We start from the raw sequence: 144,179 nt of genomic DNA, 5'->3' as shown, positions 1-144,179 counted from the left end.
AGTATTCAGTGTTTTCACATGCAAAAGTGACATGGGTTAAGCATGTGGAGTAATGAGTACTATTCAGTGTTTTCACATGCAAAAGTGACATGGGTTAAGCATGTGGAGTAATGAGTAGTATTCAGTGTGTTCACATGCCAAAGTGACATGGGTTAAGCATGTGGAGTAATGAGTAGTATTCGGTGTGTTCACATGCAAAAGTGACATGGGTTAAGCATGTGGAGTAATGAGTAGTATTCGGTGTGTTCACATGCCAAAGTGACATGGGTTAAGCATGTGGAGTAATGAGTAGTATTCGGTGTGTTCACATGCAAAAGTGACATGGGTTAAGCATGTCGAGTAATGAGTAGTATTCGGTGTGTTCACATTCAAAAGTGACATGGGTTAAGCATGTGGAGTAATGAGTAGTATTCCGTGTGTTCACATGCCAAAGTGACATGGGTTAAGCACGTGGAGTAATGAGTAGTATTCAGTGTGTTCACATGCAAAAGTGACATGGGTTAAGCATGTCGAGTAATGAGTAGTATTCGGTGTGTTCACATGCAAAAGTGACATGGGTTAAGCATGTGGAGTAATGAGTAGTATTCAGTGTTTTCACATGCAAAAGTGACATGGGTTAAGCATGTGGAGTAATGAGTAGTATTCAGTGTGTTCACATGCAAAAGTGACATGGGTTATGTGGAGCAGTGTGTTCACATGCAAAAGTGTGGAGTAATGAGTAGTATTGGAGTAATGAGTGTGTTCACATGCAAAAGTGACATGGGTTAAGCATGTGGAGTAATGAGTAGTATTCAGTGTTTTCACATGCAAAAGTGACATGGGTTAAGCATGTGGAGCAATGAGTAGTATTCAGTGTTTTCACATGCAAAAGTGACATGGGTTAAGCATGTGGAGCAATGAGTAGTATTCAGTGTGTTCACATGCCAAAGTGACATGGGTTAAGCATGTGGAGTAATGAGTAGTATTCAGTGTGTTCACATGCAAAAGTGACATGGGTTAAGCATGTGGAGCAATGAGTAGTATTCAGTGTTTTCACATGCAAACGTGACATGGGTTAAGCATGTGGAGTAATGAGTAGTATTCAGTGTTTTCACATGCAAAAGTGACATGGGTTAAGCATGTGGAGTAATGAGTAGTATTCAGTGTGTTCACATGCAAAAGTGACATGGGTTAAGCATGTGGAGTAATGAGTAGTATTCAGTGTGTTCACATGCCAAAGTGACATGGGTTAAGCATGTGGAGTAATGAGTAGTATTCAGTGTTTTCACATGCAAAAGTGACATGGGTTAAGCATGTGGAGTAATGAGTAGTATTCAGTGTGTTCACATGCAAAAGTGACATGGGTTAAGCATGTGGAGCAATGAGTAGTATTCAGTGTTTTCACATGCAAAAGTGACATGGGTTAAGCATGTGGAGTAATGAGTAGTATTCAGTGTGTTCACATGCAAAAGTGACATGGGTTAAGCATGTGGAGTAATGAGTAGTATTCCGTGTTTTCACATGCAAAAGTGACATGGGTTCACATGGAGTAATGAAAAGTGTTTTGACATGGGTTAAGCATGTGGAGTAATGAGTAGTATTCAGTGTGTTCACATGCAAAAGTGACATGGGTTAAGCATGTGGAGTAATGAGTAGTATTCAGTGTTTTCACATGCAAAAGTGACATGGGTTAAGCATGTGGAGTAATGAGTAGTATTCAGTGTTTTCACATGCAAAAGTGAGCATGTGGAGTAATGAGTAGTATTCAGTGTTTTCACATTGACATGGGTTAAGCATGTGGAGTAATGAGTAGTATTCAGTGTTTTCACATGCAAAAGTGACATGGGTTAAGCATGTGGAGTAATGAGTAGTATTCAGTGTGTTCACATGCAAAAGTGACATGGGTTAAGCATGTGGAGTAATGAGTAGTATTCAGTGTTTTCACATGCAAAAGTGACATGGGTTAAGCATGTGGAGTAATGAGTAGTATTCAGTGTGTTCACATGCAAAAGTGACATGGGTTAAGCATGTGGAGTAATGAGTAGTATTCAGTGTGTTCACATGCAAAAGTGACATGGGTTAAGCATGTGGAGCAATGAGTAGTATTCAGTGTTTCACATGCAAAAGTGACATGGGTTAAGCATGTGGAGCAATGAGTAGTATTCAGTGTGTTCACATGCAAAAGTGACATTCAGGTTGCAAAATGTTAAGCACGTGGAGCAATGAGTAGTATTCAGTGTGTTCACATGCAAAAGTGACATGGGTTAAGTATTCATGTTCACATGGAGTAATGAGTAGTATTCAGTGTGTTCACATGCAAAAGTGACATGGGTTAAGCATGTGGAGCAATGAGTAGTATTCAGTGTTTTCACATGCAAAAGTGACATGGGTAAGCATGTGGAGCAATGATAGTATTCAGTGTTTTCACATTACATGGGTTAAGCATGTGGAGCAATGAGTAGAATTCGGTGTGTTCACATGCAAAAGTGACATGGGTAAAGCATGTGGAGTAATGAGTAGTATTCAGTGTGTTCACATGCAGAAGTGACATGGGTTAAGCATGTGGAGTAATGAGTAGTATTCCGTGTTTTCACATGCAAAAGTGACATGGGTTAAGCATGTGGAGCAATGAGTAGTATTCAGTGTGTTCACATGCCAAAGTGGCATGGGTTAAGCACGTGGAGTAATGAGTAGTATTCAGTGTGTTCACATGCAAAAGTGACATGGGTTAAGCATGTGGAGTAATGAGTAGTATTCAGTGTGTTCACATGCAAAAGTGACATGGGTTAAGCATGTGGAGTAATGAGTAGTATTCAGTGTTTTCACATGCAAAAGTGACATGGGTTAAGCATGTGGAGCAATGAGTAGTATTCAGTGTTTTCACATGCAAAAGTGACATGGGTTAAGCATGTGGAGTAATGAGTACTATTCAGTGTTTTCACATGCAAAAGTGACATGGGTTAAGCATGTGGAGTAATGAGTAGTATTCAGTGTTTTCACATGCAAAAGTGACATGGGTTAAGCATGTGGAGTAATGAGTAGTATTCAGTGTTTTCACATGCAAAAGTGACATGGGTTAAGCATGTGGAGTAATGAGTAGTATTCAGTATTTCACATGCAAAAGTGACATGGGTTAAGCACGTGGAGTAATGAGTAGTATTCAGTGTGTTCACATGCAAAAGTGACATGGGTTAAGCATGTGGAGCAATGAGTAGTATTCAGTGTTTTCACATGCAAAAGTGACATGGGTTAAGCATGTGGAGTAATGAGTAGTATTCAGTGTGTTCACATGCAAAAGTGACATGGGTTAAGCATGTGGAGCAATGAGTAGTATTCAGTGTTTTCACATGCAAAAGTGACATGGGTTAAGCATGTGGAGTAATGAGTAGTATTCAGTGTGTTCACATGCAAAAGTGACATGGGTTAAGCATGTGGAGCAATGAGTAGTATTCAGTGTTTTCACATGCAAAAGTGACATGGGTTAAGCATGTGGAGCAATGAGTAGTATTCAGTGTTTTCACATGCAAAAGTGACATGGGTTAAGCATGTGGAGTAATGAGTAGTATTCAGTGTTTTCACATGCAAAAGTGACATGGGTTAAGCATGTGGAGTAATGAGTACTATTCAGTGTTTTCACATGCAAAAGTGACATGGGTTAAGCATGTGGAGTAATGAGTAGTATTCAGTGTGTTCACATGCAAAAGTGACATGGGTTAAGCACGTGGAGTAATGAGTAGTATTCAGTGTTTTCACATGCAAAAGTGACATGGGTTAAGCATGTGTAGAAATGAGTAGTATTCAGTGTTTTCACATGCAAAAGTGACATAGGTTAAGCATGTGGAGTAATGAGCAGTATTCAGTGTGTTCACATGCAAAAGTGACATGGGTTAAGCATGTGGAGCAATGAGTAGTATTCGGTGTATTCACATGCAAAAGTGACATGGGTTAAGCATGTGGAGCAATGAGTAGTATTCGGTGTGTTCACATGGAAAAGTGACATGGGTTAAGCATGTGGAGCAATGAGTAGTATTCGGTGTGTTCACATGCAAAAGTGACATGGGTTAAGCATGTGGAGTAATGAGTAGTATTCAGTGTGTTCACATGCAAAAGTGACATGGGTTATGCATGTGGAGCAATGAGTAGTATTCAGTGTTTTCACATGCAAAAGTGACATGGGTTAAGCATGTGGAGCAATGAGTAGTATTCAGTGTTTTCACATGCAAAAGTTACATGGGTTAAGCATGTGGAGTAATGAGTAGTATTCAGTGTTTTCACATGCAAAAGTGACAAGGGTTAAGCACGTGGAGTAATGAGTAGTATTCAGTGTGTTCACATGCAAAAGTGACATGGGTTAAGCACGTGGAGTAATGAGTAGTATTCAGTGTGTTCACATGCAGAAGTGACATGGGTTAAGCATGTGGAGTAATGAGTAGTATTCAGTGTGTTCACATGCAAAAGTGACATGGGTTAAGCATGTGGAGCAATGAGTAGTTTTCAGTGTTTTCACATGCAAAAGTGACATGGGTTAAGCATGTGGAGCAATGAGTAGTATTCAGTGTTTTCACATGCAAAAGTGACATGGGTTAAGCATGTGGAGTAATGAGTAGTATTCAGTGTTTTCAAATGCAAAAGTGACATGGGTTAAGCATGTGGAGCAATGAGCAGTATTCAGTGTTTTCACATGCAAAAGTGAAATGGTTTAAGCATGTGGAGCAATGAGTAGTATTCAGTGTTTTCACATGCAAAAGTGACATGGGTTAAGCATGTGGAGTATTGAGTAGTATTCAGTGTGTTCACATGCAAAAGTGACATGGGTTAAGCATGTGGAGCAATGAGTAGTATTCGGTGTGTTCATATGCAAAAGTGACATGGGTTAAGCATGTGGAGCAATAACTAGTATTCAGTGTTTTCACATGCAAAAGTGACATGGGTTAAGAATGTGGAGTAATGAGTAGTATTCGGTGTGTTCACATGCCAAAGTGACATGGGTTAAGCATGTGGAGCAATGAGTAGTTTTCAGTGTTTTCACATGCAAAAGTGACATGGGTTAAGCATGTGGAGCAATGAGTAGTATTCAGTGTTTTCACATGCAAAAGTGACATGGGTTAAGCATGTGGAGCAATGAGTAGTATTCAGTGTGTTCACATGCAAAAGTGACATGGGTTAAGCATGTGGAGTAATGAGTAGTATTCAGTGTGTTCACATGCAAAAGTGACATGGGTTAAGCATGTGGAGCAATGAGTAGTATTCAGTGTTTTCACATGCAAAAGTGACATGGGTTAAGCATGTGGAGCAATGAGTAGTATTCAGTGTTTTCACATGCAAAAGTGACATGGGTTAAGCATGTGGAGTAATGAGTAGTATTCAGTGTTTTCACATGCAAAAGTGACATGGGTTAAGCATGTGGAGTAATGAGTACTATTCAGTGTTTTCACATGCAAAAGTGACATGGGTTAAGCATGTGGAGTAATGAGTAGTATTCAGTGTGTTCACATGCAAAAGTGACATGGGTTAAGCATGTGGAGTAATGAGTAGTATTCAGTGTTTTCACATGCAAAAGTGACATGGGTTAAGCATGTGTAGAAATGAGTAGTATTCAGTGTTTTCACATGCAAAAGTGACATAGGTTAAGCATGTGGAGTGGAGTGATGAGCAGTATTCAGTGTGTTCACATGCAAAAGTGACATGGGTTAAGCATGTGGAGCAATGAGTAGTATTCAGTGTTTTCACATGCAAAAGTGACATGGGTTAAGCATGTGGAGCAATGAGTAGTATTCAGTGTGTTCACATGCAAAAGTGACATGGGTTAAGCATGTGGAGCAATGAGTAGAATTCGGTGTGTTCACATGCAAAAGTGACATGGGTAAAGCATGTGGAGTAATGAGTAGTATTCAGTGTGTTCACATGCAGAAGTGACATGGGTTAAGCATGTGGAGTAATGAGTAGTATTCAGTGTTTTCACATGCAAAAGTGACATGGGTTAAGCATGTGGAGCAATGAGTAGTATTCAGTGTTTTCACATGCAAAAGTTACATGGGTTAAGCATGTGGAGTAATGAGTAGTATTCAGTGTTTTCACATGCAAAAGTGACAAGGGTTAAGCACGTGGAGTAATGAGTAGTATTCAGTGTGTTCACATGCAAAAGTGACATGGGTTAAGCACGTGGAGTAATGAGTAGTATTCAGTGTGTTCACATGCAGAAGTGACATGGGTTAAGCATGTGGAGTAATGAGTAGTATTCAGTGTGTTCACATGCAAAAGTGACATGGGTTAAGCATGTGGAGCAATGAGTAGTTTTCAGTGTTTTCACATGCAAAAGTGACATGGGTTAAGCATGTGGAGCAATGAGTAGTATTCAGTGTTTTCACATGCAAAAGTGACATGGGTTAAGCATGTGGAGTAATGAGTAGTATTCAGTGTTTTCAAATGCAAAAGTGACATGGGTTAAGCATGTGGAGCAATGAGCAGTATTCAGTGTTTTCACATGCAAAAGTGAAATGGTTTAAGCATGTGGAGCAATGAGTAGTATTCAGTGTTTTCACATGCAAAAGTGACATGGGTTAAGCATGTGGAGTATTGAGTAGTATTCAGTGTGTTCACATGCAAAAGTGACATGGGTTAAGCATGTGGAGCAATGAGTAGTATTCGGTGTGTTCATATGCAAAAGTGACATGGGTTAAGCATGTGGAGCAATAACTAGTATTCAGTGTTTTCACATGCAAAAGTGACATCGGTTAAGCATGTGGAGCAATGAGTAGTATTCAGTGTTTTCACATGCAAAAGTGACATGGGTTAAGCATGTGGAGCAATGAGTAGTATTCAGTGTTTTCACATGCAAAAGTGACATGGGTTAAGCATGTGTGTTCACATGCAAAAGTGACATGGGTTAAGCATGTGGAGTAATGAGTAGTATTCGGTGTGTTCCCATGCAAAAGTGACATGGGTTAAGCATGTGGAGTAATGAGTACTATTCGGTGTGTTCACATGCAAAAGTGACATGGGTTAAGCATGTGGAGTAATGAGTAGTATTCGGTGTGTTCACATGCAAAAGTGACATGGGTTAAGCATGTGGAGTAATGAGTAGTATTCGGTGTGTTCACATGCAAAAGTGACATGGGTTAAGCATGTGGAGTAATGAGTAGCATTCGGTGTGTTCCCATGCAAAAGTGACATGGGTTAAGCATGTGGAGTAATGAGTAGTATTCGGTGTGTTCACATGCAAAAGTGACATGGGTTAAGCATGTGGAGCAATGAGTAGTTTTCAGTGTTTTCACATGCAAAAGTGACATGGGTTAAGCATGTGGAGCAATGAGTAGTATTCAGTGTTTTCACATGCAAAAGTGACATGGGTTAAGCATGTGGAGTAATGAGTAGTATTCAGTGTTTTCACATGCAAAAGTGACATGGGTTAAGCATGTGGAGTATTGAGTAGTATTCAGTGTGTTCACATGCAAAAGTGACATGGGTTAAGCATGTGGAGTATTGAGTAGTATTCAGTGTGTTCACATGCAAAAGTGACATGGGTTAAGCATGTGGAGCAATGAGTAGTATTCGGTGTGTTCATATGCAAAAGTGACATGGGTTAAGCATGTGGAGCAATAACTAGTATTCAGTGTTTTCACATGCAAAAGTGACATCGGTTAAGCATGTGGAGCAATGAGTAGTATTCAGTGTTTTCACATGCAAAAGTGACATGGGTTAAGCATGTGGAGCAATGAGTAGTATTCAGTGTTTTCACATGCAAAAGTGACATGGGTTAAGCATGTGGAGCAATGAGTAGTATTCGGTGTGTTCACATGCAAAAGTGACATGGGTTAAGCATGTGGAGTAATGAGTAGTATTCGGTGTGTTCACATGCAAAAGTGACATGGGTTAAGCATGTGGAGTAATGAGTAGTATTCGGTGTGTTCACATGCAAAAGTGACATGGGTTAAGCATGTGGAGTAATGAGTAGTATTCGGTGTGTTCACATGCAAAAGTGACATGGGTTAAGCATGTGGAGTAATGAGTAGCATTCGGTGTGTTCCCATGCAAAAGTGACATGGGTTAAGCATGTGGAGTAATGAGTAGTATTCGGTGTGTTCACATGCAAAAGTGACATGGGTTAAGCATGTGGAGTAATGAGTAGTATTCGGTGTGTTCACATGCAAAAGTGACATGGGTTAAGCATGTGGAGTAATGAGTAGTATTCGGTGTGTTCACATGCAAAAGTGACATGGGTTAAGCATGTGGAGTAATGAGTAGTATTCGGTGTGTTCACATGCAAAAGTGACATGGGTTAAGCATGTGGAGTAATGAGTAGTATTCAGTGTTTTCACATGCAAAAGTGATTGCTTTTGATTAAAAAAACACTTTACCTACCTTCCCCCTGTACCCTACCTTCCCCCTGTTCCCTACCTTTATGAAAATGTATGTTATATGGAAAAGGTGTTGTATGTTTTGAACAATGCATTATGCTGCCTTGTTGACGACATGACAGAGCGACTCAGATTACGATTTGATTAAAGAAGGGTGCTCCTCCCTCACAGCTTTTGTCCGTTCACGTCACGAGCCAAAGACCGGTGCACAGTGGTTCAGCTTAATCGAACTCCCTTCATGTTCCAAATGCAGATTCTAGCTTTAAAGTGATAGTTTATTTGATCTTATTTTCCTCAAATTGTTAGCTGGTTAATTACCGATCTCTTGAGTCACTTGGCTGCTATTTTTGGATGTAGCAATGCTAGTGGAAACAAATTGCATAAATTAGTGCTTTGGAAGACACAAAAATAAAATGCAACGTCCCTTTAACTTCCAAGCATTCATTATTCGTTGTCCCAGAAATCCATTTTGGTTGAATAGGCACATATTATGAGTGAAGGCCATACAGACATTGACATTAACCAGGTTTACCAAATATAAAAAAAGAGGGCATGTTACTATTTGTACATGAAAGATAGACACAAGGACCCAGGAGTTGACAGCCCCCCTTCCCCATGTGCTAGGGGAGGTACTGATATCCTCCCTTCCTGAGTGTGAACTCCAGTGAAGACTGTGGGCATAGGGAGTATAGCTGAGGATGATGGGTTGACCTGGGAGGGTCTCTCACCTGAAAACTTGGAAATTATGGAAGACATAAAGGTCCTTCATTTTGTGCCATCTGGTAAGTCAGTTTGCCCAGGATTGGAGGGTTTCCCTGCTGTGCATCCCGAGAACCCTTGTGCCAGACGTGCAAGCGTGTACCATTTGCCTTCTAGACTTTACACCTGACAACCCGGAGGGAAGTCTTGTATGTTTAGAGAATAAGTTGAATTTTAGGGTAGGACTGTCCTTTTACACTTCAATGGGACTTGCCTTGATTTTTGTCAAGTTTTACATGTATAATGTGTGAGTGAGTATTGTTTTTAAATTAATCTGTGGCATTATCTACGTGTGCTTACAACTTGTTACAACTGGTTACTGAATGAATCATGTTTGATATTTTTCCACCAGCATCTTTATATTGAAACCATTCATGCTAAATGAGATGCCTTTATTGGCCTGGACAGCTGGAAATTTCAAAAGCAAATGGTGTGGGTCAATATTTACAATATGACTGTAAATGGAACCCTGGCCGTGCCATGGGAAGTACAGCTGCACCCGTTAACTATCATTCTGAAGTGGGCTGACACATTTGATCTGGTTGCCCATGGGTGAACATAACAAGGATATCATCTGATGCGTATTTGACCATTTCGAATATGACTCGGGTTGTTTGCTTGGTGACTGACTCTTTGTCTGAGGCGCAGGACTGTTTGCCTGAGGTGAATAGTATTATGGGTTTTCTTAGGGCAGAAGATGTGCCTCTGTAACAGTCGTCCTCCCAAACACCAAGATAACCTCCTACTTATTCCTACATATAGGCTACATACAACCACAACGTCCACACCTTTTGTATTCGGCGCATGTAACTAATAACATTTCATTTCATTTAATTGGAACTATAACGTCTTACCAACTCAAGTCCTTCACCACACAAACTTCTCACTGTACAAACAACGTAGACGGCTGCATGCCACCAACCAATTAGTTACAGTATGTTGGGCACTATATATGAATAGCACAACAGGGCAGTTATGAATAGCACAGCCTTTTACTAAAAATATGTATGACACAGGTAGCTCAGACAATCTCTGTAGTTATCATTGGGGCATCCACCCCTTTCCACTTCCTGTATTGGCTCTTCTGTGGTCTTCATGGGTTAATGTGCTCTGGTTGAATTTTCTCAGGCAAGGGATTAAGTAAGATTATACAGTAGAAAAAAGTCACATGTTCTAATCTGGTAAATTTCAAGGTTTCCACTCGTTGAATGTATTATTAGACCTGGGATGGTTTGTTGAGACTTATTTAATAATACAAATATCATGACCATACGGAATTATTTAATAAGGCACTTCATGGAGCGGATAAGACGCTCTTCCCTGTGGCCTTACTTTGAACCAGTTGCTTGAGATAGAGTTTTATTTAATCCACTTAAAAACGGAAGATAATTAGCTTGATTTTTCTCGTCGTTACATTCTTTGCCTCCAAAAGGATTATCCCTCGTTGCCACACAGAATTGGTGTCAAGGAGAAGCAACTGTTTGAAGTTGTCTTTTACTATTCATGTATTGGCAGCAAGCTGGAACTTGCTATACTTTGACTGATTTCCTTGTTCTTCTACAGCATGTGTGTGCATATCTGTAATGTCAGCACAGCTGCAGGGTAGGGCTTCAGTGCCTTGAAACAACGGGAGAGCACAATGGCAGTAGTTGGCATCTGAGATTCTGATGCCAGATACCCCACAATCATACACTATTGGTCCGGTTATCTTTACGGAGACAAACCTATTGTGCACCTTGACGAGGTAATCACTCCACCTGGCATGCAAAAGCACTCTCACTGGTGTAAGGTATTGTGGTAGAAAGAGCTGTATGTCTTGCTTTCACACTGGTGTAGTGACATGGTCTACATTACACAACACAACCTGCCGTTAATGTTATTACACCCTGTACATGTGAGGCAGTACGACTATTTTTTCTGCCGGTTGCTTTTCATGTTTACGGTAGTCCTGCATTTTTTATTCATTAATTTAATTTCTCATCCACATAAATTATACAATATGGGGAGACAGTATTTCAGAAGGGGAGATAATCATTTGATTTAGCAAAATGTATCCCATTCTTCCAGAGGGGTTATGACCTTGATAATATTTATCCCAAAGGGGGTAAAATAAACTGCTCAAACAGAATAAAGAATTCATAACATTTCCCACTTTTTGCAACTAGCTGAATGTACTATTTGAAAAGACTTAACTAGGACAAGGCTATTCTGTTTCTAAACTCCCAAGGCCAGTTGCCTCAAGCTGATAGCCTTTTCCCTAAACAACGATAGTGAGGCTTTCCGAGCCACGCCCCAGGTATGAACCTAGCTTCTTGTCCTTATTCAAGGTAATAACTTTTCTCCACCACAAATATTCCCTCATTAGCTGTCATTCGGAGAGTTGAAACCATACCATTAACCGTACAGTTAACCTTACAGTTTACCATACCATTAACCATACCGTTTACCATACAGTTGATCATACAGTTTACCATACCATTAACGGTACAGTTAACCCTACCGTTTACCATACAGTTTACCATACTGTGTACCTCAAAGAGAACATAGGAATGACATGTTATCATACCTTGGAAGGCAATACAAACCAAACAGCATCATTAGAACAGAAATTTAAAAGGAGATACATGTTAGCTCAGACCCCATATTGCTTTCTGGAAACAAGACAGCCATTTTAATGAAAAACATGCTGGGAATATCAAACCGTCAAATTTAAAACTCTATTTCTAGTCCAAGAATCTGCCTCAAAGAGCAATGTGACTGTAAAATAGATCATGTGGTCAATTAAAAGCAGATTGAAAAAAAAAAAAAAATCACCTTCCAAAGCAAACAGGAAGATACACATTTTAGCAACTGAATACAACCAGGAGCAGGACAGTGGAAGGTAACTATTTTGGGGATTGATTTCGATGGCCAAGTTGCCATGCGGCCTGCAGCAGGACAGTATATCTCTGTCAACACCACGAGACAGCACCCTCAGGAAGTCAGACAGCCTTCTAAAAAGGACATCCACAAGCACATGAAGAAGCCCTGGGGAAGAGACATGCTGTAGTGGAGGGAGGTGTACAGTAGGCTTCAATTGGTACTACATTTTTTTTTTACATGTCTTGGTAAGACTTTACCAGCCCACAGGGATCATCCTTTACTGCATGTGTACACCTTACTGTTACATCTGTTCACGTAGGAAACTTCTACAACAGACTGAATGGCTGTTATTTAGTCACTGTCTTTCTGAGATGACAATAACACACTGTAAGGGATCATACATCCGTATGAGGAAGTATTCCAGTGCGTTATGACCACTTCATAATGCATTATGCATAATGCATTATCATTTAATTTATTTTTATTTCATGTATTTTTGTTTGTAATCACAGCCCCCATCCCCGGGAGGCCTTTTGCCTTTTGGTTGGCCGTCATTGTAAATAACAATTTGTTCTTAACTGACTTGCCTTAAATAAAGGTTAAATAAAAGAAAAAAGAAAAATAATTATACCTACAGATGTTCATGACCTAAAATATACACTATTGACAGAAGACTTCAACTTGCCAAGTGGTCGTCTATATAACACACAAAAAAGGCTGGCATAAAATATCATAGGGTCTCCTCACACATTGCTCACAGTCACATAAGGGCCCTGTTACGGAAGGCCCTCAGTCAGTTGATGAGGTGAAACCCTGTGAAATGGGAGAGGCATGAGAATCTTCCCTCTAATCACCATAGAGATACAGTATACTGGAGCCATAGAAATAGAATTCATTGAACGGACACTCCCATTCAAGTCGATGTGCTGTGGTCTGAATTTTTTTCTCTCTTCTAGTCCTTTTATTTCTATGGCAGAAAGGCTGTGAGGCTACTCTCTCCCAGTAGTTTGCTAGGAACAGGACTGTCTCTATGAGATACCTGACTACACACACAAACATTTCCTCATGCCCTTCAAACACCATCTGGGGTCAGGTTCACGGTAACTTAACTGAATTCATGTGTTTCTTTTGGGGATCAAATGTCTTGACACTTTCAATGATACAAATAAGAGACATATGAGAAGACACCTCTTTCAATGTCCTAAATATCTTCTCATAGTGCTCTGGAATTCTACAAAATACAATATTTCTCCTTACAGACGCATACATAAAACTATAAATTCATAGGAAATAAAAACCTTCCAGATTAAATGGAATTGACTTCAACCATGTTAGTAATGCCATTTGCAATGCTATGACTTTACACACAACTTGCTGCTGTATATCTGTCAGGCGTTTCAGTGCTACGAGCCTGCCGGTGGATTTGAAAGCTAACAAACGTCATTTATTGTTGTCGCCTGCATTCTGTGAGCTGTTTTTGAAGGCATGCTAATGCCAAGAACATTGGGTTCACCCTGTGTCAGCTCTGTGTCGGATCGACTCTGCGTCAGATCCATTTTCACTGAGACCTGGGGACATTCTCTACTACACCCTTAACCTTTTACTTTGCACTGTATGGTGCCAGGTTCCACTATGTCCTAGTAACACGTAGGGGACAGGATATCCCATGTGGAAATAACAAAGTCGTTTACATACAGTATAAAGAGAAGGGACATCATAACGCTTGCTGATGCATCTCACCAAGCATAGCCAATATAGGTGAGGGATCTTAATTTAAGCCAGTTTGCTACAAACAGGAAAATAATCCTGCAGCAAAAGGAAATGTGAATTATTAGGTGGATTATAATTTTTGTAGGGGTTGATACATTTTTTTAAAGGCAAAATCAAGTATGACATTTCTAAGTGGAAATTACAAACTTCAGAAGCCTTTTTAAACCTCATCTACACTACACTACACATGTTATATTTCCAGCATTGCAGGAAAGTTCTCCTTCAACAGGGTGATCAAATGAAGATCCGACATCTGTATACTGTAAGGCCTATGCTATCTATGTTGTACAGCCAGAGTACAAATATGTCATGAGTAATTAAACATTTACAACATTGATTTGTTCAGTCTCTTGGTACACATTATAGCTGGCTTGACCGATTGTTTTATCGATTCAAGTGAAAATATCGAAAACACTCTTTGACATGACAAAACTCAGACCATTTCCTCTTTTTTAATACCCATATTTCTCTCTCTTTTCCCCACAGAGGCTCCATCATCTGGAAGGTCAAAGAATGGATATGTTTTCCAGGAGATGGGTGAGTATGGAACAGAGTTTCATTGTTGACTTTGATCCCTCTGCTCAGCGGTGCTCTCATCTGCTGTGGTCTCTATTACATGATAGGATGATGGATAGGATGTGACATGACATCATAGAATGATAGATAGGATGTGACATAGCATTATATCACATCATAGGATGATAGATAGGATGTTACATTGCATTATATCACATGATGAGATACTTCATATTTGTTTGACAAAATGTGTCAATTTTGAATAGGTACTGACCAGTGGTAAGAAATACTGTAGATCACTCTGGGCATAGCTAATATGCACTGATTGCAGTGGTTACTTATGCTAATCCTTCATTTCATACACCAATGAGCACCGTCAGGCCTTTAGCGGTAGTAACAAAGAAAACAAACTAGTAAATAACTAGCTAGATGACAAATGAGCCGCTGCCATGGAGGAATACTCATATATCACATGTGTGCAAAGTTATAGCTCAGCCAAGCTAATTACCAGATCAAGCTGCATTGTTGTTCATGGATACAGTCTTCGTGCCCTCTTTCTCTCTCATAAAACATGCAAGAATCTACAACACATATTTCTCTTCAATACGATGAAAGAATTTACGAGGGGACGTCTATTGTTATATTGTGCCATTTCTGGTTTTAGGGGGATTATTTTATAGGACCTCAATGTTCTGTACTGTGTGTTCTATAACAGATGGTAATACAGCCAAAGGGCAGACCAATAGCTTCATACTCTAAGTACTGTTGACCTTGTCTAATACCTTAACCTTGAGACCAAAACAGGGTTATCGTCCTGACTGAATCAATCGATATTGTAATAGCTACATCCATTAGGCTAACACTATGCGTTTTCTGCAGCTTTGTCTTTGGAGGGCAAGGTTCTGAAAATATGACTGTACTTTTCCATCATTCATATATGAATGTACCATAACATCAAGCAAGGCACTCCAGTGAAGTAAACTAGCATATTCAGAGATAGAAGAACCTGCATGGTAATTTATGACATTGGGGAGGGTATCCTAATCCTGGCCTCTGACCTTTGCTGTGTTGTTGTGTCTGCAGAGTTGCGAGATGTGGAGCGGGAGGAATGTGTTGAGGGCAAAGTGGGGAACCATGACAATACACCTAAGGACCACCATGACACTCCGATCCAAACAGGGATTTCAGGTTAGTGTGTGTGTGTGTGTGTGTGTGTGTGCGTGTGCGTGCGTGTGCGTGTGCGTGTGTGTGTGTGCATCATACTAATCAATTAAATAGTATTTACCAAGGGCTGCCAAAAACCACTATTTTCTGTATAGCTTCCATATTTTAGAAGAAAAAGAAACGCACACCTATTTAGGCGAGGTGCTGGCTAGCGGAGTAGAAAACTTAAAAATAAAGGAGAGCCGTACACTCTAGGAGCTCAGATGCAAAAATGTAATATCCAAAGTTTCGACAGCCAGGCTGTCTTCATCAGGGTATAATCGTGATGAAGACAGCTTGGCTGTCGAAACGTTGGATATTACATTTTTGCATCTGAGCTCCTAGAGTGTGCGGCTCTCCTTTATTTTCTAACTTCCATATTTTGACATTTTGTTATAGTAATGAGGTACTAGTCAGTGCCAAGAGTTCCACTGAAGTCAAGGAAATAAACAGTCTGTCATTGTGTGTCCTTCTACTATTCCACCTGCTGTCAGAACTGACTATTTATAAATATGGAGAAACAGATCTCTTGAGAGCTATGTGCCTATGTGGTCTGTTGAAAACGATGCCGATTTAAAAACCTTTAATCTGTAGTTCCAGATGACCCTGTGGATGACCCTGGGTTTGGGCTCCTGAACACATCAAGAAAAGTAAGCTACTCTTTTACAACACTCTCTGTACAGCTCTAATATTAGCTAAAGGAACTTGAGAAGTGAATCCCAGTGGAATTATGACATATTTGAAATCAAACTTTCACCCAGACCGAGTACTAACTTCAATGGGATGTTTGCATGAGAAGGTTTGAGATTCGCATAGTGTATCTGTATGGTGTTGGAACCCTTTACAAGTCTACTCCTACCAACATCTTCCCTGGCTTTGCCTCCACCAGTATGTGAAGCCGATGAACTTCCAGGAGGAAGTGCGCGGCCACCGGGATCTAGATGGCTTCCTGGCCCAGGCCAGTATCCTATTGGATGATAAGGCAACCACTCTAGACGAGGTGCTAAGGTGCATGCTGACCCATGTAACGGAAGACGGCCACGGGGGCTGTGACATGGACGAGGTCATGAACACTGTGTTCACAGACAGAGGAGGAGATGAGGACAATGGTGTGCATCGGGGAATAAAATGCAAAGTGCAGTTTGCAAATGGCAATTGCTGGAAGAGGCCAATGTAGTTCTAAAATGAGGAAGTTGATATGTCAAAATGTCAGTAAAAATCAGTAAAAATGTCCGTAAGTAAAAATGATAGATTACTACGTAAAGCTTTGTCAGACTATAAATGACCAACCACCCAGCTTTGGAATAGTTAGGTCAATTTCTATGCTTTTGAGAGGAGCTGGCTACTGTGCCCGGAGACTTCCAGCAATTGTGCTAAGCTAACAAAAAAGCTAACTTCAATTATTTTTAAACTCCACGTACAGACATAAAACTTATATCTGACTTTGGGTAAGTAGAATCCCCAAAATCGTGCAGTATCCCTTGAAGCACACAAGGTATTGGTGATAAATGAGATGGAATATTATATCAAGGTAGGCCTAATATCTCAGTGAAAACATTTATCATGATTTAGCTTTGTTTTTCAATGTACTAGAAAAAGATACACTTGTTGATATTAGTACCCTCTGTTTGCTCTCTCCAGTACAATTGTTGTCCGAGACCATTCAGGGTGTGACTGCTTCTGCCACTGGAGTCCGCTACCAGCAGTCCTGGCTCTGTGTCCTGTGAGTAACAGCTGACATACTGCATTATTGGTCATTACATGTCATTGCTTTACGTAAGTAATGTTTCCAACACAGTCAAACCTCTGAGTAGAGACAAGAGGTTTGACTGAATTTGTCTGTCTGTGTACGTCTGTCCAGATGCAATGTGAAGAGCCTCCAGAGACGCCACGTCTGCATCGCCCGTCTGGAGAGACCACAGAACTGGGGAGCAAACTGTTGTGAGGCTCGATATGTCATCCTCATTCTCTCCCCACCTAGAACGGTAATGCTCCATTTGACCCATCTACGATTTAACAAGCAGAACATGATATTACACTAATACCAATATGTCTGTGGCAATATTACAGTAATGCCCATATTTATGTGTTTTGTGAGTCGAGAAACTTACTGGCAACTGATTAATATCTTAATAGTTCCATTATGTTCCTCAAATATTCTCTAAGAATTCTTTCGCTCCCCCAGAAAAGCACCAAGACAGCTATCGAGCTAGGCCGCACATTCGCCACCATGTTCTCAGACATCTCCTTCAGACAGAAACTGCTGGACGCCAAGACCCAGGAGGAGTTCAAACAAGAGCTGGTGCACCAGCGTCATCATCTCTCCATAGTCAATGAGAAACCAGCTACAGAGAAGCAGATGATCCATGCAGAAACGGACCCACGCAGCAAAAAAACACTAAAAGTAGGCAGGGACTACCTCATCAATCTGACGGGGACTGACATGGCCAACATGTAGCAGCTTCACTGTTCAGTTGGAAACACAGTGCCGTCGGAAAGATTTCAGATGGCTTGACTTTTTCCACATTTTGTTAGGTTAGGCCTTATTCTAAAATGTATTACGTTGTTTTTTCCCCTCATCAATCAACACCCTGTGTTCTTGGGGACCTTCAATGTTGCAGAAATGTTTTGGTACCCTTCCTCAGATCTGTGCCTCGACACAATACTGTGTTGGCGATCTACAGACAATTCCTTCGACCTCATGGTTTTGTTTTTGCTCTGACATGTACTGTCAACTGTGGAACCTTATATAGACAGGTGTGTGCCTTTACAAATTATGTCCAATCAATTGAATTTACCACAGGTGGACTCCAATCAAGTTGTAGAAACATCTCAAGGATGATCAATGGAAACAGGATTCACCTGAGCTCAATTTTGAGTCTCATACCAAAAGGTCTGAAAACTTATGTAAAGGGTATTTCTGTTTTTTATTTTAATATATTTGCTAACATTTCTAAAAACCTGTTTTTGCTTCGTCATTATGGGGTATTGTGTGTAGATTGCTGAGTATTTTTGTATTTTTAATCCATTTTAGAATTAGGCTGTAACGTAACAAAATGTGGAAAAAGTCAAGGGGTCTGAATACTTTCCGAAGTCACTGTACCTGTTAGTTAAAGGGATGGTTCACTGTTTTTCAATCTTATTTTTGACACAGGGTGTGGTTGTTTCATTCAAAAGATTATGGATGTAAATAACCAGCTAACAATCTTAAATTTGGTTTGGATGAAACACTAAGTCAAAAATAAGCTAAAACGCCAAATAAAATAAAGAGCTTTACTTTACTTTTACTTTGAGTAACTATTCCTTTAAAGCGGCATGATAAAAGTATTTTCCCCGTTAGTGGTGTGGTCCCCTTATGAGATTTCCCCCATGTGGAGATGGACCACCCTCAGGTTTTCCTTTATCCAGACATATAAAGACTCGCTCCACTATGTAGTAATACTTCAGCCAATTTATTTTATCCCTTTCCCCCCTCTATCATCAAGTCCTCAGGAATGGTAAGCAGCTGGACTGCACATTCAGCTGTATGCCAAAATGTTGTATTTCCCTGGCAGCAGACTGCATCTAGGCTCTTGTAACGACAAAGTACTTCATTATGTAGCCTTCTTTAATCAAGGGGAAATTTCTGGGCTTAGTGTGTAGAGACGCAACACAGAAATGCCTGCCCGGTTAAAGAAAAGTTGCCCTTGAAGTACCTTAGTAAAAATGATTTTGAATAACCAACCAACGCATCCACAATAATCCAGGTCAAATACTTATTCCAGAGGGCTTTTATTTCTGTGTGTCTTAACAAACACAACTGTTGTGGTTTCAGGCCCCTCTGGTTTAGTGTCTTGTATTACTGTATATAGACTTTATTATCCCTAAAGGACTACGTGCTTTGCAGTAGACCTACAGACCACATAATAGTACAGGATAGTTCAACCAATCAACAAAACGTTTGTTTCTCCACAGTGTGCAGATTTCTTTAAAGTTGGCCGAGGTATCTATGAGGATCTTCGTCGGCGACTACCACTCTATCCCTCAGACTTCACCGACGGTATAACTTTTAAGCTTAGCCTTCCTCTAGTCACTACATTTTAAAAGATACTTTGCCATTACGGCCCCTCTATTTAGACCGGTCATGGATAATTATTTTTGATAATTGACTTCAATATCACATACACAGTTTTTTAAATCATATTTAACACATCACAACTTGTGAAAAAAGCTCAATCTTTCACCATACAATTGCTGTTTTCATTACAATTATCACAGCTAGTTCATATCCAAGATTGTACCTGTATTAACAGTTGGCTGAGTTGTAAACTGCTCTCTGGTTGGTTAGCAGAGTTGTAAACTGCTTTCTGTTTGGTTAGCAGAGTTGTAAACTGCTCTCTGGTTGATTAGCAGAGTTGTAAACTGCTCTCTGGTTGGTTGGCAAAGTTCTAAACTGCTCACCTGTTGGTCCGTACAGGTATGTATGGCAAAGACCGCTCCTGGTTGAAGTACACCACCACCGCCATCTTCCTGTACATTGCAATTCTACTTCCTAACATCGCCTTTGGTTCGCTGAACGATGAAAGCACGCGGGGAGAGATAGGTACAATCATCTGGATGTCTCCCTATCCCTCTTGTGCCTGTCCATCTGTCAAAGCCTGAATGACCCTGACTTAAATGTTTGAATAATTCAGCTTTCAATTAAAGTCAAATAAATTATATTTTCTGTTGATTGAATCCTGAAAATGTATATAGTCACTCACTGCATCTTTAAAAAAAATATATATATATAAAATCTTTGCCTACACTAACATTATAATGGTCTGTACTTGATAGATGTCCGGAAAGTCATCGTTGGCCAGAGCATCGGAGGAGTGATCTACTCTCTGTTTGCTGGTGCTCCTTTGGTTATCCCACTGACTACTGCACCCCTGGCCATCTTTATCAGCGGTATGTCTACTACACTAGAAGATGATCTTAGAGAAACATCTGGACAACATAAATACTACATCAATATCCTGTAGACTTGAATTATTTGTCTGATATTTTGTTTGTAGTGATCCGGGGAATCTGTGATGACTACGATTTGGACTTCCCTGCCTTCTATGCCTGCATTGGCTTGTGGAACAGCTTCTTTCTCATCCTGGGAGCACTTTTGAATGTCAGTCTGTTCATGAAGCTCTTCAAACGGTCAGTGGACAAACAGCCATTCAGTGAATCAGGCTTCTGCTGGATGTATAGCCAGACCAGTGCAGGCCATTGCAGTACAGCTTGGTTCAGCTCTATTTGGCTCAACTTTGTAGTTAGGAAAGGACCTTGACCGCATGACTACTGAACCCACTAAACATGTGACATTCCTGTCTGTTTTGACTTCATTTTTCCCGTTGAAGGTACTCATCATTTCATTGAAGGTACTCACTTGTAATCAGTGTTGTGACTTTGCCTTGGTTTGTTATGTCTTGGTCTGTGGTTTATTCTGTTCAGATAAAGGGGTATACTCTGTGTTTCTTTTATACCCTTTCCTTACAGCTCATCAGAGGAAATCATAGCCCTGTTCATTTCAATAGCCTTTGTTGGGGACTCGGTGAAAGGCACTGTCAAAAGTGAGTCTGGGGATGGGGGGCTTACATTTACACAACATATTCAGGTGATCCACCCGCCGGGGAAATCCATCTTAGTGTAAATGTAGAGGAACCTAAGCGGGCTACCCGTCATCTGCACAGTAAATGTACCCAGCATATATCCATCAGTCTTTTTAAGAGGCCAGCGAAGCATGCAATCAAACCATTCCCCCAGGGCTAGCACTGAAGGGAACTGACATGTGTTCCGGAGGACGCCCTTGAGTTAAGCACAAGTCAGTGGCTGAGGAAGTGGCAGACGAGCGTATACATATGTTGCGGTCTCTCTCTTATCCTTGGGCTGCCCGATTAACTCTTTCTTTCCCTGCCCTTATCCCTATTTCTACCCCTTTCTTTCTCTGCCTATAGTCTTTAATTACTTCTACCACGGGCCCACGCTGGCAACCAATAACAGCACTCGGGTGCTTCTGGAGATCAAGGAGTTAATGGAGAAGGCTGCAAATGCAACAGAGAGGCTGGGGAGTAGGACCAGCGATGGGGCCCTTGTGGTGAAGCATGTCACGCATGTGTTTCTGCCCGAGTCTCTGGTCCTGTGTACCAGGGAGAGGCCTATCCTCTGTCTCCTGCTCATGCTGGGGACTCTGTGGTTGGGGTATGCCCTCTACCAGCTGAGAAGGAGGTAAGTTCAGATCAAGTTGCACTAATATGCGGGCTGAAAGCTGCCAGGCTGACCACTGCCAGGCTGACCACTGCCAGGCTGACCACTGCCCGTTCAATGGTGGCTAAAGGACACACGTTATCTCAGGGGTCTCCAACTCCAGTCTGCTGATTGTTTTTGTTCCAGCTCAGCACTATCACTTCATTGTTGAACCGTCTACTGCTAAATTCAATTTATATAATTTAGAGTAGCAAAATGTTATTGTGTGCCCAATGCATTGTTGACATACTACTATGTGGCTTGGTTTACTTCCCACAGTCCTTATCTGCATGCCAAAGTGAGAGAGGTGGTGTCCGACTGTGCCTTACCCATGGCTGTCGTTATATTCTCCTTCATTGGTTCCTTCCTTTTCCTTGATGTAGAGCGTGAGTAGTACACATTATTGTTCAGAAAGGGGAATTGTCTGTTTTAAAATGACCAATTTGTCATTGATCAAAATGTTTCAAGCAAGCCTTGAAAAATACTAGATAAATGCCACAAGACAAATCTTTCCACTTTTCTAAACTGTTCCCAACATTTCAAAACAGTTCCTGTGTTCAACTTCCACAACGGGAAGATCTTCAGGCTGGCCCAGTTTGACAAGCTGACGGGCATGAACTGTCTGAGCGCTGTAGGCTTAGGCTTCCTCCTGGCGCTGCTCATCTTCATCGACCAGAATATTGTCATATCACTCACCCACGTCCCCGAAGCAAAGTAGGATCTTCCATATTTTTACTTTATATTCTAGGTAAAGAACGTGTGCTGCAAAGTGGATATAACTGCACCGCCAGGAGAATATTGCAGAATTATTACATTAACGTTTGATGATTGCTAACAAACCTGCAAGAGAGTTTGTCACAATGATGTACTTTTGCTGCTGCACAGCACATGCATATTTTCAACACACTCAACTGTATAGTTTACTCTATAACGCTACTCTATTATTCTGAATATAATATTTGGCTTTCATTAAATATGACTTTGTCGTAAGGCTTTGACCAGTGCTTAATTTGAGGCGGATTCGGTACCTCTCGTGGCATGAAAAATTGTCACTTTTTGCAATGTAAAAATTCTAACAAACGCGATCAAAGTTCATTCGAGTTGCCTCTTCGTTAATTCCAGAGCCGCGCGAAGGGTTCTGGAGGAGCTTCAGCACGCCTGATAAATTGAAATACATTTTCCAAAGTTATAGAGTTACTGCTGTGTGTTCCGAAATAAATGAAATAATTCAGAATAGCCTACGACACCATGAGAAAGACAAAATATTTGCCACGGAGGATAAATTGCTTATTTAAAAATAGCCTAGCTGTGGAGTGTAGCCCAATGAGGCATAGCCTACAGTAGGGAATGCGCGACAAAACTCTCAGTGAACAAACAGCATGCAGACAAAACTGGCCTTTCGCAATATTTCAAATAGTCTACAATCATGGAAAACACAGGTTGGAAAGCAAATGTCTAACGCTGAAAGGAGAATACTCTAATTTGTCAGCTGTAAGCTAACCAAATATTTGATAAACTTCCAAATATTGTTTAACAAAGTAAAACAAGAGAAAGAGGCTTTTGGCATGAGTGCATTATACCATCACCAGTGAGTGAGCTAAGATTCATTGGGAGAGTCAGTGAAACTGGAAAGCATTTTTAGAACTATAATTTCCTCCTCATGTTGTAGCCTACAATATGCGTCCACACACACAGGACTAGACTATTGATGGATTCAAGACAAGGTCGTTTTCATTGATCTCAGATACTCAGTTTGTCAGTGTCAAAGTAGCCTGCCATTTCCATAATTTGTGGGGTATTATGGTGCTTTTAACTCTGAAAAAAACAAGGTCGAATCATGATGTCAGTGATCTTCAGAAAGGAAAATTGGAGCTCTAGAAAGAATCTAGAGTTCCCACTTGGAATTCCGTGTTAAATTCCCCCATTACCCAGTTCTAAAGTCGCACTAAAGTCGGAAGTCTGAGATTTCCATAAAAAGATTATGCCAAAGTCTACATTCATGTAAAATGAGGTAGAATTGCATGAAATTAGTTTATTAAAGGCCCAATATGTCCTGGACCACAGGCCACTAAAATGTGGCCTAGGGTCCCATGTGTGCTACTTCTGTAAGTGCCTCTAGTCTACTGCTCTATGCCACTACACAAATATGATGATATGCATGCAATGCTTTTCGGTGCCCCACTCTTTTGCTCAGTTTTTGTTCCGGCCCCTCCCAATTTACAAATTAAGCACTGGCTTTGACCAGCTCAACCAACACGTTGGTAGCCTATCCAGCCAGTATGTTGGTAGCCTATCCAGCCAGTATGTTGGTAGCCTATCCAGCGCGATGTCATCCATGGTCCACGATTAGTCCATGTTTGTCTGAATTGTATAATGCCAAACTGTTCTGTATCTATGTGGTAATGTTTCAGGTTGTTGAAGGGAACTGCATTCCACTGGGACCTGATGCTGACCGGCTTTATCAACATCCTCATGTCGTGTCTGGGTTTGCCGTGGATGCACGCCGCATTCCCACACTCCTCCCTGCACGCTCGTCAGCTGGCCAAGGTGGAGCTGCACGTGGAGGGTGGACACCTCTATGAAACGTGAGTGAGGGCAGCTTGACCAAAGATTTAGAGGCAGTTTTCTGCATAACTTGTTTATTTATATTTATTATTTTTTGAAGCAGTTACTTACAAGGACGGTTGCACAGTCCCAGATGAAGACAACTTAAGCCTACTTTAATGAAGATTTTTCATTTAACATTTTTATTCCTGTAGTCTGTGCAATCTCCAATATTCTATTTGGAATCTGTTGTTCAATGGCCCTTGAAACAAGATTATGGGTGGGTGTTTCTAATGAGACTAAACAAGAGGCTCTCTCTTCAAGAATGCCTGTTTCTGTCGGTTTACAGCATTGTCAATGTGAAGGAGACGCGGATCACGGCTCTGACGGCTAACATCCTGATCGGCCTGTCAGTGTTCTTGTTACCCATCCCTCTGCAGTGGATCCCCAAGCCTGTCCTCTACGGCCTTTTCCTCTACATAGCAGCCACCTCCCTCGACGGCAACCAGATGTTTGACCGCATGCTCCTCCTCCTCAAAGAACAGGTGAGAGTGAGGAAAATAGGGGCATGTATGTGTTTGTGTGTACGTGTGTGTGTGTCTATTCCATCCATCCATCCATACTGTACATACATAAGTCTGTCCTTCCATATGTATGTATGTATGTATGTATGTATGTATGTATGTATGTATGTATGTATACAGTTGAAATCGGAAGTTTACATACATTTAGGTTGGAGTCATTTTTCAACCACTCAAATTTCTTGTTAACAAACTATAGTTTTGGCAAGTCGGTTAGGACATCTACTTTGTGCACGACACAAGTAATTTTTCCAAAAATTGTTTACAGACAGATTATTTCACTTATAATTCACTAAATCACAATTGCAGTGGGTCAGAGGTTTACATACACTAAGTTGACTGTGCCTTTAAACAGCTTGGAAAATTCCAGAAAATGATGTCATGGCTTTAGAAGCTTCTGATAGGCTAATTGACCTCATTTGAGTCAATTGGAGGTGTATCTGTGGATGTATTTCAAAGCCTACCTTCAAACTCAGTGCCTCTTTGCTTGACATCATGGGAAAATCTAAAGAAATCAACCAAGTCTGTTTCATCCTTGGGAGAAATTTCCAAACTCCTGAAGGTACCACGTTCATCTGTACAAACAATAGTACGCAAGAATAAACACCACGGGACAACGCAGCCGTCATACCGCTCATCTCCAAGAGATGAATGTACTTTGGTGCGAAAAGTGCAAATCAATCCCAGAACAACAGCAAAGGACCTTGTGAAGATGCTGGAAGAAACTGGTACAAAAGTTTCTATATCCACAGTAAACGAGTCCTATATCGACCTAACATGAAAGGCCGCTCAGCAAGGAAGAAGCCACTGCTCCAAAACCACAATAAAAAGCCAGACTACGGTTTGCAACTGCACATGGGGACAAATATTGTACTTTCTGGAGAAATATCCTCTGGCCTGATGAAACAGAAATATAAATGTTTGGCCATAATGACCATTGTTATGTTTGGAAGAAAAGGGGGAGGATTGCAAGCTGAAGAACACCATTCCAACCGTGAAGCACGGTTGGCAGCATCATGTTGTGGGGGTGATTTGCTGCCAGAGGGACTAGTGCACTTCACAAAATAGATGGCATCATGAGGTAGGACAATTATGTGGATATATTAAAGCAATATCTCAAGTCATCAGTCAGGAAGTTAAAGCTTGCTCGCAAATGGGTCTTCCAAATGGACAATGACCCCAAGCATACTTCCAAAGTTGTGTCAAAATGGCTCAAAGACAACAAAGTGAAGGTATTGGAGTGGCCATCACAAAGTCTTGACCTCAATCCTATAGAAGATTTCCTTGCCAGAACTGAAAAAGCGTGTGCGAGCAAGGAGGCCAACAAACCTGACTCAATTACACCAGCTCTGTCAGGAGCAATGGGGCAAAATTCCCCCACCCCATTGTGGGAAGCTTGTGGAAGGCTACCCGAAACATTTGACCCAAGTTAAACTATTTAAAGGCAATGCTTCCAAACACTAACTGAGTGTATGTAAACTTCTGACCCACTGGGAATGTGATGAAAGAAATCAAATCTGAAATATTCATTTTCTCAACTATTATTCTGACATTTCACAATCTTAAAATAAAGTGGTGATCCTAATTTACATAAATCAGGGAATTTTTACTAGGATTTACATGTCAGGAATTGTGAAAAACTGAGTTTAAATGTACTTGGCTAAGGTGTATGTAAACTTCCAACTTCAACTGTATGTATCTAAAGTCAAATCAAATCAAAGTTTTTTTTGTCACGTGTGCTGAATACAACAGAGTGAAATGAGTGAAATGCTTACTTACAGGCTCTAACCAACAGTGCAAAAAAGGTATGAGGTGAACAATTAGTAAGTAAAGAAATAAAAACAACAGTAAAAAGAAAAAATAGCAGTTGTGAGGCCATAACAGTAGTGAGGACACATACAGGCACCGGTTAGTCGGGCTGATTGAGGTAGTATGTACAGTGCCTTGCGAAAGTATTCGGCCCCCTTGAACTTTGCGACCTTTTGCCACATTTCAGGCTTCAAACATAAAGATATAAAACTGTATTTTTTTGTGAAGAATCAACAACAAGTGGCAAAATTATTCAGCCCCTTTACTTTCAGTGCAGCAAACTCTCTCCAGAAGTTCAGTGAGGATCTCTGAATGATCCAATGTTGACCTAAATGACTAATGATGATAAATACAATCCACCTGTGTGTAATCAAGTCTCCGTATAAATGCACCTGCACTGTGATAGTCTTAGAGGTCCGTTAAAAGCGCAGAGAGCATCATGAAGAACAAGGAACACACCAGGCAGGTCCGAGATACTGTTGTGAAGAAGTTTAAAGCCGGATGTGGATACAAAAAGATTTCCCAAGCTTTAAACATCCCAAGGAGCACTGTGCAATCTACAATGGAATGGTTCAAAAATAAACATATCCAGGTGTTAGAATGGCCAAGTCAAAGTCCAGACCTGAATCCAATCGAGAATCTGTGGAAAGAACTGAAAACTGCTGTTCACAAATGCTCTCCATCCAACCTCACTGAGCTTCAGCTGTTTTGCAAGGAGGAATGGGAAAGAATTCCAGTCTCTCGATGTGCAAAACTGATAGAGACATACCCCAAGCGACTTACAGCTGTAATCACAGCAAAAGGTGGCACTACAAAGTATTAACTTAAGGGGGCTGAATAATTTTGCACGCCCAATTTTTCAGTTTTTGTTTTGTTAAAAAAGTTTGAAATATCCAATAAATGTCGTTCCACTTCATGATTGTGTCCCACTTGTTGTTGATTCTTCACAAAAAAATACAGTTTTATATCTTTATGTTTTGAAGCCTGAAATGTGGCAAAAGGTCGCAAAGTTCAAGGGGGCCGAATACATTCGCAAGGCACTGTACATGTAAGTATGGTTAAAGTGACTATGCATATATGATAAACAGAGAGTAGCAGTAGCGTAAAAGAGGGGTTGGTGGGTGGCGGGACACAATGCAGATAGCCCGGTTAGCCAATGTGCGGGAGCACTGGTTGGTCGGCCCAATTTACATGAATGTATAGTTAAAGTGATTATGTATATATGACAAACAGAGAGTAGCAGCAGCGTAAAAAGAGGGGTTGGGTGGGGCACACAATGCAAATAGTCCGGGTGATTATCTGTTCAGGAGTCTTATGGCCTGGGGGAAAAGCCATTTTGTCCTAGACTTGGCACTCCGGTACTGCTTGCCATGAAGTAGTAGAGAGAACAGTCTATGACTGGGGTGCCTGGGGTCTTTGACAATTTTTAGGGCCTTCCTCTGACACCGCCTGGTGTAGAGGTCCTGGAAGGCAGGCAGCTTAGCCCCAGTGATGTACTGGGCCGTACGCACTACCCTCTGTAGTGCCTTGCGGTCAGAGGCCGAGCAATTGCCGTACCAGGCAGTGATGCAACCAGTCAGGATGCTCTCGATGTTGCAGCTGTAGAACCTTTTGAGGATCTCAGGACCCATGCCAAATATTTTTAGTTTCCTGAGGGGAAATAGGCTTTGTCGTGGCCTCTTCACGACTGTCTTGCTGTGTTTGGACCATCCTAGTTTGTTTAGTATCTGCTTCATCTGACCACTTTTTTATAGACCGAGTCACTGGTGCTTCCTGCTTTAATTTTTGCTTGTAAGCGGGAATCAGAAGGATAGAGTTGTGGTCGGATTTACCAAATGGAGGGAGAGGGAGAGGTTTGTAAGCGTCTCTGTGTGTGGAGTACAGGTTATCTATCTTCCCTCTGGTTGTACATTTAACATATTGATAGAAATTTGGTAGAACTGATTTAAGTTTCCCTGCATTAAAGTCTCTGGCCACTAGTAGCGCTGCCTCTGGGTGAGTGGTTTCCTGTTTGCTTATTTCCTTATACAACTGACTGAGTGCGGTCTTAGTGCCAGCATCTGTCTGTGGTGGTAAATAAACAGCCACGAAAAGTATAACTGAAAACTCTCTTTGCAGGTAGTGTGGCCTGCAATTTATCACAATATACTCTACTTCAGGCGAGCAAAAATCTCGAGACTTCCTTAGATTTCGTGCACCAGCTGTTGTTTACCAATATGCACAGACCGCCGCCCCTCGTCTTCCGCCGCCCCAGTGTCCTGTTCTATCTTGCCGGTGCAGCATATATCCCGCTAGCTGAATATCCATGTCGTCATTCAGCCACTATTCCATGAAACATAGGATATTACAGTTTTTGATGTCCCATTGGTAGGACATTCGTGATCATACCTCGTCTAATTTGTTGTCCAATGATTGCACGTTGGCGAGTAGTATTGGCAGTAACGGCAGCTTTCCCTGTCGCCTTCTTGGGGTCCTGACCAGGCATCCAGCTCTTTGTCCTCTGTACCTGCGTCACTTCCTCTTGCAAATAACGGGGATGTCGGCCCTGTGGGGTGTTTGGAGAATGTCTTGTGCGTCGTCCTTGTTGTAGAAATATATACAGTGGGAAGAACAAGTATTTACATTTACATTTACATTACATTTAAGTCATTTAGCAGACGCTCTATCCAGAGCGACTTACAAATTGGTGAATTCACCTTCTGACATCCAGTGGAACAGCCACTTTACAATAGTGCATCTAAATAATTTAAGGGGTGGGGGGGTGAGAAGGATTACTTTATCCTATCCTAGGTATTCCTTGAAGAGGTGGGGTTTCAGGTGTCTCCGGAAGGTGGTGATTGACTCCGCTGTCCTGGCGTCGTGAGGGAGTTTGATACACTGACGATTTTTGCAGGTTTTCCTACTTACAAAGCATTTAGAGGTCTGTAATTGTTTTATCATAGGTACACTTCAACTGCAAGAGACGGAATCAAAAATCCAGAATATCACATTGTATGATTTTTAAGTAATTGATTTGCATTTTATTGCATGACATAAGTATTTGATCACCTACCAACCAGTAAGAATTCCGGCTCTCACAGACCTGTTAGTTTTTCTTTAAGAAGCCCTTCTGTTCTCCACTCATTACCTGTATTAACTGCACCTGTTCGAACTCGTTACCTGTATAAAAGACACCTGTCCACACACTCAATCAAACAGACTCCAACCTCTCCACAATGGCCAAGTCCAGAGAGCTGTGTAAGGACATCAGGGATAAAATTGTAGACCTGCACGAGGCTGGGATGGGCTACAGGACAATAGGCAGGCAGCTTGGTGAGAAGGCAACAACTGTTGATGCAATTATTTGAAAATGGAAGAAGTTAAAGATGACGGTCAATCACCCTCGGTCTGGGGCTCCATGCAAGATCTCACCTCGTGGGGTATCAGTGATCATGAGAAAGGTGAGGGGTCAGCCCATAACTACATGGCAGGACCTGGTCAATGACCTGAAGAGAGCTGGGACCACAGTCTCAAAGAAAACCATTAGTAACACACTACGCCGTCATGGATTAAAATCCTGTAGCGCACGCAAGGTCCCGCTGCTCAAGCCAGCGCATGTCCAGTTCCGTCTGAAGTTTGCCAATGACCATCTGGATGATCCAGAGGAGGAATGGTAGAAGGTCATGTGGTCTGATGAGATAAAAATAGAGCTTTTTGGTCTAAACTCCACTCGCCGTGTTTGGAGGAAGAAGAAGGAGGAGTACAACCCCAAGAATACCAACCCAACCGTGAAGCATGGAGGTGGAAACATAATTCTTTGGGGATGCTTTTCTGCAAAGGGGACAGGATGACTGCACTGTATTGAGGGGAGGATGGATAGGGCCATGTATCGCGAGATCTTGCCTCCTTCCCTCAGCAAGAGCATTAACCTCCTTCCCTCAGTAAGAGCATTAAAGATGGGTCGTGGCTGGGTCTTCAAGCATGACAACGACCCGAAACACACAGCCAGGGCAACTAAGGAGTGGCTCTGTAAGAAGCATCTCAAGGTCCTGGAGTGGCCTAGTCAGTCTCCAGACCTGAACCCAATAGAAAATCTTTGGAATGAGCTGAAAGTCCGTATTGCCCAGCGACAGATCCGAACCCTGAAGGGTCTGGAGAAGGTCTGTATGGAGGAGTGGGCCAAAATCCCTGCTGCAGTGTGTGCAAACCTGGTCAAGAACCACAGGAAACGTATGATCTCTGTAATTGCAAACAAAGGTTTCTGCACCAAATATTAAGTTCTGCTTTTCTGATGTATCAAATACTTATGTCATGCAATAAAATGCAAATTTATTACTTAAAAATCATACAATGTGATTTTTTGGGATTTTTGTTTCAGATTCCGTCTCTCACAGTCTCACAGTGTACATATGATACAAAATTACAGACCTCTACATGCTTTGTAAGTAGGAAAACCTGCAAAATCGGCAGTGTTTCAAATACTTGTTCTCCCCACTGTATCTATCTTAGCAATAAGTGATGTAATGGTGAATAGCAGAGCAGCTAAAATGGTTAACCATGATGTTAAACCATCTCCTCTCGCTCCCCTCAGACCTCCTAGTCAACCATGATGCTAAACCATCTCCTCTCCCTCTGCCTCCTCTCAGACGTCCTAGTCAACCACAATGTTAAACCATCTCCTCTCCTTCCCCTCACACGTCCCAGTCGACCATGATGTTAAACCATCTCCTCTCCCTCTCCTTCCCCTCAGACCTCCTAGTCAACCATGATGTTAAACCATCTCCTCTCCCTCTGCCTCCCCTCACACATCCCAGTCAACCATGATGTTAAACCATCTCCTCTTCCTCCGCTCACACATCCCAGTCAACCATGATGTTAAACCATCTCCTCTGCCTCCCCTCAGACATTCTAGTCAACCATGATGTTAAACCATCTCCTCTCCCTCTGCCTCCCCTCACACGTCCCAGTCAACCATGATGCTAAACCATCTCCTCTCCTCTGCCTCCTCTCAGACGTCCTAGTCAACCACAACGTTAAACCATCTCCTCTCCTTCCCCTCACACGTCCTAGTCAACCATGATGTTAAACAATCTGCTCTCCCTCTGCCTCCCCTCACACATCCCAGTCAACCATGATGTTAAACCATCTCCTCTTCCTCCGCTCACACATCCCAGTCAACCATGATGTTAAACCATCTCCTCTGCCTCCCCTCAGACATTCTAGTCAACCATGATGTTAAACCATCTCCTCTGCCTCTGCCTCCCCTCACACATCCCAGTCAATCATGATGTTAAACCATCTCCTCTCCCTCCCCCATGATGTTAAGGGATAGGTGGGGCGCTACCGTCCTACCTCGACAACATCCAGTGAAATAGAAATTCAAAATACAAAAATAGTAATATTAAACATTCATGAATATACAAGTGTCTTAGATCGTTTAAAAGCTTAACTTCTTGTTATTCCAACCGCCGTGTCAGATTTCAAAAAGGCTTTATGGTGAAAGCATACCAAGAGATGATCTGAGGATAGCGCCCCACACACAAGAGCATTAAAAACATTTTCCAAACCAGCAGAGGTGTCACAAAAGTCAGAAATAGCGATAAAATAAATCACTTACCTTTGAAGATCTTCCCCCATCTCCTCTCCCTCCCCTCAGATGTGCTAGTCAACCATGATGTTAAACAGTCTCTTCTCCCTCTGCCTCCCCTCAAAAATCCTAGTCAACCAAGATGTTAAACCACCTCTTCTCCATCTCTCTCCCCTCTGACGTCCTAGTCAACCACAATGTTAAACCATCTCCTCTCTCTCCCCTCAGACGTCCTAGTCAACCATGATGTTAAACCATCTCCTCTGCCTCCCCTCAGACGTCCTAGTCAACCATGATGCTAAACCATCTCCTCTCCCTCTGCCTCCTCTCAGACGTCCTAGTCAACCATGATGTTAAACCATCTCCTCTGCCTCCCCTCAGACGTCCTAGTCAACCATAATGTTAAACCATCTCCTCTGCCTCCCCTCAGACGTCCTCGTCAACCATGATGTTCAACCATCTCCTCTCCCTCTGACTCCCCTCACACGTCCTAGTCAACCATGATGTTCAACCATCTCCTCTCCCTCCCCTCAGATGTCCTTGTCAACCATGATGTTAAACCATCTCCTCTCCCTCCCCTCAGACTTCCTACCCTCCCACCCACTACATTCGGAGGGTGCCCCAGAAGAAGGTGCACTTCTTCACAGCCCTGCAGATACTGCAGTTGATCATCCTGTGTGCGTTTGGCATGTACCCTCTGCCCTATATTAAGATGATCTTCCCCTTCTTGATGATCCTGCTCATTCCCATCAGGTAACAGTCACATAATTAAATAGAACACATTTTATTGTACCTCTATTGAATTGGTATACTCCTCCTGACCAGCAGGGGGTAGAGAAGTCCACAAAAAAACTGGGAAGCTGAACCAGGGTCTTTTGGCTTTGAACAAAGGGTAGCAGTAGCCTCTAGTGGTTAGAAAAACGTGCCTGGTTGATTTCCATTGTTAAATATTCAAGATCACCAATAATTGATTGTTGTGGCTTTCTATTAACAAAGATTATAGCAGGTGTATTTACCATTGAAAACAACCAAGACTGTAGTTCAATGACACTTACTACAGTAGTGAGTTTGATTTTGAATGAATTGGGTTTAATGTGTGTCTGTATCTCTTCACCAGGACTAACCTGCTGCCAAGGGTAATTGAGGCGAAGTATCTGGACATCATGGATTCTCAGCACATGTAGACAGACAGAGGGAGAACTCTGAAAGGACTGATACCAAGGCCTTGATTCAAGTTGTATCGTTGAAGACCTGCGCTAAAGCTCAATAGAAATTTAAAGATAATGTTCCCGCATTTGCGAAGACTGCATTCAAAGAAGGTGCTGTCGGCTCGATCAGAAATTACCGTTCATTTAAAATCGCACTACAGTGCAAATCTTCAGCTCTATGAATTGATTTGAGCCCCCTGAAATACAAAATCTATTTTGTAAACTGGGTCAAAGATGTATAAGGTATTCAAAGTAGCAAAAAAATAAAACAGCAATTACAATTCCCTTCAAATCCTTTTTATGTTCATTGGAGTGTCATATATGCCCTTATATTAGTTATATTCAAGAATAAAGCCAATAAAAAAAACGTGATTCATATGAATGTAACCTAGTAAAATGTCATTCAGTATAACACTGTGTTAAAAAAAAATGTATGCCCATTTTTCATAATCCCAAGGTTATATTCATGCTTAGACTGGCAGAAATATAACTAGAAAAAACGCAGAAAAAATGACCATTATTTTATTTTGAATACCACATATTTTATGTGTCACAGGTACAACTCAAAATCTATTGAAGGTCTTTTACAAAAACTTCCTGCCTTACACTGAAAAAAAATGGTAAAATCACCGAAAATATCTTTCACTTCATCCTTTGAGATTTGTTTTTATCTATCTGAGGCAACAAAACAAAGTTATTGCATTTTAATATAAAATACTGGTGTTATACTGTACGACAATATTTTGTTACCCTGAATGACACATCACTACGGCCCAAAAATATTGATTAAATGTGATTCCTTGAGCAACAACAATAATGCTATGAATGATTATTAGTAGCCACAATAGTATTTTTCAAGGACTCAGATGGTTGATCCAGTTCTGGAGGTGCAGGTTCATGTTGTACTTGTACAAGTTGTTCAGGGGGCTGCTCAAGAGTTTGCTTCAGTGGATACTGGAGTTAAGTTCATCACCACATTCATTTGTTCGATTCTTTCACGGTGCTTTCTCTAATTTAATCTCACATTTTCCCTCTTTTTCAGCATGAGATTGCGTCATTGTATGGATCGGTGGATGATCAGGATATACATCTTTCTTTCTTCTCCGATAGCTAAAAAACTATAATGTAATAGTTATGACACTGGCACAGAATAGGATTCACATCCATGAAATGTTATTAGTAGTCTATTAAAAGTAGGCTATACAATGATAACACTTAATCAAAGTTTAAAAGTTAAATCAACTCCCTCTCCTTTTCTCTTTCAAACATGTTTTGTTACTATTTCATTGCTAATGTTAATAATAATCACTTTACTATAATTTGAGCCTATGGCAACACTTTACGTGGAATTAAATTGCATTATTACACGATTATTACATAATAGTTAATGTTATAATTATACATTGTTACACTGTAACTGGTAAATTTATATTTAATGCAGGTACACACATGTAATTCCAAGATGGCTACATAAAATGGCCATCAAACTACTTCAATTCAAATTTGTACAGTCTCGATTTTTCATATAGTGCCCCAAATGTGAAGCAGCAATAAACCAAAATCCATTTTTAATCCATAATCGTGTGTGTGTTTGTAATATTATATTAACTAATATACTCCATCAGTTATACCTTAACTGCAGTGCAATAAAACATTAGCTACAGTGTAATAGTGCAACTTAATGTTAAGCGTTATCCATCCAGCTTTATATGCTATTGTATCCTATTCTGTTGCTGACAGTAGCATGAAACAATGAAAACAATACTTTGCTTTTCTTCTGGCTATTCTTTCCTCCCTAGCAACTGGATCTGCATTAATCTGTTGTCTGTGCCGTGCAGCCCTCTTCTTATTAGACAACGGCATCTACAGTATAAACATAATGTGCCTTGAAATACCTTAAAATGTCATACATTAGTTTACAATGTTAATATTCAATATTCAAACATCAAGTAAATATCAATTGCATGATTAAATGTTGTAAACTAGTGAAAACATGGTATAACAAAGCTACTGTCATTCAGCATAACGGTGACAATGTGGTATAACATGAAACTTTTGTTGTGCTGAAGAACAAAAGCATGATACTTAAGGATGGATTTCATAAATAAACATATTTAACAGGCAGTTCCTTGGCCATCTAAATAAATTAATGACGTTGACCTATAAAGATTATTCTTACTTTATATATTTAATAGAGCTTTTTATAAAATAATAACATTAAAATATTATTTTCTGTATTGTACTGAAGGACATGCATTTTCGTTACAATGGTTACTAGAGGGTGAAAAGGTGAAATCATCAAATATTTCAGAGAGATTTACTCACCTCATCACATTGATAGGGTCTTCAATGGGTCTTCTTTATTACCATCATGTGATATGCTTAAAAATGGCTTTTTACCTTTGTTATACTGAATGACTTTGATGAAACTCAAAATATATTATATTTTTTAGATACAGTATGTCGCCCATTATTCTATATATTGTTGCAAACACTAACACAATTATGCCATGGGTGTTCATTTATATTTTTAGGATGATTTTTTTACATTTTAAAAACACTTTTGTCATTCAAATTTTACCCGGATAGTTACACTGAAGGACATTTTGACAGTTTAGAGCTCAATACCTCTCTTAATTTAATAGTTTGCAACACAAATATTTCTGGGTGAAAAGAAGGGTAAGAGTTGAGTGATTATTATATTCATACATATTTATCTTTTTCTGTTAAATGAATGGCCTTCGGACACCAAATTTACACGTCTTTGACCCAGTACATGTTAAGGCCCTTTGACTCCAAGAGTACTAGACTGTGACTGGGTTGCAACCGGTAGTTGACTGAAATTGAAATCTGGATGGACCACAATTTTCACCTTTTTTATTTGTTACGTATAAGCCGTGCTTCTACATCTGCATTGCTTGCTGTTTGGGGTTTTAGGCTGGGTTTCTGTATAGCACTTTGTGACATCGGCTGATGTAAAAAGCGCTTTATAAATAAATGTGATTGATTTACGTACAGTAGTTGCTTAATCTATGTAGTTGCTTTATCTATATAGTTGCTAAAATATTTAACATACTCTTTAACCTCTCTTCTCATTGTTATATGAGAAATTCTGTACAACACAAGGCATTATCTAATTCTGCCCCTGACCCACATCCTACCTTTATATAACATGTTTAAGCTCATTGTATTGTTGTATATGAATAAGGTAAACATTTAGAAAGATCAACATTGTTTTGGTTTTAGGCCGGGATCTGCAGATAGTCATGGTTGTTTATAGTTCAATATTTTTGGTTACTTATACAAAATCAATTCACAATGAATTGGCCAGATTGCAATGCAATTGTGCCATAACTTCAACAATTACAAAGTAACATACAGGATATTAATATAAAACAAACAAATATGTTGCACAGTATACTGCTTTCCTGCTGTTTAAGCTGTTACCAAACGAATAAAGCCTTTTAAATTATTTGAATGTTTGTATTTAATTATAATCACACCGTGACAGATTAACATGTTCATATTGCTAACTTTCTGTACCGTATTACCTCATTCTGAAGACGTGTAAAACAGTCCTCCCTTTCGAGTTCTTGGTTGATGGTTTCACAGCATTGCAGATCCGTGAGAGAGTTCACCCTGTGCAATTGTCCCAATAGATGGCACTATAAACCCACCTAGAATAACCTAAACCTGGATTTTCAGAGGAGAGTTCTGTGTAGTCTTATTGTCAGACTTGTTACTTGTCAGCTGTTATTTGAAGTGGTTTCTAGAGTATCAATGCTTTTAAAGCCAATGTATACATTTCAAAAGGTGTTATGAACAAACTGTTCCCTAAAGATCACTGCTGTGTCAGATAAATTGTGTTGCCTTCAACACTTCAGATTAGAGTGGACTTTTTTTAAGGGAAGCGCAGTCAAAAACGTAATTTCCCTGTATTTTTAAATTATATTTCCACATGATGAGGTGGAAGAAAATACAATAAAAATGTGGATTGAGCAGACATGTGCAGTGTTTACCAACATTGCCTATAAAATGTGCAGTGTTGACACAGCGCGGTTGGATTAAATCCCAGTCCTTTTATTTAACTAGGCAAGTCAGTTAAGAACAAATTCTTATTTACAATAACGGCTAATGGCTAAACTTTGATTTCACTTAAGATAAATTGACAAATCTAGGTGAATGAACATATACAGCTCAAACGTTTGTGTGAATTACGAACCTCAAATAAGTTCTGGATGACATCCCATCTTTGAGGAATAGAAATGTGATTCCAGAACTTCCATGCTGGCAGGCAGCAATCAGTGTTAAAGAAACTGAGCAATACTACCGCACAACTCCTTCACAATTACCATACACAGGCCGTTCTCGTATGCCTACGTCGACATTGTAGAAAAAGTCAAATTGATGAAATTATCCTGTTTAAAAACCATGATACATTGAACATGGATGGGCAGACTTAAGACAAGAACACAATCTGCAAAAACCACCAGCCACGGCGGGTAGATTGAAGAGTCATTTGAATAGTACAATACTTTTGTATTATCAACAGTATGCTAATAACTGACAGTTTATCAGAACTTTTAATTCAGATCCTTTGATGTGATAAATTCTTCTCCACTTCAAGACAAAACAGAACCAAATCTTTAGGATCCAGATATAGTATCTTAATTTGAGACAGTTTGCTACGGCAGGAAAATAATCCTGAAGCAATAAAACCTCAAAGGTATGTCACGAACCCCAACTCGCTGCAGCAGAGATTTCACCAAATGTTATGCCCTGGAAATGGTCAATATCTGTATATATGGAAACAATATTTTCAAAACTAAGGAAGTTGTAAGCTTACAAAGCTGTCAAACCTTCAAATCTAAACAATGCATATAAATAAAAGGAATGATATTAAGGCTCTTGATTATTAAGTTAGAATTATTACCGCAAAACATCCGGTTATAATATAACTACTGTTCCCTGAAGAAGGGAATGAGTTATAACATACTATAGGGGAGTCAACAACCAATCAAACATGAACTCACACCCAACAGGATTGCACCCATTTCAGCGAGCATAAATCCCCTGACAGCGCTGGGCGAAAATATGTTACACCTCATTCCCTCTTTCAAGGAACAGTGGTTATATTCATAACCGTATACTTCCTTTCAGTCGGTCACTCTGTATAACATTCTATGGGGACATACAATCACGCCCCAAGCCGGCTCAGAGGGTACCCATGGCAGCCCAAACACATACAGGTTCCACCGGCTCCAAAAAAGGGTTCCAGAAGCCACTTTGTTCCCTAATACTTAACCAAGACACCTGAACTGTCAGAGCCTCACGAGGGCTGAACTGTCACAGCCTCATATAAGGAACCAGAACCTGCTGCAACTTGGCAATGCACACAGACACGCCGGTGTCAGGCGGTGTCAGAGGAAGGCCCTAAAAATTGTCAAAGACCCCAGCCACCCCAGTCATAGACTGTTCTCTCTACTACCGCATGGCAAATGGTACCGGAGTGCCAAGTCTAGGACAAAAAGGCTTCTCAACAGTTTTTACCCCGAAGCCATAAGACTCCTGAACAGGTAATCAAATGGTTACTTGGAATATTTGCATTGTGTGCCCACTCCCCCCAACCCCTCTTTTACGCTGCTGCTACTCTCTGTTTATCATATATGCATAGTCACTTTAACTATACATTCATGTACATACTACCTCAATTGGCCCGACCAACCAGTGCTCCCGCACATTTGCTAACAGGGCTATCTGCATTGTGTCCCACCACACGCCAACCCCTCTTTTACGCTACTGCTACTCTCTGTTTATCATATATGCATAGTCACTTTAACCATATTTACATGTACATACTACCTCAATCAGCCCGACTAACCGGTGCCTGTATGTAGCCTCGCTACAGTTATGGCCTCACTACTGTTATTTTTCACTGTCTTTTCACTGTTGTATTTATTTCTTTACTTACCAATACCTTTTTTGCACTGTTGGTTAGAGCCTATAAGTAAGCATTTCACTCATTTCACTCTCACTCTGTTGTATTCGGCGCACGTGGCGAATAAACTTTAATTTGAAGGCTCAAACCTACTGGGAACTGTGGTAACCTGGATAAATGTGCAACCTGCGTCCTGCCTAACACCCAATCCCGGGCCCAACAATACGTACACTATGAGCCACACTTGGAGCAGTTACATGCAAGCGATAAAACCTCAAAGGTATGTCACAAACCCCAACTCGCTGCAGCAGAGATTTCACCAATTGTTATGCCCTGGATAATGCCCAAGCAGCCTCCACACCTCTAGTGTGAACACACACACCGCTAGGCAACCCTTGTGCTTCGCTGTCATATGTCAGAGAGAGAGATTCCACAATTCAATGAGAGACATTGCTTAGAAAATGTCCTATCCCGAGCTGGATTAGCGAAACAGACAAAAAAGCTCACAAACATGGATATCATTGGTCCTATCCATTCGTGCATAAAGTGACCCTCAAACGCTCTCCACTTATATGTATGCAATCCTCTCATAAAAGGCGCATGCACCAACTGTGTAGTCATAATCAGGTTTGAGGGTAAACCCCTAGCCGTCAAATGCAACCTTTCAGGGGCCAAACCCACAGATCCCATTGCTGCGGTTGTGGGTGCCAAACTCTCCCCTGTGCATGGGACAATAGATTCTGACGATACTGAACCCTCCACAGGTCTCCACCCAACAGGCGGATGATATCCAGGAACCAGGGTTGTCTGGGCCAAAGTGGCGCCACCGAATAAACAACACACCCTCCTGACAGACCCTCTCCAAGGTGGATTGAATCAGGTCCACCGGAGGAAATGCATTCAGCAGGGTTCAAGGCAACTGGTTCCCAACGGAGCGGCCAGACCCCTCATTGAGAAGAACAGACTACAATGCGTGTTTTCTCTCGATGCATAAAGATCGGCCCTGCCGAATTTGTTGCTAAAAGACCTGCTAATATAACAACCAAATTTTAAAATACCAGTTGCGGAAAACAGGTGGTCAAGCTAGAAACATGAAGGAGAATTTGACAGCATAGCTCCACATGCGTCATGACTGCAACAGTAGGGACCAGAGAAATTAATGTACTTCACTCACCACGTTTGAGTACGTGGTGAGTGAAAAATAAATCAATAATGTATTTGTTGGACCAGCGTTTTAAATGTGTCAAATTTCGGTGGTTTTGTGTGGTTGTTGGCTTAGCTTTCTGTAACTTTGTAACAAGTATTTGTAGGCACATTTTGTGTTATGATTGCAAGGTGTCCTGATATCTTTTCTGATATCTTATCTTTTCTGATATCTTGTATAAGGGAATGATAATAGAGTACTACAGTATGAGTCATAATACCCATAAAATCTAGCGGTCAAACAGGGAAATGGTTCCAATAGTTTTTCCACCATTCATTTTTATCACTTCAAATCAGGGCTGTGTTTCGTGAAGGCTATCATAAAGAACTACAAATGCCATGACGATCTGGACGAGACTGCCGAATCGAGACAAAGGTAAGAATCTCTGGATTAATTATCAATGTTACTAAATGTAGTAACGAAAATATTTGCTACATTTCTTCAAATTAACAATTTTGTGATGACACAATACCTGTTAGCAAAGGTGTCAGCTAGAGATGACATGCAGGAACTTGCATGGATTTGTAGTTTTGCATGAAGTCTACTTTGATGCTAATTAGCATTTTCGAATTTGAAAGTAAATAGAGCCGAAAATGTTGATAAAAATCATCTTGACCGAGAGAGATTTACAGCACATGGTTATCAAAATGTCACGCCAGGGTAGGCCTAAACGAAACACGGCCCTTTTTTGAAGTGTTTCTAAAATCCCCTATAGGAAAAATGAATGAAGGAAAAACTATCGGAACCATTTCCCTCTTTGACCTTAAGGTGTTATGACTATTATGACACCTCCACTGTGGGACTCTGTCTCATACTTGGCTACAGTTACAAATGAGTTTCATTTCAAGAAATGTATATTTTACATATTTTGGACAAAGCATTCAGAGCAATCTTGAGGGAACCCTGAAATTTCCATCCCCAACTATAACATTTTCCGACAAGATAGAACTGCCAAAGGGGCGGTGTTACAATCTACTGCAGAGATAGCCTGCAGAGTTCTGTCTTACTATCCAGGTCTGCACCATCCTACAATCTAAGCTTGATGCCCTCAATCTCACACAAATTATCAATGAACCTACCAGCTTCAACCCCAAATCCGTAAACACGGGCACCCTCATAGATATCATCCTAACTTACTTGCGCTCTAAATACACCTCTGCTGTTTCCAACCAAGATCTCAGCGATCACTGCCTCATTGCCTGCTTCCGTAATGGGTCTGCGGTCAAACAACCAACCCTCATCACTGTCAAACGCTCCCTAAAACACTTCAGCAAACAGTCCTTTCTAATATACCTGGCCGGGGTATCCTGGAATGACATTGACCTCATCCCGTCAGTAGAGGATGCCTGGTTATTCTTTAAAAGTGCCTACCACACCATCTTAAATAAGCATGCTCCATTCAAAATATAGCCCTTGGTTCACTCCAGACCTGTCTGCCCTTGACTAGCACAAAAATATCCTGCATTAGCATCGAATAGCCCCCGTTATGCAACTTTACAGGGAAGTTAGGAACCAATATACACAGGCAGTCAGGAAAGCTAAGGCTAGCTTTTTCAAACAGAAATTTGCATCCTGTAGTACAAACTCAAAAAAGTTCTGGGACACCGTAAAGTCCATGGAGAATAAGAGCACCTCCTCCCAGCTGCCCATTGCACTGAGGCTAGGAAACACTGTCACTACCGATAAATCCACTATTATTGAGAATTTCAATAAGCATTTCTCTATGGCTGGCCATGCTTTACACCTGGCTACCTTTTCCCCGGTCAACTGCCCGGTACCCTCCACAGCATCCCGCCCAAGCCCTCACCATTTCTCCTTCACCAAAATCCAGATAGCTGATGTTCTGAAAGTCTGGTTCTGAAAATCTGGACCCCTACAAATCAGCCGGGCTAGACAATCTGGACCCTCTCTTTCTAAAATGATCTGCCGAAATTGTTGCAACCCCTATTACTAGCCTGTTCAACCTCTCTTTCGAATCATCTGAGATTCCCAAAAGATTGGAAAGCTGCCACGGTCATCCCCCTCTTCAATGGGGTGACACTGTAGACCAAAACTGCTACAGACCTATATCTATCCTACCCTGCCTTTTTAAGGTCTTCAAAAGCGAAGTTAACAAACAGATTACCGACCATTTCGAATCCCACCATAGCTTCTCCGCTATGCAATCTGGTTTCAGAGCTGGTCATGGTTGCACCTCAGCCACGCTCAAGGTCCAAAACGATATCATAACTGCCATCGATAAGAGACATTACTGTGCAGCCGTATTCATCAACCTGGCCAAGGCTTTTGACTCTGTCAATCACCACATTCTTATCAGCAGACGTAACAGCCTTGGTTTCTCAAATGACTGCCTCGCCTGGTTCACCGACTACTTCTCTCAGAGTTCAGTGAGTCAAATCGGAGGGTCTGTTGTCCGGACCTCTGGCAGTCTCTATGGGAGTGCCACAGGGTTCAATTCTCGGGCCGACTCTCTTTTCTGTATACATCAATGATGTCGCTCTTGCTGTTGGTGATTCTCTGATCCACCTCTAAGCAGACGACATCATTCTGTATACCTTTGGCCCTTCTTTGAAGACTGTGTTAACTAACCTCCAGACAAGCTTCAATGCCATACAACTCTCCTTCCGTGGCCTCCAACTCCTCTTAAATGCAAGTAAAACCAAATGCATGCTCTTCAACCGATCGCTGCCCACATCTGCCCGCCCGCCCAGCATCACTACTCTGATGTAGAATATGTGGACAACTACAAATACCTAGGTGTCTGGTGAGACATCTCCAATCCAAGCATCTCCAATCCAAAATTAAATGTAGAATCGGGCTTCCTATTTCGCAACAAAGTATCCTTCACTCATGCTGCCAAACATACCCTCGTAAAACTGACCATACTACCAATCCTCGACTTCAGCGAAGTCATTTACAAAATAGGCGCCAACACTCTACTCAGCAAATTGGATGCAGTCTATCACAGTGCCTTCTGTTTTGTCACCAAAGCCCTTATACTACCCACCACTGCGACCTGTACGCTCTCACTGGCTTCAGGTCATCTACAAGTCTCTGATAGGTAAGGCCCCGCCTTATCTCAGCTCACTGGTCACCATAGCAGCACCCACCCATAGCACATGCTCCAGCAGGTATATCTCTTTAGTCACCCCCAAAGCCAATTCCTAATTTGGCCGCCTTTCCTTCCAGTTCTCTGCTGCCAATGACTGGAATGAATTGCAAAAATCACTGAAGCTGGAGACTCTTATCTCCCTCACTAGCTTTAAGCACCATCTGTCTGAGCAGCTCACAGATCACTGCACCTGTACATAGCCCATCTGTAAATAGCCCATCCAACTACCTCATCCCCATGTATTTATTTATTTATTTTGCTCCTTTTCACCCCTGTATCTCTAATTGCACGTTCATATTCTGCACATCAATCACTCTAGTGTCTAATTGGTATATTGTAATTTCTTTACCACCATGGCCTATTTATTGCCTTAACTCCCCTTTCTTACCTCATTTGCACACACTGTATATATATATATTCTTCAACTGTATTATTGACTATGTTTTATTTCTTCCATTTATTCCCTGTGTTGTTGTATGTGTCTAACTGCTTTGCTTTATTCTTGTGGTTAAGACTGTTCAGAATGATGATATGATAAGAGGTAATGATTAATATGATTACTGTTTATCGTTTGTGATAGATATATACCTTCTAGAGCTTAATTCAAGTGACGCTTTAAACAACCTCTTTCGTGGTGCCCCAAATCCTAATGAGGTCATTGTTACATGACTAATTTAATTGGGTAACAATTAAACATAGTCAGATGATTAAATAAGTAACAGTCATCAGATTAATGAAAGTAAGGGAATACCACCCTGAAATGGACAAAAATGAATGGGAAAACATTGGCATAGGACAAACCATATACACGGTGTCCAATAACACCCAATTCGGCGTTGATTCATGCAAAATGTATTGCAAATGCCATATGGCAATTGCTAGTTGTAACACTTCAAAAAGTGCTTTCTGGACCGTTTTTCGAAATTCTTTCGAATTTTGTGTCAATTACACACGTATAAGAACTGTATCAACATACTTTAGTCGTATTTTATTATCATAATTTTTTTTTTTTTACTTGTGCATTAGGCATATGTTTGGTGGGGGCCAAATGTCATAAGAAATTTGACATGCTCAAAAATCCTGCAGAAATGCAAAATTGACTGGCCTGATGAACTCGGGATGGCCGGGCAGTGATTGTTGTTCCTTTCCATCACTCGTGGTGTTGATTTCATCATGTCCATTTGGTGATGTTTTTTTCACTATTGAATCATATTGCAAATGCACGTGCATTTGCAATATGTTTCAATGGGCGTTTACCATCACAAATTTGTCATGCTCAAAAATCATGCAGAAATGCAAAATTGACTGGCCTGATGAACACAGGATGGCCTGGCAGTGATAGTTGTGTTGATTTCATTATGTCCATTTGTTTATGTTTTCTCACTGTTGCAAAGTCACTGTGCATTTGCAATATGGTTCAATGGGCATTTACCATCACAAATTTGTTATGCTATAAAAATCGTGCAGGAATGCAAAATTGACTGGCCCGATGAACTCGGGATGGCTGGGCAGTGATTCTGGTACCTCTCCATCACTCGTTAGGGTTGATTTCAGAATGTCACTTTTGGTGATGGTACCTCACTGTTTAAACATATTGCAAATGGACAAGAGTCACCAGCAAGTCACCGTCCATCAGTCAATTAGATATCATTCTGACACCAAACTGATACAAACTGACACCAAACCAACTTTTCCCAACTCGTTTAGTAGCCAACTATCACATACTTCAGAGCTGGCCCAAAATTCACAACGCCTTCGGTTCAAACCATAAAATAAACATAAAACACGTAGTTACGTTCTAGCTGCGGGTCCATTCCTTGAATGAGCTATCGGACAGAAACGTTGGGTTCTGTCTCTATGGGCCGAGCCGGTTTCAATGCACCTAGTCTTGTGTCTCTGAGACTTTTCTAAATGTCGCCATTTTCGTAATGGTCAAAATGAATTGAAGTCATTGCAAATGTACGATGCTGTTTCTTGGTCCGAGAACCTTCTAGAGCCACCTAACTCACCACGCACTATCGACCTGAGGTCTAGAACAGGTTTCTAAAGTTTCGGAACTCTAGGTCTGACGGTTCTTTTTTAGCTCGAACAAAGCTAACTATTGGAGGCACTGTCAGTCTCTACGCACCCCAATACGTCCCTCCTTCCAAGCTGTGTTTGTGTGTGATTTAGTTTTCCTTTGAAATTTTATGGGAAAAATGACTGATTTACAGTTCATGGGGGTTGCCTAATCACATATATGAAGTTTTGTAAAGATCTGATTTTTTTAACCCCTCGAAACAGCCCATGAGACACCAATTATGGCACTTCCGGTTGGCACAGGAAGCTATAACTCAACACGCATCCTCATTGGGGTATTCTATTACAGAATCCTGAGTTTTGAGTCTTTACCATAAAAACTGACTGATTTACACAGGGTTGAATGCACTATGTCTATCAAACTGCAGGCAGGTTATGGATATACACTTTTAGGGCGATTTTAACCACTTCCGGTTGGTCCAGGAAGCTTAGAATCAACACAGATAGACCTCATACTGGCCTGATGGACAGTTACCGAAGACAGGGTCATACGGCATTCATAACCCATATAGGCTTCATGTTGAATTTATGGGTGCAGGCAATGTATTCCTATGGGGAGAGAAGTCAATGCAAACTGTTTGATGTAAACACCTTATTTTAGCTGTGAAGGGTTAATGCCACACGGTCAAGGTTAGGTTTGCACGGATCTGGAGGACCTTAGGAACGTACCTGAGGTTGAATTGTGTTTCTCACCCTAACGGTTCTCTCACTGTCACCCAAAAGCAAATGACATTGTGGTGCAGGCTTCATTTTGGGCCTACTTTTCTAATGGTCGCTGCGCTTAGACCGAGCGAGCTACGGTCAAGCGGGATATCTCGTTGAACTCGGCACGGCCTAGGGATTATGGTAATGCCATTGCCTGCTCTCTGTGTCTTTAGGCACCGCACTTTGTCACTCCATCCTTGCTGTGTGTGTGTGTGAGAGCTTTTCTTTGACATCTGTTGGGAGAAATGACTGATTTTACAGTTCAGGAGGGTTGCCTAATCACACATATGAAGTTTTGAAAAGATCGGACCATTTTAACCCTTGGAAACAGCCACTATGACACCATTTAAGGCACTTCTTCTTGATGCTATGGGGGCGCTATTTCATTTTTTGATAAAAAGACGTGCCCGTTTTAAGCGCAATATTTTGTCACAAAAAGATGCTCGACTATGCATATAATTGATAGCGTTGGAAAGAAAACACTCTGACGTTTCCAGAACTGCAAAGATATTTTCTGTGCGTGCCCTAGAACAGGAAATCAGCAGGATTTTTGAGGCTCTGTTTTCCATTGTCTCCTTATATGGCTGTGAATGCGAGAGGAATGAGCCTGCCCTTTCTGTCGTTTCCCCAAGGTGTCTGCAGCATTGTGACGTATTTGTAGGCATATCATTGGAAGATTGATCATAAGAGACCACATTTACCAGGTGTCCGCCCGGTGTCCTGCGCCGAAATTGGTGCGCAAACCTCAGCTGCAAGTATTTTTCCATGGAATTCAGAGAAGAAAGCAGGCTTCCACGAACGATATATCAATGAAGAGATATGTGAAAAAACACCTTGAGGATTGATTCCAAACAACGTTTGCCATGTTTCGGTCGATATTATGGAGTTAATTCGGAAAAAGTTTGACGTTGTTGGTGACTGAATTTTCTGTTCGTTTCGGTAGCCAAATGTGATGTACTAAACAAAGCGATTTCTCCTACACAAAGATTCTTTCAGGAAAAACTGAACATTTGCTATGTAACTGAGAGTCTCCTCATTGAAAACATCCGAAGCTCTTCAAAGGTAAATGATTTTATTTATTTGGTTATCTGGTTTTTGTGAAAATGTTGCGTGCTAAATGCTACTCAAAATGCTAAGCTAGCTTTGCATACTCTTACACAAATTAGTGAATTGCTATGGTTCAAAAGCATATTTTGAAAATCTGAGATGACAGTGTTGTTAAGAAAAGGCTAAGCTTGAGAGCAGGCGCATTATTTTCATTTTATTTGCGATTTTCAGAAATCGTTAACGTTGCGTTATGCTAATGAGCCTGAGGATTTATTCACGATCCCGGATCCGGGATGGGGAGTATCAAGAGTTAAGGCACTTAAGGCACTTAAGGCACTTTTAAGGCACTTAAAGAACTGAGTTATTTACGGAGGGTTTAGTGAGTGTGTGTTATTTCAGAAAATCATAGAAAATCACAGAAATCTCACAGAGCTCCGCAGCACACTTTAAAAAGATTCGTATGAACCCCCTGCAACTGGATCTGTAACTGTTGGAAAAAAATACCTATCTGTGAAAATCACCAATCTGTCATTGTACGATTTCTCTTAAATGACGATAGATAAATGGCTGATTTTTTTTTTATTGACACCGGAGGCTTCTTGACTTTGACGTGAAGTGGAAAAATAATTTCTCTATTTTCATTTTGGACCTTTAATCCCAGAAAAATGGCCATAACTCAAAAACCGTTGAGGCCTAGACGCCATCTTGTTCGGGGCCAACTGCCCATTATGCCAAACCTAAGCTCACCAAGTTTCGGCTTCTAAATATTTTCCGTTTTCGAGATAAGGCCCCGTCGTGATTCGTGATGTTTTGTCAAATTGCAATATGATTGCTTATGCCCTCTTGTGGGATTTTCCGGGATAGCGGAAAAATGACCAAAATTTGATTATTTTATAAAACGAAAACCGAATGTCCGACAAAGTTCATTTGATGACTTCCCGGTAGGTTCGGCCCTGCCGCTCGGCCCGACGCCGTCCGCAAATTTTACAAATGTTTTCGGACGTCTAGTAAGGGACCGTACATTTGCAATATGGACTTTCTCACTAACCATACAGCAAATGCCGAAATGTTCCCTTAAGGTATGTAAGGTCACGCCAAGTGCCTTCAGAAAGTGTTCACACCACTTTACTTTTTCCACATTTTGTTGTGTTACATTCTGAATTTAAAATGGTTTTAGACTGTTCCAGAATGATGTCGTCCATTTGACCCTCCAGAGCCAACCAAGGATAGTATATCATTCCTGGAATCTGGACACTGAACACTGCCAGAGAAACCGGCGTGAGCCTCACTCGGCTGGGATGACACCCCTATCAACTCCGACCACCGCTGCTGCTCTTTCCCGGCCTTAGACATCCCAATTCCCGAGATTGCTTCGCCGGAAGACCTTTCGCCAGCAGCCCCAATCTTTCTCACAAAGTCAGCCCACATCCAATGGAAGTTGAGCCCAGTGGGCGACATTGGTCACATCAATTGGTCTGAGCCAAAGCCACCCCAGGTAAACAGGACAGCAATAGGGCACGGTCGGAGTTTCAAACTTGGCTGGTTAGCCTTTTTGAACTTAACCACTGGCCATCTTACTCAAGCAAAGAAGCACTGGCTCCACAAGCAGAGCAGAAAGTAATGGATTTTTAGCAAACACAAAAACCGAAACCAAGACCCAAAACTGTCAACAACTAGGGGGACGAGTACTCTCTTCCCAATAAAAGACACCTATGCCGGAGCCAAATCTCATAGTCTTCGTCTGCATGAATAGTTTGAAAATTGCGTGAAGAGCAAAGAATTGAGGAAATGGATGCTAGCCCTGGTATTATAGCTAGGAAGGCGGGGCTTCCGAGGGCGGGCTCGGCATCCATTGGCCCATTGGGCGTGATTTCTGTTTTCTTAAGGTGAATATGATTGTTCGTTGACTCCTCCTTAGTATGTTGTATCGAGTGACTGACTGAAAGGGTAAATCAGTTAATAGCCCAGGGGTTTATTTGCTTCAATCACTGAACACAACGGCGCTTATTCGAGACAGGCTTCCATTTGAACCAAGCGTCTATTTCCTTTCTGGAAGCAGCTTTTGCCAAATAAAATGTTGAAAAAACTCCCACACTGTTTATTGTGACCAGTACGACCCGTATAAACATTATAGTAACAAATCCATCACAGAGACTATAGGCTGCCTATCATACGTATACCCCTTATTTTGTGTTTCAGCACCATTCTCTTAGTTATTGCACCTCCTTGCACCTTGTATCCCCTGTAGTTGCAACACAATCAAACCAGATAGACGTTAGTATTTAACGTTTGTCCAGGTTCCCAGGACATTGGGAGTTGCCTTTAAAACCATCCACTAGGAGCAATTTAATCGTTGAGTTGTTTATGCTTAACCGTCAACCTTAAACCTTACCCACTTTCACTTCACCATAGATGTTTATCCCTCCCTGGACAAACATTGAATACTGAAGTAAGACCACTAGTTAAGCCGAGCATTGCAATGTCTGCTTCCAATTCACACCCTCAAACACGTAGATTCCCTGAACGCAGCTCACTTTCCAGCCCACACTCTCAAACACCTAGATCACCTGAACGCAGCTCACTCTCCAGATCCCAATCACCTGAATTCTAATCACCTGTTCACACACCTGTATGTCATTATCACACACTATTTGGTTCAGTTCTTTGCACCCCATTACTGTGAGGTATTGTTTGTTTTGTGACACACGTCTTCAGAGTGCTGGTTTTCCCGTAATTTAATCCTCCCGTGTATGATAGTTTTTGCCTGCCTCACTAACGATGCCTATTCCCTGCCTGTACTTTAGCCTATTGGATTTCCTGTTGTCTACCTATTGCCTGATCTCCCGGACTACTTAACTAGCCTTTTCCCTGCCTGTACTGTTGCCCTTTTGGACCCCCTGTGTATGGCCTTCTGCCTGCCCCTGTGGTCCTATGCAATAAACACCTGGTGCGCCCTGCGCTTGAAACCAGCTCTCTGTCGCCCCTCGTGTTCATTACAAACATGTCAAATCACCCTGCTGTTTCATGCATGGAAATAATGTTGTTCTTCTTTTGTGCAATCTTTACAGTACTCCCTGAAGTACACTCCTAAACAACTAATTTACACCCTGTGTTAATTTGAAACAGGAGGTTATTTGCAGAAATGTGTGTCCCTATTAAAAGGGACAGGCGTCTATTTGGAATTCAGTTTCACGGTATGTGGATTAGAATTAATGGACTTCTTTAATTAACAAAAAGCACATAAAAGGCTTCACAATTCATAAAGGTCATGTTAGCTGAATGATATTATCTCACAGAACCAAATGTATAAGATCTAAGCCTGTGTTAACCTCAGACCTTATTTTCTGCATTTATATCCCAACACCCTATTCTTTCCCCATTAACTCTCCCCATAGGACGGACTGAACGAACCAGAGTTAACTCATATCCGTTTTTTAGGACTACAAGCTGAAAAAAGTCTCTGGCAGGCAATTCTAGTTGTCTGGGCATTTCGGGTAAGTTCCTTTTCTTCCTTGTTAGAAACATTTTCTATCAAGTTATCTAGCTAAGTTAAGCTACTTCATAGCTATGCTGTCTGTCCATAGTTAGCGTTAGTTGGCTAGCTGCTATTTAAAAAGAGACCACCAAGTACCAGTTATAAAGTATTTTTGCTTGTTAGAACTATGAAGAGAGGTTAACCAAACATAAGTGTTTGTTTTATTTTGATAGCTAGCTATTAACAAAGGGATTTATTTTGATTTTTTACAATAGATCCCATAAAATATTAGGCAGTTTTTTAGCTTTATCCAATAGCAGAGTTTAAAGTTGGGTAGAGAAATCCCTCCATACGAATTTTAGGACGTTTACCATTCCAAATTACATTTCTCACTGAGATATCTATTTATGTCCTTAAAGAATAATGAGAAAGCATTGAAAACAAGAAATTCATACGGGGGAGGACATTAATTTTAATAACGAAACTCTTGCATAAAGAGTAACATGAAGTGGGGACCATCTACTTAGATATTTTTTATTTATGTTGCACTAAAATTCTCATTAATCATGAGTTGCAAATTGGATCGAATTTGAATGCCCAGGTATGTAAATCCCCTATTTTTTAAAGCGATAGGTAAGAAGGTAATCTGACTTGTTCGACTGTGGGATTTAGAGGCATTAAGATAGACCTGGACCAGTTACATTTATATCCAGATAAAGAGCCTAAATCTTTAAAGATGTCATGTCCGTATGGTGTAGAATTAAAGACATTGGACAAATACAGTAAGATGACATCAGCATACTGGGAGATATGGTATACTGTTTCTTTGATCTTAATAGGCAAGATATTAATATTTTGCCTAATGGACTAGCACTTTAATGAAAGGGCAAATAGGCCATGATTCAGAGGACAATCCTGTCTTGTGGGTCTTTGTAGGGCAAACTCTGTGGCAGCGAAATGACCAGTTCGGACATTGCAGTTGAGCCGGTCTATAGGGTGCGGACCATACTAGTAAATGATGATCCGAAGCCAAAATGTTCTAAAACAGCCCATAAATACTCCAATTCCACACGGTCAAACATTTTCTGCGCATCTAATGAGAGGGCAGTGCAAGTCTGTGGTTGAGAAGCAGCGGAGTCTATAATATGGAATAGTATGTTGACTGAGGACCACCGACCCTTTATGAATTCTGATTTGGTCAGGATTAACCAATGATGATATGCAAGTTCCTAGTCGTTTTAACAAGACCTTGGCTAAGTTTAAAATGCGCAGTTCAAAATTGATAAGGCCCTGTAGCTTGAACATTCAAGAGGGTTCTTGCCACCTTTCAATAGCAAGGAAATAAGAACTATTTTGTGGTCGCTATGGAATGTCCCAATCTCCAGCAAGTGGTTTATTAAGTCTAGTATTACAGATATGACTAAATTCGACACAGCCAACAATAATTCAAGAGGGATATCATCCAAACCTGGAGACTTGGATTTTGACATTGTCAGTCTTCAGTTCACTTGTTAAATCCACTCCAGTTAGTGTAGATGAAGGGGAGACAGGTTAAAGAAGGATTTTTAAGCTTTGAGACAATTGACATGGATTGTGTATTTTGTCTAACAAGAGAGGCGGATTGTTATGGCTGCATTAACAGCAGGCACAAAAACTATTCTATGGAGTTACTTTGAACCCGGTATTGCACTTTGCAGATGTTGGTTGTTTATGTACTTGGACATTGCACAGCTGGAAATATCCACTGTCAGACTGCATGGGGCCAAGCCCGCAACTCTGGTCAATTGGTCATATACTATCTCCCACTTGCAAGAGCTAATTTAACAACAATGTTTGGTTTGGTGGGTGGGAGATAGCACTGCCCGGCTCTGTCATTTATCTGTTTTCTATGCCACTCTGGGTTGGTAGCCTTTGAAAATGAGATTTGAATGGACCGACTGAATTTGGAAATACTTAAACATATTTGTCTTTAATCTGTTCAGTTTTGTCCTTTTTCATTTGTATGGTGTACTTTTTTAAATGTTTTTTATAAATGTTGTACTTGTTTTCCCCCCTACTGAACCGTACATACAGTATGTGTATGTATTGTATCTTGAAACTGTAATTGTTTAGCACATGCAAAAATAAAAGCAAATAAATAATTGTTCACAATTATGTAATTAGCTCCAATGTAGTTTCCTCCATATTAAAGGAATAGTTTGAGATTTTAGCAATGAAGCCCTTTCTCTACTTCCCCAGAGTTGAAAGAAGAGGAACAGCTAAACTGCTAACTGTTCCTGTAGACTTCCAGTCATTGTGCTCATGCTAGTTAGTATTGGCTCGTGAATCTACCTATAACTTCCTTCATACTGAACACAGAGACATAAAAATGCTATCCACAATGTTATTCTGTTGCAGCAAGCACATAATCCCCACTTGTAAAAATCCTCTCAAAATATTTTGATCACAAAACCCCTGCAGTACCCCCTCGGACTCCAGTTTAATTAGACCTACAGTTGCATAGTGCAGGACTACAAGATGCAAAACCGCATATAGCAAGCTAAGCCCTGTCAGTTTAATTGTCCAAACATGTTGCCTTCTCTGTGTATAGGAAACCCTCCTTCAAAGAAGGACTTCTTTAAACATATAATTAATATGAACAGTACATGGTTGCTGCAGTTTGACAGGGTTTTCATCCTCCCCAAGGCCAGGAGTTTTCCAGGAGTTTTTTAAACCATGTGACCTGATAAGAAAAAAATGTGAAACATTTAAAAAAGGTATCAATTTTAGATAAAACTATACTAAATATAATCACCTCACCAAATAACAGATTAAAACACAATTTCGCAAAGAAGGTCTACAGTAGCCTCAACAGCACTCTGTAGGGTAGCACCATGGTGTAGCCGGAGGACAGCCAGCTTCCGTCCTCCTCTGGATACATTGACTTCAATACAAAACCTAGGAGGCTCATAGTTCTCACCACGTTCCATAGACTTACACAGTAATTGTTGACAACTTCTGCAGGACGTCCTCCAGCCTATCAGAGCTCTTGCAGCAAGAACTGACATGTTTTCCAACCAATCAAAGGATCAAAGAATTACTCTTGTACTGAAAGCATAAGCTACAGCTAGCGAGCACTGCAGTGTACAACATGTGGTGAGTAGTTAACTCAAAGAGAGAGAAAGACAATAGTTGAACAGTTTTGAACAAATTAATTCCTTCCAAAATTAAGGAGATGCAAGAGAGAAATAGAGAGAGAGATTTCGTCGTTCTTTTTCACTTTCAGTTTCAGTTACTTAGCGATGCAAATGCAGCTAGCTAGTTTAGCCTACTGAAACACCCTGCTTAAACAGAGGGATGCTATGTTAGCTAGCTGGCTATGATTTTCCAACACAACAGTGGAACTCTTCCAAGTCAATGTAAGCTTTTGGTATGACTAAATGTATTGCCACCGGGGCCCGCCGGTATAACTGCTTACTGACTGTACAGTAACGTTACTGCATGATTGTAGCGGGTTTACTAGCGCATTAGTTCTATTAGCTATGCTGACTATGACGTGACTTTAGCTAATATGCTGACAATGATGTCGGCTGTGTGCAGAGGTTTGGCTTGGAACGTTTTTTTTTCGTGGTCACATACAGCTGAAGTGTTGTGTGTTTAATTCCACAAGCAAATGGAAGTGGTGAGAGGAAGAGAGTTGCGAGAATTAATACAACATGGCGGCTATGAAAGTAAACTGTGTTTACGCGTGATCAGGGGTATTCATTCCGCCAATTCTGTTGAAAAACACTTCTTAAACGGAAGCAAACGGAACAAAAGGTGGATAAACATACCTGAATCTGTCCAAAATAAACTCTTGTTTGCAACTGTTGGACTAATGATTACACCCTATATCAGCTAGACGCAGGGAAGAGTGTGCAAGGCGATATTGAATGTCACTGTCTATCTACCTACGTTGTAAACTTTCATTCATACGTTGTAGCAACCTCATGATGGGTATAGCTCAAATTTAAGTATCATGTAGTAGCCTTAATCTATCGCTGTTGCATTTCAGGATATGGTTGTTCACTTTTACACACCGCATAACCCCCTAATGTTATTCTCTAAGCTGTTTGAGATGCATGTAAATCATGTTTACCCTCTGACAAAACAAATCACATCATCGTGTCATCAAACTAACATTTTATCAAAACGCACTTCACCAAACATCTTCAAATAACGACACAAAAATGTACATCAAATGATTGGCTGGTCAAGTAACGGCAGGAGCGTTGAGCCAGTAACAGCAAGTTCTGTGGTTTGAATACCCGAGTTGACAAGGTGAAAACATCTGTCAATGTGCCATTGAGCAATGCACTTCACCCTAACTTTCTCCAGGGGCACTGTACTACTATGCTGTATATGATGATAACACTTTTGTTTTACACAGTAAGACATCAAGTATGGTTGATATCAAGTAAAATAAGAAAATAAAAACATACAAACAAACAATCCCAACAATCCTCAAATGAACTAGCCACAACGGGAAGGCACTGCGTAATAATAATTTGGTGAGTGTTTATATTTGTTCTATTTCACACATGTACAAGTGTGTATTAATACACATGTGAATTGGAAATGTGGTTTTTGCATCCACCCTCGGAGATTGGGATCATAGCTCGGGTCTGCCATTATCAACAGCAAACCTGGTGCAATTAGGGTTAAGTGCCTTGCTCAAGAAATACATCAACAGATTTTTCACCTTGTCAGCTCGGGATTCGACTAGAGACCTTTTGGTTACAGGCCCAACGCTCTAACCTAGACTACCTAACACCCCTACCACATGAAAGTATACTCATAAAAACGCTATTACCCCAGCCAACTGCTGGAAGTCCATTACGTTTACCAGGGTTGTGTTCATTAGTTACCAAACAGAAAAATGCAGATTGTAGCAGGGAGGGACTACCTAGACTTGGGCATAAGAAATGCTAATTGTTGGTCTTTGATTATTCTTTGAGTTCAAACAAAGAGCGCTGAATACTAAATTAAAACTGAATACACATTGGTTTAGAATATTCAGTTGGTTCATATGGAAAACAAACAACAACCACCTGATAGCTCCTGAAATCATCTGGTATGACGATGCCATACAAAAAGTATGGTAATATATACCATCTATTTATAGAATTGCCCAAACAAGGAACAAAAGAGAGAAAAGAGAAAGGCAGAAGGAGGTGGAAAGTGTTCAGCAGACCCTGATATCCTCCCTGGGGCACGTTCAGCAGACCACAACAATTAGGAACTTTCCGATAGAAATGTACAACATAGAACAAACATGCCTTTCCGAACTCGTTGACTGAGGAATCATGTTGGCTATTCATGGCATTTCTATTTGCAACTTTCAACAACGTTTGGCAACTGAACGTGGCCCTGGGTAGTAGTCTTGGTTGATTGACAGCAGATTTAACCAGTTAGAGGCTCTGAGAACGGTTCAGTCCACCAATGTGATGGACTAACAGCCAATCCCCTGGCACCTTTGGACTGATACAACACTGGGAATCCCAGAGGAGTATCTCATGAGGATTTGCAGAGTCGGGCACAGAGCAGAGCAGTGTGGTGTTGGAGGTGTCACCCTGGAGACGAGTCACCCTCTCTGTCACGTACACAGAGGTTGTTTCCTCAGTGTCCTCATAATGCAGCCTAATGCTGTTTCTTCTGTTTCTCCTGTGATATCAGCTGTGCCTCTGTAATGCTCTATGTGGTCTTGATTCCCTCGAAACCACAGAACTTCCAGCGTTTCTCCAGGCTGGCACCCACCCCTGTCAGCTCCTGTCTGAAGGTACAGGGCAGCCGACCCAGTAGAGCCCCCACCTGTCCGGTGTTTATCTGAAACACACACACACACACTATAAATACACATTTGATACATACACTGACACACATCCACAGATACAATCACAATACAAACGTAACACACAGATTTGATACACACTCCTACAAACTCAAAGAGCCCCACATCTCAGATGAACTGATCTGAGTGACAAACGCCAACACCAAATGAATACTCATCACAAGATGATTGCGTACAAGGCCCTCCCCCGCCCCCCTTTTGGCAAATCTGACCATGATCTCATCTTGTTGCTCTCCTCATATAGGCAGTAACTAAAAAAGGAAACGCCTGTGCTATCTATTGCTGGTCTGACCAATCGGATTCCATGCTTCAAGATTGCTTCGATCACATGGACTGGGATATGTTCTGGGTTGCCTCAGATAATAACATTGACGTACAGTATATGCTGACTCGGTGAGCGAGTTTATAAGGAAGGATGTAGTACACACTGTGACTATTAACACCTTCCCTAACCAGAAACCATGGATTGATGGCATAATTCGCGCAAAACTGAAAACACATACCATCACATTTAATCATGGCAAGGCGACTGGAAATATGGCCGAATATAAACAGTGCAGTTATTCCCTCAGTAAGGCAATCAATCAAGCAAAGTGTCAGTATAGAGACAAAGTAGAGTCGCAATTCAAAGGCTCAAACACGAGACGTATGTTGCAGGGTCCACAGACAATCTCAGATTACAAAAAGAAAACCAGCCCGTCGCGGACATCGAGGTCTTGGATGCCAGAGAAATTAAACAACTTCTTTGCACGCTTTGAGGACAATACAGTGCCACTGAAGCGGCCTGCTACCAAAGACTGTAGTCTCTCCTTCTCCGTGGCCGACGTGAGTAAAACATTTAAACGTGTTAACCCTCGCAAGGCTGCCAGCCCAGACTGCATCTCTAGTCTTGTCCTCAGAGCATGCACAGACCATCTGGCTGGTGTGTTTACGGACATATTAAATCAATCCCTATCCCAGTCTGCTGTCCCTACATGCTTCAAGATGGGCACCATTGTTCCTGTTCCCAAGAAAGCTAAGGTAACTGAACTAAATGACTATCGCCCAGTTGCACTCACTTCTGTCATCATGAAGTGCTTTGAGAGACTAGTCAAGGACCATATCACCTCCACCCTACCTGACACTCTAGACCCACTTCAATTTGCTTACCGCCCCAATAGGTCCACAGACGATGCAATCGCCAACACACTGCACATTGCCCTATCCCATCTGGACAAGAGGAATACCTATGTAAGAATGCTGTTCATTGACTACAGCTCAGCATTCAATACCATAGTACCCTCCAAACACATCATTAAGCTTGAGACCCTGGGTCTTGACCCCGCCCTGTGCAACTGGTTCCTGGACTTCCTGACGGGCCGCCCCAAGGCGGTGAAGGTAGGAAACAACATCTCAACTCTGCTGATCCTCAACACTGGGGTCCCACAAGGGTGCGTTCTCAGCCCCCTTCTGTACTCCCTGTTCACCCACGACTGCGATGCCATGCACACCTCCAACTCAATCATGAAGTTAGCAGACTACACAACAGTGTTAGGCTTGATTACCAACCACAACGAGACAGCCTACAGGGAGGAGGTGAGGGCCCTCGGAATGTGGTGTCAGGAAAATAACTTCTCACTCAATGTCAGCAAAACAAAAGAGATGATCGTGGACTTCAGGAAACAGCAAAGGGAGCACCCCCTATCCACAATGACGGGACAGCAGTGGAGAAGGTGGAAAGTTTTAAGTTCCTCAGTGTACATTTCACAGACAAACTGAAATGGTCCACGCACACAGACAGTGTGGTGAAGAAGCATCCTGTCGGGCTGTATCAAAGACTGGTATGGGAACTGCACCACCCACAACTGCAAGGCTCTCCAGAGGGTGGTGCAGTCTGCACAATGCATGGGGCATGGGGCAAATGGGGCAAATTACCTGCCCTCCAGGACACCTACAACACCCGATGTCACAGGAAGGCAAAAAAGATAATCAGGGACAATAACCACCCGAGCCACTGCATGTTCACCCTGCTTCTGTCCAGAAGGCGAGGTCAGTACAGGTGCATCAACGCTGGGACAGAGAGATTGAATATTAGCTTCTATCTCAAGGTAATTAGATTGTTAAACAACCAGCACTAGCACAGAGAGGCAGCTGCCTACCTACAGCTGGCCACTTTAATAAATGGAACACTAGTCACTTTAATAATGCCACTTTAAGAATGTTTACATATCTCGCATTACTCATCTCATGTATATATTATGTATACTATATCCTTCACTATCTATTGCATCTTAGCTGCTCTGTCACTGCTCATCCAAATATTTTATACTTATATATTCTTATCCCATTCCTTTACTAGATTGTGTGTATAAGATTTTGTTGTGGAATTTGTTAAATATTAGGTTTTGTTGTGGAATTAGACATTACCTGTTAGATACTGCTGCACTGTTGGATCTAGAAACATTTCAAAAGCATATCGCTACACTCGCAATAACATCTGGTAATCATGTGTATGTGACCAATAACATTTGATTTGATATGAAAAACCCACACCTACAGTTGAAGTCAGAAGTTTACATACACTGAGGTTGGAATCATTAAAACTCGTTTTCAACCACTCCACAAATTTCTTGTTCAAAAAACAATAGTTTTGGCAAGTCTACTTTGTGCATGACACAAGTAATTTTTCCCAAAATTGTTTACAGACAGATTATTTCACTTATAATTCATGGTATCACATTTCCAGTGGGTCAGAAGTTACATTACACTAAGTTGACTGTGCCTTTAAACAGCTTGGAAAATTCCAGAAAATTATGTCATGGCTTTAGAAGCTTCTGGTAGGCTAATTCACCTCATTTGAGTCCACTGGAGGTGTATCTGTGGATGTATTTCAAGGCCTACCTTCAAACTCAGTGCCTCTTTGCTTGACATCATGGGAAAATCAAGAGAAATCAGTCAAGACCTCAGAAAAAACATGTAGACCTCCACAAGTCTGGTTCATCCATGGGAGCAATTTCCAAATGTCTGAAGGTACCACGTTCATCTGTACAAACAATAGTATGCAAGTAAAACACCATGGGACCACGCAGCCATCATACCGCTCAGGAAGGAGATGCGTTCTGTCTCCTAAAGATGAACGTACTTTGGTGCGAAAAGTGCAAATTAATCCCAGAACAACAGCAGAGGACCTTGTGAAGATGCTGGAGGAAACAGGTACAAAAATTTCTTTATCCACAGTAAAATGAGTCCTATATCGTCATAACATGAAAGGCTGCTCTGCAAGGAAGAAGCCACTGCTCCAAAACCGCCATAAAAAAAGCCAGACTACGGTTTGCAACTGCACATCGGTACAAAGATTGTACCTCTGATCTGATGAAACAAAAATATAACTGTTTGGCCATAATGACCATCATTATGTTTGGAGGGAAAAGGGGGAGGCTTGCAAGCCGAAGAACACCATTCCAACCGTAAAGCACGGGGGTGGCAGCATCATACTGCAGGAGGGACTGGTGCACTTCACAAAATAGATGGCATCATGAGGTAGGAAAATGATGCGGATATATTGAAGCAACATCTCAAGACATCAGTCAGGAGGTTAAAGCTTGCTCGCAAATGGGTCTTCCAAATGGACAATGACCCCAAGCATACTTCCAAAGTTGTGGCAAAATGGCATAAGGACAACAAAGTCAAGGTATTGGAGTGGCCATCACAAATTCCTGACATCAATCCCATAGAAAATGTGTGGGCAGAACTGAAAAAGTGTGTGCGAGCAAGGAGGCCCACAAACCTGACACAGTTACACCAGCTCTGTCAGGAGGAATGGGCCAAAATCCACCCAACTTCTTGTGGGAAGCTTGTGGAAGGCCACCCATTAATGTTTGACCCAAGTTAAACAATTTAAAGGCAATGCTACCAAATACTAATTGAGTGTATGTAAACTTCTTACCCACTGGGAATGTGATGAAAGAAACAAAAGCTGAAATAAATAATTCTCTCTACTATTATTCTGACATTTCACATTCTTAAAATAAAGTGGTGATCCTAACTGACCTAAGACAGGGAATTTTTACTATGTCAGGAATTGTGAAAAACTGAGTTTAAATGAATTTTGGCTAAGGTGTATGTAAACTTCCGACTTCAACTGTACATATGCAATAGCATCAAACTAGGATATAGTGTCACTTTAAAAAGGTGAGATTACACAAAACAATGACAGCAGGAAGCACTGTATCATTGTATACGGAGAAAAAACATGTTCAAGTACCAGATGGGTAAAACCCTGTCAGTATGTATTAAACACTATATCATGAAGATGCCAATGGTGTATCATCTTTAACAATGTAGTAGTGAATCATGAACACAGTAGATAAGTAGAGAGTAATGTAGTTCGTGGAGAATCCAGCAATGACTGTTGACAAAGCTCTGTGGACTTGTTGTGTGGTGTTACAGAGAAGCAGCGTGGGAACAAACACACCCTCAGACCTTAATGGAAAACAAAAAACTGCGAAAAAAGGAATGAGTCAGTGTGTTAAGTGCAGAGAGGTTGTAAACATTGTCTATCCTCGGTTGCAACACACAGTACCGAGTTCTAAACTGCCTCTGAAAGCAATGTCAGCACAAGAACTGTTCATCGAGAGATTCATGAAATGGGTTTCCATGGCCGAGCAGCCGCATACAAGCCTGAGATCACAATGTGCAATGTGAAGTGACGACTGGAGTGGTGTGACTCTCGCCGCCATTGGACTCTGGAGCCGTGGAAACGCATTCTCTGGAGTGATGAATCACACTTCACCATCTGACAGTCCGACGGACTAATCTAGATTTGGGGGAAGCCAGGAGAACGCTACCTGCCAAATGCATAGGGCCAACTGTAAAGTTGTTGGAGGAGATTTAATGATCTGGGGCTGTTTTTCATAGTTCGGGCTAGGCCCCTTAGTCCAGTGAAATCTTAACGCTACAGCATACAATGGCATTCAAGATAATTCTGTTTTTCCAAATGTGTGGCAGTTTGGGGAAGGTCTTGGGGAAGGTAGCGCTCTCCTGTTTGGGGAGGGTCCGTTCCTGTTTCAGCATGCCAATGCCCCTGTGCACAAAGCAAGTTCCATACAGAAATGGTTTGTCGAGATTGGTGTGGAGAACTTGACTGGCCTGCACAGAGCCCTGACCTCAACCCCATCGAACACCTTTGGGATGAATTGGAACGATGACTGCGAGCTAGGCCTAATCAACGAACGTCAGTGTCTGACCTCACAAATGCTCTCGTGGTTGAATCAAATCAAGTTGCCGCAGCAATGTTCCAACATCTAGTGGAAAGCCTTCGTAGAACAGCGGAGGATGTTATAACAGCAAAATGAGGACCAACTCCATATTAATGCCCATGATTTTGGAATGAGATGTTCGATGAGCTCGTATCCACATACTTTTGGTAAAGTAGTGTATAAGAGTGCCTCCTCATGGAGGTGGCAGTAAGAGGAGTCATGCCTGAGGGCTTCATCATAGAGGTGACAGTAAGAGTAGTCATGTCTGAGGGGCTCCACATTGAGGTAACAGTAAGAGGAGTCATGTCTGAGGTCCTCATCATGGAGGTAGCAGTAAGAGTAGTCATGTCTGAGGGCCTCCTCATGGAGGTAGCAGTAAGAGTAGTCATGTCTGAGGGCCTCCTCATGGAGGTAGCAGTAAGAGTGGCCATATAGCATATCTGAAGGCCTCCTTGCGGAGGTGTCAGTGAGTGTGGTGGTCATATGTGGAGGAGAGAAAATAACAGAATCAATCTGACAGTCGAGAGCAGAGGAGTGCTGAGATCCCAGAAAGGCCCCTGAGGAGCCCGACGTGGAGACGGGTGTTTTAGCAAAGTGTCAGAATAAATAAAACCGCTCTGCTTCGTCAGGGAGAGACAGGAAGGATCCAGATGTAACAGGACTCAGTGTCCAGGGAAATCACACTGAGACACTTCCACAAGAGCACTGGGATAATAGAGATATCCTATATTAATGTCTATAGTACTGTAGCACAGAGATACAGAGATATCCTATATTCATGTCTATAGTACTGTAGCACTGGGGGATGCAGAGATATCCTATATTAATGTCTATAGTACTGTAGCACTGGGGGATGCAGAGATATCCTATATTCATGTCTATAGTACTGTAGCACTGGGAGATGGATATCCTATATTCATGTCTATAGTACTGTAGCATTGGGAGATACAGATATAAATAATATATTCATGTATATTGTACTGTAGCTATGGGAGATAGAGGTACAGTTGAAGTTGGAAGTTTACACACACTTAGGTTGGAGTCATTAAAACTAGTTTAACCACTCCACAAATTTCTTGTTAAAAAAACAATAGTTTTGGCAAGTCGGTTAGGATATCTACTTCGTGCATGACACAAGTAATTTTTACAATACTTGTTTACAGACAGATTATTTCACTTATAATTCACAGTATAACAATTCCAGTGGGTCAAAGGTTTACATACACTAAGTTGACTGTGCCTTTAAACAGCTTGGAAAATTCCAGAAAATTATGTCATGGCTTTAGAAGCTTCTGGTAGGCTAATTCACCTCATTTGAGTCCACTGGAGGTGTATCTGTGGATGTATTTCAAGGCCTACCTTCAAACTCAGTGCCTCTTTGCTTGACATCATGGGAAAATCAAGAGAAATCAGTCAAGACCTCAGAAAAGAAAGTAGACCTCCACAAGTCTGGTTCATCCATGGGAGCAATTTCCAAATGCCTGAAGGTAGCACGTTCATCTGTACAAACAATAGTACGCAAGTATAAACACCATGGGACCACGCAGCCGTCATATCACTCAGGAAGGAGAGAGGAATGTACTTTGGTGTGAAAAGTGCAAATCAATCCCAGAACAACAGCAAAGAACAACAGCAAAGGACCTTGTGAAGATTCTGGAGGAAACAGGCACAAAAAGTATCTATATCTACATTAAAAACGAGTCCTATATCCTATATCAGCAAGGAAGAAGCCACTGCTCCAAAACCGCCATAACAAAGCCAGACTACGGTTTGCAACTGCACATGGGGACAAAGATTGTACTTTGGAGAAATGTCCTCTGGTCTGATGAAACAAAAATAGAACTGTTTGGCCATAATAAACATCATTATGTTTGGAGGAAAAGGGGGGAGGCTAGCAAGCCGAAGAACACCATCCCAACAGTGAAGCACGGGGGTGGCAGCATCATGTTGTGTGGGTGCTTTGCTGCAGGAGGGACTGGTGCACTTCACAAAATAGATAGCATCATGAGGAAAAAATATGTGGATATATTGAAGCAACATATCAAGACATCAGTCAGGAAGTTAAAGCTTGGGACTTCCAAATGGACAATGACCCCAAGCATACTTCCAGTTGTGGCAAAATGGCTTAAGGACAACAACGTCGGTATTGGAGTGGCCATCACAATGCCCCGACCTCAATCCTGTAGAACATTTGTGGGCAGAACTGAAAAAGCCTGTATGAGCAAGGAGGCCTACAAACCCAACTCAGTTACACCAGGTCTGTCAAGAAGAATGGGCCAACTTATTCACCCAACTTACTGTGGAAAGTTTGTGGAATACTACCCGAAATGTTTGACCCGAGTTAAACAATTTAAAGGCAATGCTACCAAATACTAATTGAGTGTATGTACACTTCTGACCCACTGGGAATGTGATGAAATAAATAAAAGCTGAAATAAATCATTCACTGCTATTATTCTGACATTTCACATTCTTAAAATAAAGTGGTTATCCTAACTGACCTAAGATGAGGATTAAATGTCAGGAATTGTGAAAACTGAGTTAAATGTATTTGTAAACTTCCAACTGTACATCCTATATTCATGTATATAGTACTGAAGCACTGGGATATACAGAGAGATATCCTTTCCTTGTGTCTACAGTACTGGAGCTATGGGAGATAATAGGAAATAGCATACACTGTATCTGGAGGGAGTGAGAGGAGAGGAAAGTTAATGGCTTAGCATCAACCCCAACTCAAACCTGAAGCGGAGCCTGCATCAAGGGCCTGAAATTAGATGAGACTGCACAAGAAGACTTTGGCTGCACCATGGGACTCTGCCCGCTCTAGGGGATTCAAGGCTGACTGAGCCAGGAGGCTCAAACTGCGCAGTGGGGCTCTGGCATACATCAGGCCCATATGTCAACCCAGTGGGGATGCTTAATCCGTGACATGGTGTGTGTGTTGGAGCGGGGAGACAGGACAGCTCGCTGTGTGTGTGTGTGTGTGTGTGTGTGTGTGTGTGTGTGTGTGTGTGTGTGTGTGTGTGTGTGTGTGTGTGTGTGTGTGTGTGTGTGTGTGCGTGCGTGCGTGCGGAGCAATGTGCCAGGATGCCTCTATTACTCAGCTGGTTGTGTGTGATGTGTGTGATAATGTATTGTCAGGGTGTTTTTATACCTAGCCCTCATAAAACTAACCAATCTCAGGCCTCTTTAAAGTGGACTCTGGGGTAAAACAAGCAAAATAACTCAGTTCTCTTTGTGTTTACACTGCCCTAGCCTATGAATGAGGACCCAACTCTACCCTCATGACCAAAAACACACATTGATCTAAATGTCATAACCCTCTGAAGTCTTCAGTGGTCTTACAGTGGGCCAAAAAAGTATTTAGTCAGCCACCAATTGTGCATGTTCTCCCACTTAAAAAGAGGAGAGAGGCCTGTAATTTTCATCATAGGTACACTTCAACTATGACAGACACAATTAGGGAAAAAAATCCAGAAAATCACATTGTAGGATTTTTAATGAATTGATTTTCAAATTATGGTGGAAATAAGTATTTGGTCAATAACAAAAGTTTATCTCAATACTTTGTTATATACCCTTTGTTGGCAATGACAGAGGTCAAACGTTTTCTGTAAGTCTTCACAAGGTTTTCACACACTGTTGCTGGTATTTTGGCCCATTCCTCCAAGCAGATCTCCTCTAGAGCAGTGATGTTTTGGGGCTGTTGCTGGGCAACACAGACTTTCAACTCCCTCCAAAGATTTTCTATGGGGTTGAGATCTGGAGACTGGCTAGGCCACTCCAGGACCTTGAAATGCTTCTTACAAAGCCACTCCTTCATTACCCGGGCGGTGTGTTTGGGATCATTGTCATGCTGAAAGACCCAGCCACGTTTCATCTTCAATGCCCTTGCTGATGGAAGGAGGTTTTCACTCAAAATCTCACGATACATGGCCACATTCATTCTTTCCTTTACACGGATCAGTCGTCCTGGTCCCTTTGCAGAAAAACAGCCCCAAAGCATGATGTTTCCACCCCCATGCTTCACAGTAGGTGGATGCAACTCAGCATTCTTTGTCCTCCAAACACGACAAGTTGAGTTTTTACCAAAAAGTTATATTTTGGTTTCATCTGACCATATGACATTCTCCCAATCTTCTTCTGGATCATCCAAATGCTCTCGAGCAAACTTCAGACGGGCCTGGACATGTACTGGCTTAAGCAGGGGGACACGTCTGGCACTGCAGGATTTGAATCCCTGGCGGCGTAGTGTGTTACTGATGGTAGGCTTTGTTACTTTGGTCCAAGCTCTCTGCAGGTCATTCACTAGGTCCCCCCGTGTGGTTCTGGGATTTTTGCTCACCGTTCTTGTGATCATTTTGACCCCACGGGGTGAGATCTTGCGTGGAGCCACAGATCGAGGGAGATTATAAGTGGTCTTGTATGTCTTCCATTTCCTAATTGCTCCCACAGTTGATTTCTTCAAACCAAGCTGCTTACCTATTGCAGATTCAGTCTTCCCAGCCTGGTGCAGGTCTACAATGTTGTTTCTGGTGTCCTTTGACAGCTCTTTGGTCTTGGCCATAGTGGATTTTGGAGTGTGACTGTTTGAGGTTGTGGACAGGTGTCTTTTATAGCACTTTAAGATGCTTCAGTTTGATCCTCCTGATGTAATGGAGGTGATGGAGGTAATTGGTCATTTAAAGATATCTGCAGCAGGTCATGATGAGATTGGTGCCTCTTTGGTGAAATCAGTGTCTTCCTCGATCACTGAGCCTCTAACGTATATCTTCACCAAATCTATGCAAACTGGTATTGTTCCTGAAGATTTGAAAATTACCAAAGTTATACCCCTCTATAAATCTGGGATCATTAACAAATTATTGTCCAATATCTGCACCACCATGTTTTTCTAAAATTGTCACGACTCCCACTGAAGGTGGCTCCTCTCCCTGTTCGGGCAGCGCTCGGCGCTCGTCGTCACCGTTCTACTAGCCGCCGCCGATCCCCTTTTCCTTTTCTGTTTGTTTGGTCTTATTGGTTGCACCTGTCTCTTATTTCGTTTCTTGATTCATGTCTATTTAAGCCTGTTAGGCTGCCTGTTTTTTGTGCGGGATTGTTTTTCTGCTAGTCAGGTTGTGCGTGTTGTGTTCCTGTCCGTTTGTGCCCTGTGTTGGGTTGGACTATTTTCTGTTGATTTTTGCCCGTTGTTTTGGGCGTTGGTTTTGGGAATCTTAATAAACTCGGTTTCCCCAGTATCCTCTGCTCTCTGCATTTGACTCTGCACCCACCACTCCAGACATTTATGACAAAAATCCTAGAAAAATGGTGGATAAGAGAATGTTGAAACATTTAAATCAACACTGTATTCTATATGAGCACCAATAAGGTTTTTGTAAAACCTACTCCACAGATATGTCTCATCTGCAACGTGTGGATAAAAGCTTTACAGCCCTTAACAATAATGAATACACTCTTGGAATATTTTTAGATTTATCCAAAGCGTTTGACACGGTTGATCATGTAATATTACTCTCTAAATTGTATTATTAAGGTTTCCATGATTATATATATTATTTATTATATAATTATGTTTATGATAGAGAACAATGTGTTTATGCAAACGGCTGTGCATTTACCAGGGTCAAGTCATCCTGCAGTGTGCCACAGGGTTCTATAATTGGACCTTTGTTATTGCTAATTTATATCAATGTCCCTGCTGCTGTGTCTTCTACCGTACTTCCCCTTCTCTTTGCTGATGACACCAATTTGATTTTATTGCACAAGAATGTTGGTTCACTAATTAATGAAGCCAACTCAGGTATGGCCACATCTTTGGAAAGGTGTCAGATAAACACATTATCTTTAAATGTGAAAACAAATCTAACTTTATTGTATTCACTAGTAAGAATAAGAAATATTGTAAAAACAAAAGAGCCAGAATCTAATTTGGTGGTAATGAAATGGAACAAGTCACATCCACTAGATTCCCCCGAGTTCTGGTTGATGAAAAGTAATCTGGAAAGATCCTATTCAATTTGTCATAAATATTAGTGGTTTGGTTCATCAGGCTTGCTTCCTAACTCTTTACTATAGCTTAATTTATCCATATCTCATTAACTATAATATTGTCTGAGACAGTACATAGGACTCCTACCAACACAAATGACTCATCATACAGCAAGACTTAGCCACCACTTGTCATTACCTGGCTCCATCTACGCCTTTGTTTAAAGAAACTCAATTTCTTGTCTATTTACGACATTCATGTACGCCAATTATGCACTTTCATCTACAAATACTCATACTTAGACAGTTTATCTAAACCCTTCAATGGATTCTTCCAGGTTAATTCTGAAATCCATCTATTTAACATAAGACACTGCAAAATCCTTCCCCCTCCCCATTGCCGCACCTCACATAGTCAATTCTCTTTCAGATACAAAGGTACCATACTCTGGAATTCTAACAGCTAGATATACACTACCGTTCAAAATTTTGGCGTCACTTAGAAATGTCCTTGTTTTTTAAAGAAAAGCCATTTTTTTGTCAATTAACATAACATCAAATTGATGAGAAATACAGTGTAGACATTGTTAATGTTGTAAATCCTTATTGTAGCTGAAAACGGTTGATCACTGGCAGCTTCATGTGTGTGTATGTATGTATGTATGTATGTGTGTGTGTGTGTGTGTGTGTGTGTGTGTGTGAGTGTGAGAATGTGTATGTGTGTGTCAGTGTGTGTGTGCCAGCAGTACCTTGGTGTCCAGCTGCTGTAGGTAAGAGAAGATGTATTCAATGCTGGCTCCAAACGGGTGGACATGGAGGAACGTAGAGATGATCCCTGAGGAAGAGCAAACAGAGACATCAATACAGCTGTCAATCAAACTGGAATACCATATTAACATGTAGTTTAATTCTCGAAAACTACAACCCCACAATCATATGTACAAACACCTCAATTCAGTCTGAGTGTTGATTTACCCATCTGTCCAAAATGAAGGCCAGCGAGAATATGCCATCCAATAGACATAAGAGTATCAAACTGTATTCTATTAACCTATAGCTAACATACAACTGACCTACAGCTAACCTAGCGCATCATCTTCTATGCTCGGATAGGGCACGTATGCTCGGATACGCTTATCCGTGACATACAGTGCATTCGGAATGTATTCAGACCCCTTCACTTTCTCTACATTTTGTTACGTTACAACCTTATACTAAAATGATTTAATTAAACATTTTCCTCATCAATCTACACAAAATACCCCATAATGACAAAGTGAATACAGGTTTTTAGAAAAATTTGCAAATATACAAAACAAAACAGAAATACCAAAAATATTCAGAGCCTTTGCTATGAGACTCGAAAATTGAGCTCAGGTGCATCCTGTTTCCATTGATCATCCTTGAGATGTTTCTACAACTTGATTGGAGTCCACCTGTGGTAAATTCAACTGATTGGACATTATTTGAAAAGGCACACATCTGCTATATAATATTCCACAGTTGACAGTGCATGTCAGAGCAAAAACCACGCCATGAGGTCGAAGGAATTGTCCGTAGAGTTCAGAGACAGGATCGTGTCAAGGCAAAAACTTTCTGCAGCATTGAAGGTTCCCCAAAACACAGTGGCCTCCATCATAGTTAAATGGAAGTTTGGAACCACCAAGACTCTTCTTAAAGCTGGCTGCTGGGCCAAACTGAGCAATCGGGGGAGAAGGGCCTTGGTCAGGGAGGTGACCAAGAACCCAATGGTCACTCTGACAGAGCTCCAGCATTCCTCTGTGGAGATGGGAGAACCTTCCAGGACGACAACCATCTCTGCAACCATCTCTGCAGCACTCCACTAGGCCTTTATGGTAGAGTGGCCAGTTGGAAGACACTCCTCAGTAAAAGGCACATGGCAGCCTGTTTAGAGTTTTGCCAAAAGGCAGCTAAAGGACTCTCAGACCATGGGAAACCAGATTGTCTGGTCCAATGAAACCAGGATTGAACTCTTTGGCCTGAATGCCAAGCATCTGGAGGAAACCTGGCACCATCCCTACAGTGACGCTTCACAAATCCTCAACTGGCCGCTTCATTAAATAGTACCTGCAAAACACCAGTCTCAACATCAGCATTGAATGGTAGTGTATATATATGTAACATTTTGTTTATTTTTTAAAATATATATTAGCAAACATTTCTAAAAACCTGCTTTTGCTTTGGCATTATGAGGTATTGTGTGTAGATTGATGAGAAAACAACTGTAAAGTAACAAGGCTGTAGTGATAAAATGTGGAGGTCAAGGGATTTGAATACTTTCCGAATGCACTGTATTTAGTGATGCTTGCCTAGAAGCCACTGATGCAGACCTTTGGAACATCTACATTTTAAAAAGTAGAATAAATATAGCCTACACAGTCACAATAAATCCGTCATTTATTATACACAAGTCTAAAGAAACATGAAGAAAATGTAATCTATTTCAGAAGAACAGAATAGCATGCTCTGAATTGTCCTTATGTTAGGCCATGATATGGCTATGCCATATGGCTGTGGGCTACAATAGCTCATTTAGCAGAAAAGATTTGCCTAGAATTCCGTGGCATTATTTTGTATTATTTTATAGCATGAAGGTTGAACATAGCTGAATAAAATAGAAAGGATTTTTTCCCCAAGTGATTTCCAAGGAAGTGCACACATGCGGATATGTGTTGAGTGGTGAACAAAGAAACAGGTTATATATACAACTTTAGTTGTGATACGAACACTGAGCTATATGTTTAGATATTTATACATTTTAAGGCTAAATGATGCGACTAAAGAGGATTTGATAAACGTCGTATGAAAGGCATGAGCTCTGATTTGTTTCTTGCACAGGCTGCACACACTTCATCAGTTTCTCATTCACAATTTGACAAGCACTTGATAATATTCTCACCAGGCCTTGAATTTCTCAGTGGCATCCCCCTTGTGTGGCCATAATGCCCCCTAAAATGGGATCCTTTTGCTGCCAAATTGGCCATTGTGCCCTTGGTGTCACGACTTCCGCCGAAGTCGGTCCCTCTCCTTGTTCGGGCAGTGTTTGGCGGTCGACGTCACCGACCTTCTAGCCATCACTGATCCATTTTTAATTTTCCATTGGTTTTGTCATGTCTTTCTTCACACATGGTTCCAATCCCACCAATTACATGTTGTCTATTTAACCCTCTGTTTCTGCTCATGTTCTTGTTGCAGATTGTTTTGATTGTATGTGATGTGCTATTTAATGTTGGTGTGCGACGGGTTTTGTACCCACTTTGTTATTTTGTACGTTTTGGAGTTTTGCCAGCATTTAATAAACAACTCCGTTTACACCAAGTTCGTTCTCCTGCACCTGACTTCCCTGCCACCAACACGCACCCCTTACACTTGGGATGAATATAATAATTATATAATAATAATAATGAATAATTATAATTCCCATCTCAGCTAAGAAGACAGACACATGGGGGGGGCGCAACTGTCCCTCTTATCGAATTTCGAGGTGCATATTGAAGATGTTATGCTATGTGACCAAAAGTATGCTCGTCAAACATCTCATTCCAAAATCATGGGCATTAATATGGAGTTGGTCCCCCCTTTGCTGCTATAACAGTCTCCACTCTTCTGGGAAGGCTTTCCACTAGATGTTGCATCATTCCTACGGGGACTTGCTTCCAGTCAGCCACAAGAGCATTACTGAGGTCAGGCACTGATGTTGGGCGATTAGGTCTGGCTCGCAGTCAGCATTCTAATTCATCCCAAAAGTGTTTGATGGGGTTGAGGTCAAGGCTGCATTTCTGTATGGACTTAGCTTTGTGCACGTGGGCATTGTCATGCTGATAGAGGAAAGGGCCTTCCCCAAACTGTTGCCACAAAGTTGGAAACACTGAATGGTCTAGAATGTCATTGTACGTATGCTTTAGCATTCAGATTTCCCTTCACTGGCCTAGCCCGAACCATGACAAACAGTCCCAGACCATTATTACTCCTACACGAAACTTTACGGTTGGCACTATGCATTGGGGCAAGTAGTGTCCTGGCATCCGCCAAACCCAGATTCTTCCGTCTGACTGTCAGATGGTTTCACTGTTCCAGAATCCAATTGCGGCGAATCTGTCCAATTCCGACTCTTGGCATTATGCATGGTAATCTTAGGCATGTGTGCTGCTACTCAGCCATGGACACCCAATTCATGGAGCTCCCAACCAGCAGTTGTGCTGACGTTGCTTCCAGAGGCAGTTTGGAACTTGGTAGTGAGTGTTGCAAACGAGGACAGATGATTTTTACGTACTTCAGCACTCGGCGGTCCGGTTCTGTGAGCTTGTGTGGCCTAACACTTCGCAGCTGAGTCATTGTTGCTCTTAGCCGTTTCCAATTCACAATAACAGCATTACTGTTACATACACTTGACCGGGGCAGCTCTAGCAGGGCAGAAATTTGATGAACTGATTTGTTGGAAAGGTGGCATCCTATGACGGTGCCACGTTGAAAGTCACTGAGCTCCTCAGTAAGGCCATTCTACTGCCAATGTTTGGCTATGGAGATTGCATGGCGGTGTGCTCGATTTTATACACCTGTCAGTAATGAGTGTGGCTGAAATGCCGGTTCCACTAATTTGAAGGGGTGTCCACACACGTTTGCATATATAGTGTAGAAGAACTGTCCACATTTAGCCTACTTTTTGTCAGCCAACAAGATGAGTAGGCCTGACGAACAGCAAAATCACTAGCCTATGTCAATCTGCTATCGCCCATAATACAAAAGTTGACCTATTCTATGGATCAACTTATAACAAGAAATAAATATTCCAAAACATACTCTACAACAGTCGTGGGATGCGATAGATCCCAAATGAATACAACCACTTGCATCAAAACATTTTTTAAGCAATGAGGCTGATGCAACAGATCAGAACATTTAGCTATTTCTTCACATTATGAGCATGGGAATGCGCACATACAGTATCAGTAGGCTATAAGCGCGAATGTTCTAAAATGTTATCAATTAGCAGGAAAACACTGTTCTCAAAAGTGACCACAAATGCGATTATCCATATAATGCTTTATTATAAATGTGCATTTTTATGGTGAAAATTATCTTCTCCAAACTCGAAACTTACGTGCCGCCTATGTATGCCAATTAGGATCTTGACTAGTTGTAAAGCGGATTAATGTGATTCATTTAAGAAGTTATTTGGCCACTTTAGTTGTGATACAAACCTTATCAAAACATATAGGCCTATGGGCTAGGCTACATGAGGTATTGGACTATGATTTGAAAAAGCCGAAAAAAATAAGGAATGCGCTGTTTCTTGCTTTAACCAGCTGGGCATCATTCACATGTGACATAAACTCTCACTGTCAACTGCGTTTATTTTCAGCAAACTTAAGCAAAAGTTCCACAGACATGTGACTAACAGAAATGGAATAATGTGCCCCTGAACAAAGGGGGAGGGGGGGTCAAAATCAAAAGTAACAGTCAGTATCTGGTGTGGCCACCAGCTGCATTAAGTACTGCAGTGCATCTCCTCCTCATGGACTGCACCAGTTTCGATTTCACGTAAATAGCATCCGAGAATAGCCGACATTTCGCTACAGTTAACCTGCAGCTAACCTTCAGCCAGTGGCAACGCGTAAATTTTTAGCCACACGTTTTTTGCAAAAAAATATATAAAATACAACTTTGGGCTTGCCTGTTTTGCATGTTATTTTGGCATTAATTAATTTACGTGTCACACATCAGTTTGCAAACAATGTCAAAAAAATTTAAATAAAATCATAGTCATAGTCACATGCGTCGAATACAACAGGTCTAAACCTTACAGTGAAATGCTTACTCAAAATATGAATAAGAATAAGAAACAAAAGTAACAAGTAATTAAAGAGCAGAAGTAAAATTACAATAGCAGACAATATACTGGGGGGTACCTGTACAGAGTCAATGTGCGGGTGCACCGGTTAGTCGAGGTAATTGAGGTAATATGTACATGTAGGTAGAGTTACTAAAGTGACTATGCATAGATGATAACAACAGAGAGTAGCAGCGATGTAAAAGAGAGGAATGTGGGGAGCAATGCAAATAGTCTGGGTAGCCATTTTATTAGATGTTCATGAGTCTTATGGCTTGGGGGTAGAAGCTGTTTAGAAGCCTCTTAGACCTAGACTTAGCACTCCGGTACCGCTTGCCGTGCGGTAGCAGAGAGAACAGTCTATGACTGGCTGATTGTAGTCTGACAATTCTTAGGGCCTTCCTCTGACATCACCTGGTATAGAGGTCCTGAATGGCAGGAAGCTTGGCCCCAGTGATGTACTGGGCCATACACATTACTCTCTGTAGTGCCTTGCGGTTGGAGGCAGAGCAGTTGCCATACCAGGCAGTGATGTAACCAGTCAGGATGCTTTCGATGGTGCAGCTGTAGTACATTTTGAGGATCTGAGGACCCATGAAAAATCTTTTCAGTCTTCTGAGGGGGAATAGGTTCTATCGTGCCCTCCTCACGACTGTCTTGGTGTACTTGGACCATGTTAGTTTGTTGGTGATGTGGACACCAAGGAACTTGAAGTTCTCAACAGCCTGTCGATGTTAATGGGGGTGTGCTCAGTCCTCTTTTTCTCTAGTCCGCAATCACCTCCTTTGTCTTGATCATGTTGAGGGAAATTGGAGTGGGTCTATGGTTTCTGGGATAATGGTGTTGATGTGAGCCATGACCAACCTTTCAAAGCACTTCATGGCTACAGACGTGAGTGCTATGCGTCAGTAGTAATTTAGGCAGGTTACCTTAGTGTTCCTGGGCACAGGGACTATGGTGGTCTGCTTAAAACATTGTTGGTATTACAGACAGGGAGAGGTTGAAAATGTCAGTGAAGACACTTGCCAGATGGTCAGCGCATGCTCGCAGTACACGTCCTGGTAATCTGTCTGGCCCTGTGGCCTTGTGAATGTTGACCTGTTAAAAGGTCTTACTCTCATCGGCTGCGGAGAGCGGGATCTTCCGGAACAGCTGCTGCTCTCATGCATGTTTCAGTGTTGCTTGCCTCTCGAAGCGAGCATATAAGTAGTTTAGCTCGTCTGGTAGGATTGTGTCATTGGACAGCTCTTGGCTGTGCTTTCCTTTGTAGTCTGCATTAGTTTCCTTTGTAGTCTGTACATCTGACAAGCTTCAGAACCGGTGTAGGACGATTCAATCTTAGTCCTGTATTGACGCATTGCCTGTTTGATGGTTCATCGGAGGGCATAGCAGGATTTCTTATAAGCTTCCGGGTTAAAGTCCCGCTCCTTGAAAGCAGAAGCTCTAGCCTTTAGCCAGTGGGATGCTGCCTGTAATCCATGGTTTCTGGTTGGGGTATGTACGTATGGTCACTGTGGGGATGATGTCATTGATGCACGTATTGATGAAGCCAATGACCGATGTGGTGTACTCCTTAATGCCATTGGAGAAATCCCAGAACATATTCCAGTCTGTGCTAGCAAAATAGTCCTGTAGTTTTGCATCTGCTTCATCTGACCACTTTTTTATTGATCAAGTCACTGATGCTTCCTGATTTAATTTTAGCTTGTAAGCAGGAATCAGGAGGATAGAATTATAGTCAGATTTGCCAAATGGAGAGCGAGGGAGAGCTTTGTATGCATCTCTGTGTGTGGAGTAAAGGTGATCCAGTGTTTTTTCCCTCTGGTTGCACATACAACATGCTTAGAGATTTGGTAAGACGGATTTAAGTTTCGCTACATTAAAGTCCCCGGCCACTAGGAGTGCCGCCTCTGGGTGAGTGTTTTCCTGTTTGCCAGCATCAGTCTGTGGTGGTTTGTAGACAGCTACAAAACATACAGATGAAAACCCTCTAGATAGATAGTGTGGTCTACAGCTTATCATGAGATACTCTACCTTAGGCGAGAAAAACCTTGAGAGTTCCTTAAATATGGCGCACCAGCTGTTATTTCCAAAAATACATTGTCTGCCGCCGCTTGTCTTACCAGACGCCACTGTTCTATCCTGCCGATACAGAGTATAACCAGACACTCGGTCACGACTGAAGCATAAGATATTACAGTATTGAATGTCCCGTTGGTAGTTTAAGCTTCCGTGTAGGTCATTGATTTTATTTTCCAAAGATTGCATGTTTGCTAGCAGAATGGAAGGCAGTGGGGGCTTATTCGATCGTCTATGAATTCTCAGAAGGCAGCCCGCCCTCCGGACCCTTTTTCTGTGCCTTCTCTTCACATAAATGAGGGGGATCTGGGCCTGTTCCCGGGAAAGCAGTATGTCATTCACGTCGGGCTTGTCAGACTCATTAAAGGAAAAAAAGGATTCTGCCTGTTCGTAGTGAGTAATCCCAGTTCTGATGTCAGAAGTTAATTTCGGTCAGCAACAGCAACATTATGTACAAAATAAGTTTAAAAAATAAGTTACAAAGAAACAAACAAAAAAACACAATTGGTTAGGAACATGTAAAACGTCAGCCTTCTATTCCAGCGCCATCTTATCTTTGAGTTAATAAAGCCGCATACAAACATGGTCTCTTTTTTGTTTTCTTGAGTAAGACAGCTCCAAAATACAGGTGTTTCAGCCAAGCTCAGTGCTTTCTGTGATGGTGGGGCAAGCCAGCAGAAAACACAGAGCGTTGCTTGTGTTCTCTCATGGGGACAATACGTCACCCCAAAACACTCTCGCCCTTTGGGTTCTGCCATAGAGTTACATTAGAAGTGCCCATCCAAGAAGGCTCAAGGTCATTGGCCACAGATACAATGACGTCAAATCACGTTATATGTACAGCAGCATGTCAACATCATACTTTCAACATTTTAGCTAGCAGTCATCATCATGAATCAAGTTGACAATATACTGACAAATCCTTTTTAATCCTTGTCACGTGAAGATAAATAATGAAGAGAAATTATAGATAAAACGAATCGGTGCTCATCGGCCATTGGACGTAAACATTACACAACAAGTTGGAAATCGCAAAATCAACAATGAGTGTTTTGGAAGGAATCAGTGACAGTGGCTTTGTGGTCCCAAATCTGGGATTAAGGGGCTTTTTTCCAAGATTAAAATGATAATCATTCAACATTGGTCATGCTGTCAATGAATCATAATTTGTACTGTGCTCAAATCAGCTGTTAACTCGGAACTGCGATAACTTGATTTAGGTGAGTTCAAGACAACTGGGAAGTCAGGAATAAACAAGCTCCAACTGGAAAAATATGTTTTGAACGTTCATCCAACTCGGAATTGTAAATCTGGCCTATTTTCTAGAGCTACGACCTGAAGACCAATGACATCAGCATGATTCCACCTGTTTTTTCCCTGAGTTCACAGTTGTTTTGAAAGCACCATAAATCCAGAGAATGCCAGACTTTGATGGCAAGATTTGCCCAGGAAGGAGCGCCGCACCACCTTCCTGTTCAAGTGAGCACAGCACAACAAGGTGAATCCAAAGATGTACTGTATGCTGCTGCATAAATGATCTAATATGCCAGGGGGATATGTATACTGTAATACTGACTGTATGTTGTCTAGTAAGATGTTAGTAGCGCATGTGCCTCACCCTAATAATTTGGTCTATTTATAATATAATTTCACCTACTGTTCTGACTTGGTGGTGCACATGTAGCCTTTAACCTGTTTTAGAGAAACGTAATCATAGAATATTGTAAGAGGTTTCATTGCCTGTTTATATGCCCCCTTTATTTATTCTACGGTTCTCACTTGGTGTACAGGGAGAAAACTGTAAGAATGGCCCATTTTCAGAATTCTACTGCTGTACAATTCAAAGGTGCTTAACAAATAGTTACTGTTGACTACGTCCGTCCAAGCTCGCTAATTATTCTTATTCGAATGTACGGATCTGCCTCTTAGGCGCTTGTCGACCCCTTATGTCATAGTTTGTACATCTCAATTGTCATTAGAAACCACATTTGTTTAAGCAGGTCAGCCATATCAGTTACAGTTGAAGTTGGAAGTTTACATACACCTTAGCCAAATACATTGATCTCAGTTTTTCACAATTCCTGACATTTAGTAAATATTCCCTGTTTTAGGTCAGTTAGAATCACCATTTTATTGTAAGAATTTGAAATGCCAGAATAATAGTAGAGAGAATGACTTGTTTCAGCTATTATGTCTTTCATCACATTCCCAGTGGGTCAGATGTTTACATACACTCAATTAGTATTTGGTAGCATTGCCTTTAAATTGTTTAACTTGGGTCACAATAAGTTGGGTGAATTTTGGCCCATTCCTCCTGACAGAGCTGGTGTAACTGAGTCAGTTTCATAGGCCTTCTTGCTCGCACACACTTTTTCAGTTCTGCCCACAAATTTTCTATAGGATTGAGGTCAAGGCTTTGTGATGGCCACTCCAATACCTTGACTTTGTTGTCCTTAACCTGTTGAAACTCTGGGGGCGCTATATCATTTTTGGATAAAAAGACGTGCCCGTTTTAAGCGCAATATTTTGTCACAAAAAGATGCTCGACTATGCATATAATTGGTAGCTTTGGAAAGAAAACACTCTGACGTGTCCAGAACTACCAAGATATTTTCTGTGCGTGCCCTAGAACGTGAGCTTCAGGCAAAACCAAGATGAAACGGCATCCAGGAAATGAGCAGGATTTTTGAGGCTCTGTTTTCCATTGTCTCCTTATATGGCTGTGAATGCGAGAGGAGTGAGTCAGCCCTTTCTGTCGTTTCCCCAAGGTGTCTGCAGCATTGTGACGTATTTGTAGGCATATCATTGGAAGATTGACCATAAGAGACCACATTTACCAGGTGTCCGCCCGGTGTCCTGCGCCGAAATTGGTGCGCAAAAGTCAGCTGCAAGTATTTTTCCACAGAATTCAGAGAAGAATGCAGGCTTCCACGAACGATATATCAATGAAGAGATATGTGAAAAAACACCTTGAGGATTGATTCCAAACAACGTTTGCCATGTTTCGGTCGATATTATGGAGTTAATTCGGAAAAAGTTTGACGTTGTAGGTGACTGAATTTTCGGTTCGTTTCGGTAGCCAAATGTGATGTACAAAACGGAGCGATTTCTCCTACACAAAGACGCTTTCAGGAAAAACTGCACATTTGCTATGTAACTGAGTCTCCTCATTGAAAACATCCGTAGCTCTTCAAAGGTAAATGATTTATTTATTTGGTTATCTGGTTTTTGTGAAAATGTTGCGTGCTAAATGCTACTCAAAATGCTAAGCTAGCTTAGCATACTCTTACAGAAATTAGTGAATTGCTATGGTTCAAAAGCATATTTTGAAAATCTGAGATGACAGTGTTGTTAAGAAAAGGCTAAGCTTGAGAGTAGGCGCATTATTTTCATTTTATTTGCGATTTTCAGAAATCGTTAACGTTGCGTTATGCTAATGAGCCTGAGGCTTTAGTCACGATCCCGGATCCGGAATGGGGAGTTTCAAGAAGTTAAGCCATTTTGCCACAACTTTGGAAGTATGCTTGGGGTCATTGTCCATTAGGAAGACCCATTTGCGACCAAGCTTTAACATCCTGACTGATGTCTTGAGATATTGCTTCCATAAATCCACATAATTGTCCTACCTCATGATGCCATCTATTTTGTGAAGTGCACCGGTCCCTCCTGCAGCAAAGCACCCCCACAACATGAGGCTGCCACCCCCGTGTTTCATGGTTGTGATGGTGTTCTTCGGCTTGCAAGCCTCGCCCTTTTTCCTCCAAACATAATGATGGTCATTATGGCCAAACAGGTCTCCAATTTATTTTCTGAGGTCTTGGCTGATTTATCTTGATTTTCCCATGATGTCAAGCAAAGAGGCACTGCTTTTGAAGGTAGGGCTTGAAATACATCCATAGGCACACCCCTACCTCACTCAAATCAAGGAAATCAGCCTATAAGAAGCTTCTAAAGCCATGACATCATTTTCTGGAATTTTCCAAGCTGTTTGAATGCACAGTTAATTAGTGTATATAAACTTCTGACCCACAGGAATTGGCATACGATGAATTATAAGTGAAATAATCTGTCTGTAAACAATTGTTGGAAGAATTACTTGTGTCATGCACAAAGTTAGATGTCCTAACCGACTTGCCAAAACTATAGTTTGTTAACAAGACATTTGTGGAGTGGTTGAAAAACTAGTTTTAATGACTCCAACAGAAGTGCATGTAAACTTCTGACTTCAACTGTATGTTTTTTATAAAAGGCAGTAAATGAGGCTGAATGAACTGTTTCGCTGCTGATATCCAGGTGTAGCAGTGGTAAGCTGTTGGGACTCTGCTGTTAGGACAGCTTTATATAGGCCCTAACAGTTTGTGGGCACCGTTTGTCACCGTTACCATGCAATTAATGTATTGTTTAGTGTTGTGGCTTTTCTGGCATGCATCTGACTTTTTTTCCTCCACCAAAATGTACATGCTAAAATGTACACTGCCCACAGCTAACATACAGCTAACCTATAACTAACCTACAGCAAACATATAGCTAACTCTACCTGCTCTAGAGGGGGATAAAGCAGTTAAAGATGCAGACCTTTCTTTCTTCATGAGTTCACTTAGGAGCCAATGTCCCCTTTTCCCTGTGGTGCTACCTTCAATTAATCTTCAAACAAAACGTCATGAAGAGCGATTCTGGCAGAGAGAACACCCAGAATCCTAACTGAGCAGCCAGAGTGGGCCGGCATAGAGGGAGGGAGTGGAGCACCCCATTAGCTACCTAACTATGTCTGAGACAATCATATGATCATTCTGGCATGACATTCTCCTATTCCTAAGAAATACCAAAACACTGGGGGAAAGTAGGTAGCCAGGGTTGGAGGCAGGTAGCCAGGGTTGAGTTGTCACGACTTCCCCCGAAGTTGGTTCCCCTGCCTCTTCGGGCGGTGCTCGGCGGTCGTCGTCACCGTCCTACTAGCCACTACCGATCCCTTTTTCGTTTGTCTGTTGGTTTTGTCTCATTAGTTTCACCTGTGTGTATTTTAGTTTAATTAGCGTCCTTATATATAGTAGGTTGTCCCGCCCTTGTTTTGTGCGGAATTGTTTTTTGTTACTCTGTTGTATGGGGTTTTCGTGTGTTTATTCTCCGGACTATTTTGGTCCTTTGTTTTGGGCTGGTCAGTTGTATGCGCCCTGTGTGTTGGCGTGACCGTTTTTGTGCGCCGGAGAATAAATTGACAATCTACGGAACCCTGCTCTCTGCGCCTGATTCCACCCACCACTCCTAGTAAATCGTGACATGAGTAGGTTACTTTCTAAATGTAATCTGTTACAGTTACTAGTTACCTGTCCAAAATATTTATCAGTAACATAACTTTTGTATTACCCAAACTCATTAACGTAATCTGATAATATTCAGTTACTTCTAGATTACTTTCCACTTAAGAGGCATTAGAAGAAGACAAAAATGTATGTTACCAATTGAAACACATCTATTGCAAGATAAATCAATGTTAAAGTTTACATAGCTGACCATATATGGATGTTAAATTTTACTTCATGGGTTGGTTATTTAGGCTTCTTCTAACCCATCCCTTTCTACTACATATAATAGTATGATGAAATTATATCTTTACATTGAAAACCAAAGTCTATCAGAATGCCATTCATTCCAATAAATGTTATACCCCTTGATCTTCAAGAATAGGACATGGAAATATGGAAGTATAGATTAGACAAATTGTTTTACCTGAGCATAACCTCAAAACAAATGACTTATAAGCCAGCCCTACTCTGTGGTTTATGATTTTGTTGTCATGGAGAACTGATTGGGCTCACTGATTCGAGTTGAAAAATACATGCTGCGCTAATGGAATGGCTGAAAAGTGCTATTTACATGTGGAAAATGAATGCCATATGCTGCATTTGCTACAGGCCTATTGTTTAGCTTTTTGTTGGTGACACTTTGATATCTTGATAATATGCAGCTGTTTAAAGGGGAAATCCACAGATGAAACCATAACAAAACAGTCTCCCCGACTGAGGGATGGAAGGGATGGAGTGAGGGATGGAATCCGCACTGTGCAGTTGTTGCAAGAGCTCATTTTTCACTGGCTGTACACTGGTTTCAAAAACAATGATTGATAGGCAGCTTAAACATCTTGAATTCAAAAATTATTGGGTTCAAATAAACATTTAGATTTGTAAACAGCAATTCACAACAGCCACAATCCGTAAGACGCTAATAGCTAAATGAGAGAGCAGCATTGTGATTCACCTCAATGCGTTATGTAGATATCAATAGTAATTTAAACCTCCTTTCTGAATTTAAAAGTATTCCGAGAAGTAGTCATCTAGTTTTTCAAAAGTATCTGTAATCTGATTACAATATTACAGTTACCGTTTTTTTGTAATCCCTTACATGTAACAGATTACATCTGTTACTCCCCAACCCTGAAGGTAGCCTAGCGGTTAAACGTTTTGGGCCAGTATCCGAAAAGTGGCTGGTTTTAATCGTGGAGCTGATTTGGTGAAACATTTGTTGAAGTGAGATTGAGCAAGGTACTTAACCCTAATTGCTCCAGTAAGTCGCTTTGGATAAGAGCTTCTGCTTAATGATTTAAATGTCAAATGAAGATATCCAGTCCTGGCAACATATTAGGTAGTACAGCAAACTACCTGGTATACAAGTGTGCAGAGACACATACATTGCCGTTTGGTATCATGGCTAAAAGGCTACCCCTTAACTCCTCTTCCTCATATCTCTGTAGCTTCCTGCTTTCATGAAGCCAAAGAAATCAAGAACCACTTGCCCCAAGAAAATACTGTAAAACCCAACAAGAAAGACTGATAAACAGAGCGAGAGAGAGAGAGAAGGAGTGAGCACAATCTTTGTATCTCCTCGTTGGTAGGCACTAGGCAGCCAGAAGGCTGTGGTGATTAGAAACATTAGAGGTGCTGAAGGCCTCAGTCAACCAGCAAATTAAAATGTGTGAACCCGCCCAGAGAATAATTAGATGGGAGGAGGAGGAGAACATGGGCACCAAGCAGGGATCTCCTTTTTAGGTAGCTTCACTTTCTCTAGTAATGTTCTACGGAGTATAGACCCAGATACTAATTAGCAAGGCCACTCTCTCAGAGTGGACGGGGCTGGGGGACTTTTCTCCTCTATACTAATGTTAGGTTTATATAACGTTATAGTGATGTTATAGCAATATTATAGTGATTTTATAGAAATTTTATAGTGATGTTTTAGTAATGGTATAGTGATGTTATAGTAATGTTATACTAATGTTATATGCCTAGTAACGTTATTGTCACGAATCCCGCTTCATGAGTCTGTGTTTGCCTGTGTTTCTGTCCTGGAGTGTGTTTCCGGTGTCCTGGAACGCACCCTGTCTGGTTGCCAGGCGAATTAGCTTGTTGGGAGATCGATGTTCACCCGCACCTGTATCCCATCAGTAATCTGCACACCTGTCCTGATCATCACCTCTCCCCTTCAAAAGCTCTGACCTGACATCCATTCCCTGCCGGATCGTTAGCCATGAACAGTATGTCGTGCCATAGTATCAGCCTCAAGTTAGATAGAATTTGTTTTGTTGTTTTTTACGTATTGCTTGCCTTAAACTTACCTCCGTTTGTTCTGTCTTCAGTTACTCACCCGGATCATTTACCCCATTCCCGCCTGGTCGTTGGAGGATTCCGCTACCCCATTGGATCCTCCTATTTACTCCCATCAACTCACCACCGCTGCCCGCTACGCCACCTGGATATATCTACCCATTCATATTCACTTGTAAATAAATACTCACCTTCTTCCTACTCTCCTTGTCCTGGTCTGCTTCTGGGTTCGATTTTGAAAGAACGTGACAGTTACAGTTAGGTGAATGTACCCACTATCTGGGCCTCTCTGTCAGAGTGGACTGGACTGGGGTGATCTACTCCTCTATAGTTAGGTTAGCACAACATTGTTATAATGTTGAAGTAAGGTTATTGTAATTTTAGATGATCTTACCAACTAGCAAGGCCTCTCTCTCAGAGTAAACCGGACGAGAAGGAATCTTCTCTGGGGGCAGACTCTCCTTCTCCTGACTGCAGGAAACCACTTCTAATGCTGTCGCCTCCTACAGGACAAGAGGAGAAAACACTGTTAGACTGGTTGATGAACACACCACACACACACACACACACACACACACACACACACACACACACACACACACAGCCCTAGAAACATCATACAGGCAGTGGGAGAAGAGAGGAGGAAAGACAAGTAAGGCAAAGAGGAAAGAGAAAATACAGAGGGAGCCAAATGGAGGGAGGAAAGAGAGAGAGAGAGAGAGAGAGAGAGAGAGAGAGAGAAAGCTGGCAGTGTTAGCGATGCTAATGATGAAACTGTTGTTTACTGTGGGCTTCTGACAGGCTGGAGGAGGGAGGTTCGGGAATGTGTAAAAAAAAAAATACAAATAATTTAGGGGGTATCAGATTTAATATTGCAGAGAGATTGTGGCTTCCATCAATGTAATTATCTGCATAATTTCCAACCCCCAATGTTTTGTTGTTGTTGTTGTTTTTATTTTTTATTTTTATTTCACCTTTATTTAACCAGGTAGGCTATTTGAGAACAGGTTCTCATTTACAACTGCGACCTGGCCAAGATAAAGCATAGCAGTGTGAACAGACAACACAGAGTTACACATGGAGTAAACAATTAACAAGTCAATAACACAGTAGAAAAAAAGAGAGTCTATATACATTGTGTGCAAAAGGCATGAGGAGGTAGGCGAATAATTAAAATTTTGCAGATTAACACTGGAGTGATAAATGATCAGATGGTCATGTACAGGTAGAGATACTGGTGTGCAAAAGAGCAGAAAAGTAAATAAATATAAACAGTATGGGGATGAGGTAGGTAAAATTGGGTGGGCTATTTACAGAGAGTTGTAAATATATATATTATTTTAAATATGTTTTTATATTTTCCCCTAATGCTACCACCCCTCCCCTAACTGAAGAAAACTAATGGACAACAATACCAGGTGTGTGTAACCCAGTTGTGTCGGGTTGATTAATCCTGCAACAAATAAAGTCCTCCTGCACTGGATTGGTATGTAATGATCTGTCATGTCACTGGAAGAGGAGAGAGAGAGAGAGAGACAGAGGAACAGAGAAACAGGAGAGTGAGGGACAGAAAAACAGAGAGGGGAAGAGGGGAACAGAGAAACAGATGGAGGAAGAGAGAAACAGAGAGAGGAAGAGAGAAACAGAGAGAGGAAGAGAGAAACAGAGAGGGGAAGAGGGGAACAGAGAAACAGATGGAGGAAGAGAGAAACAGAGAGGAAGAGAGAAACAGAGAGAGGAAGAGAGAAACAGAGAGGGGAAGAGGGGAACAGAGAAACATATGGAGGAAGAGAGAAATAGAGAGGAAGAGAGAAACAGGAACAGAGAAACAGAGAGAAGAAGAGAGAAACAAAGATGAAGAGTAAAACAGAGTGGGGAACAGAGAAACAGAGAGGGAAGAGAGAAACAGAGTGGGGAACAGAGAAACAAAGAGGAAGAGAAAAACAGAGTGGGGAACAGAGAAACAGAGAGAGGAAGAGAGAAACAGAGAGAGAAAGAGAGAAACAAAGAGGAAGAGAAAAACAGAGTGGGGAACAGAGAAACAAAGAGGAAGAGAAAAACAGAGTGGGGAACAGAGAAACAGAGAGAGTGAGGAACAGAGAAACAGAGAGGAAGAAACAAAGATATTCACAGAGAAAATAGAAAACTAGAGAGACAGGGAGAAAAAAAAGAGAGATAAGGAGAGAGTATGGAAACAGAGGGAGAGGGAGAGGGGGAGAGAGGGTTGGAGAGGATCACATCTCTTTTCCACTTACACTGACTTGATCAGCACTCTCCTCGCTCCCTCTGTCATCTCGCGGTGATGTCTCCAGCTAGAGTCAATCATAAAAATGAGAAAAGCCGTCACTGACAATCATGTCACACACCCATGCAAACAGACAGACACACTCACACAAACGTACAGACACACTTTCTCCTCTGGCAAGACCACTATATAACACCGTAAAGGAGAGGTCAACATCACATATACAAGCCCTGAATAGTTTGAGTGGGTATGTTGCAAGGTGCAATCAGATATAGAATCAGGTCAGATCAAGCAGAGACATATAGTATATATTAATCTGTGTTCTTTCCATGAGTAAGAACCAAACATATTTGGATGTCAAAATGTCCTCTGTTCATAACTGGTATTCACACAGTGAGTGGTGTGTATCTCCATTTTCTATTAAAATGGTTGACATCCTGTTTCAGTGGTCCTAGATGAAGCCTGATTCAGTGGTCTTAGATCAAATCAAATCAAAGTTGATGTGTCACGTGCACCAATTACAACAGGTGTAGACCTTACAGTGAAATGCTTACTTACAGGCTCTAACCAACAGTGTAAAAAAATGTATTAGATAAAGCCTGATTCAATGGTCCTAGATCATGCCTGTTTCAGTGGTCCTAGATAAAGCCTGATTCTATGGTTCTTGATAGAGCCTGATTCAGTGGTCCTAGATGAAGCCTGTTTCAGTGGTCCTAGACGAAGCCTGTTTCACTGTTCCTAGATGAAGCCTGTTTCACTAGTCCTAGATGAAGCCTGATTCAGTGGTCCTAGATAGGCTTCAGCTAGGACCAGTGAAACAGGCTCTGTTTCAATGGTCCTAGATGAAGGGACACTGAGAGAATAAAATGTGTTCTTCTGGTGATGAGATTGGCTGTTTATAGAATGACCTGCTCTAGAACAGTGGTTCCCAACCACGGGTCCTGGAAGACTCATGAGACCATAGGCTTCCTGGTAAAAATGCACATGAGAGGGTACTTCAGGGGTACTCCGGGCAGATCAAAATTCAGTTGTTGGTACAGTAACCGAAAAAGATTTAATACATAATGCTTGGTGACAGATTGGACAGTGAATGGGCTCTGGGGTTAACTGATGATGGCATGCAGAAATCTGCCGAACATGGCAAGTTGGCAGCACACACAATCATTCCACAATGGCCACAAATCTAGCAACGCTTTCCTCAAATTGATTTCTCTATCTTCTGTTGATGAGTCTCCAGGGATCCATCTCTGTGAGTACACATGCTTTAATTGCCATATTACCCATGGATCACTGGAAGGGGTTCATCTCTGCGTGTATACATGCTTCAATTACAATATTACCATGGATCACTGGAAGGGGATCATCTCTGTGTGTATACATTGTCATGACGTTGCCCTCTTTGGGTACAGCGAGTACCATCCCCCTCTCTCTGTCTCCTACAATTAGGCTGCTGTGGTCAGAGAGGTCGTAAATTCCTGGAGGAGATGATCTCCTCATGGCCACAGTATAGAGACAGAGTGAATTTTCATAGAGAACAAAGAAATTTCTTCCACCTCACAGAACTTGAGGTCCGAACAACAATTTATGTTCCGGAGAAGGTATAAAAGACCCAGCTACGAACTGGTCCGTTTGGTGCAATTTTGTGGGGCTCATGGGAGACGGTACGGCCACATTACCATAACGCTGTTTATATAATAGCCTCAGATATGAGGTTTGTTGTATAAGATGAATGAGTGAGGATGATACTGTTTGTAAAATTGTGTAATGTGATTTTGGACTTTTAATGAAGGAAACTACAATTCCCTTTTAACTAAATCAGAGGACCGCCCATGAGCCCAGTTAGGGTTGGGCATCCAGGGACAGGCCCTTTTCTGCAATTTCGAATAAAACCCCACCTTGAGAATTTCTCAACAGACCATGTTTCTCTCAATCACGAGAGGACAAAGGTTGCAGACCAGCTTACCTTGATAACAAGAGGGCCAAGGTTTGAGATGATTGCTGAATCTTTTAACCATCCCACGTGGTTAAACTCTTAGACTGTCGATACCGACAGAATAAGAACACGTCCTTGATATTAATTACTAGTCTGCAGCTAGGAATTCGGTATCATTGAACGCGAAGAATGACAACCGCCGAATCTATAACGAAATTAATGAATGTCCCTCTGAACTAACCATTATAACCACGGCAGAGAGAGAGAGAGAGAGAGAGAGAGGACGGAAACTCTCCAACAGAAACTAACTTTTCAGCAGAGATCCCGACGACACACTGAGCGTAAATATATATATATATTGATTGCAATTGTTCCCGAATGAGTGAGCGTTCATGTGCAAAGGATTGGCATTTCAATTGTTATAATTATCAACTGTGTGTTGTCTTATCTCAGTCGACCCCCACTTCCCTTTTGTACAACAAGCCGCCATGCCGGTTTAGCCCACTAGGGAAACTCTGTTATCATTTCCTTGTAACTATCAACTGTTTGTTTATGCATTTCTGTGAATTACTTAGTTAGTAAATAAATGATTTAAGACAATTGATGTATGGATGACTCATAGTGAAGACTGGGCTTGTGCAGATAACCAACAATTTACGACGTTTGGAATGAGACTAACGTGAGGTAAAGTAAATAAATAAATCATTTAGAAGACTAATTGATCAGATATGAAAATATCTGAAAAGGTTTATTAGGAAAATTATAACTTTGTAATCTGAATATTTTCCTTGGTGCCCCGACTTCGTAGTTAATTACAGTTACATGATTAATCAGTTTAATCGCGTAATAATAATTACAGAGAATCTTTGATAAAAACTAAGTCTTCAGTTAATGATAGTAAAGACACGACAACATGCTTTAATTACCATATTACCCATGGATCACTGGAAGGGGTTCATCTCTACATATATACATGTTTTAATTACCATAATACCATGAATCACTGGAATGGGTTCATCTCTACATGTATACATGTTTTAATTACCGTATTTACCATGGATCACTGGAAGGGGTTCATCTCTACATGTATACATGTTTTAATTACCATAATACCATGAATCACTGGAATGGGCTCATCTCTACATGTATACATGTTTTAATTACCATATTTACCATGGATCACTGGAAGGGGTTCATCTCTACATGTATACATGTTTTAATTACCATAATACCATGAATCACTGGAATGGGCTCATCTCTACATGTATACATGTTTTAATTACCATATGTACCATGGATCTCTGGAAGGGGTTCATCTCTACATGTATACATGTTTTAATTACCATATTTACCATGGATCACTGGAAGGGGTTCATCTCTACATGTACACATGATTTAATTGCCATATTTACCATGGATCACTAGAAGGGGTTCATCTCTACATGTATACATGTTTTAATTACCATATGTACCATGGATCACTGGAAGGGGTTCATCTCTACATGTATACATGTTTTAATTACCATATTTACCATGGATCACTGGAAGGGGTTCATCTCTATGTGTATACATGTTTAAATTACCATCTTTACCATGGATCACTGGAAGGGGTTAATCTCTACGTGTACACATGTTTTAATTACCATATTAACCATGAATCACTGGAAGGGGTTCATCTCTACATGTATACGTGTTTTAATTACCATATTCACCATGGATCACTGGAAAGGGTTCATCTCTACGTATATACGTGTTTTAATTACCATATTCACCATGAATCACTGGAAGGGGACACATTTCAGTGCCTAGTGGCATTCTAATGTACAGCGTCATTATTAAACCAGATATTGACAACCATGTGCCTCTCTTTGATATGAAATAACATGTATTACCCAGCCAACAGGTCTAAAATTACAAATTAACAAAGTCAATGAAACAACTAGCCAAGCGGCTACGGGAGGCAGAGAAGAGAAAATGTGTCTCGATTGGAAAAGAAGAAATCAAATATGGACCACGCACCATTAGACTCTCTCATATCAGTATTATCTTTATCCAATTAAGTAGCTGATTGAACAGGAATCTCATGCTCTTGTCAACCCTCCCTCTGGAATCCTACTCAGCCAACGTTAAAGCAGACACAACTGTCAGTAAGAGTGTCCATGATTGAGTCTTTGAATGAAGAGATTGAGATAAAACTTTAAGTTTTTATTTGTTATTATTGAACATCCAAAACATACAATACACTTGCGGTGAAGCCGGTCAACGACTACATCGTACCAGTTATCCAACAGACTCCCATTCAGAGTGACACACAGAAGCATCCAGGGTCAATGCCCTGCACAAGGTCATGTTGATAGATCTCCCACTAGGCCAAAAAACATGAAGCCGAACCCTCCAAGATCCCACCCACAGTTCCCCAATAGCTGTCCCTCAACCATTTAAGACCCCTCCCACAGTCCCCCTCCAAGTAGAAAAATAAAATATAAAATACAATGAATTCCATTCCCCACCCCCAAGAACCCCTCAATGCACCAACAACCAAGAGAATGAACTAAAGAGAAAAATAAAAAGACAGAAGAAAACAGAAAACAACAATGCAAAAAAAATATAAATAAACAAAAACAAAATAAAATAAAAACAAAGGACACCAAGGACAACTAAAATCATTACAGCAAAGCCAACTGTATATGTTTGTGTGCATGTCTGGTACTATTACATGTATGTGTGTGTTCTTGTATGCCTTTATTTGAATGAGAGTGTGTGTATATGCATGTGTACAAACACCTGCACGGCATCAGCCTCAGGCAAACCAACATTAGTTGTAAAAACACTTCCCCTCGGTGTCATTCAAACTTACTTTTTATTATGTTGCATTTGGACTTTAAAAAAAACTACTTTTGTCTTTGCCATCATTCTGTCTCCCGCACAGCAACTCCACTCCCACTTGTCTTCAATTCCACATCCCAAACCTCAGCTTCCCTCAGCCCATCCCATCTATCTCTGCTGGCCACCCTCTTTGGGTTTCTATGAAACAAATATCTTTCAACTATGCTGTGATGTTTAACATATAATTTCAATCTTTCTAATCAAATAGAATCGATTCGTATAGAATCAAGATAAATATTTTTACTAAGAGTATTAGTATATTAGTAATTGACTGAACCGGTCTCTACAGATCTCCTAACAGTACTATTTATAGGGTCCATTTTAGATCAATGCATTTTCAGCCATTCCTGAACCTGAGACCAGAAACAGTCTACCTGAGGGCAATACCAAAATAAATGGTCTATTGATTCTGTATCCTCACAACAAAATCTGCTTTGATGATTTTATGCCCCACATATTCAACATTTTGTTGGTGGAAAGAATTCTATATAATAATTTTAGCTGAAAAGCACGAAGTCTTGAATCTTGCCTTGTTTTATATATCAACTCATACACCCTGGACCATGGAATCGGTACATCAAAAATCTCTTCCCAACTATTTTGCAATCTGTATGGAACAGTTCACAACATCTTGGTCCTCAAATGAAACTGGTATACTTTTCCATTTATGCTATGTTTATTCCTCTGCAAGATTTGATCCTTTATATTGGGCAGACAGACAGTTCCCTACCTCCGCTCGCTGCCACCTGCCTCCTCCATTTTTGGGGTATTGCTGTCATCAATTGGTTGTACTCTTGGATTGAGCAGACCTTCCCGTACAATTCTGATAACTCCATGAAGGACATAACTCTACCATTCCAATTTACAAAATAATTTAAGAACAAAATACCATTTTCAAACATCTTTCCCACAAATACAGGCATTTTATCAACCAGCACATTTTATCATGCATAATATTTGTTGTAATATTTGTTCTATCTTTTCAGGTGGAGGAAATCGAAATTGTAGCCAGTTCTGCAATGCTTGTTTGAAAAAGATTGATACTTTGAAAAAGTATAATTTTAAATTAATCGAAAATGAGACATGGCAATCTGCACAAAGGCAAAAAGGCAATTTTTAAACAATGGATGAGCTTTCTTAGTAATGTACTTGAGAAACATTTAGGGTTCAAGTAAAACGTTTGAATGAGTGAAGCTTTTAGAGAGGAGGTTTAGTGCTTTTATATTTAAAAATATCAACCCACCCACCCAATTCATATTCATTATATAGATAGGCACACTTTATTTTGTCTGGTTTAGCGTCCCAGATAAAGCAAAATATTTTTTGCTCATATGATTTGAAAAAACGAATCATCAGGAGTAGTCAGCGCCATAAGTAAGTGAGTAAATTGAGATATGACTAAGGAGTTAATCAGGGCATTTTTTCCATAAATAGACAGGTATTTACCTCTCCATGGTTTCAGGATCTTGTCTATTTTTAAGTTTTCTATTTAAATTAAATGAGAGCTTATTTATATATTTTGTGATATGAATACCAAGTATGTCTACTTCACCATCAGCCATTTTATAGGTAAACTGCAGGGTAATGTAACATTTTTATTTTTTAAAGATCCAATAGGTAATATTGCACACTTATCATAATTAGGTTTTCGTCCATAGAGTACAGAAAAGTTATCTAGATCTTCAATGAGACATTGCAGGGATATAGCTTGCAGACTTAATGTAAAACTTGAGTCATTGGGCATACATGGACACCTTTGTTTTTATGGATTTCTAATCCTCTAGTGTTGTTAATGGATCTGATTTTAATAGCTAGCATTTTGATGGCCATAACAAATGGATATGGTGATTATGGACACTCCTTGACAATTCAAAACTCTCTGAGAAGTAGCCGTTATTTACGATTGTACACCTGGGGTTGCTATACATTATTTTTTACCCATTTTATAAGAGAATTAGCAAAATTTAAAAAATCCAGGCATTTATAAATAAACTCCAGTCTTACCAAATGCCTTTTCAACTGCCTTTTCAAAATCTGCTATAAATACCAGGCCTGGCTTCTTAGATGTTTCATAATGTTCTATTATTTCTAGTAGTTCTCCTTCTCCCAAATCCAGTCAGCTGATGTTCTGAAAGAGCTGCAAAATCTGGACCCCTACAAATCAGCCGGGCTAGACAATCTGGACCCTTTTTTTCTAAAATGATCTGCTGAAATTGTTGCAACCCCTATTACTAGCCTGTTCAACCTCTCTTTCGTGTCATCTGAGATTCCCAAAGATTGGAAAGCAGCTGCTGTCATCCCCCTCTTCAAAGGGGGGACACTCTTGACCCAAACTGCTACAGACCTATATCTATCCTACCCTGTCTTTCTAAGATCTTCGAAAGCCATGTCAACAAATAGATTACCGACCATTTCGAATCCCACCGCACCTTCTCCGCTATGCAATCTGGTTTCAGAGCTGGTCATGGGTGCACCTCAGCCAAGCTCAAGGTCCTAAACGATATCTTAACCGCAAAAGATAAGAAACAATACTGTGCAGCTGTATTCATTGACCTGGCCAAGGCTTTCGACTCTGTCAATCACCACATCCTCATTGGCAGACTCGATAGCCTTGGTTTCTCAAATGATTGCCTCGCCTGGTTCACCAACTACTTCTCTGATAGAGTTCAGTGTGTCAAATCGGAGGGCCTGTTGTCCGGGCCTCTGGCAGTCTCTATGGGGGTGCCTCAGGGTTCAATTCTTGGGCTGACTCTCTTCTCTGTATACATCAATGATGTCGTTCTTGCTGCTGGTGAGTCTCTGATCCACCTCTAAGCAGACGACACCATTCAGTATACTTCTGGCCCTTCTTTGGACACTGTGTTAACAACACTCCAGACGAGCTTCAATGCCATACAACTCTCCTTCCGTGTCCTCCAACTGCTCTTAACCTCTCTGGGATCGTTCGGGACGCTAGTGTCCCACCTCGCCAACAGCCAGTGAAATTGCAGGGCGCCAAATCAAAACAACAGAAATCTCATAATGAAAATTCCTCAACCATACAAGTATTTTACACCATTTTAAAGATACACTTCTCGTTAATCCAACCACAGCTTCCGATTTCAAAAGGCTTTTCGGCGAAAGCAGAACATATCATTATGTTAAGTCAGCAACTAGTCACAGAAAGCATTCAGCCATTTTCCAACTAAAAAGAGGTGTCACAAAAAGCAGAAATATAGATAACATTAATCACTGACCTTTGACGATCTTCATCAGATGACACTTCCAGGACTCAATGTTACACAATACATGTATGTTTTGTTCGATCAAGTTCATATTTATATCCAAAAACCTCAGTTTACATTGGCGTCATGTTCAGAAATGCCTCCAAAACATCCGGAGAAATTGCAGAGCCACTTCAAATAACATAAACACTCATCATAAACTTGAATGAAAGATACATGTTTTACATAGAATTAAAGATAAACTTGTTCTAAATGCAACCGCTGTGTCAGATTTAAAAAAAGCTTTACAGCAAAAGCACAATATTCAATAATCTGAGAACAGCATTCAGCCACAAAAGCAAGCCATACAGTTACCTGCCAAATTGTGGAGTCAACAAAAGTCATAAATAGCATTATATATCTTCACTTCCCTTTGCTGATCTTCGTCGGAATACACTCCCAGGACTCCCACTTCCACAAGAAATGTTTGTTTTGTTCGATTACATCCATTTTTTATCCAAATACCTCCGCTTTGTTTGCGAGTTTAGTTCACTATTCCAAAGGCACAATGCGCGAGCGCAAAATCCAGAGGAAAAGTCAAAAGAGTTCCATTACACTTTGTAGAAACATGTCAAACTATGTTTACAATCAATTCTTAGGGTCTTTTTATAATAAATCTTCAATAATATTCCAACCGGACAATAGCGTATTCATTACAGAGGAAAAAGAAGGAACGGCTCGCCCGCTGCACCGCGCAGTAAACAACTGATTGGCCTCAGCCTAGTCCACTTGTTGAAACAGCTCTTATTCGACACCCTTCCACCATAGAAGCCTCAAACAACTTTTTAAAGACTGTTGACATCTGCTGGAAGCCTTGGGAAGTGCAATCTGGCCCCATAGACACAGCATATTGGATAGGCAATCACTTAAATGAAACTACAAACCTCAGATTTCCCACTTCCTGGTTGGATTTGTCTGCTAGACCCTACTAGGTATTGTCCCCCCTTATCTCAACTCGCTGGTCACCATAGCAGCACCCAACTGTAGCACGCACTCCAGCAGGTATATCGCTCTGGTCACCCCCAAAACCAATTCTTCCTTTGGCCGCCTCTCCTTCCAGTTCTCTGCTTCCAATGACTGGAACGAACTACAAAATCTCTGAAACTGGAAACACTTATCTCCCGCACTAGCTTTTGAAATGACCCTCACTAGCTTTTGAAATTACCAGTCTATTTCTCTAAAGCTTTGGAAATGACCAGTTTATTTCTCTCTATGTATGGTGATCTAAATGATTGGACTGTCACTCTCTGGCTTTTTAAATGACTGCTCTCTCTCTATGGCCTTTTAAATGACATGTCTCAGTCAATGTTTGATAGGCAGTAAGCACATCTCTTACCATCCTGAGGTCCATAAGAGGAGATAAAGGAGAAATGTAAAACTGAATAAACTGTCATTAATGTCTACCACAGCCTGGGCTCTGGTAGCTGATTAATTATTTCGGAAACATTTCTCATACATTGAAACTCATTTTGAACTAATTTCATTCTTATTAGAGCACAAATCAGATATGGCATTTACATTTCAAACCCCAGCAGTCTTTACAGCCAGCCAAACTCATGAACCACACACAGTATTCTCTCTTGACTGAGAGCCTTCATCCCATCCCTCCTCATTCTCATTACTATTGTATCAGGGAACATGAGTACAAGATGGCTGACATTATCTAGCAATGTCTCACACAAGTGTTAGATGCACAAGTACAGTAAAATGCCTTTCTTGCAAGCTTTAACCCCAACAAAAACAAAAACACACAATGATTGGGTGTGTGTGTGTGTGTGTGTGTGTGTGTGTGTGTGTGTGTGTGTGTGTGTGTGTGTGTGTGTGTGTGTGTGTGTGTGTGTGTGTGTGCGCGTGTGTGTGTGTGTGTGTGTGTGTGTGTGTGTGCGTGTGTGTGTGTGTGTGTGCGTGTGCGTGCGTGTGTGTGTGTGTGTGTTACTGACCTGGTGTGTGCGTGTTTTATTCAGATTCTCCAGTCCTTCCTTGAGGCTCTGTACCTGGCTCTCCAGCTGCTGTTTGTCCTCCACACTCTTCTCCAACTCTGCCTCCCTCTGTTTCTTTTCTTCACGCATCTTCAGCAGTTGCTGCAAACACGGAGAACATACAGTGAGCCACATACCGTAACTAACCTTTAAACTTCTGATACAGAGGAGATACATTTAGCTACAGATGCTAACTAACCCTTAAGACAGAGAAAGCACAGTTAGCTACAGATGATACCTAACCCAAGGCACAGTTAGCTACAGATGCGAGCTAATCCTTAAGACAGAGAAGACACAGCTACAGATTCTTGCTTACTACAGGCATATGACTCATGCTGGTTATTAACCCATCAGCTCCATAGAGGAAACCATGTTAGCCAGCGGTGTTAACCCTTATGTTTCAGGATTTGCCATCGAGTAAGGAACTTTTAGCTTATAGCTTCTCTATGTAGGTCAGAGCCATATAGAAGCTGAAAAGTCCTTTCTCCTTATCCATTTCAGCTAAAAAACCATATCACAGTCTCAGTTGGGTTTAGGCTGAAATACGCAAGTATTACATGACTCAGAAGTGGAAGAAATTCACAGAACCTGGGCAGACTCAAATCACCTGCTGATAAAATGTTATGGTAATTTGCCAGAACCTGCCTGATATCACAATTTAGCACAGAGCAATAAGAAGTATTTGATTTTCGTCTCTTCCTCCTCATTTTTATCCATTCATTTAATATTTTCATGGTAATGATGAAACTTGCGTGTTGGAAATGTAATTACCATCTGTCTATTCATATGAGCATAACCGTTGACTACTTGAGGATATTTGATGACCCAGCAGGTGATGGAAGCAACAGATTTCCTGCCTGAGGGTTGTTTAACCAACAGTTTGTTTTCCCTGAGGGGGATATTTTATTAGAAAACCCCTCCAGCTGGCATTAGTTTGTGTACAGCGTCTAGGTCAGCAGACTGATCAGATTCTAGAAGGACTCTTTTCCTGTCAAGTCTCTCTATCCATCCTACTCTCAGAGTCCACCCCTCTTGCTCTCTCTCTATGCCTCTCTCTATCCCTACTCCTCTTTCTCCCTCTTTCTCAGTGTTGTGTGTGTGTGCGTATGTGTGTGTGAGATTGGGAGGGCAGTTCTCTATCCACCTCTATTAAAAAAGTCACTTTTCCTCAATACGACTGGTCACCCCAGGAAGCCAAACCAATGGATTATGAGTCTCACCAGCCAGAATCTGCAGGGGTTTAATATCTGTATGGAACCAGGAAATGAAAAATTCCTGTGGAATTGATTAAAATAAATCCAAAGCAGGAACTGCTGCAATAAGTTAACTACAGTGGGTATGTCTGGTAGAAGTAGTACCTTCTGCATTCCCTGTAGTGCCTGTTGTAGAAAGGTTAGTTGTTGCTGCCTGATGGTGTCCTCTTCACTGTGTTGTGGAGGTGTGTGTTCTTGGTTTTTGCCCTGCTCCTGCTTCAGCAGCTCCACCTCGTTCCTGTAGGCGTCCAGCTGACAGCGCAGAGAGTCATTCTCTTCCTTTAGGGCCTCCACCTGGGCCACAGGGCCTACACACACACCAACACACACACACACACACACACACACACACACACACACACACACACACACACACACACACACACACACACACACACACACACACACACACACACACACACACACACACACACACACACACATACACACACACACACACACACCACACACAGTGTGATGAGAACTACTAATGAAACCTGCACCTGTCCGATTGAACAGACAGGATAGACAGTGTGATGAGAACTACTCATTAAACCCTAACCTGTCCCATTTAACAGACAGAAAAGACAGTGTGATGAGAACTACTCATTAAACCCTAACCTGTCCCATTTAACAGACAGGAAACAGTGTGATGAGAACTACTCATTAAATCCTAACCTGTCCTATTGAACAAATATGAAACAGTGTGATGAAAACTGCTCATTAAATCCTAACCTGTCCTATTGGACAGAGAGGAGAGACAGTGTGATGAGAACTACCCTTCCCCTGTTCCTTTGACAGGAGAGTCTATTCTTTACAGCTGTCGGAGGGGGATGTGTGTAATGTAATGAGAGGGTGTGTTTGAGTGGCTGAGCTGGGGAGATAAGACCTGAGAGTGAGTGTGTGAGGGAGGGAGGCCCAGCATAGAGTGTGTGTGTGTGTGTGTGTGTTTATGAGTGTGTGCGTGCGTGCATGGGTGTGTGTAACTCAACACAGGGACTCCAGCTGCCTGCTTTGTATCTGGCATTATCTTCCTGTCTGAGGAGAGAGAGACCTCTGAGTCATCGACTTGCACTGTGTGTGTGTGCGCATGTGCGTGTGTGTGTGTGTGTGTGTGTGTGTGTGTGTGTGTGTGTGTGTGTGTGTGTGTGTGTGTGTGTGTGTGTGTGTGTGTGTGTGTGTGTGTGTGTGTGTGTGTGTGTGTGTGTGTGTGTGTGTGTGAGAGAGAGAGAGAGAGACAAAGAGAGAGCCAGCAGGCGAGGAGGTTTTGGGTGAGGTGTGTATTGATCAGGGAGCCTCATCAACCGATTCCCATTGTATTGATCAGGGAGCCTCATCAACCGATTCCCCTTCCACAACGTGACAGGCTTTAGTATCGACCCCCAGCACAAGGCAGCTGACAGGAGAGAAGCATTCCCATTCCCAACCCATTCCAACTCTGCACCGCATCAATGGAGAAGCACCAACCTATTCCCACTCTGCACTGTATTAGTGTAGAAGCACCAACCCATTCCCACTCTGCACTGTATTAGTATAGAAGCACCAACTCATTCCCACTCTGCACTGTATTAATGTAGAAGCACCAACTCATTCCCATTCTGCACTGTATTAATGTAGAAGCACCAACCCATTCCCCCTCTGCACTGTATTAATGCAGAAGGACCAACCCATTCCCACTCTGCCCTGTATTAGTATAGAAGCACCAACCCATTCCCACTCTGCACTGTATTAGTGTAGAAGCACCAAACCATTCCCACTCTGCACTGTATTAGTATAGAAGCACCAACTCATTCCCACTCTGCACTGTATTAATGTAGAAGCACCAACTCATTCCCACTCTGCACTGTATTAGCGTAGAAGCACCAACCCATTCCCACTTAGCACTGTATTAATGTAGAAGCACCAACTCATTCCCACTCTGCACTGTATTAATGTAGAAACACCAACCCATTCCCACTCTGCACTGTATTAGTGTAGAAGCACCAACCCATTCCCACTCTGCATTGTATTAGTATAGAAGCACCAACCCATTCCCACTCTGCACTGTATTAGTATAGAAACACCAACCCATTCCCACTCTGCACTGTATTAGTGTAGAAGCACCAACCCATTCCCACTCTGCACTGTGTTAGTATAGAAGCACCAACCCATTCCCACTCTGCACTGTATTAGTATAGAAACACCAACCCATTCCCACTCTGCACTGTATTAGTGTAGAAGCACCAACCCATTCCCACTCTGCACTGTATTAATGTAGAAGCACCAACCCATTCCCACTCTGCACTGTATTAATGTAGAAGCACCAACCCAGAATACAGGTGTTCCTCTTCAAGTCTGCCGATAGGTTAAACAGACCACCTGTCTATGATTGAGAGCACAGAGACTCGGCTTCTTAAACAGGATTGGAGGAGATATATACAAGCCCTCCCCCTGTGGTCCTGCATTTTATGAATCCCTAGCAGGTGTGACTGAGACTGTAAATATGATGGGGTGTCACATCAACACCTGTCTCCCTGCCACATCCTGTGCCCTTCTCTACAGCATTCCTTTCCAACATTGTGACAGCCTCCTGACAATGATTGTTAGTGTTTTCTAATAAGCAAGGTCACACATGAAAAGGTGGAAATCAAACCCTGCTTGGCTGATGATTACATTTGCATATTTCTGCATAGAAATTAGGTAGGCGGTCTTAACCGGTAGAGACCACAACAATTCAAAAGCAGAAAGTAAATGACACACTTGAAATGGAGACCTGATTGTAGCAGTTAGCCCCGCTCTCTTGGCTTCCATTCCCTTCTCTCTCTAACTGCTTTAGAGAGAAGCAGAGGGTCATCTAAATGTCCAGGTGAATATTATGGTCTGTTTCAATCTGTTTTACATCAGTAGCTCTGTTGGCTCAGCAGACATAAACAGGATGTTCTGCGTAAAGACGACCTTAATGGTACTTCACTGGTGCCCAGAACAGCACTGAAATTAGCTGAAGGAGCTGACACACACACACGCACACCCACACGCACACGCACACACACACACACACACACACACACACACACACACACACACACACACACACACACACACACACACACACACACACACACACACACACACACACACACAGACACACACACACTTTGCTACAGCTGTGACTATGAGCATCCCCATTTATAGAGGCAGGCCAGGGAATAATCTCCACAACACCAGTCCATTCACAGTGTCAGCTGCCTGCAGTGTCAGTCTCATTCATGTGTATTTCTGAGGTGCTGGAGTGAAATGACTATCATTTCATAGAGTCTCTATAGCACAAGTGGCAAACTCATTCCACTGAGGGTCGAGTGTCAGTTGGTTTTTGCTTCACCCTTGTACTTTATTGATGAATGAAGGTCTCTGATTAGTAAGGAACTCCCCTCACCTGGTTGTCTAGGTCTTAATTGAAAGGAAAAACCAAAAACATGCAGACACTCGACCCTCAGAGTGTCTCCCAACTAGACTGTTAGAATGTCTACCAACTAAAGAGTGTTGGAGGGTTTACCAACTAGTGTTAATAGAGAGTGTTGGAGTGTTTACCAACTAGAGTGTTGGTGTCTACCAACTAGAGTGTTAGTGTCTACCAACTAGAGTGTTAGAGTGTCTACCAATTGTGTGCAATCTCTCTTTTTCATAAACACACACACTCAGACAGTCTGGAGAAGACTGTACTTAATTTGGTAATTTAGAGAGTGAATGAGCTGACGACTCCTCTCTAATCAGGGCCGGTCCTTGCCTTTCTGACATCCTCGGTGAGATCATAAATTGCCATCCCCCGCAAAACTAGAAAAGCAAAATTACATTGAAAAAAACATTAAAAAGACAATGAAGTTAGGTAAAATTTTGGTTCAAAATGAAAGGTGAAAAGACGTTGAAAATATGTATTTTCTGGACGATGAAATAAGGTTAATTTATGGTTCTGAATGAAAGTTGAAATTATGTCATTCATAGACGTCTATGACCAAATACCCAAAACCAATGTCATTGGATGTGGAAATCAATGCCGGTCCGAAATGCACCAACAAAAATATTTCCAAAAGATGTCGGTCTGTGCTTACTGATGTGGTAAGCCTACCGTTTGTAAAACACCAAAAAATAAGTCTGAACAGGAACAAAAAAAGATGAAAAAAGACTTAGGCTTGGGCTCATGCTTACTAGGGTGTAGCCTACCGCAATGGAAGTTTATGAATGCCCATCCATGTGGTAGGCCCATCCATGTGGTAGGCCCATCCATGTGGTAGGCCCATCCATGTGGTAGGCCCATCCATGTGGTAGGCCCATCCATGTGGTAGGCCCATCCATGTGGTAGGCCCATTTGTAAAACAGACCATTGCATTGGTTTTATTAGTCCCGATTCCTGTGACTAATCAATTTGGCTATTTAAGCTCTGAATATCAGCTACCCGACTTCATCAGGAGTTATCGTGAGCCTATTTGCAATGTGTTTACATAGCAGGAAATGCAGAAGTATTTTATTTATTTCTATGATCAGCTTGTCAAAAATGTATGGATACAAACTTGAAACCACTGATCATGTCAATTTACGTCAATTCACAGGGTGAAACTCCTGGACAGCGGATGTGAGTAGCATGATTGTCAATTTCCTATGGTCCATTTAACTTTTTTAGGACATGTATTTCTTTTTAATGTGACAGCACATTTTATTTGATTGGGCGCCATTTAGGTTAGCCTATTTGATACCTGTATGATGTAAAAAAGTGTCCGTCTCAATACATTGTCATATATTTTATCTCCAGAAAATGCTCTATCTACCATATCCTAGATTTGCTACATGATTTATGTTAGATGATTTTTTGGGACTGAACGTTGATGGAGTGCTGCAGAGTTGCGTCTCTCGAACAGCACCCTGGAGAGGCGCGCTGGGAATGGACAAGCAAAATATTTTGCCTCCCTGCCTTTGACAAAGTGGGTATTGTTTATCACGAGGCGATATCAGAGCGCACCTACAGTAAAAATCACACACGCCACTGGTTGAGATAAATTGTCATTGTTTTTGGGCAGAATTATGTAAGGTTTTATGTGTTCTTGGAGGTGAGTCTTGGTCAGTTTATTTCAGAACATGCCTAATGTGTTTCTGAGTGTGTGTGTGTGTGTGTGTGTGTGTGTGTGTGTGTGTGTGTGTGTGTGTGTGTGTGTGTGTGTGTGTGTGTGTGTGTGTGTGTGTGTGTGTGTGTGTGTGTGTGTGTGTGTGTGTGTGTGTGTGTGTGTGTGTGTGTGTGTGTGTGTGTGTGTGTGTGTGTGTGTGTGTGTGTGTGTGTGTGTGTGTGTGTGTGTGTGTGTGGTATGTGTGCTTGTGGTATGTGTAGAGTGTGTGCATGTGTGTGTGTGGTATGTGTGTGGTATGTGTGTAGTGTGTGTGTACCTGAGTCGTCAGGATCGTGTGTATCCTCCACGTCATCGTCAGACATCTCCATCTCCTCTTCTCGTCTGATCCCCATCAGCTCTTCATTTTGCATGTTTCTGATCTCCTGGAGTGAAACAACAAAACAAGAATATCACTGGATGTTCATACTGAACACGATCCTCCTGGGTAGCCTGGCTGGAGTACGCTTTACACTGTCGCGTACGCACGCACCCACCTATGGAAGAAATGCTGATCCTAGACCTGTCCCTAAGGGCAGCTTCTACCCAGAGTGATACAGTAGATAGAGAGCAGCAGTCTGCCTCTACACTGACGAGACAGTAGATAGAGAACAGCAGTCTGTCTCTACACTAACGAGACAGTAGATAGAGAGTAGCAGTCTGTCTCTACACTGACGAGACAGTAGATAGAGAGCAGCTGTCTGTCTCTACACTGACGAGACAGTAGATGGAGAGCAGCAGTCTGCCTCTACACTGATGAGACCGTAGATGGAGAGCAGCAGTCTGCCTCTACACTGATGAGACAGTAGATAGAGAGCAGCAGTCTGTCTCTACACTGATGAGACAGTAGATAGAGAGCAGCAGTCTGTCTCTACACTAACGAGACAGTAGATAGAGAGTAGCAGTCTGTCTCTACACTGACGAGACAGTAGATAGAGAGCAGCTGTCTGTCTCTACACTGACGAGACAGTAGATAGAGAGCAGCAGTTTGTCTCTACACTGACGAGACAGTAGATAGAGAGCAGCAGTCTGTCTCTACACTGACGAGACAGTAGATAGAGAGCAGCAGTCTGTCTCTACACTGATGAGACAGTAGATAGAGAGCAGCAGTCTGTCTCTACACTGATGAGACAGTAGATAGAGAGCAGCAGTCTGTCTCTACACTGATGAGACAGTAGATAGAGAGCAGCAGTCTGTCTCTACACTAACGAGACAGTAGATAGAGAGTAGCAGTCTGTCTCTACACTGACGAGACAGTAGATAGAGAGCAGCTGTCTGTCTCTACACTGACGAGACAGTAGATAGAGAGCAGCAGTTTGTCTCTACACTGACGAGACAGTAGATAGAGAGCAGCAGTCTGTCTCTACACTGACGAGACAGTAGATAGAGAGCAGCAGTCTGTCTCTACACTGACGAGACAGTAGATCGAGAGCAGCAGTTTGTCTCTACACTGATAAGACAGTAGATAGAGAGCAGCAGTCTGCCTCTACACTGATGAGACAGTAGATAGAGAGCAGCAGTCTGCCTCTACACGGATGAGACAGTAGATAGAGAGCAGCAGTCTGTCTCTACACGGATGAGACAGTAGATAGAGAACAGCAGTTTGTCTCTACACTGATGAGACAGTAGATATAGAGTAGCAGTCTGTCTCTACAGTACTGTCCTGTACTAACCTTAACTGAACTACTGTGGTCAGTCAGTCAGTCAGTCAGTCAGTCAGTCTGTCTGTCTGTCTGTCTGTCTGTCTGTCTGTCTGTCTGTCTGTCTGTCTGTCTGTCTGTCTGTCTGTCTGTCTGTCTGTCTGTCTGTCTGTCTGTCTGTCTGTCTGTCTGTCTGTGAGTGATCCAGATCAGCACTTTGGGGCAGTCAAGGTGTGGCTGTTACACTATCATAATTTCCTAACAAATTCTGTCACATCTAGATGTTCCCTAGAGAGGTCTGAGACATGAGCATAACTGCTGTGTGCCCAAAACCGTTATACTGAAATTGACCTCTGTGCTTCTAGCAGTGTGTGTTTGTGTCAGACCTGAGTTCTAATACATGTGCATTTGATACTGTGTTATTTAAATACTTATTTTCTGTATATTTGAGTATATTCAAAAAATGTGGCCCCAATCAACTACTTCTATTTAAATAATTTTCACATAATTTCTTATAAATAGCCTACTATTTGAAAGGATTTGTATGGTTGAAAAAATGGATGGATAAATGTGAGAATGACTGGTTTGTAAATAGGCATATAGTTAAATTGATGGATGGATAGATGGATGTTTGAACAGGTTAATGGATATATAGATTTGTGGTAAAATACAGGTGTTTTGATTGTGACAGACAGTGAAGCTCCTTCAGTCTCTCAGGTCTACTGTTCTGTTCTGTTCGACACACATACACGCGTGCACACACACACACACACACACACACACACACACACACACACACACACACACACACACACACACACACACACACACACACACACACACACACACACACACACACACACACACACACACACACACACACACACACACGCGCGCGTACTGCAGCATCGAAATACATTGACCTTCACAGCCACTATAAATAAACTCCCTGTCAATAAGAGAGCGGTAATATTCCTCTATATTAAAGTCTGAGAGTCACAGATTGGTCCTGGTCACCACAGAGATGACGTCCAGTAGAACAATATAATATTGGTCCTTTTCACCACAGAGATGACGTCCAGTAGAACAATATAATATTGGTCCTTTTCACCACAGAGATGACATCCAGTAGAACAATAGAATATTGGTCCTGGTCACAACAGAGATTATGTCCAGTAGAACAATAGAATATTGGTCCTGGTGACCACAGAGATAATGTCCAGTAGAACAATAGAAGATTGGTCCTGGTCACAACAGAGATTATGTCCAGTAGAACAATAGAAGATTGGTCCTGGTGACCACAGAGATTATGTCCAGTAGAACAATAGAAGATTGGTCCTGGTCACAACAGAGATTATGTCCAGTAGAACAATAGAAGATTGGTCCTGGTCACAACAGAGATTATGTCCAGTAGAACAATAGAAGGTTGGCCCTGGTGACAACAGAGATTATGTCCAGTAGAACATTAGAAGATTGGCCCTGGTGACAACAGAGATTATGTCCAGTAGAACATTAGAAGATTGGCCCTGGTGACAACAGAGATTATGTCCAGTAGAACATTAGAAGATTGGCCCTGGTGACAACAGTCACGAACCGGCTCAAAGCCCGTAACAAAAGGGAGACAACGTGGAGATAAGGAGTAACAAAATATATATTTATTTAATAAGTAACTAAGTATAATATACAAGGGTGTGTGTAATCAGTGATCAGTAGTATAAGTGAGTGTTTTGCATTCATGAATGTGATAATGGGGGGTGTTGAAAGATGCTCAAGCAAACAACCAAAAAAACACCAAGAAACACAACCAAATCTATAAAGCTGTCTGCATGGAGAGAGTCTCCTCCATGAATGGGTAAGTGGTGTATTTATCCTGGGAGACACCGGGCCCAGGTGTTTCCCATGTAGCTGACGACCCTCCCAACTCCGCCCACCAGCATCCTAATAAGGAAACAACAAAGAGAGAATAAAGCAGACAGAGTGGGAGGATCGTCACACAACAGAGATGATGTCCATTGACAGTAGGATATGATATGGTTAACCTGTGTCATGAACCCATTTTACAACACAAGGTGATGCATGTGTTAAGAGCTCAGTTCCAGGTATCATTATTAGCATGTGGATTATTCTGGAGGGAAAAGTGTTGCTGGATCACAATAACTGAATATTCACAGTATAGTTAACATGCATCAACACACTCAGACGTACTTCCAGTTCAGTATGAGTTGTTAATTCTTCAGATGTATATTCCTGGTGTCATTAGCATGTTAATATATCTGCAGGAGATTGTACTGTACTGTTCTGAATATTCAAACGGTTCATAGTTTCACGTTTCAACTTCATGCACTGAAAAATAAAAGACCATGACATGTTTGTGTGTGTGTGTGTACATTATCCTAACTGTGAATTTAAAGTCACCGTCAAGAACAACATGTGCTGTTCAGTTCGTTACAGTACTCAAAACTTGTTTACATCCATTACAACTCTCTTCCATTGGCAGTTGTGTTGTGACACCGTTGCTATTCATAACTGCTAACCACCTGTCCATGACATTTTACCACAGAGAACACTTAGCGCATTTAAATTGAATCTGACCTGTCAGTCTGTTTTGGTAAAGAGTGATATCAGAGGTCTATAACACATACCTCCCTTACAAAAAAAACTACCAAGAAATAAATGTATATTTCCCCCCAAATTTGACATTCTTTTCACACATTTATTTTTGACCCCTTCCAGCAATATCTGGTCTCCCAACCAGGGACTGACCAAGACCAACCCTGCTTAGCTTCAAAGGGAAACCAGCAATTGAATGCAGAGTGCTACATTGCTGGAATTAATGTGCTGGCTCGAATGAATGTGCCAACTGGAAAAAAAGCAAGAGGAAGCAAAGGCCAGGGTAACATAACCAATAGGAGAAATTGCAGTAAGGAGGGCGGTGTTTTATTCAATTGCATATTTAATTACATTTTTTTTCACTGAAAGCAATTCATTTGCTTTCAAATGTAAACATTATTTCCATGCAATGTTTTGTTTTGCGATCAATACTTTGGGGTTTGTGTTTTGCTTTCAATATCATAATTTTTGTTTGCAATTCTAAGAATGTTCTTCTCGACTTCAGAAGTTTTGCTTGATATTAATGGCATAAAAGTAACTCACTCACTAGAGGTTTGCACCATATAATAACACTATTACTAGGGCTGTTGCGGTGACCGTATTATTGCCACACCGGTGGTCACCAGTCAGATTCCACGTGACCGTTTAGTCATGGTAATTAGGCTACTCCAAGCTCTGATGCTGCTGATGGTTATTGCCTACTAGACTCGCTAACTGCCTAGTACTCAGCACTCTATTGTCCCTCTAATCACTTTGCAGTTGGAACTGACATCAATGCAAATGTGTTCAAAAATCTAATCAAACACTTCATTAGAGCCCATTAGCTTATGTTGCGCATCATTTCTATAGGATATGAAATTGCGCAAGAAAACAGAGTTATGGCCTCTACTAAAAAGAGGAGGATCCCATCAGGTTTCAATAGGCAAGGCCTACTATATTTATTTCTCGACTTTCCTAATATTAAGCACATCAACCATGGGAAAGGGTCCACCATTCGCTATTTAAGTGCATAGATGACATGTAATTTCCCCGCTGCCCCTGTTTCGAGACAGGTGCATGGTACCAGTCCATTCTAAATCAAAACAAATTTCACAAATATATTATTTAGTATATTTAAAGACAAAGATTAAATCAATAATATTCTGATGGGTGACAATATTAGCCTATCACTTGTTTATTATATATTATCATGATGTGAATGATGCCCAGCATAAGAAAGTGCCGTCTTTTTCTAATCATAGTCGCACACCTCATATAGACTAGCCCATAGGTTTATATGCTTTGATAAGGTTTGTATCACAACTAAAGTGGCCAAATAACTCCTTAAAATTAAGAGCATTAATCCGCTTTACAAGGGATTTAGAGCCTAACTGGAATTCATAAGTGGCGAGTGAGTTTCAAGTTTGGAAAAGATAATTTTCACCATAAAAATTCCCCTTTAAAATAAAAGCATTACATGCACAATCACATTTGTAGTCACTTTTATAATGGTGTTTTTGGATTGCTGCATGGATTGCTGCGTTTGTTTTGGGATTTCTGCACTTATAATATTTTATCAACATTTTAAGCTAAATGTTCTGATCTGTTGCGTCAGCCACATTGCGTAAAAAAGTATTTTTGATGCTAGTGGTTCTATTAATTTGGGATCTATTGCATCCCACAACTGTCCCAGAATATGTTTGGAATATTTATTTCTCGCACAGAATAGAATAGGTAGACTTTTGTACTATGGGGGATAGTAGATTGACATAGGCTAGTGCTTTTGCTGTTCATTACGCCTACTCATCTTGTTGGCTGACAAAAGTAAATGTGGACAGTTCTTCCAATATCTTCAATATGCACCTCGGAATTGGATGAGGACGTGCGGAGCTGCGTCCCCGATGTGTCTGTCTTCACTTGTAGCCTGTGAGAAAGACGCGATCACGTGATGGGAGAAGGCCACAAAGACCACAAAAAGGCATGGATTCTTTTAGAGTACATTACGGCCACAAAGGGGGTGCCGCCGTGATATTCAAGGCATTATCAAGTGCCTGTCAAATTGTGAATGAGAGCCTGCACAAAAAAACAAAGCAAATGCCTTTCAAGCAACTTTTTTCAAATCATTAGAGTCACATCACGCAGCCTGACAATGTAAAAAAATCACAACATATAGCCCAACGTTTGTAGAACGTCTACATTTACATTAATAACTCTAAATTAAGCCTATAGGAGTACCTATTTGTTTGTTAACCGCTCAACACAGAATAGCAGCATGTGCGCTCACTCCCTCAAATCATTGAGAAAATATTTAGATTTTATTCAGCTTTGTTCAATTGTATTCTTCATACTATAAAATAATGCCACACAATTCTAAGCAAATTTTGTCTGCAAAATGAACTAGTGTAGTTAATCAACAGCCATTTGACATGGGCAGATCAGGATCTGACATAGCGACAACTCAGAGTATGCTAATCTGTTCTTCTGAAATAGACTACTTCTTTAGACCTGTCTAAAATAAATAATGGATATATTTTGATGGTGCAGGCTATATTACATGGATTTATTAGAGTTTTAAAATGTAGATGTCACAAAGGTCTGCATCAGTGGCTTGTGGAAGCCAGGAGATGCTAAAAGTCTTTATGTTAATTAACGGTCAATTACTGTGAGACTGACAGTTATTTGCTTGACAATCACCAGCTGATTAAATTTCGTGACCACCACAGCCCTAACTATTACACTGTTAAAGGTGGTTAAAGCAGCAATCCTTAATTGAAATATTAAGTGTCCTCCCGCGCCCTTTTCGGTAAAAAGTTGAGGTATGGTGCTGGAGAGATATGTAACCACTCTCAAATCCATAGACTACACTTTGGATGCAAGGACTGACCATCCATGACATCAAAATTATAGTTTTAATTATGGTTTTAAGCTATACAGTGTTTGTTTACAATTACTTAGTTCACGAACATTGGAGTAAATGTGGAATGTTCTTACATGTGATACTGCATATTTGATTTTCACATGTGGATTTTTACATGTGCTTGTTTTTCACATGTGATCTTGCAATGTAAATTCAACATGTGAAAACAGCTATTTTACATATATATATATATTTTTACCTTGCACCTATCTTTACAGCAGAAGAATCTTTAGAGAGATGATCTGCTGTCAAACATACACCTTACACACCTCTGAGTCACCTCTGAGTCAGTCCACAGTAAAACACACACACAGTATACATGTAACACATGACCACATGACCAACTGTAACACATGACCTGAACAGGAAATATATGAACATTTTCCTCACAGAACACATAAAGTGCCTTCAGAAAGTATTAACACCCCTTGACTTTTTCCACATTTACAGCCTGAATTAAAAATTAATCATATTGAGATGTTGTGTCACTGGCCTACACACAATACCTTATAAAGTCAAAAGTGGAATTATTTTGTAGACATTTTTAAGAAAATAATTTTAAAAATTAAAATAGGAAATGTCTTGTTTCATTTCATTTCATTTGGCCAGCCTAAATAAGTTCAGGAGTAAAAATGTGCTTAACAAGTAACATAATAAGTTGTATAAATGTTAAGCATGATTTTTGAATGACTACCTCATCTCTGTACCCCACACATACAATTATCTGTAATGTCCCTCAGCCGAGAAGTGAATTTAAAACATATTTTTTCCAATGCAAAGCGTTATGTTTGGGGCAAATCCAACATATCACTGAGTACCACTCTCCATATTTTTAAGTATGGTGGTGGCTACATCAGGTTATTTGTATGCTTGTCAAGGTCTAGGGAGTTTTAAAAAAAAGCAACGGAATAGAGCTAAGTACAGGCCAAATCCTAGAGGAAAACCTGGTGCAGTCTGCTTTCCAACAGACATTGGGAGAGAAATTCCCTTTTCAACAGGACAATAACCTAAAAAACAAGGCCAAATATACACTGGAGTTGCTTACCAAGATGACATTGAATGTTCCTGTAATCATCTACAGTTGGAACTGAAATCAGCTTGAAAATATATGACAAGACTTGAAAATTGCTGTCGAGCAATGATCAACAACCAACTTGACAGAGCTTGAAGAATTTATAAAATAATAACGTGCAAATATTGTACAATCCAGCTGTGCAAAGCTCTTAGAAACTTACCCAGAAAGACTAACATCTGTCATCGCTGCCAAAGGTGATTCTAACATGTATTGACACAGGGGTGTGAATACTTAAGTAAATTCGATATCTGTAATTAATTTTTAATAAATTTTCAAAAATGTCTAAAAACATGTTTTCACTTTTCCAATATGGGGTATTGTGTGTAGGTGGGTGAGAGAAAAAACATTCAATCCACTTTGAATTCAGGCTGTAACACAACAACATGTGGAATAAGTCAAGGGGTATTAATACTTTCTGAAGGCTCTGTACACACTTTCACAGGCAAACTGCATGAAGAGTTTATAATGAATGTGTTCCACTGGTTTGTAATCTATCTCCTGCACTAGGATCTGCAAAGGAAGATCAACCATCTCCAGACTGTGATCCACGGTGACTGTTTCAGTGTTGCTATGAGACAGAGATTAGGCAGTTAATTACATACCAAATCTGCTTTATTACACACTAACACCCTCAGAGATTTGTACCCAGATCAAATTTACCCGTTTGGCCCTAAAATGACAGCAGCGCCACACTTGAGCACCCTCCATTAAAGAGGAAAACATGATAGAGGTAATTAATGCAGCGGTTGTTGGATAGGAAGTAATGAACAAAATACAGAGAACAAATCTTGCCAGGTTTCATTAGTTAATAGCCTTTAATTAAATTAATTAATACCCTTGTATAATCTGAGTCGATATTCACGTAATAATAAGGAATTCCCCTTGACCATGCTGTCACAACTTCCGCCGAAGTTCGGCGGTTTTCTATTCACCACCGATCCTTGTTTCATTTTCGATTTGTTTTGTCTTCATTATACACACCTGGTTTATTGTTTTTGAGTAAAGTAACGGTTATTAATCATCTCTGTGTCCTGAACTGACTCCGCCTTACCCGCATCACCTAGACATATGACAGAAACAAGCACCCGAACCAATGGAGTCAGCAGGTGCACACAGCCCTTCACGACCTGTGGAGGAGCGCGTCCAGCAGCATTCGAATATGTTGCAAAGTCTCGGCACAGCCATGGATCGCATGTTGCAAACCATGGAGTGATGGGAGAGATGGGGTTTTCCAGCAACCCCATCATCATCACCCCAGCTCCCACAACAACCCAGACCGATGTCCACCCTTCCTTCACCTGGACCCATTGGGATTCGGCTCACGCTCCCGACGGAATATGATGGGACGGCAGCTGGATGCCAGGGGTTCCTTTTCCAGCTGGATCTCTACCTGGCGACCGTTCACCCAGCTCCTTCGGAACACGAGAGTGTAAACGCCCTCATCTCCTGTCTATCTGGGAAAGCACTTGAATAGGCCAACGCCGTCTGGGGAAGGGAAGGAGCGACGTTGGATAACTATGAGGATTTCAGGTGTCCCTGCAGGCTAGCTCCTGACGAACGTCCTTATGTAGACTACACCTGTAGTGGTCGATCAGGGCCAGCTCATTCCATCCCGCGCCGGGTGGTTTTCGATCATCCACCTGAAGGGAGAGCGGCAGCAGAACGCTTGTTTCATCTCAGACGGGATGATGAACGCACAAGACTTTGCACTGGACTTTCGAACTCTGGCCGCCAGCGCGGGATGGAATGAGCAGGCCCTGATCGACCACTACAGGTGTAGTCTACGCGAGGACGTTTGTCAGGAGCTAGCCTGCGGGGACACCACCCTTACATTTGACGAGCTGGTGGACCTATCCATTCCGCTGGATAACCTGTTGGCCTCCCGTGGACGTCCGGATTGGGGTCCGTTAGTTCCATCCCCCAGCACCTCCGATCCAACACCTATGGAGCTAGGAGGTGCTGCTCTGAGGGGAGGGGGACCGGGGGGGGGGGTATTCCCTGCACCACCAGAGGTTCCCCAGGGAGTCGAGGTAGCAGGCAGGGCACTGGTGGATCTGGTGGATCATCCCAGGTGAGTAGGCACCTGACTCACCCAGAGCTAACTGTTGCTCACATGTTTGTGTTCATAGAATTTCCATGGAGTTTTCCCCGCATTTCCAGCATAAGGCGCTAGTAGATTCAGGTGCAGCTGGGAACTTTATTGATCGTTCGTTTGCACATAGTTTAGGGATCCCTATTGTTCCTGTTGATATGCCCTTCCCTGTGCACGCCTTAGATAGTCAACCATTAGGGTCAGGGCTGATTAGGGAGGCCACCGCTCCCCTATGCATGATAACGCAGGAGGGTCATGAGGAGAGAATTAAACTCTTCCTTATTGATTATCCTGCGTTGCCCGTGGTGCTGGGCCTGCCCTGGATGGCCTATCATGACCCCACTATTTTGTAGCACCAGAGGGCTCTCAAGGGATGGTCACGTAAGTTCTCGGTGAAGGTGTGTAGGTGTTTCCATAGGTGCAACTACGGTGGAAAGTAAAATCCAGGTCTCCACCGAGCACATTCCCTCTGAATATGCTGATTTGGCTCTCGCCTTCTGTAAAAAGAAGGCGACTCAATTACCACCCCATCGACGGGGGGATTGTGCAATAAATCCCCTGGTAGACGCAGTCACGTGTGTCCTCTGTCACAGGAGGAGATGGCGGCTATGGAAACATATGTCTCCAAATCTCTGGGACAGGGATACATTCAGCCTTGCACTTCACCTGCCTCCTCGAGTTTCTTTATTGTGAAGAAGAAGGATGAAGGTTTATTGACTATCGAGGTATCAATCAGATCACTGTGAGGTACAGTTACCCGCTACCTCTCATAGCCAGTGTGATTGAGTCAATGCACGGGGCGCGCTTGTTCACAAAATTGGATCTCAGGAGCGCTTACAATCTGGTGCATATCTGGGAGGAAGATCAGTGGAAGACAACTGGACACTGGGGGGAGTGGGCTCCTCTGGGCACTATGAGTACCTCGCCATGCCGTACGGGTTAATGAATGCTCCAGCAGTCTTCCAATCCTTTGTAAACAAGATTTTCAGGGACCTGCATGGGCAGTGTGTAGTGGTGTATATTGATGACATTTTGATATACTCTGCTACATGCGCCGAGCATGTGTCCCTGGTGCGCAGGGAACTTGGTCGACTGTTGGAGCATGACCTATACATCAAGGCTGAGAAATGTCTGTTCTTTCAACAGTCTGTCTCTTTCCTAGGGTACTGCCTGTCCGAGTCAGGGGTGGAGATGGAAAGTGACCACATTTCAGCCGTGCGTAATTGGCCGACTCCAACCACAGTAAAGGAGGTGCAGCGGTTCTTAGGGTTTGCCAACTACTACCGGAGGTTTATCCGGGGCTTTGGTCAAGTAGCCGCTCCCATTACCTCATTGCTGAAGGGGGGACTGGTGAGACTGCAGTGGTCAGCCTGGGCAGACAGGGCTTTAGGTCACCTGAAGGCTCTATTTACCTCAGCTCCTGTGCTGGCTCATCCTGATCCCTCCTTGGAATTTATAGTGGAGGTGGACGCATCCGAGGCTGGCATAGGAGCTGTGCTGTCTCAGCGCTCGGGTACGCCACTAAAACTCCGCCCCTGTGCTTTTTTTCCGAAGAAGCTCAGCTTGGCGGAGCGTAACTATGATGTGGAGGACCGGGAGCTGTAGGCTGTCGTAAAGGCTCTGAAGGCGTGGAGGCATTGGCTTGAGGGGGCTAAACACCCTTTTCTCATTTGGACTGATCACCCCAATCTGGAGTACATCCGGGCGGTGAGGAGAATGAACCCACGCCAGGCCAGGTGGGCCGTGTTTTTCACCCGTTTTGTTTTCACCCTATCATACAGACCAGGTTCCCAGAACGCTAAGGCAGACGCACTTTCCCGGATGTATGATACAGAGGAGCGGTCTACGGATCCCACTCCCGTACTTCCGGCATCTTGCCTGGTGGCTCCAGTGGTGTGGGAGGTGGATGCGGACATCGAGCGGGCGTTGCGTACAGAGCCCACTCCCCCCCAGTGTCCAGTTGCACGTCTGTATGTTCCGTCTGCTGTCTGCGGCCGTTTGATCTGTTGGGCTCACACGTCACCCTTCTCTGGTCATCCTGGCACCTGGCGGACAGTGCACTGTCTTAGTGGGAAGTACTGGTGGTCTACCCTGGCTAAGGATGTAAGGGTTTATGTTTCCTCCTGCTCGGTGTGCGCCCAGTGCAAGGCACCTAGACACCTGCCCCGAGAGAAATTACAACCCCTTATCCACTTCACAACGGCTGTGGATTTCTTGACGGATCTTCCTCCGTCAAGGAAACACCACGATCCTGGTCACTGTGGATCGGTTTTCTGCCATCTCCTGCCGTCTCCTTCCTTTGCTTGGTCTCCCTATGGCCCTACAGACTGTGGAGTCCTGGTTCACACACATCTTCCAGCCCTACGGGGAGCCTGAGGATATAGTTTCTGATCGGGGTCCCCAGTTCATGTCCAGGGTATGGAGGGAGTTGATGGAACGTCTGGGGGTCTCGGTCAGCCTGACCTCAGGTTTTCACCCCGAGAGTAACGGCAGGTGGAGACAGTTAACCAGCATGTGGTTAGGTTTCTGAAGTCCTATTGCCAGGACCGGCCGTGGGAGTGGGCGGCTTTCAATCCCTGGGCAGAGATGTCCCAATACTAAGTCTGACACACCTCCACTAACCTATCTGCTTTCCAATAGGTACTAGGTTATCAGCCAGTTCTGGCACCGTGGCATCAGAGCCAGATCGAGGCACCCGCGGTGGATGAATGGTTTCGGCGCTCGGAGGAGACATGGGAAGCTGCCCATGTGCACCTGCAACAGGCCATCAGGCGGCAGAAGGCGAGCGCCGACTGCCACAGCAGTAAGGCCCCGGTGTTCGCACTGGGGGACCGGGTCTGGCTCTCGACCCGAAACCTGCCCCTCCGCCTGCCCTGCCGGAAGCTGGGTCTGCGGTTTGTGGGGCCATTCAAAGTCCTGAGGAGACTGAACAAGGTTTGTTATAGATTACAGCTCCCGCTGATTACCGTATTAACCCCTCGTTCCATGTGTCTCTCCTCAGGCCGGTGGTGGCTGATCCGCTCCAGGAATTTGAGGTGCGGGAGGTTCCTCCGCCCCCTCTGGACATCGAGGGGGCCCCGGCGTATGCTGTTCGAGCCGTCATGGACTCAAGGCACCGGGCAAGGTGCCTTCAGTACCTCGTGGAGTGGGAGGGGTACGGTCCGGAGGAGAGATGCTGGGTGCCGGTGGAGGACATTCTGGACCCTTCGTTACTGCGGGACTTTCACCGTCTCCACCCTGATCGTCCTGCGCCTCGTCCTCCGGGTCGTCCCCGAGGCCGGTGTCGGCACGCTGCTGGAGTCATGTGTCAAGGGGGGGTGTACTGTCACGACTTCCGCTGAAGTTGGTGCCTCTCCTTGTTTGGGCGGCGTATGGTGGTCGACGTCACTGTTTTTCTAGTCACCCCCGATCCTTGTTTCATTTTTGATTTGTTTTGTCTTCATTATACACACCTAGTTTTCATTCCAATATCATTGTTCCCTATTTAACCCTCTGGTTTCCCCCTTGGTTTTGTGCGTGTTTGTTATTGTCAAGTTGTCTCGTTTTGTGACCTGGATTATTTTGTCTCCTCTATGGAATATTGTTTTTGAGTAAAGTAACGGTTATTACTCATCTCTGTGTCCTGCGCCTGACTCTGTCTTACCCGCATCACCTAAACATATGACACACTCGACCTTTAAGTCTTTATTTAAGACTCATCTCTTCAGTAGGTCCTATGATTCAGTGTAGTCTGGCCCAGGGGTGTGAAGGTGAACGGAAAGGCACTGGAGTGACAAACCGCCCTTGCTGTCTCTGCCTGGCCAGTTCCCCACTCTCCACTGGGATTCTCTGTCTCTAAACCTATCACAGTGGCTGAGTGGGATTCCTGGTGCTCTTCCATGCCGTCTCTTGGAGGGGTGCGTCACTTGAGTGGGTTGAGTCACTGACGTGATCTTCCTGTCCGGGTTGGCACCCCCCTTGGGTCTGTGTTGTGGGGGAGATCTTTGTGGGCTATATTCAGCCGTGTCTCAGGGTCGTAGGTTGGTGGTGTGGGGGCTGTGCTTTGGCAAAGTGGGTGGGGTTATATCCTGCCTGTTTGGCCCTTTCCGGGGGTATCGATGGACAGGGCCACAGTGTCTCCCGACCCCTCCTGTCTCAGCCTCCAGTATGTATGCTGCAATAGTTTATGTGTCGGGGGGCTTGGGTCAGTCTGTTATATCTGGAGTATTTCTCCTCTCTTATCCGGTGTCCTATGTGAATTTAAGTATGCTCCCTCTATTTCTCTCTTTCTATTTCTATTTCTCTCTTTCTCTTTCTCCTTCTCTTTCTCTTTCTCCTTCTCTTTCTCTCTCTCTTCTCTCGGAGGACCTGAGCCCTAGGATCATGCCTCAGGACTACCTGGCCTGATGACTCCTTGTTCTCCCCAGTCCGCCTGGTCATGCTGCTGCTCCAGTTTCAACTGTTCTGCCTGCTGCTATGGAACCCTGACCTGTTCACTGGACGTGCTACCTTGTCCCGGACCTGCTGTTTTGGACTCTCTCTCTACCGCACCTGCTGTATCTAACTCTGAATGATCGGCTATGAAAAACCAACAGACATTTACTCCTGAGGTGCTGACCTGTCTTATCTGACCCTGCTGGTCATCACTACTCTGGATGGTTCTGATCTAGAATATGTGGACAACTACAAATACCTAGGTGTCTGGTTAGACTGTAAACTCTCTTTCCAGACCCACATTAAGCATCTCAAATCCAAAATTGAAATCTCGAATCGGCTTCCTATTTCGCAAATAAAGCATCCTTCACTCATGCTGCCAAACATACCCTCATAAAACTGATTATTCTACTGATCCTCGACATCGGCGTTGTCATTTACGAATTAACCTCCAACACTCTACTCAAAAAATTGGATGCAGTCTATTACAGTGCCATCTGTTTTGTCACCAAAGCCCCATATACTACCCACCACTGCGACCTGTACGCTCTCGTTGGCTGGCCCTTGCTTCATTCTCGTCGCCAAACCCACTGGCTCCAGGTCATCTACAAGTCTTTGCTAGCTAAAGCCACGCCTTATCTCAGTTCACTGGTCAACATAGCAGCACCCACCCGCAGCACGAGCTCCAGCAGATATATTTCACTGGTCACCCTCAAAGCCAATTCCTACTTTGGCCGCCTTTCCTTCCAGTTCTCTGCTGCCAATGACTGGAACAAACTGCAAGAATCACTGAAGAAGGAGACTCTTATCTCCCTCACTAACCAGCTGTCAGAGCAGCTCACAGATCATTGCACCTGTACATAGCTCATTTGTAAATAGCCCATCCTACTACCTTATTCCCATACTGTATTTGTTTATTTATTTTGCTCCTATGCACCTCAGTATCTCTACTTGCACATTCATCTTCTGCACACCTATCAATCCCGTGTTTAATTGCTATATCGTAATTACCTCGCCACTATGGACTATTTTATTGACTTACGTCCCTTATCTTACCTCATCTGAACACTGTATATTTATATTTTTTCTGCTGTATTATTGACTGTATGTTTGTTTATTCCATGTATGTGTCAAACTGCTTTGCTTTATCTTGGCCAGGTGGCAGTTGTAAAGGAGAACTGGTTCTCAACTAGCCTACCTGGTGAAATAAAGGTGAAATAAAAATACATCTATGAACGTTTGAACTTCTATCTCCACCCGGCACAGCCAGAAGAGGGCTGGCCATCCCCCAGAGCCTGATCCTCTAGGTTTCTTCCTACGGAGATGTTCCAAGCCACCATGCTTCTACGTCTGCATTGCTTGCTGTTTGGGGTTTTAGGCTGGGTTTCTGTACAGCACTTTGTCACATCGGCTGATGTTAAAAGGGCCTCATAAATACATTTGATTGATTAATTCACTATTTACAGCTAGTTAGCTACTGCACCTTTTTTTGCTACCAAATGTACAGTGCATTCGGAAAGTATTCAGACCCCTTGAGTTTTTACACATTTTGTTACGTTACGGCTTTATTCTAAAATTGCTTAAATATTTTTTTCCCCTCATCAATCTACACACAATACCCCATAATGACAAAGCAAAAGCAGGTTGAGAAATGTTTGCAAATGTATTACAAATAAAAGTCAAGGGGTCTGAATACTTTCTGAATGCACTATATGCTGGCTTAAACTGGTAGGTTTAAATGGTGATGCCACTAATGTTCACATTTTGACATTTGTGACTTATCCACTTTCCAAGCACACAGGGTGATTAGACTAGCTCTTGGGATAGTGTTTTGTAGGCTAGTTCTAATATCCTAAAGACAACACCATAAACTCCACAAACAAGTAGTTGAAGAAAAAGGGATGGAGATAAGGATGCTCACATAAACAACTAAATCACATTTGGCCTATACTTTACCAAATTAATAAAAGATGTGAATAATTGTAGAAAAAGTGAAGGACCAACCTCTGCTTGCTTGCGCCACATGTCCAGGTTCTTGCGTTGAGCTTTGGAGAAATGGTCCCATGCCTTTTGTTTGGAAGCAGCGTGGAATACAGACACAATCTGCTCAACTGTGGCGGGGGATGCAGGGAGAGAGGGGCGGGTGGGAAGGAGCAGAGGAGTGAGAAAGTGGAATCAGGTAGGAAGGCACTTCACTGTATGTTCATGTTGATGTGTTTTCAATGTTCTATTCTGCTCTATAGTACAGTCTGTTCTGGGTCAGTGTCTAGAGTGGGGGTGGTGGGATGGGGTGGAGAAGGAACCCACCATATCTCAAGGTGACCACAGAGCGCCTGTCCTAAAACACAAGACGGTGCTGAAAGCTACAGGAGGACCAGACTAATACCAGCAGGCTCCTATCTGTTTCACCTGCTGTGGCAATGTTTCACATGCCAATGAAGACCATTAAATTGAATTGAATTGAATTGAGAGAAAGAGGGAAACGAGCGAGAGAGAGAGAAACACTGCTTTAATTCAGGGCTGGAGGAGGAGGGAGTAGATGGGCTGCTGAGAGACATTTGTCTGTTTATGACTCCATCACACCTTTGACACACAACTAGGGTTAGTCTTAAAGGTCCAATGCAGACATTTTTACAGTTACTTACTATAATTGTTTTCAATTAAAATGCTCAAAAATAAACAAAAAGCAGCTAAGAGCAATTCCTCAAGCAGGAATTTTGCTAGGACTTGTATGGGAGGTGTCTGCGTGGGGAAGGGAAAACTGAAATCTAGCTGTTATTGTCAGAGGTTTGGAACTGTCTTTCTTATTGGTTTATTAACTAATTTACCATCTGGTGATGTCACCAGGCAGGCCAAGACTCCATCCCACCAAAACAGGCTGAAATTTCAGGCAGCCTTTTTTTCAAACAGCTCTTACACTAAAAGGGAAATATTATAATTTGTATGATTTCACACTATTATTCCAACCTAATGGTGTGGAAATATATATAAAACACAGGAAAACAAATGTTATACTAATTATCTGAGTGTTTGTTTCTGTGTGTGTAATTATCACTCACCTGTTGATTTCAATGGAACAGCCACACATTCATAGATTGTACCAGGCAATAATTTATTTTGGTCCCATATCAATAGCAAGGGCTGTACAATAACTCACAACACACAATAGATTTTATCAAGCATGAAAACTTCCCCAGTGTCACTGCAGCTGAAGACGGCAAACATCACTAAAACAAAATGCTCCTTTGGTGTGTATGTGGACAGGCCATGTTGAGGGACTCTGTTTTTGTCAGAGGGGTCTTAATGAACCCCGGGGGAAGTGAATAAGGCCACCAGAGTTGTGGCCTCGGTAGAGATGTAGAGAAGGAGGGAGAGAGGGAAGGAAGCAAGGAAGGAAGGAAAGAGTGTGTCTAGATCAATAGTGGCTTTCAGAATCATCTAATTTGATTGGAGAGATAGATGGGGAAGGCAGGGGAGAGTAAAGTGTCCAAGGGTGTGGCCTCGCCTTTTTATGTATCTGTGTGAGTCAGAGAGATAGCTGATGGATAAGTGCATGTTCTTTGGTGTTATTTGCAGGGATCCAGCTAGGGCTATGTGTGTGCACATGCCAGCATTTCTATTGTAAATGAGAACATTCACTATCTGTCAGGCAGGTTAATCTCCTAGATGAAATATGCAACGGCATGTAGACCGAGTGCCATCCACCAAACATGATGTATGCTGATCCAAATCCAACTGTGAAATGATTGTCATCTTCTATAAACATCATCCTGAGCGAAATATGAAGCAGGGCGTTGTGGTTCATAAATCCTTCTGCTGCGAATGGATCTCATTGAACTGAGAGGAGATTTCTGTTCTCTGACATTCATGAATAGAGCCTGTTTAAGTCCAAATGGCACCATATTCCCTATGTAGGGCACTACTTTTGACCAGGGCCCATATGTAGAGTTTAGTGCACTATAAAGGGAATTGGATGCCATTTGGGATGCATCCTCTGTTTGAATAACTTGCTTCAGAGCAGAAAGGAGCATTGTTAAGGGCTTTTTCTAAAGGTACCATTCAACATAAGGTGACAACTACCAATGCCAAATGGAGGAATGTGTGATATTGCATTATATTGCATTTGGAAAAAATAAAGTCTATGGATTCCAATGTGCAGCTGTAAGAAAGTCTGGTAAATATGGATGTGGCTTTTGTTCACAGAACGACAGTGTGAACCTGCCTCCCAGTACACCAAACTCTGTGTTTACATTTGTATGTGTGGAACTGCAGAGAAAGACAAACTCATGAATACAACTAAGTGTTTGTGTGGATTATTGTGATGGAGGATGGTGGCCTTTAAAAGACAACGATAGAGAGAGAGAGAGAGAGAGAGAGAGAGAGAGAGAGAGAGGGAAGAGAAGAGAGAAGAGAGGAGAGAGACCGAGAGAAGGGAGGGGGGAGACCCACTTTGCTCTTTCCAATATTTGTATTACTGTATAAACAGAAACCGATTATGTGGTATATCCCAATATCCATACTAACACAGTACTCAGTATGCACACTACTATAAGTGGTGTATCACCAAAGATATCTGAACTCATACATGCTCTTAGCATTGGCAGTTGTGAATCATTAATATGACTCGTTTCATTTCTTCCTTCAGTTCCAGTTGTTTTCATGTAAAGAGGTGTTATTTACTTTGATTCTATGGCTGAGTGGGTTCTTTCAGATGAGCTGTCCACAGACCAATACAGGCTAAAGTTAACCAGAGGAGTTTGGAGCCTACACAGCATACCCCAGAGAGTGTTAGCTTTCTGATTGGCAAAAGCCAAAAACCCTGTCCAGAAACAACCCCTATCACTTGTGGAGATCTGAAGGCATCACATAGGTATAATCAATATGGTTATACAGTAGCTCCATCTTGCAGTCTTGATTGGCTGAGTGGAGTTTTCATTATGTGGCTTATAGCTTTCCAATCCTTACACAAGTGCCTTGAAGTTAGGGGCAAGGAGTTGTTTTTGCATTCAGCCAATGTGACACAACCACAGGTGAACCTATTACTCCCTGGCCATGGACATACAGGTATATATAATCTACCAATGTGGTATATATAATCTACAGGTATATATAATCTACCAATATAATCTATCACCACCAGACAGCTTTAGAGACAAACACATGAACCTACCTTCTTTATCCACTATCAACCCTTCCTGAAACATACTGGTGAAGCACAGCATGCTTTTATTTGACTGTCATTCTGTATGTCTGTTATGTCCAGTGCGAGAAGAAATTGTCTGTGGAATATCAATGATGAGACAATATGAGGCTGCATGAACTCAATGTCAATCTGTGATGTTCACCACTGAAATGTCATGCAGCTAATTACAATGCCATGCTATTGCTAACCCGTCACAGGCTGCATAAAACCTCATGTATATTTTTTCTCTCTAACCCCCCAGTGTGTGTGTGTGACGGATGTGTTAAATATTTGTTTTTGTATGCCGGCTGTCAAAGCTGTGAGGTACAGAGAGGCTGTCACAGAGCAAGGTGAAGCAGGTTTCTAAAACTAGATTATTTTCTGCTCCCTTTGGGATGTTGTCTCCTGGTGAACAGTTGCTAGACAGAGAAAGAGAGACAGGAAGAAAGAGGAGAGAGAGAGTGAGTAAGTGAGTGAGTGAGTGGCCACTCTGGGCCTAATGATGGTGGGCTAAGAGAGGTAGTTAACAGCTCCCTAAATAACCTGTTCAATGTTATTGCTGCCATCACTGGCCTTTACCAGGCAAACTGCCCCAAATCTACTCCGACAAAGAGTCATCCCATAGAGTGGGTCTTCAGAAGTGCTATCCTCTGTTTGTGTGCAGCCATGCATGTGTGTGAGTGTGTTTGCAGAAAATACCATCTCTGTTCCATGTCCCTGGGTATTTGATCCATCATGTATGGAGCACTGACCTGGAACTTGTGAACTTGTGACATGAAAATCACTTGAGGGTTGAGAGCGTTTCGAGGGACAATGTGACGTTGCTTCAAAGGGAATGCCACAAGTGGTTTTATGTTGACCCTTACCCTGTTGTGTGGGACATGGTTCTCTCTCTGTGTGTGTGTGTGTGTGTGTGTGTGTGTGTGTGTGTGTGTGTGTGTGTGTGTGTGTGTGTGTGTGTGTGTGTGTGTGTGTGTGTGTGTGTGTGTGTGTGTGTGTGTGTGTGTGTGTGTGTGTGTGTGTGTCAGCCTGGTGTGTACTCACATTGTGCCAGGATGCCAGACAGGGCGGTCTTGAACTTGTCCTTGGCCACCTCCAACTCCTTCTCGTGGGCGGCCTTGTGACTCATCAGCTGGCGGATGTGGCTGTTGGACGACTGGATCATTGAGTAGAAGTTGTTGGCGTTACGACGGTTCACCTCACCGCGTTCCACCCAGGTCAGCAGCACGTTTACCGCCTCCTCAAACGCTGCCTCATCTGAGGAGAGGGTTAAAGGAAAGATTGCACAAAACGATCCACAAACGAACAACATTGATAAATAATATCCTCATTAAATGTTCTTATTTCAAACATATTTAACTACAGTATACTGAACAAAAATATAAAAATGCAACAATTTAAAAGAATTGACTGAATTACAGTTTATAGAAGGAAATCAGTCAATTTAAATAAATACATTAGGCCCTAATCTATGGATTTCACATTACTGGGCAGGGCACAGCCATGGGAGGACATAGGCCCACCCACCGGGGAGCCAGGTCCAGCCAATCAGAATGAGTTCTTTATTACAGACAAAAATATTCTTCACCACACATCACCTGTAGTTGTGAGGCCGGTTGGATGTACTGCCAAAACGACGTTGGAGGTGCATTATGGCAACAGCTCTGGTGGACATTCCTGCAGTCAGCATGCCAATTGCACGCTCCATCAAAACTGGTGGCATTGTGTTGTGTGACAAAACGGCCTTTTATTGTCTCCAGTACAAGGTGCACCTGTGTAATAATCATGCTGTTTAAACAGCTTCTTGATATGCCACACCTGTCAGGTGGATGGATTATCTTGACAAAGGAGAAATGCTCACTAACAGGGATGTAAACAAATTTGTGCACAAAATTGTAGTGAAATAAGCTTTTATTTTGCACATGGAACATTTCTGGGATCTTTTATTTTAGCTCATGAAACATAGGACCAACACTTTACATGTTGCGTTCATATTTTTGTTTTGTATAGTTGAAACTAGACATTTATTTTCAAACTTTATACTCAGAGGCCGAACTTTAAAGCTCTTTCTTACTTTGGGGAAAACTTTAGAGGAAAAACATCATGCTGGTATTAGTTGAGGGGTAGCTAGCTAGATAGTTAGCGGAGTCCGATTTGAAGTAGTGTTGCTTAGCTTGGGATCTGTTTGGTTTAACTACCCATAAGCAGTCAACTTCACTGAATGTAACAAATGTATATAGTTACTGCTTTGATTATAATCACATCACAATGCATACATTTCACCAAAGCTTTTTAAAAGGATGACATAACACTGATGGTCATGTTACGCCTGGCATCAATTGAAGAGTGACTAGCAAGGATGGAGAGTGTACTCCAGGATCACGAAACAACAAGTGACCTCTTCTTGGAACAGTTGCGGCCACTCAAGCAGTAGAAATTGTTACAAACAATGTGAAAAAAACTAACAAAATAGCACGGTTGGTTAAGAGCCCATAAAACGATATGATACAATACCATACATATACACCGGGCTCCAAAATTACTGGCACCACTGACTGGCAATGCACAAACAATACTTAACAAATATAAACAATATAATTATAGAGAAACTCAAAATACCAACATGTGAGAAATACTGTACTTTATTAATGTTTCAATGGAACCAACCAAAATCATACAATTATTTAATACAAAACAACATTTCACCAAAATCAAGGTTTCATCATTATTACCACTCCTCATTTAGCACTTAGTGCAACCAGCTCTGGCAAGGATTAGATCATGGAGTCTTTTCCTGTTATGTTTGACAAGGTTAAGGAATACATTTGGAGGGATTTTGGATCATTCGTCTATGCAAATCCTTTCAAGATCCTTCACATTCTTGGCTTTGCGCTTATCAACTGCCCTCTTCAACTCAGCCCACAGGTTTTCCATTGGATTGAGGTCCGGTGACTGAGATGGCCATGACAGAACATTGATTTTGTTGTCACAGATTCATTTCTGTGTGGATCTTGAGGTATGTTTTGGGTCATTGTTTTGTTGGAAAGTCCAACTACGGCCAAGTCCCAGCCTTCTGGCAAAGGCAACCAAATTGTCAGCCAAAATTGCCCGATATTTAACCAGTGCCCCTGGACCTCCAGAATGAAAACAGCCCCAAAACATCACTGACCCACCATCCTATTTCACTGTGGGTATGAATGCATCTCTATTTTGACGCCAAACATGCCGATGCTGTATCTGAACAAAATGTTCAATTTTGGTCTCATCTGACCAGAGCACCTTCTTCCAGTCATAATTTAAATGGCGTTTGGCAAACTCCAAGCGCTTGCGTCTGTGTCTTGGGGTCAGAAAGGGCTTTCTTCTGGCAACCCTTCCAAAGAGCCTGTGGTTGTAGAGGTGGTGTCCGATGGTACTTTTTGGAACCTGGTGACCCCAAGGTGCCTCCAAGGCTTGCAATTCTTTCACAGTGATTCTTGGGGATTTTGTTGTTTCTCTCACTATCCTCCTCCCTATCCTGGGGGCAAAATGCATTTGCGTCCTTTACCCGTAAGGTTTTCAACTGTTCCATATTATTATTATTTTTTAAAGAATTGCCCTGACAGTGCTCGGTGGTGTATTCAATTGTTTGTGGATCTTCTTGTAGCCATTACCAAATGTTTTGAAGTTCTACAACCATCTGTCTCTTTTGAACAGCCAGTTATTTTGTTTTCTTCATGGTGTTGGATGATAAAGGGATATTGCATGTGTGTTACCTCATTTTTATACCCTAGTGAAACAGGAAGTGATGTAATGGTTCAACATAGTTCCTTAAGACTTAGCTAAACTTAAAATAAGTGGAATTTAACTCCTTGTTTAATTTTGGTAGATATTGTTTACAATAATCTTTAAGGGTGCCATTACTTGGGGCTGCAGGTAGCCTAGTGGTTAGAGTGTAACCGAAAAGTTGCCAGATCAAATCCCCGAGCCGACAAGGTATAAATCTGTTGTTCTGCCACTGAACAGGGCAGTTAACCCACTGTTCCTAGGCCATCACTGAAAATAAGAATTTGTTCTTAACTGACTTGCCTAGTAAAATAAAATTGTGAAACCTTGATTTGGAGGACAATTATTTTTAATTAAATCAATACATGATTTTGGTGGGTTCCATTGAAATGTTAATAAAGTACAGTATTTCTCACATGTTGGTATTTTTAGTTTATCTCTATAAATATATTGTTTATATTTTTTTAAGTATTGTTTGTGCATTGCCAGTCAGGGGTGCCAGTAATTTTTAACAATTATTATTATTTTGTTCAGAAAACTTGGGGGGGGGGGGGTAAATCCGCAATGGGGAACTCTGATCTAGAGTTTAGGACAAATACACCACAAAGTGTTTTATGTTTGAGATACGTTAAATAAATAAATGAACAAAACAAGAAACATGAACAGTGCACCGACATGAAACAAGAACAATGAAGACTGGGCAAGAAACTAAAGGGAGTGACATATAAAGGGAAGGTAATCAAGGAGGTCATGGAGTCCAGGTGAGTGTCATTATGTGCGTAATGCTGGTGACAGGTGTGCGCCATTACGAGCAGCCTGGTGACCTCGAGGCCGGAGAGGGAGCACACATGACACATATGGGAATTGCTTTTTGGCTTACCGGCTAAAATATTGTTCAATATTAGCTAGCTAGCTAATCTAGCTGGCTTGCTATCAATGTATTTTTCATGCCGGATAGCCTTGCATATTTCAAGGGTAACAGGCTTTCTTATTAATTTTATAAAACAGATGACCTGCGTCTCCAAAACCTGTTCAGCTGTGTCTTTTATTATCTAACAGAACTAGGCTAGCTATTATTAATTTAGCTCGCTGTATGGACCTCATGTCCAAAGCCTGTTACACCCAATGCCATACGTTCATGGACACGTTATGAATGATCAAAGGTGTGTCACTTTAACATTCGGAGCAGCACTGGAGAAAATACATTTACAACGGAAGGACTCTTCTTTTTATGAAGGTTCCATTAACTAGAGACCAGTGAACGAATGGAAGCAATGTGACGATCATGTTTCAGGGAGATGGGAGGGAGGGGAAGGATTGGGAAGGGAGGGAGGGAAAGGGAGGGGAAAGAAGGAAGGGAGGGGAAGGGAGGGAGGGAAAGGGAGGGGAAGGTAGGGTAAAGGAGAGGAGGGGAAGGGAGGGAGGGGTTGGGAATGTGTGAGAGACTGAAAAGAAGACAGAGTGGAAGATAACGACACTGGGAGAGAAACAGATGGATAGAGAGTTGAGGTGTTTCTGATTCCCCCCCCGCCCACACACACATACACAGACAAACACATACACAGACAAACACACACAGACAGGTCTGTCAGATGATTTGCATGAATAATTCATCACTGCTTTCGATATTAAACTAAGCTGTCATAATGTGTCATAACCAGAGGTCCCTGAGGTGTTAGTCTATCTATAGAAAGATGTAGGTTTCCACGCTCTCCATAGTCCTCCCTACCAACTACAGGTCCATTATCAATACACACACAATATCTACACTTGTCAATTATTGACAATGACAAGGGCCCAATAGAATATCATATTCGGATAAAATTAGCGATATGCTGTGAGGCTGTGGCATCTGATAGACATCATTATCACTTACAATGTCCTATAATCCATCTATACAGCTAAGGAGTTAAGGGGCTTATCCAAATATATAATGCATCTATACAGCTAGCTAAGTGGCTTATCAAAATATATTATATGTATGTCTCTATTTCTAAAACTGATAGAGACATACCCCAAGCGACTTACAGCTGTAATCGCAGCAAAAGGTGGCGCTACAAAGTATTAACTTAAGGGGGCTGAATAATTTTGCACGCCCAATTTTTCAGTTTTTGATTTGTTAAAAAAGTTTGAAATATCCAATAAATGTCGTTCCACTTCATGATTGTTTCCCACTTGTTGTTGATTCTTCACAAAAAAAATACAGTTTTATATCTTTATGTTTGAAGCCTGAAATGTGGCAAAAAGTCGCAAAGTTCAAGGGGGCCGAATACTTTCGCAAGGCACTGTAGATGACATTCTAATATACTCCGCTACACGCGCCGAGCATGTGTCCCTGGTGCACAAGGTGCTTGGTCGACTGTTGGAGCATGACCTGTACGTTAAAGCTGAGAAATGTCTGTTCTTCCAACAGTCCGTCTCCTTCCTAGGGTACCACTTGTCCGAGTCAGGGGTGGAGATGGAGAATGACCGCATTTCAGTCGTGCGTAATTGGCTGACTCCAACCACGGTAAAGGAGGTGCAGCGGTTCTTAGGGTTTGCCAACTACTACCGGAGGTTTATCCGGGGCTTTGGTCAGGTAGCGGCTCCCATGACCTTTTTGCTGAAGGGGGGACCGGTGCGACTGCAGTGGTCAGCTGGGGTGGACAGGGCTTTTGGTCACCTGAAGGCTCTGTTTAACTCGGCTCCTGTGTTGGCTCATCCTGATTCCTCTTCCTCCTTAGCAGTCATAGTAGAGGTGGACTCGTCCGAGGCTGGGATAGGAGCTGTGCTGTCTCAGAGCTCGGGTATGCCACCAAAGCTCCACCCCTGTGCGTTCTTTTCGAAGAAGCTCAGCCAGGTGGAGCGAAACTATGATGTGGGGGACCGGAGGCTGTTGGCTGTTGTCAAGGCTCTGAAAACGTGGAGGCATTGGCTTGATGGGGCTAAACACCCTTTTCTCATTTGGACTGACCACCGCAATCTTAAATACATCCGGGCGGCGAGGAGAATGAATCCTTGCCAGGCAAGGTGGGCCATGCTTTCACCCGTTTTGTGTTCACTCTATCCTACAGACCGGTTCCCAGGACGCTAAGGCAGACGCACTGTCCCAGATGTATGACACAGAGGAGCGGTCCACGGATCCCACTCCCATACTTCCGGCATCTTGCCTGGTGGCACCTGTGGTATGGGAGGTTGACACGGACATCGAGCGGGCGTTACGTACGGAGCCCACACCTACCCAGTGTCCAATTAGACGTCTGTACGTTCCGTCTGATGTTCGTGATCGATTGATCTGTTGACCCTCCTCTGGTCATCCTGGCATCGGTCGGACAGTGCGCTGTCTTAGTGGGAAGTACTGGTGGCCCACTTTAGCTAAGGATGTGAGGGTGTAAGTTTCCTCCTGCTCGGTGTGCACCCAGTGCAAGGCACCTAGACACTTTCTAAGAGGGAAATTACAACCCCTACCCATTGCACAACGGCCGTGGTCACACCTATCGGTGGATTTCGTGACAGATCTTCCTCCGTCACAAGGAAACACCAGGATTCTGGTTGTTGTGGATCGGTTTTCTAAGTCCTGCAGTCTCATTCCTTTGCCCGGTCTCCCTATGGCCCTACAGACTGCGGAGGCCCTGTTTACACAAGCCTTCCGGCACTACGGGGTGCCTGAGGATATAGTGTCTGATCGGGATCGCCAGTTCACATCAAGGGTCTGGAGGGCGTTCATTGAACATCTGGGGGTCTCGGTCAGCCTAACCTCAGGGTTTCACCCCTAAAGTAATGGGCAGGTGGAGAGAGTTGGGTAGGTTACTGCGAATGTGTACCAGAATGTGGGTAGGTTACTGCGGTCTTATTGCCAGGACCGGCCGGGGAAGTGGGTGGCTTTCATCCCCTGGGCAGAGATGGCCCAGAACTCCCTCCGCCACTCCTCCACTAACTGTCTACGTTTCAGTGTGTACTAGGTTATCAGCCGGTCCTGGCACCGTGGCATCAGAGCCAGATCGAGGCACCTGCAGTGGATAAATGATTTAGGCGCTCGGATGAGACCTGGGACGCTGCCCATGTGCGCCTGCAACGGGCCATCAGGCGACAGAAGGCAAGCACGGACCGCCACCGCAGTGAGGCCCCAGTGTATGCACCGGGACACCAGGTCTGGCTCTTGACCGGAAACCTGCTCCTTCGCCTGTCCTGCCGGAAGCTGAGTCCGCGGTTTGTGGGGCCATTTAAAGTCCTGAGGAGAGTGAACAAGGTATGTTATGGGTTACAGCTTCCCCCTGATTATCGTATTAACCTCTCGTTCCATGTGTCTCCCCTCAGGCCGGTGGTGGCTGGTCCGCTCCAGCAGTCTGAGGTGCGGGAGGTTCCCCCGCCCCCTTTGGACATCGAGGGGGCCCAGGCGTATACTGTGCGAGCCATCATGGACTCAAGGCGTCGAGCGAGGGGCCTTAAGTACCTTGTGGAGTGGGAGGGGTACGGTCCGGAGGAGAGATTCTGGGTGTGGGTGGAGGACATCCTGGACCCTTCCTTACTGCAGGAATTTCGCCGTCTCCACCCAGATCGCCCTGCGAGGCCGGTGTCGGCGCGCTGTTGGAGCTGTGTGTCAGGAGGGGGGTACTGTCATGACTTCCGCCGAAGTTGGTGCCTCTCCTTGTTCGGGCAGCATTCGGCGGTCATCGTCACCGGCTTTCTAGCTGCCACCGATCTACGTTTCTTTTTCTATTTTGTTTTAGCTTGATTGAACACACCTGGTTCCCATTACGTTAATATTATTTTCCCTAATTAACCCTCTTGTCCCCAATATGTTTTGTGCATGTTTGTTCCTTGTTGAGTGTTAGACTGCTGTGTTATGGTGTGTTTTCCCTGCGTGGGATTTATGGTTGTTTCTTTTCGAGTAAAGTACGTGATTTTACTCAGCTATGTGTCCTGCACCTGACTCCGCCCTCACCGTTGCACACTGACACTTGACATAGGGGGCTAATCGGTTTATCAAAATATATAATGCATCTATACAGCTAAGTAGCTAAGCAGCTTATCAAAATATATAATGCATCTATACAGCTAGTGAGCTAAGTGGCTTATCAAAATATATTATTAATCTCTACAGCTAGGGAGCTAATTGGTTTATCAAAATATATAATGCATGTATAATTCTAGGGAGCTAAGCGGTTTATCAAAATATATAATGCATCTATAATGCTAGGGAGCTAAGTGGCTTATCGAATGAACATACTTTGACAAGGTTCCAGAGATTTATAAGACCCACATACATTATTCATTGGTTGCACCTTCGTCACGTGGTTGCGTCGTTGCTATTGTTATCAACGTTCTACAGATACCGCAGCATATTGATGTCCGACTGATGGTTAATGCTGATTGGGGGATAATGACTGTTTAGTTAAAATTACACTTTTAGTGTCCTGGAAATACAACTTTGCCATCATTATGATGTCATCAATTTTACTTGAGAGAGTTGCCAATGTTGCCATGAGCTAGCAAAGTTAGTCAGAAATAGCTAGAAATGCTAACATTAGCTATCTACATTTTTGGTGCTGTCCCCACAATTTTAGTTAGCTAGCTAATATTATACTGAATTTAAAGTCAATCTGGCGCCATAAATATTTGCCTCGTTTTGAAATGTTATTGTTTCTAGGCAACAGTATGTAATGCACTGTTTCTAGGCAACAGTATGTAATGCACTTCAGACAAAATCTTAATCAACACCTATTAAGACTACATTAGTAGAATGTAGAATGCTCATCATGGCATCAGTCCTAAAACGAACATTCCAAACAATATTGTGATGAAATGTGCAACTCATGATATGTGTGCATACTAAAATACCAGGCTGCTGCCTGGGTGGCATCTCATATTGTAAGGACAGACGCTGGAAGACAAGAAGCAAGGCATGACGTGAGACGGAAGTCCAACGAGACAGCTGAGGCACCGCCGGTTCCACCGACAGCGGCACATGGACCGGAAGCCAGCCACAACAAAAAAATAAAAATATAGAATTCCTAATGCCTCATGGTGTCAGCATTCTGTAAGGACAGAGGCTGGGAGACGAGAAGCAAGTACAGAGAGTGAACATTTAATAAATAACTAACATAAAACAATCAAGGACAGCATCTGGACAGGGGAAACACAACGACAATAATGCTGACACAGGGAACAAACTGAGGAGCAGACAGATATAGAGGGGCAATCAACAAAGAGTCCAGGTGAGTCCATATTACGCAGATGCGTGTTATGGTGGTGACAGGTGTGTGTAATGATGGGCCACCTGGCACCCTCGAGCGCCAGAGAGGGGAGTGGGAGCAGGCGTGACACATATATCAGCTTCTCAGATAAACTGAATGTGGAGCAGCCACATTCATTACTAAGCCAGTTAATGGTAGTAATTTATTTAACTTTGTCTCCTCGGTAAGAAAAGCACCACTTATTTTTAAAATTAGGAATCCAATGTGCCATATGTTTATTTCTGTGTTTATGTAACTAGCTACTACTTTTTGGAAAATGTGTTGTAAAATTATGCTCTTCATAATAGTTCATAAATTAATAAATCAAATCAAATTTATCCTAGGAACGCGAAGCGAGGCGGCCATCTCTGTCGGCGCCGGAAGTTATAATAGAGAAATTGTCAAGGTGTTTGGGCTAAGATAGCAGCAAGATTACCTCTTTTTGCCTCACTTTTCTACTGGAATCCTCACATTCACAAATATTTAAGTACAAGTTGTGGGGATATTTATGTACTTCAGCAGATTATAGTAGTGAAGCCTGTGCTTAAACACAAATGCATGTGCATGTGCACACACACACACACACACACACACACACACACACACACACACACACACACACACACACACACACACACACACACACACACACACACACACACACACACACACACACACACACACACACACACACACACACACACACACACACACAGAGCAGATGGGGCTTTTGAGTCTACAGCTTCTTTAAACCCAGAGACAGATTCATACTCAGACGGATAGAGAACATCAAGCTCTGCAGTGTGTTAAGGAGATTTGTCAACCAAACTAAATCAGAGGAGGACCACTGTGATAGACCAAGAAGTAGGGTTAGTTAGTATTTGGGTATTGTGTTTCTTTGTTTGAGAGTCTGTCTCTGTATTGTTTCTGTCTGAGTACTGCGTGAATCTGTGTGTACTCCGGGAATCTGTGTGTACTGAATGTGTGTATGCCCTGGGAAATTGAGCCCCACCTTTGATCTTGTCGCCCAGCTGGCTACACTCGTGGTCTGAGTAATGGACGATGGGTGGAGGGGAGGGGGGTCTGAAACGGTCCTCCTCCATCCTCCTGCGGTGTCTCTCCTCTCTGGCATACAGGCGCTGACGACACTCCCACTCATACAAGTCGTCTCTGGCCTGGGCAAAGTCCACATGGAGCCGCCCTGTGTCCTTCTTGTCTGTACTGGAGCCCAGACGCATACGGTAGCCTGGAGGGAGAGGACAGGGGGTTGAGGGGGGAGAGAGAGGGGGGAGAGACAGGGGGGAGAGAGAGAGGGAGGGGGGAGAGAGAGAGGATGGGGAGAGAGAAAGAGGAGGGGGAGAGAGAGAGGAGGGAGAGAGAGAGAGAGAGAGAGAGAGATGAGAGAGAGAAGGGGAGAGAGGAGAGAGAGAGAGAGAGAGATGAGAGGGAGAGAGAGAGGAGGGGGAGAAAGTGACATTTCTGCTAAACGTGCAGGTGCAGGGCGATAAAGCGCCGTAAATACCCACAAACCACTTTCTATCAGACACCTGCATCTCACTCCTGATTCCTGGCATCCTCCATTTGGGTTGAAACTATCTGTCCATCCATCGCTCCCCATCCCTCTGAGGCTCTCCTCTTTTTAATCTGTTGGTTCCTGTCACAGCTGCATCCCAGCTAAAGTAGCTTTGTGGGGTTAAAGTAAACACCTTTCTGTTCTCTAAACTAATTCATAGAGAAGACTTGGAGACTAATTGGTCCTCTTGTGACAACCAAGAAAACACATCTCTCTCTCACTCTCATTCTCTCTCTCCCTCTCTGCTTCCCACTCTCTCTCGCTCTCTCTTTCTGTCATCTCTCTTAGATATAGTCTAATAGAGGGTCTAATAGTTGGAGTCTAATATCTGGAGTCTAATATATGGTACAATAGAGGGAGTCTAATAGAGGGAGTCTAATAGATGCAGTCTAATAGAGGGAGTCTAATAGCTGGAGTCTAATAGCTGGAGTCTAATAGCTGGAGTCTAATAGCTGGAATCTAATAGCTGGAATCTAATAGCTGGAATCTAATAGATGGAGTCTAATAGATGGAGTCTAATAGAGGGAGTCTAGTAGAGGGAGTCTAGTAGCTGGAGGCGAATAGATGGAGGTGAATAAGAGGGAGTCTAATAGAGGGAGTCTAATAGAGGGAGTCAAATAGAGGGAGTCTAATAGAGGGAGTCTAATAGAGGGAGTCGAATAGAGAGACTCTAATAGAGGGGGTCTAATAAATGGAGTCTAATAGATGGAGTCCTATAGCTGGAATCTAATAGCAGGAGTCTAATAGAGGGAGTCTAATAGCTGGAGCATAATAGCTGAAGTCTAATAGCTGGAGTCTAGTAGATGGAGTCTAACAGCTGGAGTTTAATAGCTGGAGTCAAATAGCTGGAGTCAAATAGCTGGAGTCGAAAAGAGGGAGTCTAATAACTGGAGTCTAATAGATGGAGTCTAGTAGATGGAGTCTAATAGCTGGAGTCTAATAGCTGGAGTCTAATAGCTGGAATCTAATAGATGGAGTCGAATAGAGGGAGTCGAATAGCTGGAGTCTAATAGATGGAGTCTAATAGCTGGAGTCTAATAGATGGAGTCTAATGGCTGGAGTCTAATAGATGGAGTCGAATAGAGGGACTCTAATAGAGGGGGTCTAATGAATGGAGTCTAATAGATGGAGTCTAATAGCTGGAATCTAATAGCAGGAGTCTAATAGAGGGAGTCTAATAGCAGGAGTCTAATGGCTGGAGTCTAATAGCTGGAGTATAATAGATGGAGTCTAATAGAGGGAGTCTAATAGAGGGAGTCTAATAGAGGGAGTCTAATAGAGGGAGTCTAATAGAGGGAGTCTAATAGAGGGAGTCTAATAGCTGGAGTATAATAGATGGAGTCTAATAGAGGGAGTTTAATAGAGGGAGTCTAGTAGATGGAGTCTAATAGCTGGGGGCGAATAGATGGAGGCGAATAGAGGGAGTCTAATAGATGGAGTCTAATAGAGGGAGTCTAATAGATGGAGTCTAATAGATGGAGTCTAATAGATGGAGTCTTATAGCTGGAGTCTTATAGCTGGAGTCTAATAGATGGGAGTCTAATAGAGGGAGTCTAATAACTGGAGTCTAATAGAGGGAGTTTAATAGAGGGAGTCTCACAGCTGGAGTCTAATAGCTGGAGTCTAATAGATGGAGTCTAATAGCTGGAGTCTAATAGCTGGAGTCTAATAGCTGGAATCTAATAGATGGAGTCGAATAGAGGGAGTCGAATAGCTGGAGTCTAATAGATGGAGTCTAATAGCTGGAGTCTAATAGATGGAGTCGAATAGAGGGACTCTAATAGAGGGGGTCTAATAAATGGAGTCTAATAGATGGAGTCTAATAGCTGGAATCTAATAGCAGGAGTCTAATAGAGGGAGTCTAATAGCAGGAGTCTAATAGCGGGAGTCTAATAGCTGGAGTATAATAGATGGAGTCTAATAGAGGGAATCTAGTAGATGGAGTCTAATAGCTGGAGGCGAATAGATGGAGGCGAATAGAGGGAGTCTAATAGAGGGAGTCTAATAGAGGGAGTCTAATAGATGGAGTCTAATAGCTGGAGTCTAATAGATGGAGTCTAATAGCTGGAGTCTAATAGCTGGAGTCTAATAGAGGGAGTCTAATAACTGGAGTCTAATAGATGGAGTCTAATAGAGGGAGTCTAATAGAGGGAGTTTAATAGAGGGAGTCTCACAGCTGGAGTCTAATAGCTGGAGTCTAATAGATGGAGTCTAATAGAGGGAGTCTAATAGCTGGAGTCTAATAGCTGGAGTCTAATAGCTGGAGTCTTATAGATGGAGTCTAATAGAGGGAGTCTAATAGAGGGAGTTTAATAGAGGGAGTCTAGTAGATGGAGTCTAATAGCTGGGGGCGAATAGATGGAGGCGAATAGAGGGAGTCTAATAGATGGAGTCTAATAGAGGGAGTCTAATAGAGGGAGTCTAATAGATGGAGTCTAATAGATGGAGTCTAATAGATGGAGTCTAATAGAGGGAGTTTAATAGAGGGAGTCTCACAGCTGGAGTCTAATAGCTGGAGTCTAATAGATGGAGTCTAATAGAGGGAGTCTAATAGAGGGAGTTTAATAGCTGGAGTCTTATAGCTGGAGTCTAATAGATGGGAGTCTAATAGAGGGAGTCTAATAACTGGAGTCTAATAGATGGAGTCTAATAGAGGGAGTTTGATAGAGGGAGTCTCACAGCTGGAGTCTAATAGCTGGAGTCTAATAGATGGAGTCTAATAGAGGGAGTCTAATAGAGGGAGTTTAATAGCTGGAGGCTTATAGATGGAGTCTAATAGAGGGAGTCTAATAGAGGGAGTCTAATAGAGGGAGTCTAATAGCTTGAGTCTAGTAGATGGAGTCTAATAGAGGGAGTCTAATAGAGGGAGTTTAATAGCTGGAGTCTAATAGAGGGAGTCTAATAAATGGAGTCTAATATATGGAGTCCAATAGCTGAAGTCTAATAGAGGGAGTCTAATAGAGGGAGTCTAATACCTGGAGTCTAATGCATGGAGTCTAATAGATGGAGTCTAATAGATTAAGTCTAATAGAGGGAGTCTAATAGCTTTTGGAGTCTAATAGAGGGAGTCTAATAGATGGAGTCTAATAGAGGGAGTCTAATAGAGGGAGTCTAATAGAGGGCGTCTAATAGCTGTGGAGTCTAATAGATGGAGTGTAACAGCTGGAGTCTAATAAATGGAGTCTAATAAATGGAGTCTAATAGAGGGAGTCTAATAGCTGAAGTCTAATAGAGGGAGTCTAATACCTGGAGTCTAATGCATGGAGTCTTATAGATGGAGTCTAATAGATGGAGTCTAATAGAGGGAGTCTAATAGAGGGAGTCTAATAGCTGGAGTGTAACAGCTGTAGTCTAATAAATGGAGTGTAATAAATGGAGTCTAATAGATGGAGTCTAATAGAGGGAGTCTAATAGAGGGAGTCTAATAGCTGGAGTCTAATACATGGAGTCTAATAGATGGAGTCTAATACATGGAGTCTAATAGATGGAGTCTAATAAATGGAGTCTAATAAATGGAGTCTAATAGATGGAGTCTAATAGAGGGAGTCTAATAGCTGGAGTCTAATAGAGGGAGTCTAATAGCTGGAGTCTAATACATGGAGTCTAATAGATGGAGTCTAATAAATGGAGTCTAATACATGGAGTCTAATAGATGGAGTCTAATAGAGGGAGTCTAATAGCTGGAGTCTAATAGAGGGAGTCTAATAGCTGGAGTCTAATACATGGAGTCTAATAGATGGAGTCTAATAAATGGAGTCTAATAGATGGAGTCTAATATCTGAAGTCTAATAGATGGAGTCTAACAGAGGGAGTGTAATAGATGGAGTGTAACAGCTGGAGTCTAATAGATGGAGTCTAAAAGAGGGAGTCTAATAGAGGGAGTCTAATAACTGACGTCTCATTTTTTGTATTCCTTTTTATTTTTTTACCTTTATTTAACTAGGCACCTGTAGTTGTCTCATCATTGATCAACATAGTTAAGGTCTCTGACTGAAGAGAGAAGACATTTATTCCACAACACCTCTAGTGGTCTCATCATTGATCAACATAGTTAAGGTCTCTGACTGAAGAGAGAAGACATTTATTCCACAACACCTCTAGTGGTCTCATCACTGATCAACATAGTTAAGGTCTCTGACTGAAGAGAGAAGACATTTATTCCACAACACCTCTAGTGGTCTCATCATTGATCAACATAGTTAAGGTCTCTGACTGAAGAGGGAGGACATTTATTCCACAACACCTCTTGTTGTCTCCTCATTGACTGACATAGTTAAGGTGTCTGGCTGGAGACTGGGGCCATTTATTCCACAACAGCTCTTGTTGTCTCCTCATTGATCAACATAGTTAAGGTCTGTGACTGAAGAGGGAGGACATTTATTCCACAATACAGCTTGAAGTTTAATAGAAAACTTAAGAAATGTACCAGACAGGAAGAGGGCTCTGTCCACAGTGAACTCTTCGACAAATCGGATATGGCAGAAGTTCTTCTTGCTCTTTCGAATTGCGATGATCTCCCCCAACTGGCCAAATACCTCCACAATGAGGGCCTCGTTAGCGTTCTCTGGCAGACCACCCACAAACACAGTCTTACAGCCGGGAGGGCGCTCCCTCATGGCCGGAAAGGGAAGGTCTAAGCAACATGAAGAGAGAAAAGAAGGAGATTTATTTAATTGGATGTATGAACACATTCAGGTCTGTACAAGGAAAGGAGAGAGGTAAATACATAGAACCCACAATACACTATTAATACTCTGCTTTAGCTAGCTCAAACAGCTTATTGCTGTCATTAGCTAATTAGTTTATGGCCGGTTAGCTAGCTAGCCTAATAGACTGTATCTAACTGATGATATCTACACACGCTGTTTCCCCTTTCAATCAAAAACAATGCTTGAAAGGTCCAAGTTGTTAAACACAGTTATATTTAGATACCTACCCAGCTAGCACTTTTAATCCCTTGCAAGTTGTGGGGATGTACGTTTTTGGTATCCCATTGTATCTGGTAACAAAGCCATAAGTTTAGTGACTGGTAAAACGGAACGTTTTTTAAAAATGTTCTGAGAACAGAAGTGAACATTTGCAGGAGGTTTAATTAACATTCTGAGAACAGAAAATATACAGTGCCTTGCAAAAGTATTCGGCCCCCTTGAACTTTGCGACCTTTTGCCACATTTCAGGCTTCAAACATAAAGATATAAAACTGTATTTTTTTGTGAAGAATCAACAACAAGTGGGACACAATCATGAAGTGCAACGACATTTATTGGATATTTCAAACTTTTTTAACAAATCAAAAACTGAAAAATTGGGCGTGCAAAATTATTCAGCCCCCTTAAGTTAATACTTTGTAGCGCCACCTTTTGCTGTGATTACAGCTGTAAGTCGCTTGGGGTATGTCTCTATCAGTTTTGCACATCGAGAGACTGAAATTTTTCCCCATTCCTCCTTGCAAAACAGCTCGAGCTCAGTGAGGTTGGATGGAGAGCATTTGTGAACAGCAGTTTTCAGTTCTTTCCACAGATTCTCGATTGGATTCAGGTCTGGACTTTGACTTGGCCATTCTAACACCTGGATATGTTTATTTTTGAACCATTCCATTGTAGATTTTGCTTTATGTTTTGGATCATTGTCTTGTTGGAAGACAAATCTCTGTCCCAGTCTCAGGTCTTTTGCAGACTCCATCAGGTTTTCTTCCAGAATGGTCTTGTATTTGGCTCCATCCATCTTCCCATCAATTTTTACCACCTTCCCTGTCCCTGCTGAAGAAAAGCAGGCCCAAACCATGATGCTGCCACAACCATGTTTGACACTGGGGATAGGGTGTTCAGGGTGATGAGCTGTGTTGCTTTTACGCCAAACATAACGTTTTGCAATGTTGCCAAAAAGTTCAATTTTGGTTTCATCTGACCAGAGCACCTTCTTCCACATGTTTGGTGTGTCTCCCAGGTGGCTTGTGGCAAACTTTAAACGACACATTTTATGGATATCTTTAAGAAATGGATTTCTTCTTGCCACTCTTCCATAAAGGCCAGATTTGTGCAATATACGACTGATTGTTGTCCTATGGACAGAGTCTCCCACCTCAGCTGTAGATCTCTGCAGTTCATCCAGAGTGATCATGGGCCTCTTGGCTGCATCTCTGATCAACACACCTGAACACACGTAACAAGATAGAGGATAGAGAGAGTTTTGTTGACACTGAGAACGGAATGTATATGTTTTTAAATAACATTCTTATAACGTTCTCTGAACGTTATTAATGTTTTTTTGTTTTTTATGGCGAGTTTTCTTAATATTCTGAAAAATTAAATGAGGAAACCTGAAGAAAACGTTATACTGAAGTACTTAAATTCCCACAGAAGAATGTTTTTTCTTAGTGTTCTTTGAACTATTTGAGAACATTCCTAATGTCAAACCAGTTGGTGAACATTCCTAGAACATAACCAAAAATTGTACTTAAATGTAACCATGTTTGAACTTTTAAGAAATGTTCTTTTAAAGTAATGAAATAACAATAACATTATTGTTATTATTTTGTCATCTTCAATGTGCTGAGAATGTTCCAAAGCCAACCAACTATCCTGCACCATTCCCAGAACGTTGTGGGAACGTTGTATGCAAAATAACTACAGGACAACCATGCTCTCACCAAGGTCTAAGAAACATATGGTTCTCAGAACATTACGTGCTAGCTGGGAAGCAAACCAGCCATGTTAAACAATGGAAGAGGCTTGCTAGCTAAGGTCAGCTTCATAAATGTTATTGTAAGTTGAGCCACTTTTAAAATTCAGCATCACTATGTCAAGAGAAATATAGTATTGTTTCTCACAAACATATCTACATACAGTACCAGTCAAAAGTTTCGGCACACCTACACATTCAAGTGTTATTTATTTTTACTATTTTCTACATTATAGAATAACAGAGAAGACATCAAAACTGTGAAATAACACACATGGAATCATGTAGGATCCAAAGAAGTGTTACACAAATCAAAATATATTTTGAGATTCTTCAAAGTAGCCACCCTTTGCCTTGATGATAATTTTGCATTTTCATTCTGTAAATTTTGGTGAGTTTGGACATTTACAAGTGAATGTGAAGGAGAGACATTGTGCAAATGAACAAAGTTTGGACGCATGCTTGTCTGAATGAAGAACAGTACTGGCTATGTAGCAGCACATGTACACGCCATGTCTGTGTGGAGTCAGGAGTTACCACACTCTTCCCTTCTTGAAAACACACAACAACAAAAATATATATACATATACACACACTACTGTTCAAAAGTTTGGGGTCACTTATAAATGTCCTTGTTTTTGAAAGAAAAGCACATGATGTGTGGACTACATGTACAAGCTAGTCCAATGAGCTTCCAATTTCCGGTACGTTGAAACACATGCATACCCATGGAGGAGACATTACTATAATTTTTTATCAAATTTGTCAAAACTAGTAAATATCGTGCAATGAGCTTGAAAGTTACGCAAAGCTCTGATGAGAAAAACGATTAATTCATAAATACCTGTTCCTTCTTGAAAACACTTTAAAAAAAAAAAAAAATATATATATATATATATATATATATATATATTTTTTTTAAGTGTTTTTAAAGTGTTTTTTTTATATATATATACACACTACCCTTTAAGTTTGGGGTCACTTAGAAATGTCCTTGGTTCTGAAAGAAAAGCAATTTATTTGTCCATTAAAATAACATCAAATTCATCAGAAATACAGTGTAGACATTGTTAATGTTTTTTAATGATGAATTAGCCTTTTAAAATGATAAACCTGGATTAGCTAACGCTACGTACCATTAGAACACAGGAGTGATGTTTGCTGATAATGGGCCTCTGTACACCTATATACTAGATATTCCATTTTTAAAAATCGTCCGTTTTCAGCTACAAAATTTACTTAGGTAGCCTGGGTTTCACTGTTTGTTTGTGGTGACTGTCTATGTCTAGTTGCTTGTGTCAGCACAGTTCTCATTATAGCTTCACGGTCGTTATTCGTTTTGTGTTCAGTGCTTTCTTTAATTAAAAAATCATCATGAACACATACCACGCTGCATTTTGGTCCACTCCTTACGATGATCGTGGCAAGAGAATTATTTATTTTATCTTTTATTTCTTTCGTCACATTCCCAGTGGATCAGAAGATTACATACACTCAATTAGTATTTGGTAGCATTGCCTTTAAATGGTTTAACTTGGGTCAAACTTGTCAGGTAGCCTTCCACAAGCTTCCCACGTTAAATTGGGTGAATTTTGGCCCATTCCTCCTGACAGAGCTGGTGTAACTGAGTCAGACCAGGACTCAAAGCCAACACCTCATTTGGCCGCCTTTCCTTCCAGTTCTCTGCTGCCAGTGACTGGAATGAATTGTAAAAATCGCTGAAGTTCGAGACTTTTATTTCCCTCACCAACTTTAAACATCAACTATCTGAGCAGCTAACTGATCGCTGCAGCAATACATAGTCCATCTGTAAATAGCCCACTCAATCTACCTACCCCGTACTGTATTTATTTTATTTACTTTTCTGCTCTTCTGCACACCAGTATCTCTACTTGCACATCATCGTCTGCTCATGTATCACTCCAGTGTAAAACTGCTAAATTGTAATTATTCACTCCTATGGCCTATTTATTGTCTACCTCCTCATGCCTTTTGCACACACTGTATATAGACTTTCTTTTTTCTACTGTGTCATTGACTTGTTTATTGTGTTATTGGCTTGTTTATTGTTTACTCCATGTGTAACTCTGTGTTGTTGTCTGTGCCACACTGCTTTGCTTTATCTTGGTCAGGTCGCAGTTGCAAATGAGAACTTGCTCTCAACTAGCCTACCTGGTTAAATAAAGGTGAAATAAAAAATAAAAAAAGTTTGTTGGCCTCCTTGCTTGAACATGCTTTTTCAGTTCTGCCCACAAATGTTCTATGGGATTGAGGTCAGGGCTTTGTGATGGCCACTCCAACACCTTGACTTGGTTGTCCTTAAGCCATTTTTCCACAACTTTGGAAGTATGCTTGGGGTCATTGTCAGTTTTGAAGACCCATTTGCGACCCCGCTTCAACTTCCTGACTGATGTTTTGAGATGTTGCTTCAATATATCCACATAATTGTCCTACCGCATGATGCCATCTATTTTGTGAAGTGCACCAGTCCCTCCTGCATCACAGCACCCCCACAACATGATAATGCCACCCCCGTACTTCACAGTTGGGATGGTTTTCTTCGGCTTGCAAGCCTCCCCCTTTTTCTTCTAAGCATAACGATGGTCATTATGGCCAAACAGTTCTATTTTTGTTTCATCAGACCAGAGGATATTTCTCCAAAAAGTATGATCTTTGTCCCCATGTGCATTTGCAAACTGTATTCTGTATTTTTTATTACGGTTTTGGAGCAGTGGCTTCTTCCTTGCTGAGCAGCCTTTCAGGTTATGTCGATATAGGACTCATTTTACTGTGAATATAGATACTTTTGTACCCATTTCCTCCAACGTCTTCATAAGGTCCTTTGCTGTTGATCTGGGATTGATTTGTACTTTTCACACCAAGGTACGTTCATCTCTAGGATACAGAATGCGTCTCCTTCCTGAGCGGTATGACGGCTGTGTGGTCCCATGGTGTTTATACTTGCGTACTATTGTTTGTACAGATGAATGTGGTACCTTCAGGTGTTTGAAAATTGCTCCCAAGGATGAACCAGATTTGTGGAGGTCTACACATTTTTTTCTGAGGTCTTGGCTGATTTCTTTAGATTTTTCCATAATGTCAAGCAAAGAGGCACTATGTTTGAAGGTATGCCTTGAAATATATCCACAGGTACACCTCCAATTGACTCAAATGATGTCAAATATCCTATCAGAAGCTTCTAAAGCCATGACATTTTCTGGAATTTTCCAAGCTGTTTAAAGACACAGTCAACTATGTATGTATGTAAACTTCTGATCCACTGGAATTGTGATGCAGTGAATTATAAGTGAAATAATCTGTCTGTAAACAAATGTTGGAAAAATGACTTGTGTCATGCACAAAGTAGTCCTATCCGACTTGCCTAAAAATATAGTTTGTTAACAAGAAATTTGTGGAGTGGTTGATAAACAAGTTTTAATGACTCCAACCTAAGTGTATGTAAACTTCTGACTTCAACTGTATATATATTTTATTTTGTATATTTTTTTGTATTTTTAATTTTTAAAGTTTTTTCAAGAAGGAACAGGTTTTTATCCATGAATTAATCAATTCTCATCAGAGCTTTGCGTAGCTTTCAAACTCAGTGCCCGATATTTACTAGTTTTTGACACATTTGATAAGAATTATAGCAACGTCTCCTCCCTGGGTATGCATGTGTGCCAACGCACCAGAATTTGGAAGCTCTTTGGACTAGCTTGTGCATGTAGTCCATACACCATAGCCTACTTTACAAT

The 144,179-nt window shown here is 41.9% G+C and overlaps 2 protein-coding genes across 2 annotated transcripts; one reads left to right on the top strand and one right to left on the bottom strand.

Annotated features, from left to right (window-relative positions):
• Positions 1-8,994: 8,994 nt before the first annotated feature.
• On the top strand, positions 8,995-36,881 carry slc4a11 (solute carrier family 4 member 11). The gene is made up of 20 exons (XM_064955044.1): positions 8,995-9,118; positions 14,214-14,264; positions 15,327-15,431; positions 16,041-16,096; positions 16,336-16,555; positions 17,088-17,169; positions 17,308-17,431; positions 17,632-17,850; positions 19,401-19,485; positions 19,903-20,028; positions 20,262-20,375; positions 20,483-20,615; positions 20,955-21,028; positions 21,413-21,683; positions 21,981-22,087; positions 22,250-22,415; positions 24,113-24,286; positions 24,595-24,790; positions 32,785-32,954; positions 33,319-36,881. Exons 1-20 carry the CDS (start codon positions 9,082-9,084, stop codon positions 33,383-33,385), a joined length of 2,577 nt encoding a protein of 858 aa, XP_064811116.1. The 5' UTR covers positions 8,995-9,081; the 3' UTR covers positions 33,386-36,881.
• An 18,241-nt stretch (positions 36,882-55,122) lies between these two features.
• LOC135526554 (ecto-NOX disulfide-thiol exchanger 2-like) lies at positions 55,123-138,370 on the bottom strand. Its single transcript, XM_064955043.1, has 11 exons — positions 138,170-138,370; positions 133,183-133,416; positions 123,238-123,450; positions 119,016-119,122; positions 102,566-102,671; positions 97,262-97,464; positions 95,865-96,005; positions 85,853-85,909; positions 83,992-84,100; positions 68,819-68,904; positions 55,123-56,813 (listed from the first exon to the last, which is right to left on the bottom strand). The coding sequence occupies exons 1-11, from the start codon at positions 138,357-138,359 to the stop codon at positions 56,682-56,684; spliced, it is 1,578 nt and encodes a 525-aa protein (XP_064811115.1). The 5' UTR covers positions 138,360-138,370; the 3' UTR covers positions 55,123-56,681.
• Positions 138,371-144,179: the final 5,809 nt, after the last annotated feature.

The sequence above is a fragment of the Oncorhynchus masou genome, chromosome 32, assembly GCF_036934945.1.
Source record: "Oncorhynchus masou masou isolate Uvic2021 chromosome 32, UVic_Omas_1.1, whole genome shotgun sequence".
Taxonomy (NCBI): Eukaryota; Metazoa; Chordata; class Actinopteri; order Salmoniformes; family Salmonidae; genus Oncorhynchus; species Oncorhynchus masou.
This window is presented reverse-complemented; position numbering and strand designations above follow the sequence as displayed.

What these genes read in the sequence shown, in the direction of transcription:
- LOC135526554 (XM_064955043.1), bottom strand. Translation starts at nt 138,359, where the DNA reads ATGAGGGAGCGCCCTCCCGGCTGTAAGACTGTGTTTGTGGGTGGTCTG. An exon ending in CACTACAGGGAATGCAGAAG is followed by an intron (nt 96,006 to 97,261) that starts GTACTACTTCTA and finishes CCGTGTTTGCAG; the next exon opens with CAACTGCTGAAGATGCGTGA. An exon ending in AGAGTGCTGATCAAGTCAGT is followed by an intron (nt 84,101 to 85,852) that starts GTAAGTGGAAAA and finishes CTTGTCCTGTAG; the next exon opens with GAGGCGACAGCATTAGAAGT.
- slc4a11 (XM_064955044.1), top strand. Translation starts at nt 9,082, where the DNA reads ATGGAAGACATAAAGGTCCTTCATTTTGTGCCATCTG. An exon ending in TCCTGAACACATCAAGAAAA is followed by an intron (nt 16,097 to 16,335) that starts GTAAGCTACTCT and finishes TGCCTCCACCAG; the next exon opens with TATGTGAAGCCGATGAACTT. An exon ending in GGTGGACACCTCTATGAAAC is followed by an intron (nt 24,287 to 24,594) that starts GTGAGTGAGGGC and finishes GTCGGTTTACAG; the next exon opens with CATTGTCAATGTGAAGGAGA.